This window comes from Saccoglossus kowalevskii, chromosome 8 (assembly GCF_978046115.1).
Source record: "Saccoglossus kowalevskii chromosome 8, keSacKowa6.1, whole genome shotgun sequence".
Taxonomy (NCBI): Eukaryota; Metazoa; Hemichordata; class Enteropneusta; family Harrimaniidae; genus Saccoglossus; species Saccoglossus kowalevskii.
In genome coordinates, this window is record NC_140648.1 from 24,115,402 (window position 1) to 24,220,341 (window position 104,940).

The 104,940-nt window shown below is 36.4% G+C and overlaps 6 protein-coding genes, 1 long non-coding RNA gene and 2 other non-coding genes across 10 annotated transcripts; 4 read left to right on the forward strand and 5 right to left on the reverse strand.

Moving 5' to 3' along the window:
• The first annotated feature begins 8,356 nt into the window (after positions 1-8,356).
• LOC102801363 (uncharacterized) lies at positions 8,357-10,860 on the forward strand. Of its 2 annotated transcripts, none has more exons than XM_006819814.3 (5): positions 8,357-8,516; positions 8,606-8,652; positions 8,781-8,846; positions 9,002-9,065; positions 9,229-10,860. In XM_006819814.3, the coding sequence occupies exons 1-5, from the start codon at positions 8,448-8,450 to the stop codon at positions 10,165-10,167; spliced, it is 1,185 nt and encodes a 394-aa protein (XP_006819877.1). In that variant the 5' UTR covers positions 8,357-8,447; the 3' UTR covers positions 10,168-10,860. The 2 variants fall into 2 exon arrangements, with proteins under 2 accessions (XP_006819877.1, XP_006819878.1); XM_006819815.3 differs by having other exon boundaries at positions 8,609-8,652.
• Positions 10,861-36,314: 25,454 nt separating this feature from the next.
• On the reverse strand, positions 36,315-36,386 carry TRNAD-GUC (transfer RNA aspartic acid (anticodon GUC)). The gene has a single exon. It is a non-coding gene; the product is annotated as a tRNA-Asp (tRNA).
• Positions 36,387-39,433: 3,047 nt separating this feature from the next.
• LOC102802481 (eukaryotic translation initiation factor 5A-1-like) lies at positions 39,434-51,521 on the reverse strand. The gene is made up of 5 exons (XM_085502968.1): positions 51,474-51,521; positions 50,626-50,815; positions 43,639-43,743; positions 41,109-41,240; positions 39,434-40,867 (listed from the first exon to the last, which is right to left on the reverse strand). Exons 2-5 carry the CDS (start codon positions 50,785-50,787, stop codon positions 40,799-40,801), a joined length of 468 nt encoding a protein of 155 aa, XP_085359094.1. The 5' UTR covers positions 50,788-50,815; positions 51,474-51,521; the 3' UTR covers positions 39,434-40,798.
• On the forward strand, positions 41,359-41,430 carry TRNAD-GUC (transfer RNA aspartic acid (anticodon GUC)). Its single transcript has one exon. It is a non-coding gene; the product is annotated as a tRNA-Asp (tRNA).
• LOC146739462 (uncharacterized) lies at positions 42,516-43,537 on the reverse strand. Its single transcript, XR_014930186.1, has 2 exons — positions 43,208-43,537; positions 42,516-42,718 (listed from the first exon to the last, which is right to left on the reverse strand). It is a non-coding gene; the product is annotated as an uncharacterized LOC146739462 (long non-coding RNA).
• LOC146739463 (uncharacterized) lies at positions 44,005-47,092 on the forward strand. The gene is made up of 3 exons (XM_085502391.1): positions 44,005-44,525; positions 44,860-45,114; positions 45,367-47,092. The coding sequence occupies exons 1-3, from the start codon at positions 44,081-44,083 to the stop codon at positions 46,308-46,310; spliced, it is 1,644 nt and encodes a 547-aa protein (XP_085358517.1). The 5' UTR covers positions 44,005-44,080; the 3' UTR covers positions 46,311-47,092.
• Positions 47,082-49,958, reverse strand: LOC144349550 (uncharacterized). The gene is made up of 3 exons (XM_085502390.1): positions 49,306-49,958; positions 48,647-48,920; positions 47,082-48,262 (listed from the first exon to the last, which is right to left on the reverse strand). The coding sequence occupies exons 1-3, from the start codon at positions 49,848-49,850 to the stop codon at positions 47,447-47,449; spliced, it is 1,635 nt and encodes a 544-aa protein (XP_085358516.1). The 5' UTR covers positions 49,851-49,958; the 3' UTR covers positions 47,082-47,446.
• Positions 51,522-57,308: 5,787 nt separating the features above from the next.
• Positions 57,309-94,247, reverse strand: LOC102802357 (uncharacterized). Its single transcript, XM_085502392.1, has 25 exons — positions 94,102-94,247; positions 92,469-92,667; positions 90,891-91,037; positions 89,883-90,041; positions 86,607-87,090; positions 85,373-85,572; positions 84,990-85,074; positions 82,749-82,925; positions 81,268-81,335; positions 75,900-76,041; positions 75,333-75,373; positions 74,470-74,646; positions 72,337-72,539; positions 65,985-66,052; positions 65,246-65,301; positions 63,809-63,865; positions 63,277-63,333; positions 62,816-62,998; positions 61,905-62,087; positions 61,158-61,287; positions 60,370-60,452; positions 60,188-60,261; positions 60,025-60,076; positions 59,677-59,855; positions 57,309-59,315 (listed from the first exon to the last, which is right to left on the reverse strand). Exons 2-25 carry the CDS (start codon positions 92,607-92,609, stop codon positions 59,192-59,194), a joined length of 3,270 nt encoding a protein of 1,089 aa, XP_085358518.1. The 5' UTR covers positions 92,610-92,667; positions 94,102-94,247; the 3' UTR covers positions 57,309-59,191.
• Positions 94,248-94,431: 184 nt separating this feature from the next.
• On the forward strand, positions 94,432-98,712 carry LOC100368291 (small ribosomal subunit protein uS8A). Its single transcript, XM_002737447.3, has 5 exons — positions 94,432-94,513; positions 96,228-96,365; positions 96,546-96,625; positions 97,803-97,888; positions 98,530-98,712. The coding sequence occupies exons 2-5, from the start codon at positions 96,233-96,235 to the stop codon at positions 98,621-98,623; spliced, it is 393 nt and encodes a 130-aa protein (XP_002737493.1). The 5' UTR covers positions 94,432-94,513; positions 96,228-96,232; the 3' UTR covers positions 98,624-98,712.
• The last annotated feature ends 6,228 nt before the right edge of the window (positions 98,713-104,940 follow it).

Below are 104,940 nucleotides of genomic sequence, written 5' to 3' on the forward strand. Positions count from 1 at the left end.
ATACGTACATTCTCCCACGTCAAAATCTACGAAAAACGTGCAGAGTTCCTGAAATGCGTGGACCACCACGATCCGTGAAACTCTTATCAGTCGTCATGATCTAGGATAAGTGTGAGTTCCGAAAGGTGTGAATTTTAAATTTAAATGTCGGAAAGTCAGGATTGAGTTAAAAAAATATGATAATGCTACATTTCTGTATATCACATTTTAAAATCTATAAAACTGTACGTACTCATAGTTTCTTAGAAATATGTATCTGGCTAAAATTGTGTTTTTACACCGAAGTCAAGGTAGATTTTAGTTGTCCGCCACTAATTAAAGTACTAAGGATCATATAAACTTTGGTCCATTGTGACATAACCATCTCTGGAACGTAGTGTAGTGTTAAGTGAAAGAATACACTCGTAAAAAGCATTTGTGACGGTGACAGAAGAAACGAAAGGTCCGTAATGACTTTAGTGTATTCGGCATAATCCCCCAATTATGTATTGTTGAGGTGTTAATTATGAGTTGTTGACGTGTGTCTTTTAACTGGCGATCGAACAATGCTGACTTCGGATCTCGCTCTAATTCTTTTTTTTAGCTCCTCGCTTTAATGGCGAACGCAGTTAATTGGTCCTGAATTAAATTTTGGAAGGGCGCCTAAATATATATCAAGGGCATGGCTAGAGAAACGGACATCATTATTTAATGGGATTCAGTGACGATCATCCAGATGGATAATCTGGATGAAAATAAAATTATATATGTAACTCAGGCAGGCAAGTAAATAGATTGCTGATATGCGGGGATCATTAACTAAAAACGTGTGTAATAATATATACCAAATGTCAAATGTGTCAACAGCACGAGATACGACAACATATGTATTAGTGATTATAATCCAAATTCAGTAGCAAACCAAGCACATTTGTTGAAACATGGAGGTTGAAAGAACAACCACCCAATGTCAAAACATTAACGCGCACAAATGACTACCGAACTTTTGAGAAGAGCTCAGAATCACGTTTTTTGCCCTAATCCCATTTTATTGACAGACAATTTTCAAAAATGTCATGTAATATAATCGCTTTTTTAATTTGGAACTAGTCTAAATGTAACAAGTTCATATAACCTCGCGTTCATTCGGAAGTTATTTTCTCCGTCAACATTTAAATATGATAAAGATCTCATTCTATAATCCTAAATGATTCAAGATCACATTTCAATATATATATATATATATATGATTTAATGTTATGTTACCATATTTATATGATTCGACGTCATAATCAATATGTTGTATGAATCGAGATCATATTCCATATATATGATTCGAAATCACGTTAATTCGGACCATAGTTCCACTATTGTGTACTATTTAGAATCTCTTATCCATATATAAGATAGATGTATATTTTCAGGTTAATATATTTTATTGTACGATTATCATATTGATTTTATCTGATCCATGAAATTCTGACTCGAAATATTATTTATTACATGCGGGTATCCATAAAATATACTTAATATACTAATTTCATACCTTCACATACCATAACGTGTTATTTATCATCTTTGTATGTGTATCGCAAATGAAGCTCACTGAACAATAAAAATGACCCCTTTCCGTATACCTTTTCCATATCGAAAAACAACGTTTGTATGTTTGTATTGTTGTTTTTTCAGTTTTCAAGGACATAAATTAAATACTGAAAAGAAAAAAAACACCCAGTGCCCAGCCCGGAGAGCTTCAAGTTGTTGCGTCCGATCTGTTGTTCTGTGATAATGAAATCCCCCAAACTAGGTTTTGTTTCTACCCTGGGTGAGTGCGATCGTTATCACATTTGAGATTGGCCTTATAGATTGATAATTTAAATTTAGGAGTGATACACGTGGCACTGACTGATCGAGATAGGTTCACACGTGCTCGTTTAATGTCGGGTCTGGTTGGCGCCGGATTAGTGCATTGAATTGCCGGAATCCATTATGAATATGAAGATGTCACAGAGCCCTGTCACCTAGTCCTAATTATAGAATAACGTAGGTACCGGTGGGTACGTATCGTTATCACTTGTATAAAGTTTGGGAGTCATATATGTACAACGAATATTTAAAAACAATATTACATAGCACATGTTCTACTAATGGAAACTGGTCAACCCGTAATGTAAACACAAACTATTCTGAATCTCGTGAAGTTCCACGTTGACAATTGATAATAATTATACCGTAAAATACTAAATACTATTTGTGAATATTTTGGCTTCGTTAAACGTTTTATGTTCGACGGTTGGTTTCTAATCAATTTCAGTCATTGTTGATTAGTGTCCACACGTAGAAGCTACACATTGTGGGCATTTGCATTGAAATTCGCCGTGACGTCTGCTGTATCGTCGTCTCACTCTAGTACTTAAATCAATCACTATTTATATCATGAAACCTCATGAGTCAATATCGTTTATAATTTATGTGCCGAAATTGTTGATGTGTGAATTGCATCCACCTCGATCGCGAAAAAAAGTGTTGTTCGTCGACGACAATTGGCTCAAATTGTTTGCTGTATCCGTACTTGTCTTCTCAGAGCTTACCCGTTTCTCATGGAATGTAGGTCGTGTTATCTCAGAATTGGGATGGACACCGTGTAACATCAATATCTAGGTAAAGGATTCTCAAATACTGAGAATATGTTGAATATATTCTCAGGTGATTGAGAAAGCTGTTTCTTTCGGCTCAAAACGAGCCGGGACGAACTCGGTTCTTTTTCGTTCCAACCGTTTAAACACACAAGATATAATTAGTGGAATGAGCGAAAATTTGGCTCCGTTAAAATGTTGCAGTGTAAACTAAGCCAGTGTATTCAAGGGTATAAAACACAGTCCTTTGTACAGCGTTATTTATATGGCTCATTTGGAACTAACACATATTGCTTAGTGAGATTTTACTAGAATGATTGATTTATTGATTACGTATCTCCCATTTGCATTACAGTTTATTATCGTAGTGCATACTAGAACGTTTTGTCGTTTCCATGCTATATTGTCTGTACAATTTTTTTATCGCTATCCACTTCATAAAAATTGGCTATATTATTTTTTAAATGTCATGCAATAGAGTGTTTACGACCATTGGTCGACAGCTGCATATATACTGCGTGATATTTGAGTTCAACCAGTAGCAAAAAACAGTACTAACTTTAATTTAGTGCACACATGTATCTAGCCAGTTCATTGATCGTCCACATCGTTTTTTTTTTCTTCATGTTTTTGGAAACCCTTTCAGCGCTTCGTCAAGCAATGTTAACCAATTGTGAACAAAATAAGTATATTCTTTGTTTAAAGATGGTAAACAGAAAACGAGTGCATTGCCCCCACTTGTGGCCCACGGGGATGATGATAAAAATATATTCGAGGCATTGATACACCGTGAAGGTAATAATTCATTGGCCGATGGGTTATTTTCCAGGACAGAATACCATGACGTGTTCCACTCACCAGTACTCACCAGTAGACTGAAGTCATGTCATGTTATAAAACAAGTTATAACATAAATATTTATAAACTCAAACGGCAGTTACACATTAGTCTGATTGATGCGCGAACGCTTCGGAGTCAATGCGAAGCTACATACAAGATTGCGCCTGATTGGCTATTCATCATATGCTCATTTGCATATATGCTTCGCGGAGCCAATTGGCTCTTTGTGGAATAATAAATGCGATGGGTTCAATAAATCTGTATATTTATAAAAAAAAATACACATCGCTTTGTTTCATTGGAATTTTGAATGAGACTGATATTGAATAAACGTTTTGTTTATGAATAAATTTATAGATATAAACAATGATGTGAGCGTCCAGCACTACTGTATTAGGTTATTTTACATACCATGGTTATAATAGTGCCTATATTTTACATTCCAGGGTTATAATAGTGCCTGTATTTTACATACCAGGGTTATAATAGTGCCTGTATTTTACATTCCAGGGTTATAATAGTGCCCGTTTTTTACATACCATGGTTATAATAGTGCCTATATTTTACATACCATGGTTATAATAGTGCCTGTATTTTACATACCAGGGTTATAATAGTGCCTGTATTTTACATTCCAGGGTTATAATAGTGCCTGTATTTTACATACCAGGGTTATAATAGTGCCTGTATTTTACATTCCAGGGTTATAATAGTGCCCGTTTTTTACATACCATGGTTATAATAGTGCCTATATTTTACAAACAAGGGTTATAATAGTGCCTGTATTTTACATTCCAGGGTTATAATAGTGCCTGTATTTTACATACCAGGGTTATAATAGTGCCTATATTTTACATACCAGGGTTATAATAGTGCCTGTATTTTACATTCCAGGGTTATACAAGTGCCTATATTTTACATTCCAGGGTTATAATAGTGCCTGTATTTTACATTCCAGGGTTATAATAGTGCCTGTATTTTACATTCAAGTTCTAGGGTTATAATAGTGCCTGTATTTTACATTCTAGGGTTATATTAGTGCCTATATTGTACATTCCAGTGTTATAATAGTGCCTGTATTTTACATTCCAGGGTTATAATAGTGCCTATATTTTACATTCCAGGGTTATTATAGTGCCAGTATTTTACATTCTAGGGTTATAATAGTGCCAGTATTTTACATTCCAGAGTTATAATAGTGCCTGTATTACATTCCAGGGTTATAATAGTGCCTATATTTTACATTCCAGGGTTATTATAGTGCCAGTATTTTACATTCCAGGGTTATAATAGTGCCAGTATTTTACATTCCAGAGTTATAATAGTGCCTGTATTTTACATTCCAGGGTTATAATGGTGCCTGCATTTTACATTCCAGGGTTATAATAGTGCCCGTATTTTACATTCCAGGGTTATAATAGTGCCCGTATTTTACATTCCAGGGTTATAATAGTGCCCGTATTTTACATTCCAGGGTTATAATAGTGCCTGTATTTTACATTCCAGGGTTATAATAGTGCCCGTATTTTACATTCCAGGGTTATAATAGTGCCCGTATTTTACATTCCAGGGTTATAATAGTGCCTGTATTTTACATACCATGGTAATAATAGTGCCTATATTTTACATACCAGGGTTATAATAGTGCCTGTATTTTACATACCAGGGTTATAATAGTGCCTGTATTTTACATTCCAGGGTCATAATAGTGCCTGTATTTTACATTCCAGGGTTATAATAGTGCCTATTTGTACAATAGTTATAATTATAGTGCCTATATTTTACATACCGGGATTATAATAGTGCCTTTTTGTACAAGGGTTATAATTATAGTGTCTATATTTTATATACCAGGGTTATAATAGTGCCTGTATTTTACATACCAGGTCTATGATAGTGCCTATATGTTACCTACAGGAATTATAACAGTGCTTATATTTCACAAACCAGGATTATAACAGTGTCTATATTTTACATACCAGGGTTATAATAATACCTTATATATAGTTCACATCATTCATTTGTAAGTTTCCGGTTTTGTGTGTGAGAAATTTCCGTTTTTCCATCCATCAAAACAATTTGCTCTGGTCATCAGTAATGCTAGAATTTCATGGTCACCAATAAACACCATGAACATGCACGAGGCAATGTATCGGACACCATGCGTTCCCCCCTTTTTATTTCATCGCGTCACCGAGATGGGTCAGGCAAATAGTCGCGCGTTGCCACGGTTAGTTGCCCCGTGTTACCGTTGTTGTCGTCGCGTTGCTCGGCGAGTTGTACCATACACCTTAAGGAGTATGGGTGTACTAATAATCTTCTCGTGTGAAACGGCCTCAATATAAGATCGTGGGTCACATGAGGCAGGGTTTACACGAAATATTTTATTCTATACAGAATTCAGCATTAAAAAAAATTAGTTGCACTAAACGTTTTTGGTTTTTGGTGGCTTTCTGGATGTTTCTTTGCTGATTGGGATAGTTCATTATAAACACTTAAGGGTTCACTTTTACGATGAAAGGACCACTAATAAATTCTCACGAAACGGGGCAATATTCTTGGCTATGATAATATATAATTGTTTAGTCTGCTTAGATGTGAGCTGTTTCGGGTAAAAAAAAAACGTAAATCTACGAATGCGCCAGCTCTAACGGCCAAACGTGTAAATCACCTTAATGCCAATCATCGGTAGACAAAACACGATGCCTGTATACCAACTACCATGAAATATATTGGTAAGTTTTTGACTGGCAGACATGTATCTTGTATATAGCATATGTCCACTCCCTCCACTGTGGACTGTGGCATATGTATATACAATTAGTGGCTACCAGCAACATATTCGCATTTTCGGATTTTTTTTTTAACCGATTCGGGCATATGGAGTCCGATAAAGTCTACTTTTTTCCTCTGTGCGACGGGTCGTATCTAATGAACGACATAGCCCTTGGTGTATACAAGGGGCAAGGGGACACCTTTACAATGACGCCATTGTCGCGTTGCTTTGTGGGATATGTATGTATGATTAATGGCGGTTTTAGGAGGTGCACCCCCTCGTCTATAAATCCCCCACTGAATGACGCAAAGAAAATGTGGATGTGATCATGACATTTTATTTCACCGATTATGAATCGGACTTAAGACACCAACTCATTCAGCACTGGCTCTGTTCAATTGTATACTACTATTCCAAGCCTGTGTTAAAATACCTCTGCTGCCTGTAGAACAAAACCATTGTTGTACTCAATCGTACCGGCGGTGAGTCCATCTGTTTCACGGAGTACAGTGCCGCTTCATTACTACCCTTTGGGATATGGAAAGTGAAGTATCTACGCATGCCCACTGGTCAAAAACACGAGTAGCATTAATTCTGTACAGTTATTTGCTCGTCTCCGATAGCGTGCCCAATTTATGCGACGGATTTAGCCTTCGCGACTCTCAAAATGTGCACCCAAAACGCTGTCAAAAAATAATACCAACGCACAACAACAATTTAATAAAAACCATTGAGGACCTGAGTCCAATAAATACCGAGAAATGTATTACTTTATGTATGAACGTCTGTGGGGATAAACAACATGAGTCCCTGGATTTATCGCACAAACGAACTTAGACATGGTTCACGTTGCTGCTTAAACAAATTATAATTAATTAAAAGTATTAATGATGTCACCGTGGAAACGACAGAGAACTGTTACACGACATCCCGTTTTCAATTTCCTATTGTTAGTCAGTCGAAGGCTGTAAAGTCGTTTTCACTCAATTTCAAGTCCATTGTCCAAACAGCAAATTAACGATTTAATCATTTTTGTCGTGTTGTATTATATATTGACGTATACCGCTTTCGCGTTACATCTATAACGACGCACACCGTTCGCAGTTAGCGAAAATATTGCAATTGTTAAGTTGATTACTAGTATGTTAAAGTGGATTTTTATTCAGAATACTGAACACTGGCAACACGTCTATGCATATAATAGGTCTAATAGGTAAATCTACAAGGAAAATGCCGACAATTTTGTTGTTTTTTTAACACAAAATGTTGTTGAAAAATATATCATTATCGTGACAGTATTTCATGAGAAATGAAACGTCGGGGCAATTGTCTCACAGTACTGTATATTAAGTAGATGCGAACGCATAGCGTTTATTTCTTTAAAAGTGGAAAATTACTTAGCGAAAATATCGCAGATTATTTGTATATCAATACATCGGCTTAAACATTCAATTAGCTGAATAAAGAGCGAACTTTTAAACTGCACGACGCTCAGGTTGGGTCCGATCTTGCCTTGAACTCAATGAATATGTCGTTGCTACTTTTTATTATTCAGTTAACTAATAATAAAATAATGTTTATTAAAAAAAAACAAATAATCTGCATAATTCGCTCTTATTAAAAAAAACAGCTAAATGAGTTTCCAAAATTGAAGCAGCGTGATTCGTCGGTCCTGGTATGTTATGTCGTTCTCAACATGTATTTAAATGCACGAGCAACATTAATTTTTAATGAACGAATAAAAACACACGTCGACTGGCATATTATATATATGTGTTATTTTGGTGGTCTGAAATGTGACAAGGACCCTGGTATTAATTACCGCCGCATATTTACTTTAGCCCTACTCCAGTCCGATAGGTGATGACCTCACAATCTCAACATGAAAGCTACATAGTATTTTGTGGCTCGCACGAACCCGACACATGCTATTTTGTTCGCCTTGGATTTCCCTGCTAATTAATTCACACACATTACGTAAAAAAGCAGCTTGTAAATATATCGATTTACTCAAAATAACCTGCTTGTTTGAAAATATCGGGATTTCGTTAAGTAATTCGACGGAAAACTACCCAAACCTGGTCTGACCCCGCACAGCGGTTAATGATTTAGTGACGTCACAGACAATTGGATGGTATTATGGGATGCCGTATTCTCTTGTGTTGACATGAGGGGATTTCGGAAAACCGATCACAACGTGCCGTTGTAGTGAAGCCATGGAACTCACCGAAGTTGGCGAACGAGTTTTCGCCGCTGAATGCATTCAGAAGAAACGTATTCGAAAGGTATGTGTCGGAGATCGTCGGCTGTAGACTGGTCGTCTTTCAGCCTCCATTTCGACCGTTCTAACATGTTTTTTCTGTGGTTTTCCTAGCAGGGTCGTGTCGAGTATTTGGTTAAATGGAAAGGATGGTCGAATAAGTAAGTGGGCTTCGTTCACTGCGCCGTCGTCTCGCGATCGGCGTTTTCGCTCTCATTTTGTCGCATTTCCCCACCCCTTGCATGTTTATGCTTACTATGGATAATATAAATCATGTTTTTGCTTTCAGGTACAATACATGGGAGCCGGAAGATAATATTTTGGACGATCGTTTGCTGGCTCTCTTCGAAAAGAGGTGTGTTATTATCGGATATCACTACAATGTATTAACCATCATGGCCGCAGTCGCTCTGTTTTGCTTGATGTTGTTTCTCCGCGCCTGTCTAATAAACTCGCTCGTTTTCTCGATTTTCGAAACGCTCATATTGCATACTGTATTATATATTTCAGTCTACTGGAGAGAGACGACAAGCCACTGGTTAAATGTCGAAAACGTTCGCAGTCAGAAAGCCAGGTAAATGTTCACTTTAACCGTCTGCGTTCGCAGTGCATTTTGTTAAAATCGCTTCCGACATTTCGGGTTTCGAATCGCTCGCATTTCGTTAAAAACAGTTAATTTTGGAAAATTATTTGATGGTCGTGTTAAATACTTATTTATTTTCCTTGCTTAATTTTAGGATGACGATGAACCAGATTCTTCACCAGATTCTGAACTAAACACGGAAGTACAGTCGTTACTCTCGAAGAACGAAATGTTGGTCGACGACGAGGAAAATGATGTAGAAATTAGTGAAGAAACGCCAGAGACCGTGGACGAAAGTGACCAAAAAATAGAGGAGATTGTTCCCGAGCCTCTGCCTGAACCCAAGGAAAAGAAAAGGAACAAGGAGAAGGACAAGAAAAAACGGAAGAAACGAAAAAGCGATAGTCCCGAGCGGAAAAAGAAGAAACGGGACAAGGATGGGAAAAAGAAATCTTCTAAGTCAAAATTGAAATTAAAAACGGATAGTAAACACAAAAAGCAGAAGGCAGGTAGAAAGAAGAAGAAATTGTCCTCTAAATCTGACGGAACTGTTGTCAAGCAAAAACCCTCATCCACGGTGGTATCTTCGAGACCTGTGAACGTCATCAAATCTACAGAGAACGCTGGTGTACTCGCTGTGAACGGTTCGACGAGTGGACCACCCGATATACTGGCTGCCAGTGGTGGAATCGCTAAGATGGCGGCAGTCACGCAAAGTCCAAAATCTGTTAAACCCAGCAAGAAGCATAGTCCCGCGGTTGAAAACGGCAAAGAGTCCGTTATTAAGAAAACTGTCTCAAAGGAAGTTGCAAACGTGAAAATCATCGAACAGCAGTCTACGTTGTCGTCGCCGTCGTCAGACCAGGAAAATTCACTTGAAAATGAAATCGGCCCGTGTTATGCTAATGTCGACGAGTGTACGTTGTTAAATCTGGCTGCTCGGTTGCAGAGTGGTACACTTACACCGTCGACGACCTGGCAGCCGAACAAACTGGCCGACGATGTGCTCATAACCGACGTCACTGCGAAAAACATCACCATCACTGTCAGAGAAAGCGTCACGTGCCAGGGGTTCTTTAAAGAAGACGAGTGATCGAAAACGCGTTGTTGTATGCACCGTTGAGTTGGAGGTCCAACGCGGACATTAACATGAACCGTATGTGACCGCATCACTCTGTTCTCTCGCGACTGTCAACATTTCATGTCTACTTCGTCGAAATATTTAATGGCTTACTTGTTTGTCATGGATACTAGACAGACAAACTGTGTCACACAATATATCATTTTAAAGTGACCGCTGCGATATTGTACTATATATATCAAATCCAGACCTGAGTCAAATGTTGTCTACCACGTGAGAGTTGCACACGTGAGTATATTACACCTCTGCTAACTGTCAGATTTGTGCAGATCTCGTTATAATATCCACGCGTCATATGAAGCTAATATTTTATAATGGTTTATATTTTTTGTCATGTTTAGTCATTGAGTATGGCATAGAAATATAGGGTTTTTTCGTATTCCAATACCTGTATACTTGTCAATAGTTTATTACCATCGTTTTATTATTATTATTATATATTAGACTAAATATAAACAGTCCACAATGTTTTAAAAAATAATATTTTATATATTATATATGTCGTTTATCTTGGAATTCAGAAGTATTTTTTTTTATTTATGTATATGAGCTAGCATCATCACTGCATGTAATGCATTATATAAGGTGTGTTTCGTGTATAATGCCGATGAGGTCAATAAAATTGTCGCAGCTTATTAGAGCAAACGATTCCATCTTCATTTGACCGACGGTCGATCGATCGATGATCAATACTCGCCCGTTGCTTACATTGTTATCGTGTTTTTTTACGCGTAGCTGTAGTCTCACCGCCGTATATTAATGATGCGTCCGAGACGTGCCTTGCATATATCTATCTCAAATCATTATTTTGCGACAGTTTTTTGCTGATTGAAAACAGACCTGAATTGTGATATATTCGTCATATTTATTTCACGGAAGATATTTAACTTCTGTTACGCAAATGCAACGTGTCCCCGCGCTGCTGTGAGATGTTGTGTTTAGAAGCGGAAATGGCTAAAATGAAGGACTCTCTTAGCAATAAATACAAGACTCGGTGCTATAACGTAAAGGGTGAAATGCCCGGCTTCCTTGTGAATACATCAGTGTGACATCAAATATTAAAATAACCTTTAAAGTTAGTTCAATCCGAGATGTGGATGACCGTTTCAATTGAAATATTATTCAAGCACAGCCGTGTATGTTCTGTCCCAACGAAATGTTGTTAAAACTCAAAACAGGTTCCTAGCTTTTAAGGTATCTGCCAGACTGGGAAATTATTTTGTCGGAGATTATGACAAGTATTCTGTTGCTGTGATGGTTCGCGTTTCTAAAGCCACAACACGTCTTTGTCCCCGTGATTACACCGGTCACAGTGCGTATTTTATTCTATGCCGACGCTGTGCCATTGTGGTAACCATTTACTGCGCCGAAATCCCTTTGTGGCACGGAGCGTTTGAATACCAAGAATGGTGTTACGTTTCACTCCCGAAAAAAAAACACTGCTCTCCAGAGCCGTTTCTGTCTCCCTTCCTCCATAGATCCATTTAGCGCGTTAACTCGGGGCCACTGCACGCCGTGTGGTCCGACCGAATCTCTGGTCACAGTCGGAACTAAAGAAACCACGCCAAGTGACGTGGAACGGGTTACCACAAACTAGACAAAGAATAAACGTGATTTTAGTTGTTTGGATTGCTTTCAGTCACAACGACTCATAGTAGTGGTGGTAATAGTGAAACGCTTCCAATATGTACGCTTGATCGGCTAAGCGAATCTTTCACATTAGAAATATGCCATTTCTTTCTATAGTTGTCGGCCGTTTGACGCTACGGAGTCAGGTAGTACATCTCATCCTCTCCAAAATTGACAACTATCGCCAGAACGCTATTCATTTTTAATCGATTTTAAGCATTTATTTAGTTTGTGTTTCACAATACCGGGCGGAATTGTCTCTGTCAAGTTTTTCACATCTTCTGGCCAACTATCCACCATACCGAGTGCGTTCCCCAGGGCCTGCCCACCCTCGACTCTATCAACGGGTCGACGGAACGCCCTAGGGACCGCCAAACCGAAGATTTGTTCCAGATATCAATGTTGCATAATATCACTTTGTTCGTGAATTGAGAAAAAATGAATTTATTTATTTCCTGACATCTTCCACATCCGTTAAGGACATTTGTATAATTTATTTATTAAAAAACTGTTTTTTTTGTAGAATATACATTGTATTTTGGAAACGTTTTGTATTGGGGCACATATATATAGCGATTGTGCATCGTGGGTGCTATCAGTTCATACTTACCGCATATTTTATAAGCAGTTGGTAAGTTGCACTGGTAAGTGCTAGTTATCATGGATCAACTTGCGTTACTACTAACAGAACGGACTATATTGTATTTGTTTCTAAACAAAACCTTTAAGTCTACAGTTTTATTCAGATTCACTAAAATTCCGCAGATGAACTAAAATCGCATTATTATGTGGTTAATTTCATTAACAAATTAGATTGATTGATGGTGTTCTTGCTTCCAATTCGCCGGAGTGGATGGAGAGGGCCCAGTATAGTTTAACTCAAACGCACGCAGTTAAGAAAACATCACGCCAACACAATACAGTTTCGCTTACGCGTATATTGTTTTCAGTCATCACGATATCGGTTTTATTTTGCGTTCGGTGTTTCTTCCCTTCAAAGTCACGTTCAGTTGTACATTTGACACTGCAATCATTACATGTGTTCCGTACAGTTAGTATACAGACTGAATTATACACGGCTGCCCGCAGCGCATGTAAAGATATACAAACGATTTTTTTACATATTTTTCTCTGCCCCCTGTCTTGGTATTATGTTATATAATCCTTTATCTTAGGGATACTATTTACTAATATGCAAATTAGGCGATTCGACGTCATTATATAGTTAATTAATTATTCTAATAATTATGATAATCAGTGTACATAATATGACATTCAGACTGGAACGTATCGTGTTTTTCCTGTTAGGATTTTGCAATTAAATTACATCTACATGCGCATACTAGTATTTGATAGTTTGGTGGTAATCTTCAATCCCAAAACACGAACGCTGCTACGGATGCACGTTGCTATAGCTACATTCACGATAAAGTAAATAGCGCTTCAGTCAAGACTGCCTCCCACAGGCACAGCTACGGTGTGGCAAAATTCGCGGTAATGATATGAAACAGCGTTGCCGTTAATCTAAGGTTGCGTAAGTATGGATACGACTATTCCCTTTAATGTAATAATTTGAGGTTACAAAATTCACAGTAATGTGAAAACTGATTGCTTAAGCGCGGACGTAGCTACGAATACGGCTATGGCAAAATGCATTTTATGTAAAATAGCTTTGCAGTGAAGCTAAAATTGTGTAACGTAAGCACGAACGTGTCTGTAATAATAGCATAGTGTAAAACCAGGGTTGCATAAGCACGGACGTGGATGCTGACGTGACTACGGCAAAATGTACGATAATGTAAAATGGCGTTACAGTTACAGACAAACTAAATAAACAAAGACGTGACTGTAATGGGAAAATGCAAGACAATATGATATTGCTGCAGTTACAGATAAACTAAATAAACAAAGACGTGATTATAATGGAAAAATGCAAGACAATGTGATATTGCTGCAGTTACAGATAAACTAAATAAACAAGGACGTGATTATGGAAAAAATCACGATAATGTAAAATATCGCTACAGTTACAGACAAACTAAATAAACAAGGACGTGATTATGGAAAAAATCACGATAATGTAAAATATCGCTACAGTTACAGACAAACTAAATAAACAAGGACGTGATTATGGAAAAAATCTCGATAATGTAAAATATCACTGCAGTTATAGACAAACTAAATAAAGAAGGACGTGATTATGGAAAAAAATCACGACAATGTAAAATATCGCTGCAGTTACAGACAAACTAAATAAACAAGGACGTGATTATGGAAAAAATCACGATAATGTAAAATATCATTGCAGTTATAGACAAACTAAATAAACAAGAACGTGATTATGGAAAAACACGATAATGTAAAATATCACTGCAGTTATAGACAAACTGAATAAACAAGGACGTGATTATAATGGAAAAAATCACGATAATGTTAAATATCGCTGCAGTTAAGATGAGATTGCATAGGCATGGATGCAGCTACGGACGTGACTGCAATAGCAAAATTTACGATAATGTAAAATAGCGTTGCAGTTAAAATAAGATTGCATAAGCATGAAGGCAACAGCTACGGACGTGACTGTAATAGCAAAATTCACGATAATGTAAAATAGCGTTGCAGTTAAGATGAAATTGCTTACGCATGGATGCAGCTACGGACGTGACTGTAATAGCAAAATTCACGATAAGGTAAAATAGCGTTGCAGTTAAGAAAAGACTGCACTAGCATGGATGCAGCTACGGACGTGACTGTAATAGCAAAACTCACGATAATGTGAAATAGCGTTGCAGTTAAAATAAGATCGCACAAGCATGGATGCAGCTACGGACGTGACTGTAATAACAAAATTCACGATAAGGTAAAATAGCATTGCAATTAAAATAAGATTGCACTAGCATGGATGCCTCTACGGACGTGACTGTAATAGCAAAATTCACGATAAGGTAAAATAGCGTTGCAGTTAAGAAAAAACTGCACTAGCATGGATGCAGCTACGGACGTGACTGTAATAGCAAAATTCACGATAAGGTAAAATAGCGTTGCAGTTAAAATAAGATTGCACAAGCATGGATGCAGCTACGGACGTGACTGTAATAGCAAAATTCACGATAAAGTAAAATAGCGTTGCAGTTAAGATAAGATTGCACGAGCATGGATGCAGCTACGGACGTGACTGTAATAGCAAAATTCACGATAAAGTAAAATAGCGTTGCAGTTAAGATAAGATTGCACAAGCATGGATGCAGCTACCGACGTGACTGCAATGGCAAAATTCACGATAAGGTAAAATAGCGTTGCAGTTAAGAAAAGACTGTACTAGCATGGATGCAGCTACGGACGTGACTGTAATAGCAAAATTCACGATAAGGTAAAATAGCGTTGCAGTTAAGAAAAGACTGCACTAGCATGGATGCAGCTACGGACGTGACTGTAATAGCAAAATTCACGATAAGGTAAAATAGCGTTGCAGTTAAGAAAAAACTGCACTAGCATGGATGCAGCTACGGACGTAACTGTAATAGCAAAATTCACGATAAGGTAAAATAGCGTTGCAGTTAAAATAAGATTGCACAAGCATGGATGCAGCTACGGACGTGACTGTAATAGCAAAATTCACGATAAGGTAAAATAGCGTTGCAGTTAAGATGAAATTGCTTACGCATGGATGCAGCTACCGACGTGACTGTAATAGCAAAATTCACGATAAGGTAAAATAGCGTTGCAGTTAAGATAAGATTGCACAAGCATGGATGCAGCTACGGACGTGACTGTAATAGCAAAATTCACGATACGGTAAAATAGCGTTGCAGTTAAGGAAAGACTGCACTAGCATGGATGCAGCTACGGACGTGACTGTAATAGCAAAACTCACGATAATGTGAAATAGCGTTGCAGTTAAAATAAGATCGCACAAGCATGGATGCAGCTACGGACGTGACTGTAATAACAAAATTCAAGATAAGGTAAAATAGTATTGCAGTTAAAATAAGATTGCACTAGCATGGATGCCTCTACGGACGTGACTGTAATAGCAAAATTCACGATAAGGTAAAATAGCGTTGCAGTTAAGAAAAAACTGCACTAGCATGGATGCAGCTACGGACGTGACTGTAATAGCAAAATTCACGATAAGGTAAAATAGCGTTGCAGTTAAGATAAGATTGCACAAGCATGGATGCAGCTACGGACGTGACTGCAATTGCAAAATTCACGATAGTGTTAAATAGCGTTGCAGTTAAGATGAGATTGCATAAGCATGGATGCAGTTACGGACGTGTCTGTAATTGCAAAATTCACGATTAATGAGCGCTGCGGTTGAATAATGATTATACAAATACGAGTACATCTTCATAATCTCACGAGATTTCATCTGTACGGATGCAGGTGCCGTTTAGTATCCGGGTGTAAGATACAATGGTTTCGCCCCGCATCCACATACTCGAATAGAACGAGGAAATCCTTAAATGACGTCATAATCACCCAATGGCTGAACGCACATTTCAGTGCGCCGACCGTCAATTTAGTGTTTGCCATCTAAGAAATAGAGAAATACAAAATTATACCAAAATATTTTTTCTGAAATGTACATTTAATATAGAAATAGATCCCGTATTTAACTCTATTGTTGCTACTGTAGCCTTATTTGTAGAGTTTTATAGTGACGTTTATGATAATCATAGCAGAAATTCCGTCCGCATTGAAAGGGGGCGGTTTAATAATTAAACTGTCTATGTTTAATCAGAATTGCTTTAAGACTGAAGGGAAAAAAGAAAATGTGTCATTTAGTGGAACACTGATGTTTGTTTTCAGATTTTACCACCCTGATGAAAAAAAAAACCATTTAATACTTGATGTCTTTATCTTTGAAATTAAAACATACGCCAGGCCCATAGAAAGCGAATATTGCATTTTGAGCTGTGGCAGTGTTGTAGTGTTATCCGTAAGTGTAACGTTATTGATAAAATTCAACATAAATTTTATACGTTAATATGAAAGGCTACCATTTATGACTCTTGGAGCTGAGATGACGTTCAGTATGTGTGCATATTAATTTTAATATCATTTAATATTGGATAATTTTCGATTCATATTTAAGCAGAGAAGTTGTCCCAATAAAGCATTTCTTTACATGACCTTGGCATAGAAACAAGAAGTGGAATGGCATTTCATCATAGCAGCAACTGTGTCTATTTGGTTGTAAGCTAACAGAAGATGAATACTATTTACTAGTGATTTTAATGAATAAACTTCAAAGGAAATTGTTCGTGAATGAGGATGACAGATAGATAGATAAAGATAAGTGTGTGTTTCATGGGTCTTTGTCCTTGTTATGGGGATTCGATTAAAAAAGCTCACTTGTAGCCATTTTTCTTTTTTACAAGTTTTCTCAAAAATTCTTTTTACAGATTTAGCTTGAATTTTCGTTTGAAAAATATCACCAAATTTGAACATGTCATCAACTTTTTCAGAGATATATCTCTGTCGATTTCATTCAAACTTGGTATGAATATCACTCATTGCGATTACTGGGGCACGTCAGTGTGTTTTGTGATTTGATTCACAAATGCTGACTAGCAGCCTGTTTTTTTGTGTTCTCAACCATTGAAACATTGCACGTTGATATGTTTTTGTTTCAATTATGTTTGACGGAATATTGGCTCTGTTTTATCGCCTAAAGCACCAAAAAAATGTCATGGATCATTTCCAAGGCATGCCTTGACCAATTTCATTCAAATTTGGTATCAACATCTCACATAATGGGGTACTGGCACACATGAGTTTTACAATTTCATTCAAAATGGTCGACTATGATAGTTTTTACTTTCACCTGCCCGTAACCATTACTCAGACATTACCTCAACTGATTTTGCTTTGAACAACAAACATGGTGTTTTGTTTTGTTTTGTTTTGTTTTGTTTTGTTATTTGATATAAAAATGTCCAACTTGTTTATCTGTGGATTAAACATTTTTTGTTTCTTATTAATATTACCCGTACTTCGACGGCTTTAGTGTTTATGTTATTTTCAGTTATATATACAACTCACAGCCAGTGCAGTACGGCTGTATGTATATATAGCCATATATAGATATAAAGGCATTTTGGTGCATTGCTTATGCAACTATTTTATTCAAAAAACAGAAATAAAATTATTTGCTCTTATTAAAAATGTGAGATAACGTGAGCATCGATGTGCCCTTCATCAACATAGAATATACCATATATTGTTGTAGAATGAGTCGTATATCCATAAGTGGGATAATTAACGACATATTGAAGTGGTATATACTTGAAGTGGGATAGTTGTAGGATAGGTCATGTATTACTAGGTGGGACAGACCAGATGGGATTAATCGTATATCGATGTGGGATAAACCATGGTTGTGGGACGGGTTGTGTATTACTAACCTTAACAAAGATTTCCCCACAACCGCATACATTAGTGAATGAATGTTGGCACGTGGATGTAGCCTTGAGTCTGTGGCATACTCACCCGGGGTAAGGATGGTCCTTTTTCAAATTTTCAACCTCAGGTATATAGAATTTGAACTCACGTCTGCCAATCATGAGCATTTTGGATAAGCTGCCACGTGATCCACCTTTCTGAATATAGAAAACATGACATGTCTTACATGTCATATTCATTATCTATTAGCTCATTTAAAACGCTTAGTTAAGGAGATGCATCTCATCCCTAAGTTGCTAAAGATTTTATGCAAAAATGTTGCAAAGACCAATAACGCTGTGTGTGATAATTTGGATACCAGTAATGAAATCGTATGCTAGACTATGCGTCAATCACTAGGTTTCACCCCTCGTTTTGTGACACATAATCCACTGGTTCCCAATCCATTTCATACGCTGTATAACTTGTGGGAATTGTTAAAAAGAGGAAGTTCAAGTTCAGGAATGGAAGAATGAAACCGCGTATGGACTGCAATAGATGACTTTATTGAACGAACTGAAGAAGTGACGTTTCGTCTCCTACTTATATACTCAAAGTAAATATTGGCATGATTGGTTACAATGAGTATGGCCTTGTACGTGATTGGTTAGAATGGATATGGCCTTGTACGTGATTTGTTAGAATGGATATGGCCTTGTACGTGATTGGTGAACAGATAACCGAGCTGATTAGTCATGATGATTGAACGAGCTTGTCAATTGATTGAAATTAAATCAATCTCATTGGCTGGCTAATTCTCAGTCAGAATCCCAAATTGTTACCAATCTCGGTTTTTTTCCGACATAACTCATGCCTGGGAATGTTACAGTTCGAGCGGCTAAAATATCCTATCACCACGTGACATAAGATCAACGAAAATATAAGGAAGGCATTATTAATGTTCGTTTCTTTTAATTTTTGGAGATAATCTGTCTGACAAAAAATGCTAAAATGGGAACTATGTCCGCTAGTAATTTGTTACCGTTGCAGGGTTGAAACGTTTAATTACGAGAAATGGTTTTCCCATCTTGTGACATATAGCGAGACCTTTTTGCCATAGGAATCAATGTTAAAACTCAAAAGTCGCCATTTGCATGCATATTTAATCCATTTTTGGTGTGAAAAGTAGTTCAGTGACACAGTGTGTTCTTTTCGAAATAAAAAACAGAAAAAGGAAATATCACTACGTCACTCTTTTGTTAAAGACCATAGGGTTCAAACCAACGATGTTGGAATCTTTTTCGTATTGTGAACAGTCAAAGACGCTGGGCGATACAATAGGTACTATCTGTGCATTCTTGCTTGCTAATCTGACGGTACTCGTATAATGCTAGACTCTGTTTAACAGATCCTAAAAAAACAGACATTCAATTTCACCTGCATATATATATATATATATATATATATATATATATATATATATATATATATATATATATATATATATATATATATATATATATATATATAGATAGATAGATGGCGTCAGCTTTTTAAATAATGCAAAAGTTCCAAGTGAACTTCACATTGAAGATACGACCGACCCTGACACAACTGCCCCACACCTGGACTGAGTGCTCAATTGATCCCGAACTTGAAGCAAAGCTCCAATCTAAGTAATGTGCCATTGTGGTAACATTCCGGCATCTATAAGCATAAGGTTTCACCCTCTAATCCATGCAGTATGTCAGAGCCTGTTTATTGTATCAAGATGACATTTCAAGAGAATGTTTGCTTACCACAAACTTATGCACAAAGGTATTTGGAAATTGGGTTCAATTTTGAAGAAGTCCTACGGCCAACATTACGACTATAAAATATACCGGCTTCTCACGTGGTTAAAGATATATTTGCTGCTGTGCTGCTTTGAGCTACTTTATTCGACCTTTTACCGGACGTTACAGAGACAACACAGCGGGTGTGACGTGTCAAGTAGGAGACATTTACCTTTCACGGGCACCTGGGCCCATGTTGTCTCATGGATTGTTGTTGTTTTCCGGTTTTTCTTCTCCGCCGGATTTGGATGTTTCGATTTACGGTACTTTTTCACGTTTAGTGTTACACGCAAATTATGTTGAAGTTTTAATTTTAAAAATCTGTTCGCCGTCTTTAAAGGTTGTCAAACAACCAATATTTTCTCAAGGTCTTCTCCCACTTTTTAGACCTCAAGAATAAATAATGTAGCTGATAAATGTAAATGTAGCTGCCCAACTAAGCTAAATTTCATATCAAATCATCAAATGAAATTTTAGCGATGTGACCGGGTTTCTGTCCATTAGACTTTCAATCGTAGTTGAGTACGTCTTGTTGAACATATCCAAGGTAAGCATGACAGTTTGTGTATTTTCTGGTAGGTTCCATTGTTGTTGATTTCTTTGCACAGTGGTCATGAAAACATTCTTGAGTGTAGCAGTAGGTCTGTATCGACTTATAGCAAAGACTGACGCCCCCATGACGTCATTCTTCAAGGTGTATTTGATTGGTCCGGCCCACGCCTAGTACCAAACTGTTGTATATTTCTATGAACGTCTGTGGTCCGGTACTGTAACGTATATACATGTAATGTAGTCTTGCGTTTGGCGATTGTACGAATAATGTCACGGTCATTTCAAGTACGAGGACCAAATGGAAAGAAACTGTCAACGCCTTGTACAAATGCACTTGGAGGTATTACAATGGAAAATCCAGTGCTGCCGGAAAACACCGACATATCTTATTATAATTGTGCATACACATATTTTGTGAATTAAAACGTCTTACGGTGAGCTTCTCGCTATTCGTTCCACCAGGGAAAGAGTATACACAACATGGAGATCGGTTCTGAACTTGTCACTTGATATACAGGATAAGCTTGATACGACATAGAACTGCAGTGACATAACGAAGCAAATACAAATACACAGTGTCCAGTAATGTGTTGGCTGACAATAATTATTGCCATTTTTTTTGTTCTACTGTAGCGTATATTATTTTTTAAGCTGCGCCAAACGTCTTATAAATTGAAAAGTATTACCAAGGTAATAGCTACGCATTCAAGTTTTTGTGAAAAAACGTATTTCATATTCTTCCCTAGACGACCGTTAAATATCATAATAGCAGATTTGTTTCCATTTTATATATATATATATATATATATATATATATATATATATATATATATATATATATATATATATATATATATATATATGCCATACGACGGAGATTAATTCTTCCATCTGGGACACGCGTGCACAAAAACTCACTTCAACGATAAGCCGACACGCGGACCGTAAGACTAGTCAATTCGATTAACAATACTTGCATAGGCCTCATTGCATGACCCTCTAAATGTCACACATCCTGGAAATTTCTCGAGGCATTGTTAACATACAACAGCCATAATTTTTAACAGCATGCGCCGTTTTTTGTCATGTTTAATTATTTTAGAACGTTAATTTCTCTGGAAAGTACTACGAAGTGTGACGTCTTGTGGTCATGCATATGAACTGTTGAAGATCACGGCGACTCCTTTTACATACCGAATCTGTCAGTGTCAAGTTTAGCGCGCTGCCAATACATATACAGTACACTATAAGGCCATACCACTATGGCGCGCCGATACACGCTCACGGTACTATGAATAACTCTATTTTGCAATGGTGGGCATATATTTAGTGACGTTACTGTCGCATTAATTATGCAAGACAGACTTATTTTATCGACCACGTGTGGCGTCACTCTAAAAAGACATCGTTGCCTTTGCACGATATGCAAAAAAAATAGCCAATTAGAATCAAGTCTGGCATATGAATTGAATTGTGAATTAATTAGCTATGTCATACTTACGCTAATTTACTTTAAGTGGCCATGGTAGTTGTTCTTCTTGAGTAATGACGTAAAGCCGATGAGTTGTCTGCAACAGCTCTGTAAACGAGGCACGTTCCATTTATTTAAAACGACAGACATCATTTGGCGGCAAATGAATGAAAATATTGATGCAAGTGATGTCTTTTCCTCGTCTTGTATAATATTCCTATTCCGATTTTTTGTAAAAAAAAAAAGAAGACAATGCTGAGCCAATGGTGGTCGCAGAATAGTGTATGTCAACTGCAATACACGGCGAAACGATATTTTTATTCCTAAATTAAAATTAAAAGTCTAACAATTGAACTATTTAAACTTTGTTGTGATCTCCGAATGAAACCCGTCGTTAGGCCGACAGCTATGGGGCCTATAGTGTCTGTAGCGACGTCTTCCCTTCCTGTTGTCAATCACGTTGTCAACATACTCGCCGACCTTGCTATCGAGTACATTATATTTAAGGTCACGTGCCCGTCCATGCGTGAGTAACGCCGCGGTAGAATAAAGTGCATGAACCGTATATAGTTAGTTGTTCCTTACAACTACCAAAACATTGTCAATATTGCCAGGGTGAGGTGTTGACTGTCGCAGTCGCACTGAGGCCAAAGTTCTCCGTTATCTGTGGTCTCTTGTATTCAGTGTACTATATGTATCACTTATACAAATTACTCCGTTCGATATAAGGAGGAGGTACTTCAGTTCAAAAGATTTGGATGTGTGTCTGCCACAAAATTATGTCCGTGTTTTGAATCTCAAGAGGGGGGGGGGCTACTTTTTCACTTTTGAGTCATGAAATTTGTCTAATTTCAACAACTAATATTTGAAAATCAACATAAAGCGTTCTCCAATTATGAAAAACTGCTTCTTCTTTTAAGGGAAATCAACAAAAAACATGTTGAATCTTAAAGCGCGGTAGTCGTTGCGCTGTGCATGTTCGACATTTGTGTTGATAAACATTGATTTACCCACAATCCAATGCGCTCTTCAAATGGAAATCACAAGTATGAGGTTTTATCTCGGCGCGACTTGCACTGATTTCCGCTGGTGACTCCTTCGATACCTTCCAATCACATGAAAATTACCTAATTAAAGCTTGGAAACGTGTCAGTTTGTACTCGTTGATCTGCGCAACAATCAAAGTCACCATCTTTGTTTATATGAGACTCGTATATCTCGCACATGCGCAGCGCGACGACTACCGCGCTTTAAGAAATTCGACTTGTACCATATAAAACAAATAACCAAAACTAAATCTAGTCTGTATCTAAGTGTATATTTTACGCATAAAAAGGTGTATTCATTTTCGCTGTTTCGAAAAAGATCTTGACGTACTGGCGGCAGCCCGTATTGTCTTGCCAAGGCATTACCCCTTGGTTGAAACAAGAGTATTACAAATGAAACAAAAGTACATGTTATTAATACGATTATATTTGTATTCGATGCTTTGTGACTTTCATTGACGGTTGGTTTAAACAAGTTGTGTGGCCCATATACAGATAACATATACGGTCAAAGGTTACACTCGAAGATGGTCGCCATATGTACAGAAGTGACATGGTCACATATGTATCTGTTTGCCACGTGTCAGAATTATGGGATATATTGCTTAATGTCAATAACGTGATACGAAACGAGCAAATTCACACGTGACCTTGATACTGACTAATCCATGAATCTTTATTTGAGAACATTGTGTACATTTATGGCGGTAAAGGTAGTGTTGTTGTATTATAAAAGACTGGCCAATTCGATGGAAGCATTGACGTGGATATAATTGGGAAGAATGTCTCAACATTAACGGGAGATATAATTGGATCCACCAAGTTGATATGTTCGGGAAGACATCCCATGATTAACGGGAATATAATTGAAAAAGATGTCCTAGCATTGACTGGGGGGAATATAATTTGGAAGGATATCCCAGCATTGACTGTGAAGGAATATAATTAAAAAGGATATTACAGCATTCACTGGAAGGGGATATAATTAACAAGGATATCCGAGCATTGACTGGAAAGGGCTATAGCTGGAAAGGATTTCCCATCATTGACTGGGAAGAAATGTAATTGGGAGAAATATCCTAGCATTGACTGGAAGGGAATATGATTAAAAAGGATATCACAGCATTGACTGGAAGGGAATATAATTAATGAGGATATCACAGCATTGACTGGAAGGGGATATAATTAACAAGGTTATCCCAGCATTGACTGGAAGGGGATATAATTAAAAATTATATCCTAGCATTGACTGGAAGGGAATATAATTAACAAGGATATCCCGGCATTGACTGAAGGGGATATAATTAACAAGGATATCCCAGCACTGACTGGAAGGGGATATAATTAACAAGGATATCCCAGCATTGACTGGAAGGGGATATAATTAAAAATTATATCCTAGCATTGACTGGAAGGGAATATAATTAACAAGGATATCCCAGCATTGACTGGAAGGGGATATAATTAACACGCATATCCCAGCATTGACTGGAAGGGGATATAATAAACAAGGATATCCCAGCATTGACTGAAGGGGATATAATTAACAAGGATATCCCAGCATTGACTGGAAGGGGATATAATTAACAAGGATATCCCAGCATTGACTGGAAGGGGATATAATTAACAAGGATATCCCAGCATTGACTGGAAGGGGATATAATTAACACGCATATCCCAGCATTGACTGGAAGGGGATATAATTAACAAGGATATCCCAGCATTGACTGGAAGGGGATATAATTAACACGCATATCCCAGCATTGACTGGAAGGGGATATAATTAACAAGGATATCCCAGCATTGACTGGAAGGGGATATAATTAACAAGGATATCCCAGCATTGACTGGAAGGGGATATAATTAACAAGGATATCCCAGCACTGACTGGAAGGGGATATAATTAACAAGGACATCCCAGCATTGACTGGAAGGGGATATAATTAACAAGGATATCCCAGCATTGACTGAAGGGGATATAATTAACAAGGATATCCCAGCATTGACTGGAAGGGGATATAATTAACACGCATATCCCAGCATTGACTGGAAGGGGATATAATTAACAAGGATATCCCAGCATTGACTGAAAGGGGATATAATTAACAAGGATATCCCAGCATTGACTGGAAGGGGATATCAGTAACAAGGATATCCCGGCATTGACTGAAGGGGATATAATTAACAAGGACATCCCAGCATTGACTGGAAGGGGATATAATTAACAAGGATATCCCAGCACTGACTGGAAGGGGATATCATTAACAAGGACATCCCAGCATTGACTGGAAGGGGATACAATTAACAAGGACATCCCAGCATTGACTGGAAAGGGATAACATTAACAAGGATATCCCAGCATTGACTGGAAGAGGATATCATTAACAAGGACATCCCAGCATTGACTGGAAGGGGATACAATTAACAAGGACATCCCAGCATTGACTGGAAGGGGATAAAATTAACAAGGGTATCACAGCATTGACTGGAAGGGAATATAATTAACAAGGATATCCCGGCATTGACTGAAGGGGATATAATTAACAAGGATATCCCAGCACTGACTGGAAGGGGATATAATTAACAAGGATATCCCAGCATTGACTGGAAGGGGATATAATTAACAAGGATATCACAGCATTGACTGGAAGGGAATATCATGAAAAATTATCTCCTAGCATTGACTGGAAGGGGATACAATTAACAAGCATATCCCAGCATTGACTGGAAGGGGATATAATTAACAAGGATATCCCAGCATTGACTGGTAAGGAAATATAATTAACAAGGACATCCCAGCATTGACTGGAAGGGGATATAATTAACAAGGATATCCCAGCATTGACTGAAGGGGATATAATTAACAAGGATATCCCAGCATTGACTGGAAGGGGATATAATTAACAAGGATATCCCAGCATTGACTGAAGGGGATATAATTAACAAGGATATCCCAGCATTGACTTGAAGGGAATATAATTAACAAGGATATCCCTGCATTGACTGGAAGGGGATATAATTAACAAGGATATCCCAGCATTGACTGAAGGGGATATAATTAACAAGGATATCCCAGCATTGACTTGAAGGGAATATAATTAACAAGGATATCCCAGCATTGACTGGAAGAGAATATATCCCAGCATTGACTGGAGGATATCCCGGCGGGGAAGAAGCGGGGATATAATTGGGACACTTATTTCAACATTGACGGAGAGGATATAATTGGGAAGGATATTTCGGAGAGAATATAATTGGGAAGGATATTTCATTGGCGGAGAGAATATAATTGGGAAGGATATTTCATTGACAGAGAGGATATAATTGGGAAGGATATTTCATTGGCGGAGAGGATATAATTGGGAAGGATATTTCATTGGCGGAGAGAATATAATTGGGAAGAATATTTCATTGACAGAGAGGATATAATTGGGAAGGATATTTCATTGGGGAGAGGATATAATTGGGAAGGATATTTCATTGGCGGAGAGGGTATAATTGGGAAGGATATTTCATTGGCGGAGAGGGTATAATTGGGAAGATATTTCATTGACGGAGAGGATATAATTGGGAAGGATATTTCATTGGCGGAGAGGGTATAATTGGGAAGGATATTTCGTTGGCGGAGAGGATATAATTGGGAAGATATTTCATTGACGGAGAGGATATAATTGGGAAGGATATTTCATTGGTGGAGAGGGTATAATTGGGAAGGATATTTCATTGGCGGAGAGGGTATAATTGGGAAGGATATTTCATTGACGGAGAAGGCATAATTGGGAAGGATATTTCATTGGCGGAGAGGATATAATTTGGAAGGATATTTCATTGGCAGAGAAGATATAATTGGGAAGGATATTTCATTTGCGGAGAGGATATAATTGGGAAGGATATTTCATTGGCAGAGAAGATATAATTGGGAAGGATATTTCATTGGCAGAGAAGATATAATTGGGAAGGATATTTCATTGACAGAGAGGATATAATTGGGAAGGATATTTCATTGGCAGAGAAGATATAATTGGGAAGGATATTTCATTAATTGGCAGAGAAGATATAATTGGGAAGGATATTTCATTGGTAGAGAAGATATAATTGGGAAGGATATTTCATTGGCAGAGAGGATATAATTGGGAAGGATATTTCATTGGCAGAGAAGATATAATTGGGAAGGATATTTCATTGGCAGAGAGGATATAATTGGGAAGGATATTTCATTGGCGGAGAGGATATAATTGGGAAGGATATTTCATTGGCAGAGAAGATATAATTGGGAAGGATATTTCATTGGCGGAGAGGATATAATTGGGTAGGATATTTCATTGGCAGAGAAGATATAATTGGGAAGGATATTTCATTGGCAGAGAGGATATAATTGGGAAGGATATTTCATTGGCGGAGAGGATATAATTGCGAAGGATATTTCATTGGCAGAGAAGATATAATTGGGAAGGATATTTCATTGGCAGAGAGGATATAATTGGGAAGGATATTTCATTGGCAGAGAGGATATAATTGGGAAGGATATTTCATTGGCGGAGAGGGTATAATTGCGAAGGATATTTCATTGGCGGAGAGGGTATAATTGGGAAGGATATTTCATTGACGGAGAGGGTATACAACATGTAATTGCGAAGGATATTTCATTGGCGGAGAGGGTATACAACATGTAATTGCGAAGGATATTTCATTGGCGGAAAGGGTATAATTGGGAAGGATATTTCGTTGGCGGAGAGGATATAATTGGGAAGGATATTTCATTGGCGGAGAGGGTATAATTGGGAAGGATATTTCGTTGGCGGAGAGGATATAATTGGGAAGGATATTTCATTGACGGGACAGGGACATAATGGAAAGAGATACTCTGTATAGAGGGCACGATAGTGGGGAATGTATTTATTAATCAACATGTCTGTAAAGGAATTCATTGTACTATCTGGCAAAGTGAGTTCTATTTTGAAATATCGATTTTATCTTTTACAACCCGTCTAGTGGGTTAGGCATTTGCTGTACACGTTAACAGCTGCGGTGTGTCACGTGATACACTGATAAATCATCAGGTACACGAGAATAATATTATATTTTTGTGAAAAATATTCATGAACTTTGAACCAAACGACCCTTAGAACATTCAAAATTCAGGCGAGGTTAAAGGTGCATAAAACTCATCAACAAAATTGCAATTTCGTAATTTTTTTGTGGGTGGATGACCACGTGGTACCTCGGCAAATAGATTTGATTGCGTGCACCTTAATCATCCATGATATGTAAACAGCCACGTATATTGCAAAACGAATCGACGAAACGAAATCGGAGGCACGCTGGTCTATTTTTTTTTTTACATGAGCGCCCTCTTGACTCATATTGAACCGCGACGTGTATTTAAATAACCGGGTAGTCGTGACTTCAGTTAACCCTGGGCATTCTAATTTTTTCTACTACTCAGATATTCACTAGTGATAACGGTGATTGCAACGCAGTGCTAGGGTTCAACCAGTGTCAATCACTTTGCTGATATTGAATTGGAAAATCACAAAATATTATCTTGATGTTATATGTTTTGTTATGTGGTTTGAGGAAAACTATTTGGCGGATTCTTATTAATCTTTATCAATCGTATCCGCGATTCTGATCATTATATTGTTTTAATCCAGGCCATTTCCACCACGCGTATTAAACGGGATATGGAAACCTAAATATCCACAGTCAACTGAAAATCATTATTTCTTCAAATATGATGTGCACGACGTACAGTTTGTTTGGGTCGCATCAGTCACGCCCTCTAGGGGTGAAGCACCTTTGTGACGTAATGCGTGGCAGTCCATTCACAGCGTTCGTCACGGTGTTTTGATTTGTGGTCGTTCGCAATAAAATGTCGTTTTTCCCAAGAAATTTGCTGTAATATTGTAAATGATTTAATATTCTTAAACAAACTGCACAGACTCGTTTATTATTCTAAATGATATTGCTTGCACTCATTTCCGTTATGTTGACGTAACGGTAGCGCTTGGCCGCTAGAGAGCGCGACTTACTGGAAAAATATATTGTTACGGCATCACCTGTTCTTTGAGGCGTCGTTAGTTGAATTGAAAGTATGCCGTGTGTGAACACGGTATCACTTCCAGCTACGAATATTACACTCACTGATTTTGATTCGGTTAGCTGGCTGTGAGTAAGCCCCACTGAGTGGAAATCACCCAGGTTAGACAAATAGTATTCCGTCTGTGCGTTTCCGTTCATCGGGGTATCAACTAGAGATCACATCACGCCCCAAGAGGCGGAATCATTGTTCTTCTCCCTATTTCAGTATCATAGCAACGTAACATTCAGAAATTATGGCAGAAAAAAAATCGTCTCGATTTTACTATGCAATAGGTATTCTGTTGTGATTAGTGCTGCATGTAAAATGTATTAGCTTACGTAAGTATTATTGTCGGGTTATGGCATGCATGCCTACAGGCGCCATTAGACAAATCGGAATACGCTCACAATTACCTAGAACGTGTCCAGTAATATAGTAAATCACAAAATCAAAAACTAACATACAGTCACATCGGTTGTTTTAAAATGAGTCCAGCGTTATTTACCCTTTTCATTTATGACTTTCCTGAAATCTAAATCTGAAATGCTTACAAAGTTCTTACAAGCGTCGGGCATATCCCGAGGATCCTGGGAATATGTAAACTGTGTTATTTGGGCTTGATTGAGGGCGAATTTGATTTTTGCATTGTATACCCACGATATAACGATCTTAGAGAGAAATATCTGCCTGCCATAACACATATTTATTTGTTTTATGCCTAATAGAGGAATACTGATTAATATCACAACTCGCTTTGTTAGTTTCTATACGCTTTTAAGTTATGGTATCACTAACTGATCCGATGTTTAAGACTAATAAGTTATTCAAAATTTCCCTTACGGGTATGCTTGTTTTTCTTACTGTTGTGCCATAGATCGGAGACCGCGTACTGCATAAATAATATACTATATTACACTTTCAAAATCAGACTGGTAGCCTGGATTAGAGAAAAGTCTCAGGCTCGAGGACTGAGGGACTTGGGAGCAAATGACGGGCACATTAGAGATTATTGCTTTCTCTGTCTTCCCAATTGTTTAATAAAATACAGATAAGGATGGTGTCGCTGCCTCGCGGGAATTCGGGGTTACGTAAGAGCATCGCCGATGTTAGCCCTTGATTACTCAATTAGACAAATTTCTATGGTGATTTTGTACTAATGACGAGTGGTAATGTGGGACAGGTTTTTGCATGATAAAATTCACCTGATATTGTGCATTGTAATAAAGACACAACTTGAGTTACTAGCTATACAATCTGATTACTGATTTCTCCACATGCTGTCATGTGCTTTGTCATTTAATATCCTAGACAATGGTTGTAAATCTTCTTCAATGGGAGTTCATAGAAGATAATTCATTAAAACATTCAATCAGATTAAAATATGATGTATTATACAGCGTGTATTTTTTTTTAATTTTATTACTACTATATTTTTTGATTGATTTGTAATTTTATCAGTATTACTTATTACTTATATATATATATATATATATATATATATGAAAAATAAATAATTAAATACATATTTTTAAAAACACACAAAAAAATCAAAATAAAATCAAGCCCAAAATAAAATCAGAGTACATGTGAAACATGAATATTAATTTATTAATATAACGGACAAAATCTTACTAATAATAAATGACAGTGAACAGATAAAATTGAAATCTACTGATATAAAATTTATTTTATTTTAGCGGTACGTTACCATAATTTACAGTTTTATTTTTATTATAGAATATTATAACCTGCAAAACTATCTTTCGTATGCTTGCTTATTCAGTTTAAGTGTAGGTTATTTCGGTAATCATGATAGACTCGCACTTGATATGTAATTGTATTTCTTAAATATAAGAATATTTTGTTAAATACTCTCATTATACTAGTACTCCAATTTGAGAAGTATATTAAAAATAAATGCAGAAAAATAGATTGTATTACACCATGCTTTGTCTAATTTCGGGTTAGTTTGGACTAAGATTGGGGCAAATACTTTTGAAGTTATGGCGAAAAAACAAACAAATTGTAGGCATTATCGGTAAATCTAATCACATATATGAGGCCATACTTTTACCCAGGGTGCTGTTTACCGTAAAATGACTAATTTTCACTGGGTTTAAATTTCACTGATTTAGCATTTCAGGCATATTCATTGGGTTTTAAATTCACGGTTTTATCATTTAGATAATGTGTTATATGCTCAATTTTACATATTCACTGGGTTTTAATTTAGCGCATTTTTCAGTCAGCGAAATAAGCAAAATTAAAACTCAGTCAGAATAATTAACTCTTTTACAGTATTTGGTATTTTCATCTAAACTGTGCATGGTCTAATGATTAGTAGATTGAAGATGATTATACAATCATCTTCATATTCATATGAACTTTGACCCCTTCAAATAGGGTAGATCTGCTACTGATTTTACGTGATTTTCAATCTTATTTTGGAAAACACCTGACAGAGACAAGAGTAGAACGATTTCAATCAATAGAATCAGCCTGGTCAGTCAGTCAGTCAGTCAGTCAGTCAGTCAGTCAGTCAGTCAGAACAAAATGTATCGTTCCGACATCATGGAGGGATATATAACGTGACGGGGACATGAGTTAAATAAAATACGAAGTTTCATTTTTATTTTTTTTTTAAAAAAAAGTGGAATGCAAACGCAGAGAATTGAACCCAGGTGTACGGCGTGACAGTCGGAGATACTTACAACTACGGTACCGAGGACTTGTTTTTTATTCAACCACTCCTTACTTTTGTGCCTAGTAACTGAATTTAAATTAATTATATTTTTGAATTTAACGTGATATTATGTTTACCTATCGACAATTAACTCCGTCCCGGAATGGGGGCAGCCATATACCTCCGGTGACAGATATGTTGAAAAGTACACGTTAAAAAGCGTGTGTTTTATATGTGTGCATATTTTAGCGTGACAGTGAATACGCGGAAATTCATAACATTTTATCAGGCAACAATAAATTCGAAAAAAATTGCCTAGAAACATCTTTGGCATAAATAACTATACAAACTGAGTAATGTTCGCCAAGTCGGCATTTCCATGTTCCACTTTAATCTACGCCCGTTAAATAAATTGTAACTGCCCGGCTGTAAATTGAACATAGGTCTTCGCGCGACAAGCGGAGATACTCACCACTATACTATCGAGGACCAGTTAAAACGTAATAATTGAATATATTTAACCAATAGTTCTTTTTGTACCTCGTTACAGCCTAGCAACTGTGAAAGCAGACAATGAAATAGTGTTATAATTAATTCTATTTTTTTTTAAATACAACGTATTGTTACGCTAATCGGAATCGTCAAATATTCGAAATATGAATTTAAATTTATCTTTTCGTGGTCATGTGGTGGTCAGCGTATACTAACACGCTCGCGCTAGATTTGTTAAAACCCAATAACTTATAAGATGGTTTACCACACATGTGTTTTTGATATGACCGCATATTTGGGCGCAAGCAGCAGTGTTTAATTTCAAAAACGGTATTAAATCGGCATTAGCCATCAGTTTTTAGCCTATTTAATAATTGTGTTGTTGCTACAGTAGAAAAATAATTTACGAAAATAGACAATTCATGAACAGATTTTATATGAAATACACTGTGTTTGCATGTCAAGGCCTCGGAAATATACAAAATAATAATAATACTATTATTATATACAAATAAAATGAACGTAAACAAGTAAACAGATGGTTCCATTACAATTACAAATTCATTGTATCCTCGCGTTTCTGCCTTTTCAACACACGAACATTTGTAGTACACATGGTAGATATCGCCAGATATAGATATTAACATTTATTTTGGTGGTCAAAGTATTGGCATGGCGGGTACTATACCCGTAAATCCTGGCAGACAGAGCTCGTGGAAAGAAAGAAGCGCTATTAAGCATATTTCACACAACTTGAACCAAGCAACAATTCCTTCGTGACGTCACACTTCATTAAAAGTGTGAACAACGGTGCCATGCCACTGCTTGAATAAATTTAGATCGAAAATTGAGTAGGAGGTATTTTTCCGACTGCAACACATTTTTTATAATTTGTGTACATATAAAGTTTTAATTTGTTACTGGGATTACACCACTATTGTTATGAGACATGAATTGCTTTTAAAAACGCTGTTCTTGTGCAAGCCTTATATACGCAAAACCCCTATCAGAAGACGCCCAGTTTTATCTTCCCGGATCATACACTAAACTTGACGAAGTAGTCTATGCTACGGAATTGGAATTCTAAAAGTTGTAGTCAAAAATTAATACAACGTTTCAGCGTTGACACAATCACACTCACTCATTCACTGTTTTCATTAACCACTAGGAAGACACAACTTTCCTCTGCCCTCGGTGTGTCCTAGCTATAAGCAATCAATGCCGTAAGAGGGTCCGGTTTTCAACGAGCAAATCCGATGCTTGAAGCCCTCTTTGCATGGACGTTGACGTTACATGCACTCGGTAAGGATGTGAAGCACACACTGTGAAAACGATAAGAGCGACTGTGTGCAGTTCAAAACAGTAATTATATTATGTAAGCACAGGTAGTATTTTAATCGAAGATGCATTTCCCGTACATCATACATACTAGTAGTCACGAGTGATTGCCTGTCTGCGTGCGGGGAGGTGGCGTGGGGAGTTTCGTAGAAGTTCTTAATTCAACATATTATGAAATGGGGATTCTAATCCTACATTTTAGCTAAAATTATTAAATTCTGCCATGGTAGATACAAGTTTTACATTTTGATAAAAACATTAAAATAAAATAAGTATATCTTCATAGAAAATAGTCAAATTTCTACATCAGAGAGCAAAAAGAGGACTATCAGTTCTACAAAATGCTGTGAGAAACCACCCTTTCCAGGTACGCGTGACTTTCTCCGGCGATTATTACGGTGACCACGACAGGATGTGAATAATTTGTCCTTTAACCGCGTATTTGTATCGCCTACCGTCAATTTTATTAGATTCCGGGTCACATTTCTAATCATGAGAAAGAAAGTTTCAACCCTTGTGTTATGTTCAATAATAGACTTCATTCGCGATGTGTAACCAAGGATTACATCGAGAGTTGTAAATACATTACTCCGTTTATACGACGGCATTTTATCGGAGCCCAACTGCTTGAACTAGCTCGAGCCATCAAAACACCCACTCCGATCATTCATCGTGGTTGAGCTCTGATAGGACTGGGCTCCGACATGGCCCTGACCGTCTAAACTTACCGGGCCAAAATCACGCCCTTCACCACATTCTTCGAATTATATTCCATTCAAATCTCGGCATCTCAGTAGTCGATATCGTTTGTAATTTATATGCGGAAATCGTAGATGAGAGAATTGCATCTCCCTCGGTCGCGAAAATAAGTGTTGTTCGTCGGCGGCAATTACCTCAAATCGTTTGCTGCATTCTTACTTGACCTTTCCGAGCTTACTTGTTTGTCAAGAAACCTTGTGAAAATATATCACCGAACCGGGATGATCATCGATAGGATGACATCATATCTTGGAGGTGTTGCCGTCTAGATTCAAAATATATTCTCAAATATTGAAAATATATTGGTTCTCACGTGATTGGGGGAGCTGTTCGGCTCTAAACGAACCGGGTTGAACTCGGCTCCAGTTCGACCCTAGCCGTATAATAGTACAAAAGATAGTTTCCTGTTAATTTGTGGGAGAAGCAAAGGGTTTGCTCCAATAAAATACTGTCATGTAAATTTAGTATATAACTTAAACATCAAAAAAACTGTTGATAACAAGCAAGGGACTTCGTGACAAGAGTTGGGTGGGCAAATATTTTTTATCGAAATTTCACGACACCAAACGACTTTCTCTAGGCAGTTCTTACTATGATATATCGTTTTTTTTGTCTTGAACAGGGGGTCGTCGTTGTTGTACTTCAAGTTATTCCAACTCCCTGTGGTCTCAAGACGAGTTTACGTCACTATTCTTCGCTCTTTATTTTCCTCAAAAGTCCGCATTTCATTCGAACAAAACGAAAGTTTATATTTGAAAATCGGTAGAAAGGGAGTGTTTTTGATTTTGCAAAACGCTAATAAGTCCTACCAATACAAGTACTGAGTCAGTGATTCACGTATTTCTGGGGATTTTCGCTAAATACTACTAGTAAACAGTCGCCAAAAATTGTGTTCAAAACCTTATCGCGGACTACGGACTCGGAGTTCATTCATTTCAATAAAAGGAAAACAGAGAGACCCTGTAATGTTTTACCGAAGGTGTTTATACCATTGGCTCAAATTCGCTCTGTCAGAGTCACAGTAACTATGGAAGACACGTGGTGTATGGAATGTACTAGTAGAATTTGAAGAGCGCATTGGATTGTGGGATAATCAACGTTTATCAACACAAATGTCGAACATGCGCAGCGCGACGACTACCGCGTTTTAAAGTTGGGTAAAATTTGTGGTGGCGCTGTGATGTTAGACATCGACCAATCACATAAGACCTACAAACTAGCGATGGGTGATGTCCCAGTGGACGATTACTCTATTACACATATATAAAACATCGCTTGGCTGCTACGGGGTAGCGGCACGTGGTCGTGGCGTACTCAAAGTGGAACTGACAACTCTAACTCGGGGTCGAGTGTTATCGGGTCGCCGGCTTGGCTTCATGTGGTTCCCAGATATATATATATATATACATTTATTTAGTTAATTTTTCGTGTGATTCTTTTTTATTTTGTCTGCGGCTTTTCAAAATTCTTCATTTCCCAACGTGACCCCTTGTCTGTAATGGGTAACCCATTAAAAGATGTTGGTGGTCGTCGCATAATAACGCTGGCATACTCATGGTACGAGTATTATTGTCGTAGGAACACGCGAGTAAAACGTGAACTTGGGCTTCTGTTGTGTGGAATAGCGCCTCGTCAGTCTGAGGTGAGTTTATGTGCGTGGGGCGAAGCATGGAGTTAAATTGAAGAAGCTATCCACTTACTGTATCGCATAGTGGCGCGACGCTAGGAAAAAATAAAAAAAAAATAACAGAAAACGATCTAAAATTGCCGTCATAATGTTTTAATTACCGGGGAAAAAATGTGCAGGTCGACCAAAAAAATAAGCCTCCCCGACGGGGAATTGAACCCCGGTCTTCCGCGTGACAGGCGGAGATACTCACCACTATACTATCGAGGAATGAGCTGAACCCTATACCGTTCAAATGTCCTATACAAACTGTGTGGTGATAAATAGTCACGTATTGTTCACGAATTTCAATTTACACAGTGGAATCTAATATTAGTATACACACGAGAATATACAAGTTGAAATGTCACGTGTCTGAGCTAATTTCAATATGGCTGCTGTTGCCCGGATCATTTTTAATTGATACGGTGTTCAATAAACTTGTAACAAAGGCTCCCAGCTGCTCAATGCCCCAGAGGGGTACTCTGGGTGAAAGGGTCGGTGGAACAGCTGGCCTTAATCCACTTCTAACGTGTCACCACGGCGTGTAGTACCCCTTTGAGAACAAATTGGACCTTGACCCGCCCGCTGTATATAATGAATGGACCCTCATTTCTTCTTTGTTGGGGCTGGGCAAGATAAACACACTTTAATAACATAATGCAGATAGACAAGAGACTGTCAGAGGAAAACGGCGCATGGACCAGCAGACGATAATAAAAGTAGCCACCTGACAGAGCTTCTGACGCTACCACGGGGTTGGTTCATGAATTGTACATGTAACGTGCACTGTGGGGCACAACGTAAACATAAGTCTTAGGCTTACCCAAATTTTAGATTTGCTTAAAGGGCGGTAGTCGTCGCGCCACGCATGTGCGTGATATATGGGTCTCATAAACAAAGATCATACATCCTATTACATGTATTTGGATTGTGGGAAAATCAATGTTTATCAACACAAATGTCGCACATGCGCAGCACGACGATCACTGCCCTTTAATTTTTTAACCCGGCCTCAATAAGTCAAGTTTGGGAAGAGATGCCAGGACAGGCCCTAATTTTAATCCTCAAGTTAGTCCAGCCTAACCACAGTTAGGTCCGTCTAACCACGGTATGAACAAGCGACAGATTACACAATAGCCACTAATGTTGACTAAATATCTAAATCAGATTCGTGAATTTTGTTGGGCATTCTCAAAATCTGTTCAAAATAATGATTTATCGCAGCGACGATGGTTGTGAGTGTGAGAGAATCGTAACCAATTTTACTGCCGAGAGAATAAAATCGATCGTTATATAGACGGAAGACGAATTCAACACGAAAAGATCGCAGACCGGTTAGGAGATACTGCACAGAAATAGAGTCTGAGAGAACAGCACCACAGTGGGCGTATTTTAAAGTGTTAGTTTACAACAACATTATATTGTAGTGGTCGAAAGAGAAAGTCTTGCGATCATCACTAGTATTTTAAGTCCTAAACAATATTTGTCTTGTTCTAGTGTCAAGTCTCGCCACTGTCACAGGGTTTCCGTTCAACCAGGGAGCTCCTGGTTCAACAATTCAAAACAAACAGATTGAACAGTTCGTTTGCGCCCAGTCTCTCCATCCACGGCCCAAATTAGTTTGGAGAACTCAATTCCGATGATGCAAACTAGTTATATATTCCAATCAAACATCAGCAAAGGCAAACGTTATACAAAACATAGTACTGCTCGTTTGTTTAATGTTTTAAACACCTATTTGAGTAGCATTCTAAGAAAAAAATATTTGTTTCCCTTCTTGCTACCTTAATGAATGAAACGTTAGATAGTGTCAGTTTTACACGAAAGTTAATTTGTGAGTACATGTTTTAATAGGGACATGCATAATGTTTCCCAGTTTTTTTCTTCTTCAGAGTACTTTTATTTTTTGGTAGATAGATCTTTATCTTTATTAGTAATGTTATTATAATTGGATTGGTTTTCACAGTCATAAGCATAAGGTTTTTGATTTCATCTCGTCGGCGGTTTTTCTGTATATTCGGGTTGTTAATTGACCGGAAATGGCTGATCTATTTATCACACTCAGGAACTGTGGGCAATAGTTTTTGGTTTGGTGTATTGCCTGATAGATTTCCCAGGTAAACCTGGATAGCAGTCAATCAGATCGCATAGATTGTGTGGCGGGAGAAAACTTGTCCTTGAATGTCTTATTCTCAATGCATTCAAGTAATTAAGGTAGGTGAAACAATGCATGTTTTTCTCTTTCTTAAACAAAAGCATAACCTCTTCAATAATATTCATGACTGATAAACATGGCGGCAAGAGTAACAGAGTAATGGTTATTGACCTCTGTTCTAGATCGTGGATTGAAATCAGCCATTTATAATTTATCTCCAATTCTAAATCTTGCCGCCAACTACTTGATTACATAGGAATATGACTCGTTGTTTCCAGATACACGGAGAGCTCAGGACACTAATTGCGATCAGAACAACATGTACTATCGGCACAAGAAATTTATTTCCGTTCATATTTATAAATATTTAAAATTTTCACAAGTCAAACCGAAACGAGATACTTCTGTTGGACAACTTGAATTGAACATTTGGAACGTTTTCAAATGTGTTCGCTGTGCTCGTTCGGATCATCTAGATTCAACTGGCGTTGAACTTGAAGGGAAGGAGCTAGTACTGTTTGATATTTCGGTAGTACAGTGAAAATCAGAAAGGCGGAATCAAAACAGATATTAGAATTCAAATTGATCAATGAAATGAATCAGTTCAACATCATACGATCAGCAAGTGCAAATGAAAGCTGATGAGTCGTATTTACAAATTTGTATGAATATATTGATATACTAAGGTACACAGTTTTCTGCATTTTACTGTACATTTGTATTTGCATAATCATGTAACACAATTGCGCCACAAATGGGCGGGCTTAGGGAGTGGGTCTGTTGCAAAATCGTAAAATAAATAATAAGCCCTGGCCCACCGTCATGTTTTCGTCTCGGAATTCGCTGAAAGATTTGAAGGCATGTGTTAAAAACCTTTTTTTTCAATAATCAACTGAAGGGCCTTGCAGACTTCTCGCAGGATCATGGACCTACAAACCATCGTACAATACATACTTGTATATCCCGGATGTGTCGTCACACTCTTACACTCTCATTCTTATGGGGATAATAAATGGGGCTCGGGGAGAGCGTCACGATCATAATTTTTGAATGTAATATTTGACATGTGTATGTAAATCATATCTGTGAAAAATGTCGAAGGCAATCACGTGACAGCATATTATTTTTTTGTATGCGGGTATTTATTCTTATAATCTACAACAATTGAAATGCCGTTACCGATTATATGTATTTGATGTAGCCGACAGAAACGGTCAATAGTCGAGATGATAGCGATCAAATTAGTGTCAAACCATCGCACGCAATGCTTTGTATCGCTTTATCTAGGTGTAACTTGAATGCAGCAACTGTAGTAGTGTCAATCTATTTGTCACACGTTCACGCAATAACATGTCGATATTATGAGTATTCTCTTGATAACCTTATTATCATACTCTCAGCACAGAAATGGCATTCTTTTTATCTTTAGAAATATTTATAAATTTCATAATTCAAACTAAAACGAATGAATTCGGAAATATGTCGTTGCGCACTGTCTTCCGAGTCGTTGAATTGATGGCTTGATTCAACTGCCATTGAAATTTATAAATATTTATAAAACTGAAGGAATGCCTTCGTTGCGCCAAGAGTAGATCTTTTCTTTTTTATTTGTATTCATAATTTGATGAGAGATAACAGCCCAGAATATGTAAGATTCCTACTGGCACGGTGTCAGGCGCGAATCTTTCTCCGTCATCGTAATGCGTTGCGTGTTCAATTGCGGAGTCCCTGTTGAGTCTAATGTAAACGAATGACGACACACATTTTCCAAATAAGGAAGAAAGTCCGTAACACTTTCGAACATGTCTGTAGGTTTTTCCCCGTAGCCTAGATACCAGACTCGTTCTTCTTCATACACATTCGCATTTAGAGAATGGATATTGGGAAATTGAACGAGTCTGGTAGTCCAGGCTCAGACTAATATTAGTCTGATAGTGGTCTAGGTAACCGTTTACGCTGCTAGATTTATAAGAATAGAATTTCTGCTTTTACAAGTTTACATCTACCACGGAAGGTACTACCTTCCATGCATCTACATACTATGGTACTATAACGCTTATGAGATTACGATGATAAAAAATCATTCATAATGATTACCCATAATTCTCGCGATTTGGATTGACAGTGTTTTAGTTTCATGGTGACAATTACGCCGGGTTATGAACGCAGATAACACACCATTACAGGAGTAATTGTAGAATCATTATTCTTGTTATAGTGGAAACATAGGAATGCGAAGTGTTCATTTTAGGTAGTTTTATTGGCCAAACACAAACAATAGGGTTATTATAGTCGATTATATAAAGGTTAAACGTCTGTTGTCAGATGTCTGATGGAAAGAGAGGGGGAATCCAAACCAGCACGAGTACGGCATGCAAACCATTCACACGTATGTATTGTTAATGTATTTTAAATGCTTGTCCGTCAAAGCACAAAGAATTATGGGTAATTTGAAATCTTCTCTAGTGTCGTCGCGTGTAAAGTATTATTTGTATGGATTAATATCCTTGACTGCAACCACCATTACGTCATCCATCGCCATCAGTAAAGTCACCTGAAATAAAAAAAATTAAGTAAAAATTTTAAAAATAGGAATAACAAACAGTTATTAGTATATGACGACACAGTGGGTACATGGGTGGTTTACAGGGGTCACTGTTTTCGATTTCGGTATGGCGGACGTTCCTGGCTGTTACACCAGTCTGTTAACACGTAAAAACGTCTGCATGTGGGCGGGTGTTGATAAAACTACACAATAACAAAAATGAAATTAAAGATGAGTTTGTGTTTTTTACCAAAAAATCTTCTTCATTATCGTACTTCTCTTGGATACGTTGTTTGAGGGCGTCGTCTGAAGGGAGCGACACATGGTGGAGCTCACCGCGGTCGTTCATCAAAGTCAACTCGTCACTGTAAACACCAATGACCTAGAAAATATATTTCAATTAATACGCTTATCTCGATTAGAAAAAAAATATGTCACAGTTCCCTTTGATTAGAACGTTGACATTAAGTAGCATATTCTAAGTTAGCGATTCTGTCAATTCCTCGATAGTATAGTGGTGAGTATCTCCGCCTGTCACGCGGAAGACCGGGGTTCAATTCCCCGTCGGGGAGGCTATATTTTTCTTTCGTAAACTAAATTCCACTGTAATGAAATACAAATAATATATATTACTGAGTTAATCAAATACTATTTCTTTATTTTGAATTGCAGTATATACTGCATAAAATATACTGAATAGAAACAAAATGTGATTATTTTCACTAATTATTTGACTAAGCTGCCGAAATAGTCCCCAGGCTTTTATGTCTGTTATACAGATCGACCATGGAACCGTAAATAACACGAAGTATCCAACGTTAACTCCACACACCTTATTGACTGATAACCACAATACAGAGCATTTTTTGTATCATGAAATCGACATGCTTTACGGCAGGGTATAGGAGAAGTCAACACAAGTCGGTTTTAGTTAAAAGTTAGTTCACTAAATGAAAACAGTTTACTGTAATATACTTTATTTTAGCTGGAATTAATTTTCGCTGAAAAGACTTTTTGGGTGTTTTGTATGGAATTTATTTTCACTGATTTTTGACGTGTCGATTGTAAAATATAAGAAAAAAGCTATATTCGGTGGATTTTATTTTCACTGAATCATTCCTTCAGCAAAAATAGCGAAAATTAGTTGCAAGCGAAAATAAAGTATTTTACAGTATATATGCGATGTATGTCGGATATGTTACGAGTTGTCAGAGCAGACTCTGTTATTGATGGCGGCAGCGGAGTTGAACATAGTATCCGTTTTCCGCGACTTGGGTAAAAAAAACGGGATGAAATTTTTGTCCCAAACACAACCATTTGTTTTATTCTGGCACCCCTCCCTGCAATCTGATTAAAATCTGATGTAGTGTACGGGCTTTAATTATTTTGGCTATAAACTTTTTTAATTTTTTTTTTTTTACTTTTGTTATTAATGCCCTTTTATTTTATTATTTTACTTTGATTTTGATTTTTTTTAATTCCGCCCTACCTACATCTGATCCGACGCCTATGTAAGTCCCGTTCAAATCTCGCGTAAGTAACAGCCAATCACAGTCCCCCTTTTATACAGGCTGTCGGTTGCTTACTTTTCAGTGTATACGGGCAATTTTTCTGTACATTTATATTTTGCCCACTTGAATAAACCATTAATAGAAAATTGCTAGTATATTTTTATTTGCAAAAGAAATTCCACAGCATTTTACAATTTTTGTCATTTCATTGAATATTTTTTTCACTTCCAACAAATGTGTACACTTCCAGATACATCTTCGCCAGCCAAGGTTCGTTCATTCAGTCATCGCTTCAATTTTACATCACTGAGCACACAGTCCCTCTAGGGACTGTGCTGAGCATAATTATCTAGAATGGAAGCAAAAAAATAAGTAAATCGTAATGATTAGAACACTGTAAACAGCTATAGTAAACAATGCAAACTGATTTTAAATTGTATAGCGGTCACCGGCCCACGGCATCGACGCAGAAAATTGGAGCAAAACAATATTTCCTGATCAATTGCGATGTGTTCCAAATAAAAAATATTTTATTCCAGTCCAAATCAGCTCATTTACTTTAATAAAGTGTTATTGTATAATGTACAAAATGTTGATACAATTTGATGAATATTTACGGCTTCAATATCGTAGACGATTTTGGCCCGATCGTCAACAAAACATCACCCGTCTCCAGGGCAGGCGACTGGAAAAAGACATTGGTGTTCGGTCGAACCGGTGGAAACAAAATCGTCACTCCCAGAATAACTATGCAAAATAACGATCTAAAGTCGAACCATTCGAGCCACAATATTAACATAAAAATGACTTTCGTTGCATTTGACAATGATAAACTTACCGAAAAGCCGTGTTTTTCTCGGTCGGTATAATCCGCCATTTTATTTGAGTGTGTTTGCCATCAGACTCTGCCCGGTGACGCCATCATGTGCGCTATAGAAGGAGGTCTGTGATTCGTTGACTAAAATCGTCGATAGTGGGTCTCGTTGAAATCTCGTTACATAGGCATCGGTTCAGATGTAGGTAGGGCGGAATTAAAAAAAATCACAAAATCAAAATCAAAGTAAAATAATAAAATAAAAGGGCATTAATAACAAAAGTAATAAAAAATAAAATTAAAATAAGTTTATAGCCAAAATAATTAAAGCCCGTACACTACATCAGATTTTAATCAGATTGCCCTCCCTGCGACTCTCGCGAAGTCCATTCATTCTACTGCCATCTACACACTAGCTGATAAGAGAATATGTCAAACGTAACCAGATGTCTTACCTGGAAGTCCTTCTTCTTCACATTGGGCACATCTATGTTATGAGTAGATGGACTCAATCCTTCATATTTACGCTTAGTAAATAAATCCAATCCAACCAATCGAATCTAAAAACAAAACCATCACACTAACTTTAGATATCCCAAGAACGTCGCATGATAACCTGGGAATTAAGCTGAAAATACACCGTGTCCAATAACCAGGAAGCCATTTTCAAACCACCTTGCATATTATTATGCAATATATCAGTCATGGTTCCGGTCACGTGATATAATTGCGCAATTCTCGCGTTTCACAATACACTGCGCCACCTACCGGGCTGTAGAGAGAGGCATATGATACGCAAAGCATCATGGGAAATTGTCGACATCTTTATTCTGAAGTTTTACCGCGCGTATTTGATTTCGTCAATTTGTTTTTCATATAATAATTCAGTTTATTGCCATGGTCTTCCTTTGCGAATCCTCGGAATGCTATTCACATACATCGAAGCTTCGAAACCTTGACAAATATCCTTGGATGAAGGGTATTAGGTGGGTAAAATGGCCGCAAGAAAAAACCGCAATTGCAAGGTGGAAACATTTGATTAGACGTGGCGGAAAAAGTAAAGATGAAAACATAGTGGACATTCTGAATATTTCTAGACGGTCGAGACTTTGTTCCCGACATTTTGATGAAGATGAGATCGATATGTGGGGAAATGCGTCCGGTGACCCCAAATACTTTGCATGGAACAACTGGGGGAAACCTGTAAATCAAAGGCCGTTGAATAAACATCAAGCTGCTAGGCAACCACGGCCATCAATTTTACAGGTGTGTGAGAACGTCCCAAATGAATTGGTACCGACTGTTGGCAAAGAGTTGGAGGTTGCAATAAAGCAGAAACCTGGTATTGGACGTAAGTTGTATTTTTTTGTTGACTTTAAACGTACATGTCGTTCGATGCCCGTAAATCAAATTAGTTGATGTATAGTTAGTTTGGCTAATGTCGAGTATGTGTATATGATATGATACGTGGTCCCCAAACACTGAATCCCAGAGCGTTTTCGTTATATTCTAAAGGATTGCGTTTTTTACGATCAACTAATTTCACACAGAAATATGGTAGCTGCTTGTGATCAGGCAGTATTCGTATTTATAATTGTGCATCCAAACGTTTGTGACTGTACATTTGAAGTGAACAATTTACTGAATATCAAACTGTCTTCATTATTTTTATATAGGTTTGCAGCTTAATGTTTGTCCATTTGTTGAGACACCACAACCACTGGATCATGATTACCTCCATACTGCATCTCCTATTTTGGTTAACATAAGTACACAAACCACAATGACCATGGATGACATAAATGTTCTAGAAAGTACAGCTAAACCACCATCTTCAAAAAAACCAGGACAAGGTGTAGTCAACTGTGCAACTGAGACTGATGAGAGAGTAAATTTCTATACAGGATTGCACTCAAAGTCTATTCTTCAGGGTGAGACATTCACAATATCAAATTCATTCATATTAAAACATTTTGTAAACATTTTTTTTTCAAAATTGTTATTGTTGTAATTTTGTATATGTGTTATTGCTTGTGTTGCTATACTACTGGTTTATTATTTTTGTACAGTTTTAATATATAGTTTCTGTGGTGACAATACATAGTTTAAGGTAATGTTTTCAGTACTGCATTGTTTATTTTGTTCATATGCTATATTTTTATTTGTTTTTATTTTTGTTGTAGGTGTTTATGACTCAATTAGTGGGGGTGTTGATCAACTAAAGTACTGGAGAGGTGCAGAGAGTACTGCTCATCATCATAACAGTGGGCGACAAAGACCAGGAAGGCAACATCAGTTGCCGCATTATTACCAATTTCTTATGTGCTTAATTAGACTACGTCTAAATTTACCACTTCTCCTCCTAGCGGATTTGTTCGATGTAAGCTGCTCAACTGTATCAAGAATAACAATCACATGGATCTCCTACATGTACCAGACTTTAGTGCCAGCATTACTTGTCTGGCCATCACAAGCAAATATTCAAGGATGGATGCCACTGGACTTTAAAAAGTCGTTCCCCAATACCCGTGTTGTAATTGACTGTTCTGAATTTTTTATTGATCGGCCAAAGAACAAAGATGAACAATATAAAACTTACTCACAATATAAAAGTCACAATACATACAAAGTTTTGTTTGGGGTTTCACCTTTTGGTGCATTCACATTTGTAAGTGACCTGTGGTCAGGAAATGTTTCTGACAAGTATCTTACAGAACAAAGTGGACTGATAGAAAAGCTGGATGATGGAGATGCTGTGATGGCTGATAGAGGCTTCCATATAGAAGATTTACTTTTAAAAAAAAATGCTGCTCTCATTGCTCCTCCATTCACCAGAAAATGGCTTAATGGGAAGGGTAAAAGACTTAATGTTAATGAAATTAGACGAACAAGAAAAATAGCACGCCTAAGGATTCATGTCGAAAGAGCAATCCAACGTGTTAAATGTTGGAGGATCTTGAAACACCAAATTCCATCTTCTTTACAGGATTGTGCATCAATGATTGTTAAACTTGTTGCATCATTCTGCAATCTCAAAGGACCCTTATTTTATTCTAAAAACGAACAAGCATTGAAAATGTCTAAAGTTGTACCCAAAAAGGCAGTTAAGCGTAAATACAGTTGCTGATGCTTGAATGCAAATGTATATCTTTACAACACGTATGCAAATGTACCATTACAGAAAAAAAAAGTCTTCTTCACTTGTACTAAATATGTATTTCAGTAATGATTTTCTAGTCCAGTTTTTATTATTATCTGGATTTCTGATTAGTTTTTTGTTCTTTCATATTGTTTGACTGAATTCAGACTTATCAATTTTTTTTTCTGCCATGGTCCAATCTGATTAAAATTGCATGTTTTTCCTGTGTGGGAGTCATTGTATTGTCACACATATTGATCCTAGATTGTGATTGGTTAGCAATCACGTAATTCAGATGATGTGAATATGTTCACACGATTTATGACCATGGATGATGCACCGTTAACAAATTAGTTGTTACTGTTACCATACTTTTAAATGCCAATTTTTAGATTAAATTATCATACTAAATAGGTAAACGACACTAGTTTTTATAGTTGGTAAATGTGTACATAATTTTAGCAGCAGGCAAGCTAAATGTTGAAATAAGTTTTTTTTTTTTATAATTTGAATGCCAAACTTACAACGTAGGATTTCATACCATTGGCTGTACGTGTTGTATCATTCTGGAGTATGTGACCAGCCAGTCAAGGTAGCAGGTACATGGGTAGCACACCAAGAGATACATACTAAATCCTATAAAATATATTTTTTTTAAAAGAAACGTACAGATTTTCATTGTGATTTTTTTGTAACAATTTATTCATGTCAGTAAACATACATTATTCATCTGTCATCTTACTTGCATTGAATAAAAACATAAAAATAAATATTGAGTGTTAAGTGTTTTTTAATGTATGGTATTGTTCATACCAAAGTATAGTGTAAGTGTGTGAAAATAAAGGTAATCATACAAGTTGGAGTAGGTTTACAACATGTATCAACTAAAAGTTTGACTAACAATATGGATAGGTAGGTAGATCCACACACAAAATAGTTTTGTACTGTTTGCTCCTCCCACATGAAATCTTGATAATAATTTACAAACCTTTTGATCAAAAAGCAGTATCTGATACTATCTGTATAATTCATAATTATGGTGAAATGTACAGAAAATTTTGCAAAATGTGTAAAAATTTGCACTGAATTTTAAGCGGGAATAATATATGGCGGTCAAAGTGTTTTCATAGCAATGGCAGTACAGCAGTATTAAAAACAAGTTCTGCTTTACTCTGTAACAGTTCCCATCTGTCCACATCAAAGTATACAGGTATTTTTTGTATTCCTTTACGTGTGTACACAACTAAATCACAAGATGCTATACCTGTCACACCTAACTGGAATTGTATCTGGCTGTACCATGGGGAAGTCTGCTTTAAATGCAAAGTTTCATCAACTAGTTCTAAATGATATTTGGGATCGATGCAAGGTATTTTCTCAACAGCAATATTTTTGTGCTTAAAAGAACATTTAATTTCAATTAGTTTTGGTTCATGGCATGAACAATTAACAGTGCCATCAGGTGATGCTCCCATAAATGGTTTATTTTTCATTACTATTAGTCCACACTCATTAACTTCAAATTTTTTGTGTTTCTTAACCTCACTAATTGAGTATAATTGCCTTGCAACCGGCTCATTTTCTTTACCAAAAGTTACAGCACTGTTTTCAATAGGTTTTGCAGTTCCCAAAATCTTACTGACTAATGTTTCACACTTGTGAACATCTCTCACTGATCTCACCAAGTCAGCAATGCTTGCTGTTATACGTCCCTTTCTGGCTTCATACCATGCAGGATCACATTGAAGAAGGTTTTTTAGAATTTCTACATGCTGCTCTGTTGTATTTTGGGTTAAGTAATCTAAAAACATCATGTTACTTCCTGAAGATCTGTAAGTTGTATAAATCTCTTGCATCGTCGGCACATTAGTCACAGGCAATAGTTGTGGATCTTTCACTAACTTCAGAAATAATGCACCAGGATGAGATTCTTCACATACCTGGAAAAAATGTAGTCATATTTACTATCCATATTTGAGTGAATAAGGGGGAGGGGACTTGTTTTCTTTTCCCTTTTGTTTTATTGCCTAAAATAAAGTGGTGGGTAAAGAGTTGTCTAACAATATGACAGAAAAGGAAATTGTACTTATCTATATACAAACAAAGTTTCTTATGTTATGATGGGGCACTGGTAAATATATATTTTTGGCAATCTGTTTTCAGAGTATACAGCGGAGCTATATCAGCCGACAGGCTGTTAGTTTATAAAATATGTTGCCACCATGTTGGGAAGAAAGTAAAATTTACAATATGTACATCCAATTTCCTCAAGTGCCCCTCCCCATTTTTAAAATGGTTACCCCTTAAGAAAATCAGCACCTCACCCTTTTTAAATGCTCTTGAATCCTGAGAATGTCTGTATTGTTCACTGTTCTCAGTGGTCTGTAGTTCTTAGGTTGGGGACCAGGTTTCCTTGGTGTTGTTTTATCTCTGCGATAATCTAGGTCTTCCACCTTAACTGGTATGGATGTTTTGCGGGGCTTAGTCCACACACAAGTCTCATCGGTACTTACTGCAGTTCCCCTGTCAGTCTGCCTGTCTACGTATTCAGCTACTGCAAATAGTAGAGCAGCTGTGTGCTTGCAAGAACCATCATCACTAATAGAAAAATAAATATAAAACATTTTAATGGAGGAACCAATAAAAAAATATTTTACCATATAACCATAATTTATTTTAGTTTGTATAGTTAAAAACTGGGGACTAGAGAAAATGGATGGCATGCACTATACTTGTTCTAAGATGTGGGAAGGAGTGATTAAAACTTTAAAGCATTCTTTAATACTAAAATATACTGTTATTTACAACTTTATATTTACATGCTAATTTTTGTAAACAATGTAGATCTTTTCAAATTAATTATGTTTGCCTCAGTACATTAATATTAACAAAACACTACATGTAGCTTCTTAAAGATATGAATGTTTGAACTACATAGTACATGTAAGATAATTATAACAATTACTGGTTTGGTAACACTTACGCTGCAACACAGCCACAACCGGCGGACATAACTTCAGCATCTGATGAAAGAAGTAGCCATGTTGCGTACCGCTGAGCAGTTTGGCGTTGTTCCGGTTTCACCTCAGCTTTGACATAGACGTGATCTATGTGCCCAGACACCTTTCCTAAAAGAACGTCCTCTACATGGTTATCCTTAAACATAAGATACCCATCGTCATGTTTATATTTTGTCAGTCGTTCCGGTGTCCACTCGCAGTTTCTTATTAAATACGCAAACACGTCACCAAGCGCAACTTTCGGGAGACAATGAAGTGTTCGTGTCCACACCACTTGTTTACCATTCAGGTCAACAGCAACAGTCCCGTCAGCATTTAACACCCGCCGGCGTTTCCTCTCTGATTCATCATGATCACAGTCTTCAATAACATCGTATATACCGCTTGCTTTTTGTGCCAATTCAACCAACTCATTTTTCTTCTTCCCAGCACATGGTATACGACGATCAGTTAAATATTTTTTTAAATCGGGGACTCGCAGACGACTAAAGTCACAGAAGACCGCCATGCAAATAAGCCTCTCAACGTTCAACGTTCTCCGCTGGTGGCGCCATTATTGCGATGTCGACACCGGAAGTGAGAAATGCGTCTTTCCAGGTTATCCGCCGAGGGCGCACTTTATTGTGAAACGCGAGAATTACTGGCATGACACATTCAAGTACTAGTATTATCTGTGTAATTAATTTATATAATGAGTATTACTATTATCTCTGAGTGGTGGCGACAACAAGGGAGAAAATATTATCTCTGAGTTGAACGAAGGAGATAATATTATCCCCAATTTGTTCCCAAGAAAAGAAAAGATAATATTATCCCTTAGAGGCCCCGACATCAAAGCATAATATTCTTCAAGTTTCCAAAGAACGAAGGAGATAATATTATCCTTGAGTGGTCGCAGTAACAGAGATAGTAATACGAGCTATGTAGTGATTTTAAAAATGTTGGCAATTTTGGTCAAATTGTGCTGTTTTGATTATTATTGATTTTTTCTGCTTATAAAGTGAAATATTCATGGTCATAATAATTTCATGTTGCTAGAAAACACTGTAACTTTTTTAAAACCCATGTCACCAAGCAAATTGACGAGATTTGAGAACTTACCATGCATTAAAAACATAACACGCACGTTTTTAAATTTTTTTTAGATGACTGTCTTGGTGGGTCTAATTTCGTTTTTGATACTTAACGACCTAAACCCATGATAATAATGAGCGTACGGGGAAAGGAACATACATTTCATTCGAGCTTAAAATACTACAATACTCTTTCAAAGGGTACGTTACCTTGGCGTGGCCATGTTTACCAGGCTTAGCCGTAGATATATCCACGATCTTACACGGCCTACTATTCAAGATTACATGTCCACCTTTACGCAGTGAGGAACATCGAGCTGGGTAAGTATGGGAGGCACTGGCATCTGCTCCAGTAAACTCATCATGACTCATAAAATAAAACACGAAACGTTCCAAGAAACTGTAAACGTAAAAAGAAATGTATTTTTAAATACATATTAAGTACCAACAGTAATATTTATTGTTTTCGGTCAGATATTTAATAATCGGCTGGGCCGTACTGTTACACAAAACTGATTCATCCAATCACAGTGCAATAACCTACGGTATTTTCCGCTTCGTGCGAGATCTCGCGAGACTGTTGAATTGGCCTAGCAACCGGTTGCAGAAATTTATTTGTATAAGTGTAACGCATTTCCAACTGGAGAACACCGTTACCGTGGCGAGAATAATTCCCAAAGTATTGCTACGCCAAGTAATATACATGAACATATAAATAATGTGCGTATGTGGCATACGTGACATAAAGAGTAAGTCGCTTTGTCATAATACAACTTCAACGATAATTATTAGTGCATATTTTATAATATCGCTAGGGTAGTATTTTACAAGCAACCGATATCAGTGGTTATTTGTTATTATTAAATTTTAAGATTACAGATGTAATTGCCAATTGTATTGTTATTATTAAATTGAAACGAAACATAGTAATTTAGTTTTCACGATGTACTTTTCCAATGAGTAAACTACAACGCACTTGCATATTGCGACAATCTTGCACGTTTTTTTATACATACATACATACTGGAAAGTATAATAAAATCAAACTTCAAACTCACCAATTGTGTGCCCGTTATTTTCTATAACGAACACCAATGACGCAGTCTGGCTTTATTCCGTCTTACATCACTTATATACAAGATGTATTGCGCTCTGTGGTGCAACTAACCACGTGACTCATTATTCAGATTTGAAGTTGGCTTGCATCCAAGATACGAGTACTGCACATGATTACGGTTACTAAAAAAGATTATTATTGAATAAAAAAAAAACTGTGGTCGTCAAACAAACCATAAACACGAACCTGGCATTCGGTTGGGCACAGATCTAGAAGCAGTACCTACACACGAATTGGTGACGTCATAAAATACATGACCTTCAATCGGTCATTATTATTATTATTATTATTATTATTATTATTTATTTACCGGTTTATTCGGTGTTATTTGCTTACTTTACTTCCTATGTCGACAGCAACTATGAGTTTAAAAATTATTTCTCAGTACTTATTCACTGTTAAAATGCTGTACCGTTACTTTCACCATCCTACTACAGCCAGATCTGAAGGCCTTTGCCGCATTCTGGTCATGCTGTGTGGCGCGTATCGCGTGGACGGGTTTCACGTTCTCTGCACGTAATAAGCTCGGTTATTAAGCATCCTTTTTTGGGGATGCCCGGTGGCCGAGGGGAAGACGTGTAGTGGCGTGAAGCTAGGCGATTAGGTGCCGTACGCGAGCGCCGGTTCGAGTCACGCACGCAGTACGTATTTACTATAATTAGACATAGTCTTTACCTTGCCGTTTATTCGGTGTTATTTGCTTACTTTACTTCCTATGTCGACAGCAACTATGAGTTTAAAAATTATGACCTTCAATCGGGGTCGTTTCCTCGGTATATACGAATTGGTATATACAAATTACAATAAAGATACTTAAGACATTACACATAAGGTAAAACAAATCAAGTGACAATATAATGATAATAACGGTAATAAATCCTAGCTTAACAGTTCAACAGAACGATCATATAGTCAGTCGGGTGACGCCGAGGGTCACGCACTGTGTTGCAAAATGGCCGTGGTTGAAACTGGGTCATGGCGTGACGGGTGAGGAAGACATTAAACACTCTGAAAATCACAATAAAACGGGGAAGTGGTTGCATATTACGGCGTAGCCAACATGGGAAATAAAAAAACGCCCAATACAAACGACATGGGTTCGAATCACACTAGATACACTCACCAGAACCGAAGCAATCAGAAACCAGCAATCGTTTTGGCTTTTCCGTTCAACTCATCGGAACACTGGAGTAGTTAGAAAAATGAACACCACTTAAAGACCAACGTCGTGGCGTGGTACACAAGCGTGCCATCAAAATAAAACAAAATTAGCTTGAAAAGACTGTGGGTTCGAGTCCCGCTCAGAGCTACCGTAAAAACGTAAATCAAATAAACTGAAATCTCTCAGACCGTAAACAAGTAAACAAAGAACGTCGCAAAAAATTAATAAACCTCACAAAACTGAATGAATAAATAATAAAATAACTAACGTCTTAAACTGGACGACGCGCAATTTGTTCAACAGTTTCCAGATTGTGACAAGAGATAAACAAGACCCAAGTCAAGGTAAGTTTTGTTAAAGTGTCGATGGCGTTCCCTATATTACGAAAACAATTCAGGCAACAGACGAATATCTTCTGTGGTGTTGTTGAATTTATACTGTGTCTGCGGAATTGTTGATTGAGGGTTCGAAGCCAGCAGTTAACATTTTGTTAGAAAGTTTCACAATTAAATCAAATATCCAATGATACCAGTATATTTATTTCATTATTTTAACAATTTGCAATGGTGGAAGTTGGTCAAACACGAGTTCTTACACCTAAATAAGTATCAAATATTTGTCGACACATTTATTCTCTCAACCTTGTAGAGGTGGAAATTAATTAAACAACAGGTATTTACTCACAAATATAATGGTCAATATTTGTCCATACATTCATTCTGTCAATTTAAGAACTTGTAATTGTTGGAATTAATCAAATGAGAGTTGTCTACACCAAAATAAGTTTCAAATACTTGTCTGCACATTTATTCTCTCAATTTAACAACTTGTAATGGTGTAAAATAATTAAACGAGAGCTGTCTACACCAAAATAAGTCTAAAATATTTGTCCGCACATTTATTCTCTCAATTTAACAACTTGTAATGGTGGGAATTAATCAAACGAGAGCTGTCTACACCAAAATAAGTCTAAAATATTTGTCCGCACATTTATTCTCTCAATTTAACAACTTGTAATTGTGGGAATTAATCAAACGAGAGCTGTCTACACCAAAATAAGTCTAAAATATTTGTCCGCACATTTATTCTCTCAATTTAACAACTTGTAATGGTGTAAAATAATTAAACGAGAGCTGTCTACACCAAAATAAGTCTAAAATATTTGTCCGCACATTTATTCTCTCAATTTAACAACTTGTAATGGTGGGAATTAATCAAACGAGAGCTGTCTACACCAAAATAAGTCTAAAATATTTGTCCGCACATTTATTCTCTCAATTTAACAACTTGTAATTGTGGGAATTAATCAAACGAGAGCTGTCTACACCAAAATAAGTCTAAAATATTTGTCCGCACACTTATTCTCTCAATTTAACAACTTGTAATGGTGTAAAATAATTAAACGAGAGCTGTCTACACCAAAATAAGTCTAAAATATTTGTCCATACATTTATTCTCTCAATTTAACAACTTGTATTGGTGTAAAATAATTAAACGAGAGCTGTCTACACCAAAATAAGTCTAAAATATTTGTCCGCACATTTATTCTTTCAATTTAACAACCTGTAATTGTGGAAATTAACCAAACGTGAGTTGTTTACATCAAACTAAGTATTAAATATTTGTTGAGACATTTATTCTCTCAATTTAACAACTTGTAATGGTGTAAAATAATTAAACGAGAGTTGTCTACACCAAAATTAATCTCAAATATTTGTCCACACATTTATTCTTTCAATTTAACAACCTGTAATTGTGGGAATTAACCAAACGTGAGTTGTTTACATCAAACTAAGTATTAAATATTTGTTGAGACATTTATTCTCTCAATTTAACAACTTGTAATCTTGTAAAATAATTAAACGAGAGTTGTCTACACCAAAATTAATCTCAAATATTTGTCCACACATTTATTGTCACAATTTAACCACTTGTTAATAGTGGAAATTACTTAAACGCGACTTGTTTAATCAGTTGACATCAATGCAACTTACCCGCAGACAGTGCACAACAGAGTATCATTATTGAGCAAATATAAACAGGAACGTGTCTTGGCATTAGGGTTAGGGTCGGGTCAGGTATGGGCAACAGAATTATTAACAGGAACGTGTCTTGGCATTATTGTTAGGGTCGGGTCAGGTATGGGCAACGCAAATGGCAGACACCCAATTGGCAAGATGTACACTAACGGGTTATGGCATGCATATAGTTTACACAAGTAAAAACACAAAATTGGCAATTTTTTGGACAATTGTAACTCAATAATAGAAATATGTTGTATTTCTATATATATACACACTATATAGTCTTATCAAATGCAAACACATCCAGTCAATCCATTGTGGTCTTGTGGGTCAGTTCTCTACATAGTGATCAGGAGGACCTGGGTTCAATTCCCTTGCCTGCCAATCTTTTTCTCGCAAACACCATTTGGCAATAAAGCTAAATATGACAACAAATTATTTAATTTGCATGACTACCCACATAGCTCAGTTGATTTGTACTATGTCAGCAATGTGAGCGATCGCTGGTTCGAATCCAGTATGTTTAATTAGATTTTTGAATGCTAGTGAAGACAGTGCTCCTATGAATAGGACTTAAATCCTAACTCCTGTGTGAAGACACTCGTGGTACAGTGGACAAGACAGTGCGCTGGGAACTCAGAGATGGCAAGTTCGAATCACGGATTGGACACTCCTACAAATGACATGAAAGACGTTAAAATCATAAACACCGGATTCAAAAACTCAAGTCAGAAAAACAGAACACAAGAATACTACCCCACATGGAAGTCGTCGAAGAACGAACATAGTCGAATAACGAACACAGTTGACAGCTGTAGGTCACGTGCAACAACAGACACGAGGAGCATGGCTGCTCTCCAAATGGGTCCCTTCTTTTGTATTGACCCCCTAAGGATTGCTAATCCCCCTTTCTAACTCTTCCCCCAAAAATAATATATCGCCCCTTTTAAAATGTATTGACCCACAAATTAATGAATATTCATGAGCACAGAAACTGCTACGTCATGAATAAATTAGCATAATTAAAAAAAAAAATTGCATAAAGTGTAGGTACTCCTTCTGGAGCTCTGCCTTCGGTTGTTCTGTTCGTTTACTGCGATCCCGAGTAACGCGATATCCGGAGAGTTAGACCATAGACGCTAAGTGGTCTTTTACAAGTGGTGTACAGCGCGGGTCTTTCGAGCTAGCGCCCTCTACGTTGATCTATACAACAAAAATATGAATATGTATGAATATTCTGGTTTCACCAGTAAAACCTCGTACAGAAAAGAAACAGAATATACACGTCTATAGATACAAAATAAATCGTGGCGACTGTTTATGACATTTATGTGCATAGAAAAAAAATAACAGGATTTCTATGACATTTAAAATACCTAAATTAACCCTCTTTTATAATTGACTGAGTTCAAAGGTTGTATGATGTTCATTCAGACCATAGAATGCATGGTTTATACATAAAAATGCACCAACTCATTAAGCGACCAACATAATTATTACGAGCGTTCGTCTGCGCTTTAAAGCGGGAGGGTCGTCACCTGCGCACGCGCGGGAATTGCGTCCCAAGCGACGATAACAACACACGCTAAAAACGCAAAGGCTCTTATACAGAGGCTTGTTTGTAAACAATAACATGCTATGGCCATCTGACGCATGACAACTCCTTGCTTTAAAGGATTACAACCGGTTAATGTAATCTTGCAAAAAAAAAAAAAAAATTGGATACAGAATAACCTTTTTCATAAACATTTGGCATTTTTTTTTTGGTGAAGATAACATCCTGTCCTGTGAAGACTGACGAAAGTGTTTAAACGGTTGTCCTGTACTCGACCAAATCTCTTAACCTGCAGTTGAAGAGGTGCAAGATACGATTTGAAACTACAAGTTATATTATGGTCGTGGGATCAAGTCCCCAGCAAGGGTCAATCAAGATCATTCACCATCACAATTGCAATGCACCATTGTACATTTATAGTGCAACGGCAAGGCCACATTTTCCCCGACAATAAGAAAGATGGGAAAAACTAAAAAGATAGCACACTCAAACTTTCTGTGAATCATCTTCTTCAGACACAAACACACTAACTATCAACATGTTAGGAACTACCAGTATATTTTAAAGCGCGGTAGTCGTCACGCTGCGCATGTATGAGATATATGGGTCTCATATAAACAAAGATGGCGACTTTGACTGTTGTGCAGATCAACAAGTACGAACTGACACGTTTCCAAGCTTTAATTAGGTAATTTTCATGTGATTGGAAGGTATTGAAGGAGTAATCAGTGTAAGTCGCACCCAGGTCAAACCTTATACTTGTGACTTCCATTTGAAGAGTGCATTGGATTGTGGGAAAATCAATGTTTATTAACACAAATGTCGAACATGCGCAGCGCGACGACCACCGCGCTTTAACAAAGGTTTGTCTTTTGATAAAGGCTGGGCAGCTACAAATGGCTCTCCGGAACACATTAATCTCTTCAAAACAGGAAGAAATATACATAGCTCTCATCGACCTTGATTTAAAAAAAATAGACAAAGTGAAATGGACTCTCCTCTCAAGATTACACTATTGATACATTACAACCAGGATTCACTATAGTGTATATTTATTGACATCTAAGACAAACAAAAAAAATATATCATAATATACTTAAGTAGAAGATGCAAAGTTTTCTATATACAAATATATACATAATTAAGTAATGTTGTAATGGTAAGCTTTGAAAAGACACACATGTAACAGTACAACTAAGTGTTTTAAATTCATCTTCAATATTCAAACAAATTTCACACTAAATTGAATAAGTATCATAATTGGAGGAGACATTAGTGCCAAATATAACTTTCACCTGTAAATAATTTTTTCATCGAAATTGTAATAATATGAACTTTACTATCACATGATTTGTTCGTAAAGCCGGTTAATACAAATATTATCAAATATGCATCATGTTTTTACTAGAAACCTATCATTACTTCACTGTATCAATAAAAAAAAAAAAAAATAAAAAAAAAAAAAAATAATAAAAATGCTTTTTCCCTTTGTATATTTTTGCAATACTTATAAATCAAAATGCCAAAAATTAAATAATTGAAGTACATATTTTTTATGTCACATCAGGAATTGGTCAAAATTACTGAAGAATACATTATTTTCACTTGGAATTAATTTTCGCAATTTTTGCTGAAGGAGTGATTCAGTGAAAAATAAAATCCAGTGAATATACAGTTGTTCCATATTTGACATTCAACTTGTCAAAAATCAGTGAGAATAAATTCCATACAAAACACCCAAAAAGTCTATTCAGCCAAAATTAATTCCAGCTAAAATAAAGTATTTCACAGTACATGCAACAAACCAAAATGACATTTTCAGCATTGTTTATATAATTACATCCTCACAAATCCATCAAATTGGAATGTTCATGTGACAATGGAAGAATCAGTTACATCCAAGTACTTGGCCGGATGGATACATAAATAATTTATTGTTATAAATAAAGCATTCACCACACCGTAAAACATCAAATTTTTACAGCAAGTATTTTTTACGATTTGGACTTTTAATGCAGTTTCCCAAAATATACAATTTATGTTAAAATATTATTTAGAAAGCCAGGGTTTCAAGAAATTCAGAAAAAGTTTTGATAATGTATTTTTCCATAACTTATTAAGATGAAAACGGTTATTATGAATTGACATGGACGGTATAATAATAAATACCAATACATCGGTGATAATAAGGATTCCTTAGTACCGGTATACATTATAGTCTTATAAATATACTAACCTCCCAACATTGTGTTTAATCCAAATTGTGGAATGATCTAGTAAAGCCGTGCTAAAATCTCTGTATTAATTTTCTTTCAGCAGTTGTTTTTTAATTTAATTATTATACACACGGCTGGTTATGGAAATAATGTCACTGTGTTTCTGTCACAAGGTTCATGTGAAAGTCTATAACATTTTCACCACCAGTACCCTATTTTTATCACAAATTCACAAAATGGTCCAGTTTATAGTCTGCACTTTCCTTCAGAAGATTGGGACAAAAATAGCCAATTTTTTTGAGTAAAAACTGAAAAATTGACTCAAATTTGGTCTGGCTCCAAAAGTAGGATTTATTTCCAGAAATATTGAAGAATATAATAAAAAGTGCACAAAATTGAGGGCAAGAAAGTCTTGTGGTGAAAAGGGTAAGGAGTCATGCAACCTCTATTCTGCACAAAAGATATGTACACTACACAGTCAACATGGCAGGACAATGAAACACAACAGGGTCTGAAATCTGAAGAGCTGAAAACTGTAGTTGGTACTTTGCCACTGTAAAAAGATGGCCTTGGCATTCAATATGCTTGGTCAGTATAATTAGTCTCTGAGATTACTGTTTAACCTCTCTGTGGTATACAGGATCACTTATCAATCAAATCATCGTGAAAATGATCAATCAAGTCTTGAGTGGAAAACTGTCGCTATATCCCTAGCATGCTTCTCATCAGGTTCGGTGATGGACTCTTTGTGGGACTTCTTGGTGGAGTTCTCGGTGTTTGGTGAGCACGGATCTCGGTCAAAGTTTTCAATGTTTTACCGGCCTCCCTGAAAGATTACAAAAATAAATAAATAACTTAGGAACAAACTTAATTAACTACAATCAATACATTTGTGACATGTGTCAATACATGTATGATTGACATTCCAATGATTTACTGGTTTTAATGCAGGTTTGGTCAAGGTTTTTCAATCGATATTAAATTTCTTGTTAATTCATTCATGCAAACATCAACACCTCAATGTGGATGAATTATGTGTACTGTAATTTACAATCTTGTTAACATCTTTGACTATTTTATTCTCTAGTAGTCCACTTCTCCAAAAATTAATGATCAACTCCAAACAAATCAAACTATGCACATAGTATTATATACACTTTGGTTGCAGCCATGACTACAAAACTCACCTTGCTAGTGGTCCTTCAGTTCGTTCACGTTCTCTCAAACTTCGCATTATTTTGATCTCAGTAATACCAAGTATTGCAAAGGTACGAATGATATTGAGTCTGACGAATTCACTGGAATCTAATTCTAACATTTCCAATAAGGTACGTATTACTTTGTCACTCTTCATGTCAAGTACACCCTGCAAACAGAAATGGCAACCATTTAATATTTATGAAGCATCGAATTTACATTTCCATCTCGATTTGAAAGAGGAAAATTTTCAATCAATGAGGTGTGAGTGGCTTGAGCAGTCAAATATATGAACGAAAGTGACAACATTTGAACTAGGTATAGCACAGATGACCTACCACAGCTATTGCTCCCTGCGCCCTTATATCGTCATTATCATCTTCAAGTTTTCTATTATTAAACACAATTATAAATATTGTTAGTTTGTTGTATCAACTCATATTAACACCACTTATGTGAATATATTTCAGAGTTTTATGGCGAGTGACTTTGATAACTTACTTTTCTACGACTTGCCATATCCAGTCTCGCATACCCAGACTTATTAAACAATTGGCTATTTCTTTCTGGACTTGCTGTAAGAAAAAATGAAGATACTCAGTTGCCGACAGTGAATGGTGAAATATGAATTATGAAATATGACTTTGAAACGATAACACTTCAAGTCTTCAAGTGACACGTACCTTACTGGAGTCATCCCACAGTCTATGCTCTAATATTTCAAAGACTTCCTCCACATGGTCAGGGTCGCAAACATAATGTGGTCCTAGAAACCAAAACGAGACAAACATGCAGTGATTGTAGTAACGACAAAAAAAAATCAGCTGTACATCTGAGAATTAATTTTATCTTACAGGTGAGGTCATCCTATTCTATCATACTGTACAACCAAGCAGTTGAATGCTTCATATATGGCACAGACAAATTGTATACAGCCATAATACAGTCTCTCTACCACAATGTGGTAATATTATTATGTCACAGCCTGATTCTTATGCTGCACACCTACTTGCAAATAACAGATCAAAAGAAGAGAAGCATTATGGGTACATGTAGTCAGTTGTTGAGAGGTAAATATATAAAAAAACATAACTGCCATCCTTTAGCTAAACCATAAACCCTGTGACTAGTATTAAATGCATACATGTGCATTACACTACATTTACAATAATAACCAGTAAGACCACTTTATAATAATTATATTCACTGAACAGACAAATGTTACAAATAAAAAAAATATTTAGCAGTTGCAAATAGCTAAATTGATTGAACAAAAAGATTTTTGAGGATGTAAAACTGCAGAAAATAATCAATGCAGTTAAAACTGTCTTTACCTAAATTATGGACTTAAAGTGTTTTAGAGCATTCTGAAAATATTTTTCTTTTCTGCTGTTAACATACTATACACAAGGTTTTCTGGAGATAAATTGCAGGAACTTAGGGAGCATTTTTAGAGATAAAAGTGTCTTACCTATGTAAATAAGTAGTCTGGCTGCAGCCGCTCTATGCTTCCATGTACTGGATGATTTTAATTGTTCTAATACAGCTTTAATTATCTGTTGATCACACACATGCATCTGTCTAATTAGGATTTCCAGAGACTGAAATAAACCAATAGAAAGAATAATTTGGTAGATCAAGATGATTTTTCAGTTCATAGGATAGACCTTACTCAGCCAGATGTACCGTTATGATGGTAGAGCAGCCATGCAAAATATTTTTTTTTATAACAAACCAGACCCATTGCTTTTTAGCACATTTGTAATTTTTTATTATAATAATACAAAAAAATGTCACCATGAAAATGAACAAATTTGAGAGGTCCACCCATCGTACTACATTACCAAGTATCAAGGCAATTGAGCCAATAGTTTTCGAGAAGAAGTTGATATAATCATTTTTTTTACCAAAAATGATAAAAATATTTGCTAAAAATAGAAAATTTGAAGATATTGTTATAAAATGAACAAATCTGACAGAAGTCTTAGACTAGCAATGGTGTTTACATGCTATGTAACAAAGCAAATGAGCAGACAGTTTTTAAAAAAAAAAGCCAAAGATAGAAATGTTGACAGACAACAGATGGAGGAGCGGACAGATGGACAGACAACGATGGACAATCTATGATGACAGTGAAGCTAATTATTTCAAAACTGCTCAATCTGTACAATGGAAACAAGAAAGCATTGACTGATGACATAAATTAAGACAATAATACCTTGGCTTTAATACACGAGTCATGCGTCTGTAGACTGTCCATGAGTTTGGATTTGGCTAGAGAGTGTTTAACACCGAGACATCCCAGACATATCGCGGCATTAAACTGAATAGAATCACACACATCTTTAGATTTACAGAAACCTTTCAATACTGCCACCAACTGATGATACACTTCCATATTCTGAGAATAAAAAAATAAAAATATTATGAAATATGAGTATGACATGAGATATTGTAAAGTGTTAAATTTTTACTGACATACATGTTCCCAATTTGGTACATTTGTGGTAGTCTTAAAGCAGGGGAGTCGTCACCTGCGCATGTGTCAGATGGCCATAGCGTGTCAGTGTTTACAAACAAGCCCATGAGCCTTTGCGTTTTTAACGTGTGTTGTTATCGTCGCTTGGGACTCAATTCCCGTGCGTACACAGGTGCCGACCCTCCCGCTTTTAATGTCTTAACACATAGTCTGCTGAAAGTTTCCATGGAGAGTCAAAATAAATGAGACAAAAACAGCATCAGTAGGCAATGTGTTGGCAAATTTATAAACAAATTTTACCCCTTTCAAATTCTTGAACACCAAAGTCAACTTTCACAAAATACACCCAAAAATATATTCCATATATTATTTTCAAATAATAATGTAATACAACATACACATAGTGTACAAATTATTGCCCCAAAATGTAAGAATATTTTTGATGAGGTCTTGAGAAAATGTTGTCAATTTGAAAAAATATGTTTTTTACATGCTTTTTGAATCTATTTTGATCCATATTCAGGATTTGATCTTGAACTGTTGAACTCACTCACTACCACGTGAAAAAAAAACATTGGTTTCTAGATAATATTCAGCTAATCATTTAGTCACATGACCCACATTCGACGAATCACAGTCTATTATCTTACCCTATCCATGTATTCTATGTCTTTGCCTTCCATGAGTGTTATTAGCAAGTCTTGTCTAACCTCGGCGTTACCATGCATCAAGTTAGCAACGATTACTTTAATAGCTGACTCGTCATGGAATCCTAGCGTTACGAGAGACTTGGCCGCTTCATATTTCACTTTCAAATCAGGGTCGCTCTCAATCTGAAGACAAAACACAAACAAAATATATTCACTTATTTAAATTAGTCTATATTTTCAGAAACTTGTGATTTCCATTATTGTGATACACGATGATATGCTTTATTGAATACATGTACTTGGAAGTGTATCTCCAACAGAATCACACGTCAAACAAAATTTGCACTTACATTTCATTCTGGATAATTAAAATCCGACTTATTATAATCATTGACTCGTCTCCATCATTTATGTAATACATGCACTACTAAAAGAACTAATACTGTATTTGTAACACTTACCTTACTTTTCAGTTCTAATAATACCTCGTCATTATCACATCCAATGGCTCCAAGGTGCTGTAAAAGAGAAGAAAAAAAATATTATGTAGACTGCAATGACTGAGATACTTTTCTGTTTATTTAAATACATGATAATTCCACAGGAAAATTTTATAAAACAATTATTTCTAATCATATGAAACCTAAATTTTGCCCAATATACCTACTTAACATACAATAAAAGAAAAACAAACTTGCATCTATAATTTTAGCAGATTCTTATAAAGTTGATTCATATCTAAGTATGGGAGAATATAATTTAATTTGACTTAATCATTCATATCTCCTGATAATATACACAGAATAGGGGTAGTATGTTGGGAGAATGAGATAATGGCTGAAAATATTATATTGTAATTTTAATTCCCCCAAAAAATCAATATTCAGTTCAAGCTATATTACCGTAGTAAACTTGAGCTTATTGATGATTAAGCCCACACCAATATTATGTGATCTACCTTTGATAGAGAAAATTTACAAAATGTCCACTTACTCTGGCTGCATCTCTTCGTTCATGAACTCGACTGGACAGCAACTTGTCAAGAATTTCCTATCAACAAAATAAATATCAGATAAGCCAAAATGTTCACAGGTTCAGATGAGCAACAAAGTTAAGATATTACCAAGAAAGATATAAGTAATTTGAATCGATGCATCAGTATCAATGCCCACAAAAGAGCAGTCGTATGGATGGGAAAAAGTTGTGAGAGTAAAGCCAAAACCTAAGCTATTTAACAATAGAAGTTATACGTTCATGAAGAAGCAAGTTGACAATAACAATCAAAGCTGTAACTGACCTCATAATGCTACATTGTACTACAGTGGAAATCATTTTTAGCTTACCACTTTGATGTCTGACTTGAACGTTTTCATATCAATTTGGTTTTAATGAAACTGTTTTTAATAGCATTGGTGGAATAAACTAAATTATTGCCAAAAAGAAACTAAAGTCATTTAATAGTTGTCATCACTTTAAATTTCTCTCCACTGTGATTTAACAATAATGCTTTTTTTTTTTCAAGTTTTGATAATTTGTTTTTGTTCATCAGAGAGATGAATGTTTTTTATCAATATAAACATGATATGTGGGATAATTTGTTGTGCCTGGCAATAGTTCCAGACATTGAATTCACTTTTGGCTCTCCTGACTTGTTTTGATTGTAAGTACTGATACAAATGTATATACCGGTAGTGGGACTATGTGACAGAGCTGTGTAACTATCTTCTTATCATAATAGTATTATCACAATCTAATGTGTTATCTTGTCATCAAGCATAATGCAGATAAACACAAACACTAGCTATGGACCTTAACCAAGATCCCCTAAAGTCATATGTGAATACTGAATAAATTCACTGTAGAAAGATGACAGTACAAGCAAAGTGAGCAGTCACTATCTCAGACATAAGAAAGATGCTTTCACTACATGAGCTACATATTAAGCTGTATCACCAATCCACAAGATGATATATCAGAAGGTGGTAGGCAAGAAAGATGAGGAAGTATTCAGGCTGGGTTTTGAGCTCACCAATTCAGAGATGGGCATCGTTCCCATGGATTAATTATTCATACTGTCATGAAGCATGAAACTAATAATTTTAAAAGCAATATATCAATATGATTGTAGTCAATATGAATTTTGCTCTTTGGCAGAACTAAATATTATTGTTTTGATAGTGACCAGTGGTAATGACTGACAGCATACTTTCAGCAAGAATCATGTATTAAGGATGGGATTATTATCAATATACTGGATATAATCATGGTTTGCACAATATCTTATTTAAACAGCTGTAATATTGAATGAGACAAATATTCACGAATATCACAACATTTTCTTGGATCTTATGTCACACAGTGTCTGTGACTTTCACAAAATTTTGTCTTCATAATAAAATCTTCTAATCATGAAAATTATGGTACAATTACCTCAACTCTTTTATATTTCAGACTATCTTTTTCCAATTTAACAGTATTCTGGCGTTCTACAAAGGAAGAAATAAAGCATTTGTAATGCATATGCACGTGTCATAATTATATAGAAATATATATGCCATATTTTGTATATTTATATAATGCTTGCATATTTATATAATCAACCAATTCTAAGAGCAGAAAATTTCTAATTCTATAAAAACAGAGCAAAAATAGAGAAACCATAGAAACCTTTTATGGAATGGGATTTCAAACAATTGCTATATACAAATAACCATATTAATATTATGAGGTTATTGCGAGAATACCTCAAAATATGCAAAAAGACAGTACAGAGTATCGACCGTATACACTATGGGAATGTCGAAATCCAAAAAGTTTAGAACAGAATCAGCGAACTTCTTTGTGTGGAGTCCGGTCAAACCCAGGTGGCAGCCATGTTTGTTTTTATTATTAGAGAACACTTATGCGCGTAATCATTCCATATTTGGAATTTGCATTTCCTTATATGGTAGGATGAAAATACCCCATAAAATATCGCAAAATTACGGCACGCTGTAACTTATGGCGTTACAGTGACAGATGTATAATAATATGACCTTCACCAACTTTAGCTAGCCTTATTAGTTACACCCTTTCACCACAATGAATTAGGTATATCAGCTAGGAAAAGTCACTGGTACACGAATACTGAGCATATGCCTCATAAAAGTGTTTACATAAAATAACTTACTTCCATTCATCATTGCAACTATCTTCGAAGCTTGATGATTTGGTCCATCTAGTTTCTGATCGCGGCTGCTGTAAGCGAGAGAAGACAAATATACTTTGTGTAAATAAGATGCGTCACTGATCAAAAAAGAGCAACAATCAACTTCCTGTACTAGTTGATAAGGATTGGTAAATTCAAGAAGGTTTTAGACAAGCAGCCTGTCGGCTGAGATAGCTCCGCTGTTAGCAATGCACATGGCAATTAAAGAACAGAAGATATCATTAGAAAATGAACAAATCTGAGAGAGGTCCACATGTAGTACCTATATGTATAATATATCAAAGCAATTGGACTTGCGGTTTTCAACAAGAAGTCGAAAATATCACTTTTTACCAAAAATTACAAAAATATTCATCAAAATTAGAGAATTAAAGATATCATTATGAAATGAACAAATCTGAGAGAGGTCCACATGTAGTACCTATATATGTAATATCAAAGCAATTGGACTTGCGGTTTTCAACAAGAAGTCGAAAATATCACTTTTTACCAAAAATTACAAAAATATTCACCGAAATTAGAGATTTAAAGATATCATTACAAAATGAACAAATCTGAGAGAGGGTCACATGTAGTACCTATATATGTAATATCAAAGCAATTGGACTTGCGGTTTTCAACAAGAAGTCAAAAATATCACTTTTTACCAAAAATTACAAAAATATTCACCAAAATTAGAGAATTAAAGATATCATTACAAAATGAACAAATCTGAGAGAGGGTCACATGTAGTACCTATATATGTAATATCAAAGCAATTGGACTTGCGGTTTTCAACAAGAAGTCGAAAATATCACTTTTTACCAAAAATTACAAAAATATTCACCAAAATTAGAGAATTGAAGATATCATTACAAAATGAACAAATCTGAGAGAGGTCGACATGTAGTACTTATATATGTAATATCAAAGCAATTGGACTTGCGGTTTTCAACAAGAAGTCGAAAATATCACTTTTTACCAAAAATGACAAAAATATTCACCAAAATTAGAGAATTAAAGATATCATTACAAAATGAACAAATCTGAGAGAGGTCCACATGTAGTACCTATATATGTAATATCAAAGCAATTGGACTTGCGGTTTTCAACAAGAAGTCAAAAATATCACTTTTTACCAAAAATTACAAAAATATTCACCAAAATTAGAGAATTAAAGATATCATTACAAAATGAACAAATCTGAGAGAGGGTCACATGTAGTACCTATATATGTAATATCAAAGCAATTGGACTTGCGGTTTTCAACAAGAAGTCGAAAATATCACTTTTTACCAAAAATTACAAAAATATTCACCAAAATTAGAGAATTGAAGATATCATTACAAAATGAACAAATCTGAGAGAGGTCGACATGTAGTACTTATATATGTAATATCAAAGCAATTGGACTTGCGGTTTTCAACAAGAAGTCAAAAATATCACTTTTTACCAAAAATTACAAAAATATTCACCAAAATTAGAGAATTAAAGATATCATTACAAAATGAACAAATCTGAGAGAGGGTCACATGTAGTACCTATATATGTAATATCAAAGCAATTGGACTTGCGGTTTTCAACAAGAAGTCGAAAATATCACTTTTTACCAAAAATTACAAAAATATTCACCAAAATTAGAGAATTGAAGATATCATTACAAAATGAACAAATCTGAGAGAGGTCGACATGTAGTACTTATATATGTAATATCAAAGCAATTGGACTTGCGGTTTTCAACAAGAAGTCGAAAATATCACTTTTTACCAAAAATGACAAAAATATTCACCAAAATTAGAGAATTAAAGATATCATTACAAAATGAACAAATCTGAGAGAGGTCCACATGTAGTACCTATATATGTAATATCAAAGCAATTGCACTTGCGGTTTTCAACAAGAAGTCGAAAATATCACTTTTTACTAAAAATGACAAAAATATTCACCAAAATTAGAGAATTGAAGATATCATCATGAAATGAACAAATCTGAGAGAGGTCCACATGTAGTACCTATATATGTAATATCAAAGCAATTGCACTTGCGGTTTTCAACAAGAAGTCGAAAATATCACTTTTTACTAAAAATGACAAAAATATTCACCAAAATTAGAGAATTGAAGATATCAACATGAAATGAACAAATCTAAGAGAGGTCTACCCAAGGTACATATACACCAAGTATCAAAGCATTCAGGCTTGTAGTTTTCAAGAAGAAGTCGAAAAAGTAAAACATTGACACGGACGACGACGACGGACAATCACTCATATGACAAGTAACCTGTAGAATACTGTGTGGGTAATATTTTTTATATTGATTTTTGTTGCATTTGCAGCAAATAGTTACCAAACAATGAGAAATCCATAGGATTGAATATACCCCACAGCTGGCTTCACATGCATTGTTCATAGTTCATATGGTGCTTACACCAGGATTTAATTACAGCACCTAGGCGGTATGTGGTTACAGCTTAATGTTCGAGTAATCGCAAGAAATTGACATGACAATAGAAATTCATTAAAGACTGCCACTCCCATACAATTAACAGCGAGTGAAATTCCTGGGATTGAAACATATATTTTGAAGTCACTGGTGTAGGCAACGAATAAATGCAAGTTGACATAAAGACGAGGTAGTTTATTTAATCAGTGGTCAACTAGAGGCTGAAATTATAATTAATTTGTTTATTTCAATTTCTCCTGACGTCAAATAGAATACACTGGTGAAACATGGTAGTAACTGTGGGTGAAAGGATGTTTTGGGGTGTAGTTTACATTGTATATAGAGTGGTAGGGTCGGGTGTAATGTGTTCATTTCCAACTATTATGAAGTCACGTAGAATTTCACTTAATTTATTTTTTCTGACATGTTTTCAAGCATTACATGTGAATCCAATTTTCACTGCGCTGTGTCTCAATAGAGTATGAGGGAAATGACATATTCCCTGGAATTTATTTCAGGGGAAAAATGTTTTCAGTGATAATGAAGTATTATGACAGATACCCTCCCCGTGGCTTTCATTGCGTATGGAAGTTATTTTCACGAGTGATGCGGTGTATCCTGCTGCCGTACTTTCACGAGCGAAGCCACGGGGAGGGTGTGGGGTTCTGTTATTATACACATGTCCCATATTTGATTATTTCATATTAAAAAAAGAACGTGCAACAAACCGGGATAGAAATTTAGATCGGGGAACCCAATTGCCCATTAATATGCTCCAAGACAGTGCTGCGACCTAGCAACGCTTGTCAGTGTAGAACGCGTGTCGCTGTACGTGTGAAAATAAAATAATCAGACGTCTAATTTAAGTCATTGTCCGAATAAATAACTCGTGGATGTTTAAGCGCGGTGGTCGTAGCGCAGCGCGTGTTCGAATTTCATGTAAATAAACAATGTATTTTACACGCGTTGTATACGTCGCTATGAGTCCCATATCGAACAGGACGCGACACGACGACTGTCGCCCTTTAGTTGGGACCACGACAGAACCAGAACTTAAACTGGGCGACTACGATACACGGTTGATGTTGAAGTTAAAAGTTCCTCCACAGATCTGTGCATTGGCAAACATGCCGTGCAACTGCAATACTCCACTGACGGAATGACTTTCGTTGAAATCGGTCGTCGCTGACTCGTGAGCTGCACACTACAACCTCGTTTGTGATGTTGCTTGCTTGTCGTGGATGGACTGAGTCTTGGTTACCGGTTAAATTTTGCTAATTTGGCGTTGGTAATCTTTATTTGGAACTGAGTAACGCCGCAACGTCGCCAACAGAAACCTCATGGTATATCGATGTTGATGGTTGCGGCTCCATATTAATCGGAGATTTTACTGCGGGTCCAGGCAGCGGGTGGATCTTCCGAGAGCCCTTCAAGATTTATAAAACTCAGATTCCAGGTGGTCAACAAACATTAAGTTCTTCCAATCCTAGCATTCTATGTGATGTACATCTAACATGCCAAAAATGATGGTGAACGATTTGAACCTGACAAAAATACTTGAAATAGATACCAGGAAGGGGAGGGGGGTAAAAGAAAAGTTATATAACATTTTATTATTCAATAATTTATTAAAATACATAAGTTTGTCCAACTCCCTGTGATACAACACCTCAGACATAGCTCATTGTACTCGGCTTGAGTGTGGGCAAAAAGTTACTATTTGAATTTTTGATATCTGTTTTCATTAATGAGAAAGTTGACCCCGAAGTTAGAGTAACTGTTCAGCAGGAATGGCTTTTTAACTCTTCTGTGATTTTTTTTTGGCTTGGCTGATTTTGTCACGGTTCATACTTGACAGGCAGGTCGTACCATCACTAATTGGAAAAACAATCCTGACCCACCGCTACCATGGCAACAGCCAAAGTCTTGTAATAGCAGTGCCCAAATGATCATGCCTTTTATTGTGGCTACGTTGCGCACTGGTAAGAGATCACCGGCGCCGACATTGTTACCACTGTCAACGGAATCCCAACGCAGCTTTGAACTTTGAATAAAATGTAAATGCTGCCTCCAATCTAGAAAATACTATCGCAAAACGGTTGGAAATAATACATTTAACGGCTGAATACGTCCTAACAATAAAATAAAGTGACTTCTAATGACTGCCATGTTATTTTGCGAACCTCGTATAAGGTGCCCGGTTTTAGTTATAAACAGACGTTAGCTTCACGTTCATGTCCCTTCCATGATAACAGCCGAAAACATATTGCTTGTTTTTTACCGGTTTTCATTGGCAACCGAAGTATTTTTATTTTGTAAACAAATTTTCGTCTGCTATTTTTATTCAGTTCAAATCGTTCAGCAACATTTTTGGCATATTAGGTGTACATCACATGGAATACTACGATTGAGAGAACTTGATGTATGTTGACTGATTTTTATCATAGTACGAAGTACCAGGAAGTTACTCAGTTCCAAATAAAGATTACCAACGTCAAATGAGCAACATTTGACTGGTAATCAAGATTCATGTAATCCATGGCTAACAAGCAACATCACAAGCGAAGTTGTAGCATGCAGTACCAGTAAGTCATCCCGTCAGTGCAGTACTGCAGTAACACGGCATGTTTGCCATCAGCATTGTATTCAAACGAATCACGTGGTGTGCCGTTCTCGTTCAAACCCGGGATTCGATCAATAGGGGAGTCCCATTAAAAAAACACATTGCAAATCATGCAAGTTCAACATTTTCAAACCAATATACTAAAACAGAAATGCTCAGAGATGCAAATGAAGGATAGATATTACTTTTCACTATACACATCTCTGTTGATACTATCCCTCACATATTCTACTCCCAATTACTCCTGCGTAAAATGGACTAGCCTCTTCATGTTGACATTCAGACTAAAATCACGTGACAGGCTGTTAAAATTGGCTGTTGTATATTCTTTCGCCGGTCTGGAAAATGTGTTTAATTAGCTCACATTCAAGCAACAATGCAGATTTCCCAGTGGGAGTGAGACTATTCGACTCTGCCACTAAAGAAATAGGGGTGTTTTCAGCAAAAAACGAATAACCCTGGAATACACACAATATACTGAATTTCGGAACAAATCGTGCATTACTTACAGCAGCAGAATACCACAGAAATATCAGACGAAACATGAAAACACTATATATTGTATTTCAGCTTGAACCCTCTATATTGCAATTCTAGGAATTAACCCCATAAGTGCATCCATTTCCCACCTTGGTATCACCCACCCCTGAAAACAAACTCTTAATACCACGCTGAAGCGTTTGGTAATAAGCTCCGCTCGACAAAGTCGACAGCGGAGCTAAAAAGACACTACTGTTGTTCTATATGTGTTTAAGTCAATAAAATAGTTTGAGAGTCACTGGTGCTTGTGATATGACAAGTTTGTGTGCTTTGGCTCTTTTGATCTTGGCCAGAGTAAAATACATTGATCTGATTGGAAGTGCCTCTTATAACAAGCATATAAATCAGAGTTGCTGCAGCATATCGCAATGGATATAAAGTAAAATGGCAGAAGGTTGATTTGCCAAAGAGGGAGCATTTAAAAATGCACTAACTGAATAGAATCTGCAATGGAATAGCAGTGGAGCGGTGGCTGAATAATCGAACCTTTCGCTGGCGCTGATGAGTATATCTATTTTTCGTCTATTAAGATGAGTGCCCAATGCACACATTTGATTGATTTGTAACGATCCTACGTACGACAGAGTAGTTGGCTAAATGTGATAATCAACATTAGTATTGCTGCTTTAATGTAGGAAATAAACAAGTGACCCTGTGTCATTGTGTGAGCTAAAATCATGACTACACTGCGGAGGTTAGATAAAAATGGCAGTGATTGTATAGACTCACAATTGTCCAGTTTTACTCGATGCTTCCCTGGTGGACACCGGTGTCAATAACTTCTTTCTCTTTTTTTCTTTGCTTTTATAAACTAATATATTAGTTTCCTTGGCAACATTCATCTGGTTAACGATTCTCAGTGTCGGCTCCGAGTCTTCTGGCAAAGTTTCATTCCAGTCACATGACACACGTGGATACCTTTTGTCAGCATTCTGCAACAAACGGTAATTATCGACTGTGTTAATGAAAAGCATCTAGGTACATAGAAAATAATTATTATTATATTGAATATGTGAGATTGTTTGGTATTTTGGGAATGGTCCAGTGGCTATTTAAAATTTGTACTGCAATGTTGAGGAACGTTTATCCCATGACATCATTTCCAGTTTGCAATAATATATTGGACATATCTGGGTCGATGGAAATTTAGCTTTCATGGAGAAAATGTCTCACAAATTGTACATAAACTGTTGTTGTAAATACTGTTTACCGATAATTTTCGGGATTTGAGAATTTGATGTTATTCGTGAAAACAAAATTTCGCACTGTAACTGACAGTGTTGTAGGACCTCAAAGAATGTCAAGGCTACAATATTACATGCTTTGCAAATATAAACGGATGAACACGAACCAATTCTTTCACAGAATTACTAATTTTGCATTAGCATTTTTAGAATTAAGATTTCACTAGCGATTTTTGTGATGTAACAAAATTCGCATAACTTTTTCAATTCATGCATGATCTTCATTGCATACCTCACCCTAGCATATAATCCATAAACATTGTAAAAGAAACATGCATAAAAGTAAATAAACTGTCAAATCTGAAAAGGAGAAAAATCACGAGTATATACATGCAACTGTAAGGAGTGAATAGAAAAAAGCATATCATTGCAAATGAACAGGTGGGTTAATAGTGTCTTCAGAAAAAAAAATAGAAAATTGACATACAGTGTATAGTACTAAATATGATTACAAAACCAGAACTTTTACACTTGTATTTCTAAAGTTACAAAATGTACATGCTTTCTGCGCAGCTCTAGGAAGAGAAACTAGTGGACAGAATAATGGGCAAGTTAAGGGTACTCATCAATACTCACAACTCTGTCAGAAAATACCACCACAGGCTGAGTATAGAGGAACAATGAGTAAAGAATGAGAGAGATAGAGAGAATCAGACAGGGATTAGTACAGAAATATTGCTTTACATCTTCCACTAGTGGACAGAATAATGGGCAAGTTAAGGGTACTCATCAATACTCACAACTCTGTCAGAAAATACCACCACAGGCTGAGTATAGAGGAACAATGAGTATTAAAAGAATGAGAGAGAGAGAGTCAGACAGGGATTAGTACAGAAATATTGCCTTACATCTTACACACAAAGAATGGCATCTGAAATTAAAATGCATCATTTATTTGATGCTATTAGGAAATGTTGGTACATGTATTAAAATTGGTGAAACTAATAGCAAGGTCTAAAAACTTAATCAAAATACAAGATAAAAGTTCCTAGTCTGATTTTTTCTTGTTGATTATGATTATTTAGAAAATTTATGGCCAATTTTTACTGAAAATTGTACAGGTTTGTCCAATGAAATGTTGTACCTGTCAAAAATGTGGATTGCCTGTCCAAAATGACAGGTAGACAGGCGACTAGCTGAAAGCCTAGGGAGGGAACCTACCTGAATACAAGTTACCGGTAATACAACACAGTGATAGAAAATTAATATCGAAAAATTTGAAATTTAAACTGCTTACTTATGCATTCTGAGAATGTAGGTTTACAAACTAGGTATGTTGTGTTGTGAGAATAAAGGTGGAAATGTCATAATATTTTGTAATACAGGTATGTAAATTAGCTAATTAATATGCATATATATTAGACACTTGCTGCATCTTGGCTCATAGGCTTATAAATTGATCAGAACATCTTGAGAAATATAATTTGTTAATTACTGCTGTTGAAATTTTATTCAATTGTTTAAAAGTTTTAAATTGCCATGACATTTTATACATCACTAAAAATATTGATTTTTTTTCACAGTACAATTTTGCAAAATAAAATGCAGTTAAACTACTGAAGCACTTTTGTGTAGTGTGAAATGTATGATGATTACAGAAAACTAAAACTAAACTTACTGTTCTGGTCAGCGGCAATACTTGTGCTGGTGGTATTGGTTTGGGATGATACACAATCAGTCTAGATCTGGCATCCTGTTTGTTACCTTCTATTGGTGGCAATAGAGACGGACTTTCTAAGGCTTTTTTGGATGATTTATCTTTGCTTTTTTTACCAGAACTTCGTCCTGAATGGGACTGCGAATGGAATAGAGATTTAAAAATAACATTCAATACTGACATCTGGAGCATATGGTAGATCCAATTTTATGCAATAGAAACATCTTGTTGAACTTAACTGAAATGTGGCCTGGTGAAGTCGTGGCACACTATATTAGGCATTCATAAGTCTTTGTAAATGACAGAGTCCATGTTGAGAATTTAAGTGCCTCAGATCACTGAGATTATAAGTTTAATAGTAAAATTTCAGGTGAAAAAAAATAATGGCCGACAGACGGTCATCATGAGCTGCTGACACAGATTAGGATTTGGCCGATTTTATTGTTCTAAATGGTCGCTAGTCGACCAAATAAAAACAAATACATCATGGGTTGTTTTTGCACCAATTTTAAAGATAACAGTCAATGCATGTCTAGTAAATGGCTCTGGACTTGTGCACGCATGGATGGATGCAATCCAAATTAATAGTTCCTGTTAGAATATTTGGGTGTTGTGAACTATTAAAATGTATATATTTTTGGACGATCATAAGTGAATCTTACATTTTACTATATAAAGAATACAGAATATTAGATCTTGTTTTCAAAAAAAAAAAAAAAAAACAATTCTCAGGACTTAAGTACATACTAATTGATGGAATCCAGAAGGAAATCACGTCATTGCAAATGATATATTGAGTATTCACACATTGATGAACTGCTTACCTTCTGTTTAGGCGAAGAACTCTGTCTTCCAACAAGTGAACCTAATAAAAGAAATATATTAAGATTGTTACTGACATCTCAGCAATCACTGCAAATTACGAAACACAAACAAATACTAATGTGCGGCACTATCACTGAATGTAAACCTAAGATATACATAGTGCATTCTTCGCCACTGAAAAGTAACTTTTCATCTTCAGATAAAAATAATCACCGATTAAAATTTAAGCAAAGACGTTTTCAAGGCATACCGATATCTAACAAATTCCTGCCAGTCAGTTGTCAAATGTAAACACAAACTGATATGCATATCTAAAGGGTTATGTTTTACCTTGGCAACGAAATTGGACAAAATCAAATAAAGCCTGAAGTATGCATGGATTAGAAGACAAGTCCATGTTTTGTTTCTTTTTACTACAGCCAACCGTGGATAAGAAACAGATACTAGATTTATAGTATGTATCAATTATGGTGCAGCAATGTGAAGAATTAACTGACAAATCTCATTGAATACAAACATGTATATAAAATACGCAGGAATGTAATTTAAACACAAACTTAACATACTTTCAACATTACTTAAGAACGTAGCTTCTCTCACGGTAGTAGCTGGCTCCGATGTTTTAAACGTTGTTGACGCCACAGCAGCATCTTCTACTTTATTCCACATTTTATGTATCTTTTTTGCCAAGGCATCTAAAGCTATTTTCTATTAAAAAAACAAATAATATAGACAACATCAACACTACACATATCAAGTAGCCATTCCTTAGGGGGGACATTGAGTGGTCATGCAAACTTAGTACATAAAAGGAACAATACAAATACAACACCCATCAAAGCATCCAGTCACATAAATTCTGGATTGTAATCCTTATGTATGGTAAAGTACATTCATGTCCAAACTGAATAGTTTTTTTTTTTTTCGTGCCAACTTCTGTTTTTCTCTAACTAAGAGACTGATTGAAATTGCAAACATTTCCTCAATACAGTAAAGGCCATAAAGCTGTGGTTGTTATAATAGTTTTATGAATATACATTTTCATAAATCATATGGATGTTATAATTCAAATTGACCGAATGGTATTGTGACATCAATGGTAGTTCTAGTAAAAATTAATGAGAGACTAGTAGTTCAATATTATCCAATCAGCAAGCGCCTCATTTTGAATATGTGGGTGGTCACAGTTGCTATGTTACATGAAGGCATGCCACGTACATTATGGGTGTAAACAATTTGAAGCTTTTAAGCCAATCACTATTAAATATTTGAATTTGAATGACACCTGATGATCATGATTTATAAACATGTTTATAAGAAAAATCACTAGATTTGTTCTTTTCACTGTAAACCTGTGTAAATTTTTTCAAAAACATTGATCAGGACATGCAGCTAATGAAGAATTATGTCAATTTTGTTTAAAATTAAAATAAAACTCTAGAGAAATACATACACATTATGATGGGTTAAAAAAATTACAAGGCATATAATAATTCAAAATTAAGATTTAATTTGGTAAGACACATATAGTGTACAACGGAACAGATGGCCAAGTTCAAGTATTTACAAGGCTGGACATGTCACATTTACAAAGGGATGCATATGGTGGCTCATAACGTCAATATCAATGTACGATACACGTACTCAGTTGGATAATCTATGCGTGTATTGCTATACTCACATGCAGCAAAACATAAACATATGACATGGTTAAACACGTTTAACAGGTGACAGTTGTCATGTCGCACATGCACAGAATATGGGTCCCATAGTAACAAAGATGGTGACTTGTTTGTTGTGCAGAACAACACGTACATGGTACAACACAGAGGGATACTATCAAGATTTAACTACAGTATTTAGTGAACTTCAACACTAAATCAAAATTTGTATTATATGCTTGCTAGTGGAAGAGCATATTGGGTTGTGGGAAAATCAATGTTCATCGACACAATCTCAAGCGAACGACTACCGCCCTTCAATATAGTTAGCAACAGTTGCTGGATTTTAGTGCATAAAATATGATATGCGATCAAGATCCCATTTTGAAACCATGCATATTTGCTAGATAATCATAAGACAAACACACCTTTTCTAGAAATATGAAATGAGAAACAATTTTTTTTTTTAATAGAGTGACAACCTCACTTATTCCTATCCCAATATTAATCAAACCATTCTAAAACTGCCATGATAATGATCAGAATAATTCAATTGAAAAATGTGCACATGGAATCCAACAACATAAACATCTTTATCGATCTGCATCAAAACTGATTTCAAAATGCAAGAGACACAACAATTTCATCAAGCATGAAGAATAGCTATCCTACTACATTTAAAGCACTAACATGTGAGAAAGCAACACAGTGAACACACAAATATATATGCATCAGCTTGAGATGTAACACATACAACCATACACAAACCATTATTTTGTATTCATTAATTTACGAAAAAGACTCCCAAAGTTTGTGCAAGTAATGTGTTAGTTAATATAAACCCTGACACTCCCCACCTCAGGTACATAGAAACAAGAAAAATCACTAGAGTTGCTTAATATATTATGCCCCCTCCCTGGGATAAAACAAATATGCCTTATCACTCTGTTATCTGCACCCGATACTATCCATACACTATTGTTCCCAGGTTTTTACCAATAAGTGGGAAATTTCATGAGAAAATACCTGACCCCTTCAAGCTTGTCTGAAAATTGATATCTCAAAATTAACCCCATAACTGTTCCACATACCTCGAGGTGGAGTGGAGGCTTCCATTGACTCATTCATTGTTTTTGTTTTACAACAAATCACAAAATTGTCTTGTATCGAAAAAAACAATGCAATAGCAAGTTGTTCTGATAAATAAAAATATTTGTTTATTTCTTAATTTTGATTCATTCAATTATTTTTTTGATAAGTTGCTAATTATTTACTGGAAAATTCCCATTCAACTTAATAGTTCATGAGCAAATTACTCAACCATTCACCGAGCATCATACAATGGCGTTCAACCACATTGTGTGCTTGCAGATGAGAAAAGAAATTTGATTGGAAGCATGTTTTGAGAGTCTTGAAAATTTACAATTAGAGTTGGGCATATATTAATGGGGCTTTCACACCAAACCATATTCCTGCAAATAAAAGTAGCTTTATATATATCATGACAACAAATGAAATTAAGGCCAGGCTTTTATTATCCCTTGTTTCGCGAACCCGCCGAATGAACAGGAGTCGAAAATGAAATAAAAATATAATTTTATTTCAGTGTAATTTTTCGTGCCCGCCGACTTGTAAGCGCAAAAAAATGCTAAAAAAATATTATTTTTATCTTCATTTTTTTACCGCCCGCTGCATAACAAATCCAAGTTGCATTTTCATGGGAGTATCAAAGTACCAAAGTCTCACGCAGATGAGAAACAAGGTTATACTTCTCTCCGATCAAAGAATTAATTTTATTTTTTTCCCCGCCCTCCTCAAAAAAATTGCCTTATAAAAACTCGCGAAACAAGGAATAAAAAAAGTCTGGCCTAATGGAATTTAAATGCCCATGTCTTGAAAAATGTTAAATCCTAAATCAATATTTAAACAAGAGTCATAGTACATAGCTACATTAACCGTGTATATAGCCCTAAATCTAGTAACATAAAACACTCGGAGACATAAAGACATAAACAAGGCAGCAACAACGGTGTATGGCAATAACTCTCATAACATCAAACACTCACGGACATAAAGACATTTACCTCACAGTACATTTGTTCATTGAAGTCATTATAATCAAGTTGATTTACTTTCTGATAGCATTATGATGATAAAAGTAATAGGATTATGAAAACAGTGGGGTTATCACATGCACACAAGAAAATATCCAAATGTAGATCTATCACTACTATGAGCTATGCTACCGTGAATGTCAATGTATGTATGAGACTGGTGGAATGATTCCATAGCTACATTGAGACATGAAGTTGAATAGACAGAGGTAGTGGTTGGCTGCACAGTGGTAGTAATGGGCATGGGTAACAGTGGGATGAGATGGGTGGGGGTAGTGGACATAGTAGGGGTAGGCATAGGTATTGGTGGGCATGGTAGTGGTAGTGGTGGGCTATGTAGAGGTAGTGGTAGCATGGTTAGTTGTAGGCTATGTAGTGTTGGACGTGGTAGCAGTAGGCTATGTTCTGGTAGTGGTGGGCTATGTTCTGGTAGTGGTGGGCTATGTAGAGATAGTGGTGGGCTATGTAGAGGTAGTGGTAGCATGGTTAGTTGTAGGCTATGTAGTGTTGGACGTGGTAGCAGTAGGCTATGTTCTGGTAGTGGTGGGCTATGTTCTGGTAGTGGTGGGCTATGTTCTGGTAGTGGTGGGCTATGTAGAGGTAGTGGTGGGCTATGTAGAGGTAGTGGTGGCATGGTTAGTTGTAGGCTATGTAACAGTAGAGGTAGTGGTAGGCTATGTAGAGATAGTGGTGGGCTATGTAGAGATAGTGGTGGGCTATGTAGAGGTAGTGGTGGGCTATGTAGAGGTAGTGGTGGGCTATGTAGAGGTAGTGGTGGGCTATGTAATGGTAGTGGTGGGCTATGTAGAGGTAGTGGTGGGCTATGTAATGGTAGTGGTGGGCTATGAAGAGGTAGTGGTGGGCTATGTAATGGTAGTGGTGGGCTATGTAGAGGTAGTGGTGGGCTATGTAGAGGTAGTGGTGGGCTATGTAGAGGTAGTGGTGGGCATGGTTGTGGTAGAGGTAGTGGTGGGCTATGTAGAGGTAGTGGTGGGCATGGTTGTGGTAGGCTATGTAGTGTTGGACGTGGTAGCGGTAGGCTATGTGGTGGTAGTGGTGGGCTATGTAGAGGTAGTGGTGGGCATGGTTGTGGTAGAGGTAGTGGTTGGCATGGTTAGTGGTAGGCTATGTAGTGTTGGACGTGGTAGCGGTAGGCTATGTGGTGGTAGTGGTAGGCTATGTGGTGGTAGTGGTGGGCATGGTTGTGGTAGAGGTAGTGGTGGGCTTGGTTAGTGGTAGGCTATGTAGTGTTGGATGTGGTAGCGGTAGGCTATGTGGTGGTAGTGGTAGGCTATGTAATGGCAGTGGTTGGCTATGTAGAGGTAGTGGTGGGCATGGTTGTGGTAGGCTATGTAGTGTTGGATGTGGTAGCGGTAGGCTATGTGGTGGTAGTGGTGGGCTATGTAGAGGTAGTGGTGGGCATGGTTGTGGTAGGCTATGTAGTGTTGGACGTGGTAGCGGTAGGCTATGTGGTGGTAGTGGTGGGCTATGTAGAGGTAGTGGTGGGCATGGTTGTGGTAGAGGTAGTGGTGGGCATGGTTAGTGGTAGGCTATGTAGTGTTGGACGTGGTAGCGGTAGGCTATGTGGTGGTAGTGGTGGGCTATGTAGAGGTAGTGGTGGGCATGGTTGTGGTAGGCTATGTAGTGTTGGACGTGGTAGCGGTAGGCTATGTTCTGGTAGTGGTGGGCTATGTAATGGTAGTGGTGGGCTATGTAGAGGTAGTGGTGGGCATGGTTGTGGTAGGCTATGTAGTGTTGGATGTGGTAGCGGTAGGCTATGTGGTGGTAGTGGTGGGCTATGTAGAGGTAGTGGTGGGCATGGTTGTGGTAGAGGTAGTGGTGGGCATGGTTAGTGGTAGGCTATGTAGTGTTGGACGTGTTAGCGGTAGGCTATGTGGTGGAAATGGTGGGTTATGTAATGGTAGTGGTGTTCTATGTGGTGGTAGTGGTGGGCTATGTAGTAGTAATGGTGGGTTATGTAGTGGTGGGAATGGGTAGTGTTGAACCACATAGTGGTAGTGAGGGAGACTACCCGGTACTACATTTTAACAATCTGATAGGGGAAAAAAACTTCCTGGCTATACACAGCATACAAACACTAAGAGCCATGTACCATGCATTACAAGACATCACCATGTGTGCATGTTAGAAGTACTCACATGTACATCAGGAATATCACTCCCCTTTCTTCTTTGTCTCCATGGTAACTCTGTACTTTCACCATGACCTACATGGGGATACAAACAAGATGAAATGCTGAATTTAGATCCCAAACACTAAATATTAAACTACATTCCATGGTACATCTCTATTAAATACAGTTATGGTATTTTATCACAAACTATGCTCTGTCGTACACATTCAGCTATGGTTTTTAATTAAGGTAGAGATGCAGGTTTGTGGGCACTTGGGAGTGAAATTTTTTTTTTGCTTTTTATTTTTCAAACAGTCTTGGCTATAGACTGTTAAAATTTTGTAGAATTGTGAATAATGGAACATACTCAAAAGACGATTTTAAAATATAGATAACAGGTGCAAACATTCTCTCTTTTGAATGCTTAGCACGATTTAGCAAGGCTGTACATAAATAATAAAAAAGAAACATGGTGAAAAAAAGAAATGACGGGATCTCCATATTATGCACTATATTTAACTTTTAACAAAACGATAATACATTTAAATTTGGAACTGTTACAGCCATTTTAATTATGAGCATTAGCAAACTTCTTACTGAGTGAATTGTTATGCAAATTAGCAATTATCTCAGCTTCTTTTTAGTGCACATCCCAGAAATTTAAAAAAAAATAGCTCCTAGACGCTTTGACCTTTTGTTTTGAAATTTTCACAAATGATTGACAATGTGTTTATCTTCAAAACGCCGTCGGAGCATTGTTTTTGGTTGAACAGTGTTACAACAATCGTACAGACAACTAGCCTGGGTGTTAATATATGCATAAACTTGAAGTAGTGAAATTTGGGCTGCTGCCCTGCAAAATTGACAACTGGTAGACAGATTTCAAGACGGCACTTTCTTCATAGTAAACAGATGTACCCGTAAACCAATTTTTACAGGAAACAGAAGCATGGTTTGGAAGCTAATTTTTTTTGAATTACTTTTGACCAAAAAAGCACATTTTTGTGCATATTTCAAACTACAGTGTCCATAAAAAAAAATACTAACAAAGTTTTAAAATTCATACAATAAGCTTTCCGAAAATATATAGTTTTGTGGACAAAGGAGGTCATCTTGGTTTCCTATTTAACTAATTAAAATACCTGTCAGGTAAACTGCATCTCTACCTTAATGAATAAATTTAGTACCGTAAAATCTGTATTAGAAGCCGCATCCCTAATAGAAGTCGCACCCATTCTTTTTGAAAAATTGAGAACCAAAAAATCATCATTTCTCATAAGTGTAGATGCTCTAATAGAAGCCGCATCCCCTCTATTGCATTGTACCATTTTAATAGAAGCCGCGGTTTCTAATACAGATTTTACAGTACTGATAGCTCATGTAGGAGTTTGGGTCCAACCAGCCAGGGATTAGAGGTCTCATATGCTTACAACTATCAGCTAGTGTGGAAGGTACAGCTAAACCCATAGTACGATATGATAGTGGATTTAATTTAGATATACTTACGACTAACAGTAAACGTAGACGGTACAGCCAAACCCATAGCATGATATGACAGTGGGTCTAATTCTAAAATAGCATTCATATTTTCATTAAATTCAAACTGGTGATGGTCTGATTCCCAGTAACTCTCAGCTCTACTTTTTGGAGTTTCCTCTTTACTCTCAGCTGTTTTACTTCCATCTGTAAATGAAAACAGGTCAATCAATAACACTAATTACAAAACTCAGTATATTATGCATTTGCCAATACATATTTTCATGACCAAGTAATTGATTTTCATAAAACAAAAACTGCTTAATTATTATGCTAATTAGCTAATTAATATTCAAATATAATTTGACTACAGATATGCAAAAGCCTAATGTGGTCTTCATAAACAATATATTTCTGGTTAGATCATTACACACAAGGATGTAATCCCAGTATGTTATAGTATATCTTCCTTCTTGGAAAAATCTCATTTTACAGACTGAGCATTTGGCTTAAAGCGCGGCTCCGCAATCCCAGGAATTGCACCAGTGCATCATGGGAAATGTAATTTGCATGGTCCGCCCAGTTGTTTACTTGGTACACAGCTGTTATCATTACAACTGAAGGCGTTAATTCCGTAAGCTAACGTCATGCATTACGCTATTATCTGATTTGAAAGGACTTGCTGAATCCCGTTGTTCGACGTTCACTGGGCCTACGCACTCTTTTGAAAGCCGTTTTCTGTGTTTGTTTCGCTCGTGGTCGACTGTAAAGCACAATTTCTGTAAATGGCGTGACGGCATTGTAAGGTTCTCTCTGAATTGAGCTCATGCCTTTGCTTTCTTGCTATTGTACTAATATGTTACAAGTGCGACCTTTTTATACAATGTATTTATTCATTCACTCGCTGCTATTAGGCGTCGTTTATACAAAAAGTATTGGACGATGCTCGGACGACGAAATGCGTGGACTGACGAAAGATACATCCAGCGCAAGTCACAACTTATGAGGGCTGATGACGTTGTGGTCACACAAAAAGAAGTGATGCCGGAGTGTGTTGTAAGACAGATACGCGGACTGTATCCCAATCTTCCAGGCGTGCCTTATATGGGTCATCTCTGGTACTGAAAAATATGTGTCTCACATTGATACAAACGAACCAAACGGCCCTTTTCAGGGCCAACAAATATTCCAAAAAGAGAACTACCGTATTGTCAATTACTTGCATCATGAAAAAAACTGTATTTTATTTGAATGACCTACACAATGTAGTTGTCGTACAACGTTTGCCATAATGTGTCTTGTCGGCTCGGCAATAATGACGTTATGCAACGTCAACAAAACAAAAAAAAAAAAAAAATTTATTATACGTATACGGCTGTGCGGCACGGGTCCGACGCCAAATATACATAAATATATGCGCGGCTCATACTAGTACGTGACAAAAAGGGCTAAATATTTCACTGCGGAGACATGTTTCAGGGAACATTATAATTTTTTGTGAGACCTTTCAATTTATTTATTTCGAGAACGAAGGGAAATTTGAGAAGCATACTCGACATATTGTAGGGGACGTATTTGGGACTCCCTCGACTCTTTTCATCGATATCAGAGTGAAACCCATTTTTTTTACAGCCCTGTAACCGCGAATGTCTTTCTTTGCGCACACACACTACAGAAATTATTGGTATGTTTACGCAAAGTCCCTCCCCTCTCGCGCACACCCCAGCTCGTGCGATTCGCACTCGCTCGGGTCGGACCGCTTCGTGGAGCGCCGACGATGTCCCCTGAGATGAACGGACGGACAAACAGCTCACAGCATATCATTTCTTATTAGCTCCACGATATTACTTACATGATCAACTCCGTAATTACATAAACATACCTAGAGATTGAACAAACAACTCGGAATTAACACCTTACATTTACATAAACCCATGACTGACAGCCAGTTTGAGCAGTCAAAACGACTGTTTGAATCATGCTTTTCCATCGCTTTTACGCGGAAATCGCACTGACATCGCACCGAACTCGTAAATTAACATCGCAGTTGTATCGCGGACATATTCATGTTTGTGTACGACATGAAAATAAAGCACCACAGGCGTTAAGATTGCCGAAAAGAGTGATTTTGCGGAGCACCCCGAAGAGAAGTTTCACGCTTGAGTGTCATTTGCATACTGAAAAGTGGCGGCCATCTTTCCTTTTATACACCCAGACCCGCGGTTTAATTATAACTAGACAAGTGCACCCTTCTTGAATACAGTACATTACCTTGTTCAGGGGATTTGAGGACAACTTGTCGAGATTCTCTCTCAGATTCTGTCATAAAGATTCCTGCTTCACTTTTAGATTTATCCTAAAGTTAAAAATAAAACACAATAAACACCAATCTAGACTGATAGAACTAAATAAATGAAATACTAAAATCTTGGAGATCTCTCAAGATTCTTGGTTTGAGCTACACTAGTATAGTCACAAGAGTCACTACTTATAATCAGTTGTTTTCAGTGCAGAAAACGTCAGCAATGGCACAGTGGGGATGACACTGTAGATAGGACAATGACTGTGGTAAAAAAACAAAGTAGAACAAAGCACTGTGGCAGTACCACCATGAATAATGAACAATCCTTGGAGGATTATATCAAACTTCTTACCTCTGAGTTTTCATCTTCCTCTGGCTGTGAGTCAGTCAGAACATCAGTCTGACTAATATCAGAAAATTCTTCATCCGTTGTTGTCACCGAGTTAGCAGGATACACTGAGACCTCTGTCAGATCTCTTTTGTAGATCGGGAGTTTATCAGTAATACCGCCCTCGTGTGGTAGCTTGTCACATACTCTCACACTTCTGCTGTCTATTATTATGTGTAAATTATTGTTAGTGTTATCAACTTATCAAACTTTTTTTGGAAATGATTGCACAATGGGGATTAACTGAAAGACACTAACAAATTATTGTAATATGAAATATGACCTAAGTAGCTCTTACAGATTCAACTGATGATATTTGATGAAATTTCTTAAATTTAACAATCACGGCACCTAGATAATGTAAAATACTTTATTTTCGTTTGGAATTAAATTTCGCTATTTTCACTGAAGGAATGATTCAGTGAAATTAAAATCCAGCGAATATATCTTTTTTTCCTATATTTTACATTCAACTTTTCAAAAATCAGTGAAAATGAATTACATACAAAACACCCAAAAAGTCTTTTCAACGAAAATTAATTTCAGCGAAAATAAAGTATTCTACAGTAGTTGACTTTGAAAATGATCAAGACGGGTAATCACTGAGACAGAATTTGTTCTAACATGAACAAATCTGAAAAAGAAAGAAGAATCCCTTTAACACTGTACCACCCGACTAGAAGTATGGTTAATGTAAGAAGCAGAAAACACCAATAAATGATAACAAATGACTATGGACAATGGTGAATTGATGATAAAAAACCTAAATATCATATTTGGTCTATTAGAAGTACATATCAAATATAAGCGCACATTTACCAAATATTTCATTTCTTCTTTGTAAAGTAAGCAAAATGCGATGTTATCATGGAAAAGATGGCAGCCATTTTGCAGACAAGATACAATGCTTGCCTACAACTCCTAGAAATCATACTGACTATATGAAGCTCACTTCATCAGACTGAATGTTATGGGGCATGTCACATGCAATTGTAATTGTATGCTAGATCATTAAAATACTACTTATTTTGACCATACATATACCTCTGTCATTTAGGAAAAGCACATGAATTACTAATAGAACAAATATGGTATCTATATTTTCATCTCCAATTGAATCATTATAATATACCTTATTTTGACCACCTCGATAATTTATGTAAGCGGTAATAGAGACATTACTGTACTGCTTACATACCTTCACTTTTTGCATCATCTTCCCTTCCGTCAGCTTCCCCTCGGGACAGCGGTCTTTTAAGAATAGATTTGGGTTTGATCGTCACCATCTCTTCTTCATCGTCTGTCGATACACGAGATGTTGACGCATCACCCGCTCCCATTTCCTTTTGTCGCCTAGTTTTCTTCTTCCTCTTTTGTTTCTTAACTCTCACTGGTGCGTCATCAGGTTCCTTCATCACGGTGTCTAGTACGTCCAACTGTCCATCTTGCGTGAGTTTACTTGATGTTCTGCTTGGGATGGACGATCTTTTCATAATTTCATCATCATCGATGAATCCTTCCACATTGTCAATGTTTTTAACAAACTGAATTGATGAGTTGGATCTTTCAGAAGGACCGATTTGATTATTCATCAATTCATATTCAGTTCCGGTGTGTGTCGGACTCTGGAACTGACGATTTTCCGAGTATATATACGACGTGGTTTCAGAGGTCATCGCAGACTGTGGATACACATGAAATATGTTGGGCTATATTCAACTAGTTTACTTAAAGGCCCAGGTATACTTTAAATACGCTCCTAAACAATAGGGATTATTTCCTTGCTTGTCACGCTGTAGTAAACAGCTCCAGCCAAGCTCCAGTAAAAACGCGTTTTCTCGAACTTACATGTCTATTATGTCGTGCCAAAGTGGATGCATGTGACTATGAATATCACAGCAGTGACTGTGTGTAGTATTTATGACAATAAATAGTGTACGAGCTGAGATTTTGGCGGATAAAAGTAAAAACATGAACCGGGGAAAGGGATGCGCGACTAATCTTGAATAATTACTACTGTCAATCAAAGTCACGTGATATTGGACTGCTGAAACAGGATGCGTCATAGGCTATGCAAGTGATTAAGACCATGCATTAGAATAGCCACACCTCCAATTCACACTTGCCCAGGGCAAGTGAATTGGGCCTTTAAATCAATGTGGGTATGTGCCTTTTCGTTTTTATTTTGAAAGTGGCATTAAAATGGTGCTTTGATTTTTCAAGAAAACTGAATTTTCCTTTTGACTGAAATTGACTGATGTTTATGAGCACAAATATAAATATTTTTTTTATATATCGGTATATTATTGTGAATATTCCCTTTAATACAGAATCATAAATTTTGTATAAATACATGTATATGCATGTTTAACTTTCTCTGACTATACAGGACTTTGGGATTGAGACGGCAACCATTTTTAAGCCTCAAATTGATTAAACTGCTTTCACATCATGAATGGAAAATGGAAAAGCAAATTTATTGGGCATCTATAAAACAATTGCCCTTCGTGCATCCATGAAGTTTAAGCTCTGGCATACATTTGTAGCTACTCTTTTTTGCATTATACACAAGTTAAATATTTCACATAATGAGATTAGATTCTGGAGAAGTGAATAGAGTTTAGCATAGAGGTCTGCATTTAATGGTATACATACTGTATGTGATGTAAGAAGTGAATAGGGTTTAGCATAGAGGTCTATATTTAATGGTATACATACTGTATGTGATGTAAGAAGTGAATAGGGTTTAGCATAGAGGTCTATATTTAATGGTATACATACTGTATGTGATGTAAGAAGTGAATAGGGTTTAGCATAGAGGTCTGTATTTAATAGTATACATACTGTATGTGATGTAAGAAGTGAATAGGGTTTAGCATAGAGGTCTATATTTAATGGTATACATACTGTATGTGATGTAAGAAGTGAATAGGGTTTAGCATAGAGGTCTATATTTAATGGTATACATACTGTATGTGATGTAAGAAGTGAATAGGGTTTAGCATAGAGGTCTATATTTAATGGTATACATACTGTATGTGATGTAAGAAGTGAATAGGGTTTAGCATAGAGGTCTGCATTTAATGGTATACATACTGTATGTGATGTAAGAAGTGAATAGGGTTTAGCATAGAGGTCTGCATTTAATGGTATACATACTGTATGTGATGTAAGAAGTGAATAGGGTTTAGCATAGAGGTCTGCATTTAATGGTATACATACTGTATGTGATGTAAGAAGTGAATAGGGTTTAGCATAGAGGTCTATATTTAATGGTATACATACTGTATGTGATGTAAGAAGTGAATAGGGTTTAGCATAGAGGTCTACATTTAATGGTATACATACTGTATGTGATGTAAGAAGTGAATAGGGTTTAGCATAGAGGTCTGCATTTAATGGTATACATACTGTATGTGATGTAAGAAGTGAATAGGGTTTAGCATAGAGGTCTATATTTAATGGTATACATACTGTATGTAGTGTAAGAAGTGAATAGGGTTTAGCATAGAGGTCTGCATTTAATGGTATACATACTGTATGTGATGTAAGAAGTGAATAGGGTTAGCATAGAGGTCTATATTTAATGGTATACATACTGTATGTGATGTAAGAAGTGAATAGGGTTTAGCATAGAGGTCTGCATTTAATGGTATACATACTGTATGTGATGTAAGAAGTGAATAGGGTTAGCATAGAGGTCTATATTTAATGGTATACATACTGTATGTGATGTAAGAAGTGAATAGGGTTTAGCATAGAGGTCTATATTTAATGGTATACATACTGTATGTAGTGTAAGAAGTGAATAGGGTTTAGCATAGAGGTCTATATTTAATGGTATACATACTGTATGTGATGTAAGAAGTGAATAGGGTTTAGCATAGAGGTCTGCATTTAATGGTATACATACTGTATGTGATGTAAGAAGTGAATAGGGTTAGCATAGAGGTCTATATTTAATGGTATACATACTGTATGTGATGTAAGAAGTGAATAGGGTTTAGCATAGAGGTCTATATTTAATGGTATACATACTGTATGTGATGTAAGAAGTGAATAGGGTTTAGCATAGAGGTCTATATTTAATGGTATACATACTGTATGTGATGTAAGAAGTGAATAGGGTTTAGCATAGAGGTCTATATTTAATGGTATACATACTGTATGTAGTGTAAGAAGTGAATAGGGTTTAGCATAGAGGTCTGCATTTAATGGTATACATACTGTATGTGATGTAAGAAGTTTGAGTTCATTTTTGGTACGAACTGTAAATCCAAACATTGTTCCTGACATGGAATTTGTTGTCTCTCCTTTCCAGCGCAAGTGCTGAGGGTATATATGGTGCTCTCTGCCACAGATACCATATTTCAAGTTTAAGACAGGGCTGTGTGTGACCATCTTCATATCATAATGGCATTATGCAAAGTGAAGCTGATATTCACAGACTCAATAAAAAAAAAAGCATGCTTACCTGTGTATCACTTCTCTTATGTCTTGTGAGTAGATTTTCCACTCGGTCTTCTAACCATGTTACCCTCTTTCTGATCACTGCGACATTCTTATCACCTTTATCTAGCTTCTCAAGTTCTAACCGTGCATATGCTAACTCACTGTTCAATTTACCAATCACCTACAGAAACATTTTTCATTAGCTTTGTTGAGGTAAATACAGTTATAACTATGGTGATTAATAAAACAACATTGTTTTTCATAGACAAATAGCAGCAAAACAGAGAAAAAATTACATGATGTATGATTATGATATTTTCAATGTAGCAATACATTTTTCATTAGCTTTGTTGAGGTAAATACAGTTGTAACCATGGTGATTAATAAAACAACATTGTTTTTCATAGACAAATAGCAGCAAAACAGAGAAAAAATTACATGTATGATTATGATATTTTCAATGTAGCAATACAAAATATGTTTACTCTATCATAGATGTACTAACCTAACTAACGAAACTTCCAATCAAATAAACAAGAGTAAATAAAACATGCGGGAACTCAAACTTAAGTTTAAATAAAAGTTGTTATTTCGTCATGGCGTTAAAGCACGAGGGTCATCACGCACATGAATTGAGTCCCAAGCGACGATAACAACACACGCTAAAAGCGCAAAGGCTCATGGGTAGACACTTGTTTGTAAACAATGACACGCTATGGCCATCTGACACATGCGCAGGTGACGACTCCCCCGTTTTAAACTTCACCCTGGCTTTCATGTTGAAATTAAAATTGTTCAAACTACATATAATTGAGGTTCGTATAATTCAAATTCTTTTTTCAGACTTTCTAATTGCCAATTCTAGTGAAGAGTTTTGCAAAAATTCAGGAAAATCCTGTCACTGCCATCTTTAATGCATACAGTGTGTCCATGAGAATTACAATGACACTATGAACCAACATATAAAAAACTTTTTTAAAATATCAAATAATTTTTAGGAAATTAATTCAGACATTGTCTAATTAATTACCTGTAGGATGAGTACCATTTCATCGCATTGTAATTTGAGTTCATTGACCTTAATTCTGTAAAATTCCACATCCTCTACTGTTTTAGCATTAGCCAATTCTTGCATGGCTTTCTCCAGGCTATCTTGTACATCACGGACAAGAGATATCTAGAAGAACAATATGGAAACTGGTGATTTGGTGCTATTTATCCACAGGTAAGTCCCGGTCACCCACGGTCATCCGCACCTCAGTGTGGAGAGAATGCTTTATACATTGTATCAACTGATGACAGAAACAAGACCGACAGTATTACGCCCCATCATATTCACTGCTGAATGTGCAGCCAACCATGGAAAACATCCCTGCAATCTCCCTGACGCTTTGTGGATACACTAACCATTACATCACAGACAAGGTGGTAAATACAATAATGTATGAAAATTCAATTGGGCACTGAATATCTTTCGTACCACCAATTTATAAAGCAATTACAAATATCACAGTATTCTAGGTAAATGTACAGTATAGGTAAACTAAACCATGTCAGGCTATGTAAAACAGAAATGTTTTAGGTTGTTGCTTACAAAATTGTCCAACACCCATGAATAGCAATTTTAAGCCATTAGGCATTAGTTCCTTTGATAAAAAGGTTTCGTCAAAATGTCATTCAAGTACATAACGTGAAATAATCATGCGTGTTATAGGATGGGTACTTATGATTGTCAAGTATTATTGTGAAATTCTGACAAATATGTAATTTTTATGGAAAAATGCTCTAAAGATTCAATATGAATGGGAACTTTTATAATATATTGATGAACTATAATTTTAAAATCTGATAGCACACATCTTAGTATTTGTTCAATGCAACAAAAATTCTCACTGGCTGTTTTTGTATGTACAATAACAACCACTGCGTATTAGTGGTTTTTATTTTTCATCTAACACTACTATTAACACTGTTGTGTGTCCTACAAATGCAACATTTTTAGCTAATGATAATTCATAATCCAATTTTGTCTACCATATGGAGTATCAAAACAACAATATTTAAAACATATTAGTTTTCCTCAATATTGCATCTTTAATGGTAATTCCTACATGGAAATAGTTCAAAAGTATCTATTTTATATGTTTTCAGCCAGTTTTATAATATTCTCACTGGGTAATAAAAGTCCAAAGGATGATGACTTGAGTATAAATCAACATTTATGTAAAAAATAATGTGATAATTTCATTTTGTTAACAGGTTGAAAGTTCTTGAATGACTAACATTTACGGTTTTCTCAGAACACAATATTTTTTCAATAATGATGCGTACCTGTTAACATAACAAATAGAATCAGAAAAGGTGAACTTTATTATTTTTCATTTTCCAATAGAGTAAGAGAAGTACCCTTCACTTATTCAGGGGAACTCTTGAGAGGTGGATTTTGAAAAAAATCTGCAGTAGCACAGAGTAAATAACAGAGAGCAAACAGATCAAATTGACAGCATTATGAACATGAAAGCTTAAAACTATGTAAAAGAAAAAAATAATTCGCCCAATAGTTCTACCCTTACTCTTTGCTCATCAATAAAAATAATTATTATTTTACCTGATCATCAAGAAGAACCTCTGAGCGCCTGATAACTTGCCTCTTTCTGGGTAATGATATTCCACTAGCCACAGATCGAGGCCTTCCGGCAAAATTCTTTCTCTGAGGTTTGCCAGCTTTTACTTGAGCAAGCGTCGCCATGGTTATAGAGATGTTGATGTAGAATGTAAATGTTCAACTGTCAGTTCATGATGCAGTCCTGGTATAAAGAAAATACAATTTAAACAAACTCTATATGCCAATTTGAGAGTGAAATTACTCTATTAACCAAATACTCACAAAAATCAATGCTCGACTATCTTTTTCCAATTTCAGACAATATTGACAAGATTTTCAAAAAGTCACTCCCATGATCACTTGAGCTAGCCAGCCATAATGACAAGGACAGTACATGTAGTAGACTTTTAGTTTTTAAACAAGGATATACAGTAGTATGCATGATGTTTCCTAGGTTCTATTACTGATACGACTGTCGACAGACGTAGCTTACATCACCAAATGAAAAAAAAATCATATACAATATTTGCTCTAATAGTAGCGCATTCGCTCATGAACCGACGGTGTCTCTACGGTCAAAATAAGACATATAATGATCAGCAATAAGATAAATGAAATATTCAGTTTCTGTGCGCTGCCGTTGGAGATGTGCTTCTAATACCGGTAGTACAAATAATGCAGAGCATAATCACAAAGATTACTAATCTATTTACCATATTGTATACAAAACGAATTATTATTTTAGAATACGTGGCATTCAGACACAGCCCTTATATTAATACATTATCAATCCAAGCCATGTAAGTAGCACTGAACAGATGGACTGATTCAGGAATCACTATTACTATATTGATCTATATTGAAATATTTAGGAGATTGGGACTCAATATAAGATATAACGCCTTTATCAGCACAACATAAATATGTGTGAATGACACCAAATGAAATATATTGTTATAAGCACTCAGCGCTGTAGAGCAGCTGGGAAAGCTTTGATGTGCTTATATTGATTACATAGCAGGTTACCGGTATGCATGTATCAATATGTATGTATGCTAGATATGTATAGAGGGTTTCTCTTAAAATTTGTTGACCCCTGAAGAATTGACCAATCACAGAGCTCATTGCATAGCAATTCTTTTGAACCTATCAGTATCATCTTTTTATCGTTTTTCAAAAAACTGTTATTGTAAATAACCATGCACACTTTTAGAAATCTGATTTTTTTATTTAGATATTCTGAAAAAGGCGATTTTACACATTCTTATTTACTCAATTAAAATTCAGTTAACAATAAAAAGATTATTTGAGATTTATACACCCTCAGACCTCAGCTGCTAACTGACATACCCTCAAAGAAGGGGCCATTCCGGGAGGATGGGATGGGATGGGCTGCGTGGACACTATGCAGCAATATCAAATAATGACAAATTAATTAGCATTTGAAAATTTGGCAATTAAAAAATTATCTTCTTTCAGCCTTTCTATCTATCTTGTACCTCCCCCCCCCCTCCTCGACTTCATGCACTGGTTATTCCCTCATTTTTACTTGCAGGCGTGTGACCGAGCAATTTATTTTAGAGAAGATTTATGGCTGTTGAATACTCACTATCAGAATCACTGAAGAAAAACTTACCCTAGAAGTCGAACCCACAATGTGGTTGTTTCGGTAAACTTGTTTGTAAATTGTAGCTATGTGAGACAAATCAGAGAACTGGCATGACATCAACAGCGAGCCTCAACCCCAGCTGAACACAGAATCCAAAATGGCTGCGCGCGTCGAGTGGATAAGTTGCCACTGGCAACGAAATGCAGTTTTACCGCAGTCTGAATAGTTAGCACAAACAGTGATAATTTTGTGATTACCTGGATCGATTGAAACACACCAACGATCTACATCAAACCAGAAAACAAGCAAATCGATGACCCAAAGAGATCACAATAAATGCCCAAGTCTCGCTCACACTCTCGCAAAACACGACCTTTTATATTTACCCATAATTCCGTGCGAACTCAGATCTCTCTCTCTTTCCGACATCTTGGATTTGGTAAGTAGTGGAGCGTCTGCATGATGAAGAACATCCGCAAACATCGTCTAGTTCTTATCATTTCTGGACAAAAAGAAAGTCGCCCCTGATAGTCAATATAGTAGTCCTTAACCCGGTGCAGTTAGTTTTTAAATAAAGTCGAAGGAAAACAAAATAATTGTTAATGTTTTCCCCTAATGTTCGACCATTTCAGGCGAATTGCACATGATCGCGTTCTCCATTGCTTATAAATAAGAACACAAAATCTTCCGACTTTCGGGTTAGTATCAAACATTTCATTGAGGTGATCGTAATACAGCGGAAATTTGATATATTTCAGACGGTGTGCGTGTTATTGTAAATTTTGAATTATTTTACAATAATTACATTGTCATTTCGAGTTGACTATCATAATAAATAACCTATCCGATGTGGTCACATAGAGCACATGGAACAAAGGTGATTGCAGTAGTGACATTAAATATTTCAGCAAATGAGAGACTTCATATTAATAAAACTGCAAGAACATTGACAACATTCAGATGTACACAGAAAATTGATGTACCAACACCCTTGCTCAGTGGGACTAAAATCCAATGTATAGGTACAGGTTCAGTCGTTTTCCCCAGTAATTCTGATTACTTATTATCTACCTATGAAAGTCGCAGATCTAGCATCTCGATCAGTTTTTCATTGGACAACTCGACCCAGTACCCCTAGACATCTCGACCGACATATTTCAGGCGACCCGCCATCTCGACCCGATCTCAATAACATCGTTCTTTTCCCAGTGCTCACAGACAAGTGTTTGTTTCACTGAATTATCATTTTTTGCTATATTTGTTGTTTGTTTCACAGCACGCAACCCTTGAAAATGTCGTAACTTTTGGATTGATCTATTGAACTAGATTGCGTTTAATGATCGGTTCGATCAGGCTTTCTGTGGCCGATGTTTCGAATCAATAGATGTCGATCATTCAAATACAGCACGATGTACAAGATCACGAGAATATTTAGTTATCAAGGGCGACACTAGCAACTAGATGTAGGTTTGTGTCACCACGTAGAGATAGGGTCGTGTTGATGCGGTAGGTCGAGATGTCCAATTTGGGTCGAAGTGTCTTGGGTCAAAAATGAGAAAATTTTGAGTTGAGATGTCTAGAAATCCTTGGTATAGTTGATCAGATGTAACTAAATACTGAGTGTTCTTTAGTTTTTTTCTTGAAAATGTTCACTTTTCACAAACATTTCTGCCACAGGAACTACATGTTTTATACATTCACAAAAATTCTTCAGTCTTGTCAAATGACGTTTGCTAAAATAAAATCAACATCACGATTCTACAAAATCTATTTAAATTTTCAAATAATCATGCTTAGTATTGTAGTATTTCAAAATCTCTCCAGTTTGTAAATGTAGTGACTGTTTTATAGATAGATAAGTTTAATAAAAGTCAGTATTATTTTTGGGACAATAACACATTGCTGCTTTTGATTTGATAAAGTGTGTTGGCCAGTACTTTTTAAACATGTCACCCCTACATATAAATTGCGTGTTCCAGGCCCAAATGTTGGCCTTAATTTGAACTTTAATTAACAATCGCATACCTACATTTCCTCAGTTTGCAAGTTCATGGTTCCATTTTGCCCACTATCAAAATCCAAGGAAATGTAACTTGAACAGAATCTCAAATAACAATGTTGAAATAATTTTGAATTTTTTTTTTTTTTTACAGCCACCATGGTGCTCATGAATGTGTTGGCGGATGCCTTAAAGTCAATCAACAATGCAGAAAAACGAGGCAAAAGACAGGTGCTTATAAGGCCCAGCTCCAAAGTAATAGTGAAATTCCTCACTGTAATGATGAAGCACGGTAAGTCTAATTTCTTCCTGGGATCAAAGTGTAATAAATGTCATCACCACTAGATGTTATTGATATATTTGTTGTCAAACCTGTCAATTTACCAGAACAAATATTGAAAACACACTTGAGCAGTGTGTTGGATTCAGTTTCAGAATCTGTTATTAACTTTTCTTGATGTATATTTTGCAGGTTACATTGGAGAATTTGAAATTATTGATGATCACAGATCTGGAAAAATTGTAGTTAATCTCACAGGAAGACTGAACAAAGTAAGTCTAGGATAACCACACTTATAGTGTTTGTAATTTAATATTAATGCAAATATGCATGGTATGTCGTCCTTGTGGATTTCATGGCTATTGATGTATTGTATTTGCTTCGTTAGAAATGAATCTCCAATAGAATTACACAATTGCATTATTTCTATGCAGGATGATGTAAATATGTAAATACACTTGTTAAAAGCATAACTGGGGCCATTTGTAGTCTACAATGGTTGTACTTGATAAAACTGTTCATGCTTTGATTTCTATTCTGCATAGCAGGTTTCTGTATAAATACAGTGATCCCTGTGTTGCAATCGAAAGTGGGGTTAAAAAACACATATACACACATAGGTTTACTTGTAGTACGTTTTCTTTATTGAAAAACATCACAGGTTCTATGTCCACTGATCAGTTTTGCCTTGGATCACCCACCCACCCATGAATATTGGACTCACTGACTGCTAGATCACATGCAACCTTTGACTTGGTTTTCACCCTTCTTGATACGGTCAATCGTTGCGAGTTTTTTTATGTACAGACAGACTGGATAGCTTTTGCTTAGTCATGCTGCTCAGTTGATCTATTGATCAGTGTTGTAGCAAGTTTTATAGAGCTATATAAAAGACGTACTAAAGTTGCAACTTGACATGTGTATCCATACCTTAGGTCAGGCACCCATTTGTATTTCGGTTATTGACGGACTGGATGTTAAGTTGTCTCCTCCGGCCCTTTTGCGACTAATTAAATACACAATGCAATAAAACATAAGTTTTTACTTCAACACTGTCATCAAAACACAATAGAATTTTTTGGAGCTTGCCAACTACCTGCCAAAATCATGACTTACTGAGGCACAACTTAGCAAGGGATCACTGTATTTAGATTACTTAATGTGTGCAGAATGGCATCTAAGAAAGGCAATATGCATCTATTCTGACAAAATTGACCCATGTAGATATGTTAAAACATTAAGTACGATTTGACCTACAATTCATTTTATAATCCATTGAACAGACTAAGCTTATACAAGGCATGATTAGATTTGTTTAAAGAATCTTTCAACATACAAGCTGTTTTCTGATTGGCTTAGCTGTTGAATGTTATTGTTGTGTAACCAATCAAGCACAATCTTGCAAGTCACTTGACTTTACGATGCCTAATATTTCTTTTTTTTTTGCAGTGTGGTGTGATTAGTCCTAGGTTTGACGTTTCAATACACGACATGGAAAAATGGCAGACAAACCTTTTACCTTCAAGACAGTTTGGGTAAGTGTTAAGTGCAATCTTTCTTACCTAGTTATCTCAATGCTCTATTCACATAATGAACAAATGAATGTTGCATGGCTCCAGTAGTTTAAATTGATCACCGGTGATTCAGAGGGGGGAGTTTCATGAGTTTCACAATAGACCAGTTTACAAATTCAACCTGGAGTTGAACCTCTATTAGAGTTCCTCACAGATCCAATGGGAAGGCCTTAATGGGTGCAACTTTGGAGGTCTGCAGGTATTTATTGATCTAGACTATGATAGAAAATTAAATTATTATTATTGAATATTATTTCTGGATTTATATGCTGCACTTGTATTCGCTAATTAGGGGGGCAACCACGTTCTTTGTTGTGTGCGAAAATGTTTTAGGAGGAAAACCATTGAGGGTGGGATTTTAATAATGCACAAATGACATCAAGCTGTGTATCAATGCAATTGAAGAAGAGTGAAAACTATTTGATTGGAGTACTAGATTTTCCTCATCAAATAACCCTTGCCATCTCCTACTGCACTGAAATTGTGCTGTCTCTTAAATTACTAGTTGAAATCAACATTGGATTTTGAACCCTTTAATACTTCAATGTATTTTGACATTTACCAATATTTAATGGTTTTTCTTTGTTTGTTTTTTTCCCCAGATATGTAGTTTTAACAACGTCAGGGGGCATCATGGACCATGAGGAGGCCAAACGAAAACACATGGGTGGCAAAATATTAGGATTCTTTTTCTGAGAACAGATGCGGTGATAAAAAAAAATTGTGATGTGATAAGTTGTATAAAAAAGCTATTAAAAACTGGCATTTGGCGACTCAGAGTACAATTTGTTGTGGTTTATGAAGTCCAAACCCCAACCCCCAATCATTACTATGCTACTGATGAGGGATAGCCTATTCATCAAAACCTTCCAATTTGATTGTATACAAACCCTGATGATGAATACCACCATGTATAAACTACAGCTCATTCAGACCATCTTCTTTATGCTGCCATTACCTTTATAATACAAGCTCTTCTGTTTTGATTCTTTGACATGACCACGAAATACAAGGGTTTGCATGCCTGTCTGAAGTGTGCACATGTGTATACCACATGTTTAAAGTCTCATACCCCCCCCCCCCCCCCCAAAAAAAAAAATCGTGCATGCAGGTGTTGATAGCTGATTGACATGTAGGTCACTTGTGTCGTGCTTTATTCTGTTGAATGTCCTTGCACTCTAGCATGCTTGAACAGGTATGGTAGCACATCCTTTTGGTGAATGCATCTAGTTGAAATTGTGACGGGTTAATGCAGAGTCAATCAACTTATGAATATTCATAAACTAACTTGATGTATCCCCAATGTTTCAGGTCACTAATGGGACAGTGCAAGATTAGATTTTCCCAACACTGTTGCATAATCTATAAAGTTTTAATTTATGACAAAAATCTTGCCCTGATCCTAGTTGTGAGCATACGAAAGATGCAAATCTGACTCCACAAAACATACGACTAATGTAAGATTTTACAATGGATTGATCGAGGAGCACTAGGTAGTGCCATATGGTTGTGGGAAAAAGTATATAATTGAGGGGAAATATTTTTATAACATTAAAAGAAAATTTGTCAAGTTACAGGAACATTACAATGACAATTCTTTGATTAAATCAATTATGACACTATCACGGAATAACTTTATACAAACAAATCTAGACTGGCAAAGTCGGGACTTCTTTTTTGTTTTAAAAAATAAAATAAATAATTGTGTGATCGTGAAAACTAACCTGACTGCTAAAGAAATCCCGACTAGACGCATCTGCAAGCATTTGACTGCTATTAATTATTCATGTCATTGATTATTCATGAGTGGGTGTGTGAAAGTAAACATGACCGTTTAAAGGTTGATTCGATTTGGTCGTAGAGATGGATAATTTAACTTTGTGAAGGTGAAAACAAGTCAATTTAAATGTCCAATGTATACAAGTAGTCTATCAAAATCGTCGGGACCTCAGAAGTGAAAGGTCACGTACATTAACATAGATAAGATGTGATGTATACAGCTGCACTCTGATTCATTGTCAATGCTAGTCAACAACTTATAATTAGCATAATCACCAGAGTGATTCCGTTCCGGTTTTCACTCCAATGCAGGGAGTCGTTTGCAGATGAGTCTACTTGGGATTTCTTCCGCATTCACGCTTAAAAACGCTAAATGTTTGTGTTCGTAAAACAAAAAAGAAGTCCCGACTTTGCCAGTCTACAAAAAATCCTGCAATTTCAAAGTGTTTATCTTACTTTGAATTTGCCCTTCACAAACCATTCACCAATACATCTTGTATACAGCCCTGCATTAATTTCTGGAAGGCCACTATGCTTTTTTTCATACAGAATATGCTACAAAGACACCTTACATGAATGCAGTGCGAGTCTTGGTAGTTTTGAAATGTATTACCATTGTTCTCATAAAATTTACATACTGAAAATGTAATAGGCAAATGGAAAGTCAGTACTCAATCTCCTGTATAAAATCGCATTGAAAAGACTACTGTAGAATACTTAATAATTTTCACTTGGAATTGATTTTCGCTGTAGGAATGATTCAGTGAAAATAAAATTCAGCGAATATACATTTATTTATAATATATATTTTTTTCTATATTTTACATTCAACTCGTCAAAAATCAGTGAAAATAAATTCCAAACAAAATGCCAAAAAGTATATTTAGCGAAAATTAATTCCAGCTAAAATAAAGTATTTTCAAATTTTTTTTGGTAAAGTGGATGTGTGGAAAAAAAGCAAAAGATGAGTTTTTAGGCAAAAATTCCCTGAGAAATGTTATTTATATGTATTATGATTAATGGGCTAAAAAAACCTTGACATCAAAATACATTGGAGATGTTCAATTTGTTTTACATATAACAAAATGATAGTTTAGATAGTAGAAATACCAATACCTTAGTGTAAATCATATTTCTGCCACCAAAAATGTTACATCATTTGAGTTTGTGAGAACAAAATTTTGTGTAATATCCACTTTCTTGATTTGTCCTGACTCTCCAAAAGAAAGTAGACTCTCGCCATATTAAATTTTATGTACTTTTGAACCCTTAAATGGAATAATAAAAACAAAGTGTTTTCCTGTTGTAACCACTGATGGCGCTCTACTCCACAAAACTACACATTCTCTGTTGCAGAATACCAAGATGTGTAAACCACAAAATGTTATCCGTTCTCCAAAATTGTGTTAATTTCAGATCACAACTTTTATAACATTGTGAACAACTGTCAGTGTTCATATACCGAAATTTGAATGCTGAAACAAATTAAACCACGTATGGTATAGATCTCCTGGGGTTAAAGTGGGGGAGTCGTCACCTGCGCATGCGTCAGATGGCCATAGCGTGTCATTGTTTACAAACGAACATCTACCCATGAGCCTTTGCATTTTTAGCGAATGTTGTTATCGTCGCTTGGGACTCAATTCTCGTGTGCATGTGACGACCCTCCCGCTTTAACATTTCAGACCTGAGAGAGTTTTAAAAAGCCTGATTGTAGTGATACATCAAAAAAACCTGTCAACAAACAAGCTGCTTTTTGATTGGTTTGACTGTTAGGGTTAAGTAGCCAATCAGGCTAAATCTTGTAAGTAGCTTAACATTGACTCCTCTCAATAACCTGTGATTTCAGGAGCCTACTTATACAAGTATCATTGTGTTGGTCAGACATAAACGTCACGTCAGTAAACAACTGTACATAGCTTGTATTAACGCAAAAATATGCATCTAGGAGACAATAATTACTAGATTATTAGACACCGACAAAAACAATATGTACCATATTTACTCCATTGGTAGGGATTGCGATTAAAGTAAATTAGAGGAGTTTCTATGGTCAAAAAGAAGTAATTTCTATTGATTCTGTTTACAACAATTACAAATGTTCATACCGGTATTATAGACCGTCTAAAAAAGGGATGGGAAACTGTGGTATTTCCGCTGATCTATGCAAGTTGTAATCATTTTAATCCCGTTTATCTAACAGTTCATGCATTAGCGATAATCTCAAGTCTTGCAAGTTGCGTTAAAAGGTTATGCAAAACACTAAGATTATGTAAATTACATAATGTCTGTTCGTCACCAAAACAAATTTCTATTCGAGGGGTCTGTTTATATGCACTTCTATTGGAAATGCACTTTTAATAGAGTAAATATGGTACTTGGTCGTATGTTATTATCCCAAATAAATTTCTAGTTTTACATTAGACTGGCTCAGGCATGGCAATTTTAGTGTTTTATATGATAATTCCTTAAAGGACAAGTCATTGTCAATGACACGTCCCCGTTCCGTTCATATTTGAGTGACATATACATTCAAAGCAGATCATGACCGAAATGCACCTGCATATGTACAACACATTGTTCTAAATCTGAACAAAATCCATCCATGCATGACTGAGATCAGGTTCCGGAATTGTGAAAATACGTGATTTTGATGCATTTTCAGCCTTAAAATGGCCATCATTCAGCTATTGTTAAGCGGATCATGAAACAAATGCACATATCTATTTGTGACATGATGTACCATGTGTGTGTGAAGTTTGAACTTGATCAATCCAGACATGTCTTGGATACGGATCCAGAACTGAATTTATTAAAACAAAATGGCCGCCAGTCGGCCATTTCGAACTTGATTCGAAAAAAAAAAGACGTGCATCAAGGTCCTATTATGTTTAATGTATGTACCAAATTTGAACAAAATCCGTCCATGCATAACTGAGATCAGGGTTCGGAATGGTGAAAATGTGCGATTTCAATGCATTTTCGACCTTAAAGAGGCCGCCATTTGGCTATCGTTAATGAAATCATGAAACAAATGCACATACATATTTGTGACATGATGTACCTTGTGTGTGTGAAGTTTGAACTTGATCAATCCAGACATGTCTCGGATACGGATCCAGAACTGAATTCTTTAAAACAAAATGGCCGCCAGTCGGCCATTTCGAACTTGATCCGAAAAAAAAAATAACGTGCATCAAGGTCCTATTATGTTTAATGTATGTACCAAATTTGACTGAAATCCGTCCATGCATAACTGAGATCCGGGTCCGGAATGGTGAAAATGTGCGATTTCAATGCATTTTCGACCTTAAAGAGGCCGCCATTTGGCTATCGTTAATGAAATCATGAAACAAATGCACATACATACTTGTGACATGATGTACCTTGTGTGTGTGAAGTTTGAACTTGATCAATCCAGACATGTCTCGGATACGGATCCAGAACTGAATTCTTTAAAACAAAATGGCCGCCAGTCGGCCATTTCGAACTTGATCCGGAAAAAAAAATAACGTGCATCAAGGTCCTATTATGTTTAATGTATGTACCAAATTTGACTGAAATCCGTCCATGCATAACTGAGATCCGGGTCCGGAATGGTGAAAATGTGCGATTTCAATGCATTTTCGGCCTTAAAGCGGCCGCCATTTGGCTATCGTTAATGAGTTCATGAAACAAATGCACATACATACTTGTGACATGATGTACCTTGTGTGTGTGAAGTTTGAACTCGATCAATCCAAGCATGTCTCAGATACGGATCCAGAACTGAATTTTTTAAAACAAAATGGCCGCCAGTCGGCCATTTCAAACCCGATCCAAAAAAAAAGATGACGTGCATCAAGGTCCTATTATGTTTAATGTATGTACCAAATTTGAACGAAATCCGTCCATGCATAACTGAGATCCGGGTCCGGAATGGTGAAAATGTGTGATTTTGATGCATTTTCGGCCTTAAAATGGCCGCTATTCGGCTATCGTTAATCGGATCATGAAAAAAATGCATGTGCATATGTCCCATATAATGTGTGATGTATGAGTGAAGTTTGAACTTAATCGGTCCATGCATGTTCGAGATACAGGTGATCACGGACGCACGGACGCACGGACGCACACAGGGCAAAACATAAGTCCCCGTTTTCGGACTACGTCCGAACGGGGACTAACAAGTTTGTAAATCTTTAGTGTTGATGCAAAATTTCATGTTGGACCACAATTTGAGAAAGAAAAAAAAAATTATAAAATTGACACGATTGGGACAGTCTAGTCCAGGAAATTTCATGTCGAACCACAATTTATGAAATAGAAATACTGTGGAATACTTTATTTTTGCTGAAAAGGCTTTTCGGGCGTTTTGTATGGAATTTATTTTCACTGATTTTCGATTAGTTGAATGTAAAATATAGGAAAACAAGTCATTGTCAATGACACGTCCCCGTTCCGTTCATATTTGAGTGACATATACATTCAAAGCAGATCATGACCGAAATGCACCTGCATATGTACAACACATTGTGCTAAATCTGAACAAAATCCATCCATGCATGACTGAGATCCGGTTCTGGAATTGTGAAAATACGTGATTTTGATGCATTTTCGGCCTTAAAATGGCCATCATTCCACTATTGTTAAGCAGATCATGAAACAAATGCACATCTCTATTTGTGACATGATGTACCATGTGTGTGTGAAGTTTGAACTTGATCAATCCAGACATGTCTTGGATACGGATCCAGAACTGAATTCTTTAACAAAATGGCCGCCAGTCGGCCATTTCGAACTTGATCCGAAAAAAAAAATGACGTGCATCAAGGTCCTATTATGTTTAATGTATGTACCAAATTTGAACAAAATCCATCCATGCATAACTGAGATACGGGTCCGTAATGGTGAAAATGTGCGATTTCAATGCATTTTCGGCCTTAAAGCGGCCCCCATTTGGCTATCGTTAATGAGATCATGAAACAAATGCACATACATATTTGTGACATGATGTACCTTGTGTGTGTGAAGTTTGAACTTGATCAATCCAGACATGTCTCGGATACGGATCCAGAACTGAATTCTTTAAAACAAAATGGCCGCCAGTCGGCCATTTCGAACTTGATCCGGGAAAAAAAATGACGTGCATCAAGGTCCTATTATGTTTAATGTATGTACCAAATTTGAATGAAATCCGTCCATGCATAACTGAGATCCGGGTCCGGAATGGTGAAAATGTGCGATTTCAATGC

Excerpts from the sequence above, each read along its gene's own strand:
- LOC102802481 (XM_085502968.1), bottom strand. The coding sequence starts at position 50,787 with ATGAGTCATGATGAGTTTACTGGAGCAGATGCCAGTGCCTCCCATACT. Across the intron at positions 41,241-43,638 it reads TGAAGAAGAAGGACTTCCAG|GTCATTGGTGTTTACAGTGA; the intron begins GTAAGACATCTG and ends TATATTTTCTAG. Across the intron at positions 40,868-41,108 it reads ATAATGAAGAAGATTTTTTG|GTGACTTTACTGATGGCGAT; the intron begins GTAAAAAACACA and ends TTTTTATTTCAG.
- LOC100368291 (XM_002737447.3), top strand. The coding sequence starts at position 96,233 with ATGGTGCTCATGAATGTGTTGGCGGATGCCTTAAAGTCAATCAACAAT. Across the intron at positions 96,366-96,545 it reads CACTGTAATGATGAAGCACG|GTTACATTGGAGAATTTGAA; the intron begins GTAAGTCTAATT and ends TATATTTTGCAG. Across the intron at positions 96,626-97,802 it reads TCACAGGAAGACTGAACAAA|TGTGGTGTGATTAGTCCTAG; the intron begins GTAAGTCTAGGA and ends TTTTTTTTGCAG.
- LOC102802357 (XM_085502392.1), bottom strand. The coding sequence starts at position 92,609 with ATGGCGACGCTTGCTCAAGTAAAAGCTGGCAAACCTCAGAGAAAGAAT. Across the intron at positions 90,042-90,890 it reads AAATGGTACTCATCCTACAG|GTGATTGGTAAATTGAACAG; the intron begins GTAATTAATTAG and ends ATGTTTCTGTAG. Across the intron at positions 85,573-86,606 it reads AGATGATGCAAAAAGTGAAG|ACAGCAGAAGTGTGAGAGTA; the intron begins GTATGTAAGCAG and ends ACATAATAATAG.
- LOC144349550 (XM_085502390.1), bottom strand. The coding sequence starts at position 49,850 with ATGGCGGTCTTCTGTGACTTTAGTCGTCTGCGAGTCCCCGATTTAAAA. Across the intron at positions 48,921-49,305 it reads GGTTGTGGCTGTGTTGCAGC|TGATGATGGTTCTTGCAAGC; the intron begins GTAAGTGTTACC and ends TTTTTCTATTAG. Across the intron at positions 48,263-48,646 it reads TTCAAGAGCATTTAAAAAGG|GTATGTGAAGAATCTCATCC; the intron begins GTGAGGTGCTGA and ends CATTTTTTCCAG.
- LOC146739463 (XM_085502391.1), top strand. The coding sequence starts at position 44,081 with ATGGTCTTCCTTTGCGAATCCTCGGAATGCTATTCACATACATCGAAG. Across the intron at positions 44,526-44,859 it reads TGCAATAAAGCAGAAACCTG|GTTTGCAGCTTAATGTTTGT; the intron begins GTATTGGACGTA and ends ATTTTTATATAG. Across the intron at positions 45,115-45,366 it reads CTCAAAGTCTATTCTTCAGG|GTGTTTATGACTCAATTAGT; the intron begins GTGAGACATTCA and ends TTTTTGTTGTAG.
- LOC102801363 (XM_006819814.3), top strand. The coding sequence starts at position 8,448 with ATGGAACTCACCGAAGTTGGCGAACGAGTTTTCGCCGCTGAATGCATT. Across the intron at positions 8,653-8,780 it reads TGGAAAGGATGGTCGAATAA|GTACAATACATGGGAGCCGG; the intron begins GTAAGTGGGCTT and ends TTTTGCTTTCAG. Across the intron at positions 8,847-9,001 it reads CTGGCTCTCTTCGAAAAGAG|TCTACTGGAGAGAGACGACA; the intron begins GTGTGTTATTAT and ends TATATATTTCAG.